The 144,179-nt window shown below is 39.2% G+C and overlaps 1 protein-coding gene across 2 annotated transcripts; it reads right to left on the bottom strand.

Moving 5' to 3' along the window:
* Positions 1 to 75,529: 75,529 nt before the first annotated feature.
* Positions 75,530 to 127,627, bottom strand: ajap1 (adherens junctions associated protein 1). 2 transcript variants are annotated; one of them, XM_086069152.1, is made up of 6 exons: positions 126,826 to 127,627; positions 99,805 to 100,565; positions 87,978 to 88,065; positions 87,598 to 87,837; positions 85,142 to 85,274; positions 75,530 to 83,534 (listed from the first exon to the last, which is right to left on the bottom strand). In XM_086069152.1, the coding sequence occupies exons 1-5, from the start codon at positions 126,852 to 126,854 to the stop codon at positions 85,202 to 85,204; spliced, it is 1,191 nt and encodes a 396-aa protein (XP_085925278.1). In that variant the 5' UTR covers positions 126,855 to 127,627; the 3' UTR covers positions 75,530 to 83,534; positions 85,142 to 85,201. The 2 variants fall into 2 exon arrangements, with proteins under 2 accessions (XP_085925278.1, XP_085925279.1); XM_086069153.1 differs by having other exon boundaries at positions 99,805 to 100,562.
* Positions 127,628 to 144,179: the final 16,552 nt, after the last annotated feature.

Here is a 144,179-nt window from a genome sequence, read left to right as displayed (position 1 = left end):
CAGAAGAGAAGAGGTGGCAGCTCCTCTGACCAGTCGAGCTCTGTCGCTGTAATTGGGGGCTGTGTCGGCAGTGAGGCTGTTGGGCTTTAATTGGACAGCAGCCAAGAACTCGTGTGGATGGTTGTGTAAGTCTTTTCCCCACCAATCACAATTACTCCCCTGGTGCAAAATACACTTGCCGTCAGAACTTACATACAACAGCCTCCATTTCTGACTCAAAGCTGTATGTGTTTGTATGTATGTTGGAAATTTGGAGCAGGCATTGTGTCTAACGAGATAATGTCAGCATTGGGTGCCAACATTTGTCCATATGTTGAACTACGTGAGACATGTTTGCCTTTGGTTGATCAAAGTGCATAGGCATCCGAGGAGAATTAGCTCAGATTTATATATTAAAAACTTTTTTTTTTGTCAGTCTACTTCAACAGAAGATGCACAGCGTGATTGATTAGTCACACAAGGACATGGAGGCAACTACGTAAATAAGCATATAGTATAAAGTAGGTGGATTCCTCCATTAGCACTGAAAATAAACACCCTAACGACCCTACCAATCTTTTGCATTAAAGAGAAGCTACTTTTAACGACAGTCAAAGGGAACATATCTCTGCACCCAAACCCAAAGTTGCATCATAACTGAGACAAATTAAACAATTAGGTTAAACTGTATACTAGTTCATTCAGAAATACATATAGGCTACTTATATTATAACACATTTGTATAATAGAAAATTTTAATTTTCATCATCATTTTTTTCCGTCTTATTCAAGGTGACTCAGTTGCGCCTCCAATGACCATGTCGTACAAATTATATTGACAATGGGAGTTGCTTCGTTTTGTTGTTTCCAAGTACAGTAGATTCATTATTAAACCCTAACCCCCCTTTGCAAATGTTTAGCACTAACTTGCTATGAACACCATGGACAGTTTTAGTTCTTTGGTAGAGGCTAACGTTAACAATGACAGATAAAAAGGACCTTTGCTTGAACTCATTTACAAAAGTTAACAGCCATTAAGCACTGCAAGTGCCACATTGCAAAGATTGCCAATGTCAGCTGGGATCAGCTCCAGCTCCCAACAACCCGAGGCGAGCTTGTGATTTGATTAGAACCTTTTTCTTTATTGAACACCAACAAGCCTTAATCCTCTTTTCATAAAACAGTGATTTCCACGTATAAACCCGCCCCCCCCCCCCCTTCTTTTACAACATTTTAAAATGTACCTTTTTTCTTTTTACTGCCTGACCATTGCTGTTTATTGTCTTAATTTGACTATTTTGCCAACATATAAGTTAATCATCAGTTACGGGATCTCTTTCTTTAATACGACTAGTTCTTCTTTTAGTTTAATGTATTCATGAACTGTGGTATTCGGGGAAACTAAAGCAAGTTATGTGGCAGAGAAATACAATCACAGGAGTTAAACATCACAGGGTAATCCATGTTCGAAGTAAATGTGCATGTTGGGACACAACGATTTTCATTGAATGGGACCTTCAAAGTTGTCTTTTGGTTGAGGCTGAATCATTATTGGATGATTTCATCTGTTGAGAGGTCCAACTTCAGCTTTTAATAGGGTTAAAATCTCATATGATGTTATTGCTATTGCCAGTCATTGGAATTTACTTTCCAGTGGTCTTTCAACAGTTCCTGAAAGTTTGGGGTCAAGTTTGAGGGTCTCGAGGGTTTTTGCCTGCAGTGTGTGAAGTAACATCTTTATCAAGGAATTGCTGTTGGCTAGAAACAGGGCTAACCGTTTCCCTGGGTGACATCATCACATTCCGCCTCCAATCTCCCTATCTATAAACAAACACATCCAGCCCTAAAACAGATGCACAGATTCCCATAATCCTTGACTATACCCATCTACAATATTCCTCATCAAATGGAATTTTCATTGACCAATAAAACCGTGACTGTCCTTGATTCGTATAGGCCGTGCTTTTCACACAATTAACTAACTAGATTACATACAGTGATTATATTTAGGAGCATCTAATGTAAACAACATCAACAAAACACTTCTTCAATATGATTATGATAGAGACATTTTTGTTTCTTCTGATAGTTCCACTGTTGCTTGGTGAAACTAATATGGCCCGTGCTCTCTTGTTTGATATTCATGCAAAGTCAATGGGGTTATGACAATTTTCAACGTCGCCAGGCCTCCTGCTATTGGCTCTCTTTCTAATTAAATATAAATTATGATCTTATGTGCCCGTGCCTTCCAATTGCAGCGGAACTCCATCCAGTCTCTCCTTACCTAATGTGGATGTTTGGAAATATGTGATTTTTTTCCTGGCTTTTGTACATTTGTCGCAAGAGCCAGAGATCTGTTCAAATTATTTGCTTTTTCTGCAAAACTCGAAGCACAGATTCTGAAACTTCATGATCTTTAGCAACAGTAACAAATTACCAATTGCACCATTTAACCATTATCCCCTCTCCCCAAAATGTTACCCTCACAGTTTTTTGTTGCATTTATAAAACATGACTGTTTTGTTTTGGCAAACTCAAAATGAGTTACTGGTTGTCTTTGAAGCAGAGATATCAATAACATTCAGCTTCATGGCGCTTTATACAATGTTTCAATCTATTTGTACATGTTAGGCTCATAGTAGGACTCGAAAGTATATTCGTATTCAAGTTAAGTTTGCAAAAAATAATTGGCTTAATTACAGGTTATCAACATCGGCACTTTCTAAATGACTGGTTTATCGGTATCGGTTGAAAATAGCATTATTGTGCATCCCTAGTCCACAGCACCTCCCATCACCACATTTCAGGTGATTAGAAGGGAAAAGTGTTTGCTTTGTTCACAACGCTGCTTAAGTCGCATACATTTTTCCTCACAGAATAAACTTTCACTTTTATACATAAAAACGTAACAATTTGAATAAAAGGATGTTTTAAAGTGTGCTTTGCAAGGAATGCTTTGGTTTGATTTGCAGACAACAAACTTTCTACATTGGTGAAGGTCTGTGCTCGACTTGTAATCAGAGTGTGGGGCTTTCTTAGTGTTGTCATTTGCTTCACCAAATGCTGAGTGACATTGAAAGACGGATGCTTGAATTATGCCATTATGCATGCATTGGTATTTGCCTCGTCTTTAGTCATTCAATTTACACTATATCTTTATTTATCACTTGTTTGACTAATGACCATGATGATGGATTGCAGTAATGGCTTCCATCACAAGGCCTTTAAGGCCTCTTACCATATTGTGGCAGCGACCCATCTCATCTATCTTTTGTTTTCCTTTCCTGCTAAGTGATTCAGTATGGTCTACTGTTGAAATTGCAGATTTGTTATCTGGTCTGCACGAAAATTAAATGGTTTCTTCATTGGCCCCTGCCTTTGCCCGCCAAGTCATTATGGCTTTATACTGCCCACAAACAAACAGATAAATAAACCTGGAATCGTAAACGCATGATCTCTTGCTAGTGCTTAGCGGCAGTAATAAACATCCCTTTATTTCCCCAAATATTGTTTTTTTTTATCTGTTTTTCAAAAATAAGGGGGGAAAATGCCCTGCAAATTGTGGTACAGCAAAGAGTTCTGAACAATCATACTAGAATGTAGGTTTCAATCTTGGCTAGTTTGGACTTTTCATTTTTTCTAGTGTTGTTTTTAGATACTCAAAAGATGGAGGGGGGGGGGGGGGGTTATTGTGCTGGAAGCAAACTGTAAATTTAAAATACAAATATTTCCACATGTTGTATGGGTCACAATGGTAGAAAAAGTTTTGAAATAATTTGTCATGGTCTCATTTTTTATTCAACACAAAAAAAACTGCATACGGATATGGGTGTGTAGACTTTTTATATCTACTGTAGGCAAAACTTGCTTTAATTGGCACATCAGGTGTGCCCCACTTTCCATGTCAATGGAATTATTCCTCCTCTGTAAGATGATGTAGAAACGTAAAAGTCCCAATAACAGCGGCATGACACTGTCCATGTAATGTGCCTTTCACAGTCACGTTGAACTTGCTCACTTTGAACTCAACGCAACTGCTCATGGAAGGTGACAGCTTGTGTTCTCCATGTTCTCCCAACCATCTGACAATTCACTTGCTCTTTTCATCATTGACAAGGTGACTATGCTATGCTGGGTGGCGTGATCAATCTGAAGACATCCCTCTCAGGCAAAATAGGAAACGCAAAACTCTGAGAAAGTATGTGAAGCAATCACATTCTCCTAATACTCACAGCGCCTTGGGCTTTACATCGTAACACCAAACTCAATTTGTGTGAGGTTTCTTGTATCCAAAAATGATGAAGGAGAAAGAAATGCATTGAGCAGTTCAGCTCCAGTTTGGTGGCTTCAACTTTCACAGAGGCCCACTCAAGCATCTCGTCCACCCACGCAAGGGTTTCAAAGTGTTAGTCGTAGGATTATGTTCCTCGAAATTAGGACTGCTTTCTTACTTAAATCCATCTGTGCCCTGTACCAAAATACATTTTAGAGTATGTCTTCATATTTCGCAACCTTCGGGGTAAAATGGAAACCTTGCCGTAAACTAAATTGGGGATTTCAAATCTCTGTAATTATTGCACATATAGACTCATTTTTGGTTGACCAAGTTTACCTTTCCCTGGGCATTACTTTTTTGGGGGTGTACCAAAGTGTATATTCTGTGACAACACTGGAAAAGTGTTGAACTCAAAATCGAGTTGACGCTAAACATATTGCAGTGGATCGCAATGTTGGTTGGAGGAGCTACAGTAGCTCCTCTATCACTTTTGAACTGTATAAGTAGTACCGAACTGTTGTATTTAACAACAGCGGTTGTTTTTCACATGGCATCCCTGTAGCTTGCAAGAAATAAGAAATTGGCAGTGGAAACGTTTATTTTAATATGCTGCCGTACGTATGGTCCATTGGTATACATCCTTACACACCATTGCAGAATGTGTTTCTGTTTAAGTCTCACATTCCTTCAATGGTGCAGTTATTGGCCAGCTTTCTCATCAGTGCTCATGTACTAATTTGTGCCAGCTGCATGTCAGTCACTATGAGCAACACTCTGATGCCACTCAGTGTGTTTGTTAAGTTGAGTTTAAATGCCATAGAGCTACCCATTTATTAAGATGGTTATTTCCTAGAATGAATTTTATTCGGTTGTGTTTAGTGAGTAGATTTTCCTAATACTAATGTGCCTGCTATTTTGCTGTGCAAATTTGGATATACTCAGATATTTGTGAAAAGTGTATTCAATTATCCAAGCCCTTAATTACTGGGTCTTACGATTACATGTCAATCTTAGGTTAGCTTAGCAATTATCATGGCTTTTCCTTCTTTCCTCGTCATCTATTTGTGAGAATGATACTTGTCAGAAACGTACTCGTAGCTTATTCGCCACCACAAAGACGATGACTGCTAAGTTAGGAACGGCTTTGTAATGTCGTAGCTTGTTGCTAGGATTAAGCTTGCCTTGAACTCCGATTACCCGCAGTTGTTAATGTGAATGACATATTTGGACGTCTCGACGGTTGATTTTCAGTTTTGCTAATCAATGCGTTTTGATGCAGTGCAAAATGCTAATTTTGCCTCGCAAACTGCCTAATTTAAAAAAAAAAAATTTAATAAAAAATCGGAATTATATTTAGCATAAAATTAAGATGTAATATTTTAGCTGCACAGTGGTGTATCTTTTCCTATTTGGTACATTAATGCATCTCACTGTAAATGGCGCTTACAACATGTGAGATGGTAGACCCTAATGTGCAATGTTTATGTAAAGCACTCAGATCAGGAATCAGCTTTGTACAATATTTGTGCTAACTCTTCCTTTTCCACCGTTCGCTGATCTATTTTTTATTTTTTTTAATGAATCATGCATTGGATTTGTACTCATTGGACTCCCACACAGGGATCTAGTCGGAGAGTTAAGCCGTAAGATGTTTGCAGGTTCAAGTCATAACCTTCCATCTCAAAGACGGGCAACGTCAGGGGCAAAGAGCAGGGAATGAGGGGGAGCCAATTGTCAACGAAATTTTTAAATGATAGTCCGCCTGCCTTGACAGCCTTGTCTTGTAGAAGGGGCATCCGCTTTTGACCGAGGGGGTATTAAGCTTAAAACTCTTCCGTCCAAGGGAAGATTTTATGTTTAGCTTGTCCGCCACCGCAATTATTGGATGTTTGTTAGGTACAAGTGGCATCTGCTTTTGAGAGGTGGCATTCATCTCTTAACCTTGCTCTGCAAGCTGAATTCTTGCAGTATTTGTGAGTTCACAAATTCCCTAGAATACATCTTGTACTGAGCCCGCTGATTTTCACCGATCCGAACCACTGGTGGCTTGGACCAATCACAAAGCTGTATTGTGTTTGGGGGCAGGATATGCAGCTGTGATGAAACCAGGAAGCACTGACCCCGGGGGAAAAACCAACTTAACATGGACAAATTACTGACTGTTTCCTTGTTCAATGTTGAACAGTGAAAGGCGCTTCGTGCATTTTTAGCTGGTCAAGATGTTCGTGCTTTTTTTTTTCTTTCCTAAAACGAGACAGAAGACGTTTCATCCGTTGCCTTGATTGGTCAAAACAAACGTGCATAAAGATGCCGCATCGTCCAATCAACTCAAAGTATTGTACAGAATGTCCTGCCTTTCCCGAGCAAATCACCGTGGAGCAGTCCCAGATTGATATTCTGAAGAACTCCCTTGAGTGAATCACAATTATCAACCTGGCTATCAAGGTTATCAATCTCCAGACAGTGCTGTGGATTTTAGCCACCATCACCAGGGCCCGCCGACATAAAAAACAGTCGCTCACCCAGGGCATCTCGACAGCTTCGCATGTCACAAGTAATGAGTCGTGTTGTGTTAGGGAATCTACACAGTGAAACATTCAGCCATAAGTGCTGCTGAAGTAGTATGAGTCGAACATTGTAGTAAAATTTAACTGGCATGCAAAAAGAGAGAAAAAGCTCGTGTGCTGAACGAAGCAGCTTCTCTTAAGGGATGGACCCTTAAGAGCAACTGAGACTTGTTTGAGTTTGGTTTTATTACAGCATATTTTGGAGTACTGAAAGCAGAGGAGCCCAATCAAATAATTTAATTATGAACGTGTAACAAAAGTTATATGTTCCATGCATTCTTTCAAGACCTCCATGCAGGCATCATGAACTCACTCTAAAAGCACACCCAACAGAGAAATGAGAAATTACTAACACTCTCTTCAAAGTGAAAGCCAAAAAGACGATGTGACGGGACATTTTAATCATATAAACATGACATGGATGACAGATATTTTAATGCATCGTAGGAGACTTGGCAATGTCTTTAGAATAACAGTATAGGGCACATAATGCCTTTTCAAAATCTTGGAATATTTTTAATCTGTGACCCTCACACATAAATGGGTACTCCAATACTCCTGGTAGGGGGGGCAGTGGGTTAGTAGTTGGTGTGGTGTGTTGAGGAATTAGCATTTTAACATGGCTAAAAGCTCCAAAAATGATTTTTTTCGCATGATATGGACCCACCAACCCTTTTTTTTAAACTGCCACAAGAACAAAATCAAATGAAATTTCAACAAACACACACAGCAATGCTTACGTTGTGATTACAAGTGACAGACATATACTCAAATTCAAGCTAGTCTGTGAAGTTTACGTACCCGTCTACCGCTTCTCTCAAAGAGGACCCAAATTCATTTATTAATTTGATCACAAAAAAGATACCCTATACTGGTTCTGTCCAACTAAGCTTTTGAGAACAGAACAGGAAGAAGCACCCTCCCAAAGTTTAACCACTAATGGCACTAAACTTCAATTAATAGAAAACAACAAACAAAAACACTAATGTGGCACTAACTGATCAAAAACACTTTGACATCGATGTAGTCTAGAATGTTAATCTGTTTACATCATGGTAACTTTCAATGCATATTGTTCTTCTTTTCATCTCATGTTCTTTGTCTGTCCTTCTCACCATTGTCCTTTCAGGGGATGAGAAATTTAGTTTGTGGCTGGCCACTAATGAAGGTCATTTGGCATCACCAAGGCAACAAAAGAGACCCTACATACAGTACCGTAAACTGGACTTCAAGGTTACATTGATATCTATTATGCTGGAATTTACTGAAAATATCTACCATATAATAATTGCATACAGTATGAAATCCTCAAGGCTCTCTTGGTATTAGTAAAGAGCTTTAAGAGGTTCCAATTGATTCAAAGGCATGTGTAAGATGAGAAAATCAGTATTATGCATCTCCCATTCGGAAATTCCTTGATATATTTGCCAAAGCTTAGAGGCTTTCTCTGTGCATTAAATCACCCTGAAGCTCCAGCTTAACTACGGAACATTTCCCCCAACAACTCCATATTGTTGCAACAGATCCTAAGACGTGAACAGATCAATATGAATATAAGCTCATATACATATACAATAAACCATAGCTGCATGCATACAGAATGAGGCAAAAATAATCGAAATGTTGTGGCTGAGGCCTTACTGATTGTTCCGAAGTAAAATTCCAAATCCAGTTTTTAAAAACTTTAAAGCAAGGCACCTAATTATTTAAGTAATTACAGCTTCTCATTTTGGCTTCATAGTTCAACAGTATATTGTGATGGGCTATCTATCCTTCCTGCTGCAAATCCCTGGTCTATTTCTATGACTGGACCTCAATGAGGGTTTCAACTGTGACCAGGCCGTGGCCGCTGATTTCACTCTTCTGTCAGGCCACATTAGAACATTTGAAATGACTGTCTTAGTAGAACCACACACTGCCTGTGTATACTCAAGGTGTCAACTGTGGAGGCTGTCACGCTTTATTCACTATATTTTAGGGATAAGGGAACAAATACTTTCCAATGCATTGCAATAACTAATATGTGCAGTAATTATGCACGTCATTACATTCAGTAAAAATGATTGTGCATACAATACATGATACGTGATTAAATCTTACCTTATCTTGACGATTAATGAAATATTAGGTATTTTGCTGGTTATTTTTCTAGCGCGGAAGTAAAACGCCCGGTTCAGTAAAACCCCGCCTCTCCCCGTGTGGTTGCCGTGCCCCCCGGCGAGCCGGCTGCTGGATCTGCATGCGTTTGGCCATGCAAGCCATGAATTCTTCAATAAACATTTGAAACAAAATGGCTTCTTGCCGCAAGAAATCGTGGAGGAGGAGGGGAGGAGAGGGAAGAAGAGAGAGGAAAGAAGATGGAGGGGAAAAAAAATTCCAAACCTGAGCGCGTTGCGAACCGGGTATCCATCGTTTACAGGGCCATCGCACTAACCACTACATTATTCGTTCAGGTAAGTTTTGATGCTCAACGGTTTTACTTGTAGTTTACGTTTAAGTGTCAGCTAGGACCGGGATTTTAAGACGGCCAATTGTCATTGCACTTTGGCGTTGCAAATGTCAAGGATAATTGATTGCTTAGAATTCATTTGGACAGAATGTTTACTAATAAAGGCTACTTTTGTCACTATCCTGCGAGCATGGAGGTCTCAGAGAAAGTGGGCGTGCGTTTAGTCCCGCAGAGGCGGTGCGGGGGTGGATCCGACTCCTAATGACATCAAACAGTGACAACAGCTCGTATTCTCAGTTTAGGAGGAGTTGGTGCTTGGAGAGCAGAATGACCTACAATTTCTCATAGAGGGGCGAATGGAGGAAAACACCACTCCGGTGATGTTTTTGGTGAGGAATTAGCATTTTAACATGGCTAAAAGCTCCAAAAAGTAGAATTTTCACATTGCTGTCCCTTTAAACATGTTCTTAAAGTTGGGGAAAATACCACCAAAAAGTCATACACACAGGCCTCGAGCTTGAGATGATTTAAAGGATGATAAGGAACCTTTATTCCAAAATCCAATTCTCAAAACATTCCCAGGCTCCTCATTCACATTTTGGAGCACAAGTTGCTGATTTAATCGTCCAGATTGAACAGCTGCCGACTGGCTCTTTGAGTGCCTCCTCTGTTCACTTTCAGCATTCTATTTTCCAACCTGCCTGCCTTTTGCCACAAGCTTGACAGAGGAGTGTAGACCCATCTAGTAAACATTGTTCAGCCCAGAGCGGATTTGCATTGAAAGGGCAGCACGCTGAGTCCGGAGGTGTTTAATCAATTGGATCTGACCTTAATTTATACAGAGTAAATAATGAAGTGATCATCTTTTATTAAACATTAACATTGAAATCATTCAGTAGAGTCAAGGCAGGAATGGATGGCTTTGACAAGGTTTGCACATGGTTTAAGAGAAGTGGCTCTCAGTATGCAGGAGAGGGCCCATTGGTTCCTGGTGGGGCTTTGAAAGGCCTTATAGGTTTTTAATGTTTGAGCTCCCCAGGGGAAGCTCAATAGCTATTGTGGTGAAGGTGACAGTGCTCTGACCTTTTAACAAATCATTTATAGTACAGTATTTCCCAAATTCTACCTAAGTAAACAGCAGATGGACAACACTTCCGTGGGAAGTTCAAAATAGTCTTTACCATGAGTCTATTGAGCTGTATGTGGTTTCTCATAATCAACTAGAGAAGAAAGTAAAGATAGTTAATACAATACATATTTTAATATAATTTAAAATAAATAAAACTTTTCTTATTTTTTTTTCTCAGTGGGAACTTCAAATAGACAAAAATATAAAATAGGAACGTACATATTTAGATATTGCCTAATAAAATGACTTAAAAAAACAATATTTTTTTCTTGACGCGTGGATACCTCCACAATACATATCCTCCATTTTCAGTTCCTCCTTGCAATCATTTTGCATGCAATTGCATCAGTGAACCTAAATAAACAGTGTGGTTCCTCAATTTGTGGGCAGCATGTTTACATGATTTTAAATATATATATATTTTTTATGTTCTCAGAGCACTATACTGATATTGGTTTATAATCTATTCTATATATTCACAAAAACAAAGAGACATGCAGTAGTAGGACTTTAGATTCCATGGCCTGGATACAATCTAGTGTACTGAATTGGTTGGTAGATTCCTTTGTTTATCATGTGCTGCTTCAATATATCTAGCCAGAAGTCATTAGAGATACATGAGGAAAAATGCATTTCCTACCAATACATTGCACATGATGCTCTTATTCATATATTGAACTATTTCTTTGCAATAACGACAATGCATTCCTTGGAGCAACGTTTCTATTTACCTGTTGGGGTTGAATTTAAAACTACATATACATTTCAATTGGTTTATTGTTTAAAATGGGATCCCCATTAGTTTTCACCATGGTAAAAACTATTCTTTCTGGGGTCCCTCACAGAAACTACAAATAAAATATTATTCTTTACAAAATCAGAGTCAACATAATTAACATAATTTACAAAATCAGAGTCAACATAATTAACATAATTTCCCTAAATATTCCAAAGTGCATACATAAAATAAAATAAACAGAAACATAAAGGAGCCTGCAGCTAACATTCTAGAGTCACATTACTACAAATTTTCACATTTCATCGCATAATGGTTTAAGATTACAAAAAGATTGGCCCACTACGACCTACTGTATTTGTGAAGGACACACTCCAGCACCATGAATTATCTCTGACTCTGGCAATTTCAATGTTGTATTGATGTTTTATTATTTTTGAAGAATAAGGAATTTCGAGCTGAACACACCTTTTTATTCCCACGTTTCACATGTTTCACTAGGCTTCTCGGTGCAGTCAGAAATATAATAAGCATCACATTAACCACTAGACCTAAAAATTCCAAATCTGAATAAAATGTGCTTTAATATATATTTTTTTGTAAAATTGTGGATTTTAAAGGAATCCCAACTGTAATGACAAGTGACAACAGTAAGTGTTAAATCCTCTGTAACACAAGTTTGCTCTATATTATTTTGGTATTTGGTTGTTACTTATGGAGGACCAAAACTGACAAAATTCAAAATAAATACATGACTAAATAAATAAATAAATAAATAACTTAAAGTAAAATGCATATAAAAAAATTATTCAAAAATTTAATAAAAAAATAAATATAAATGGAAATAAAAACAACTCTATATATATAAATATATATATAAATAAATACATGTGTATTTAATTTTTGAATTGTATTTTTTGTATCCGTTTTTATTTATTTATTTATTTAGTCATTTGTTTATATATTTAGTCATTTATTTATTTTTAATTTTGGCAAATTTTGTCCAAATAAAGTTTCTAAAAAATTTATTAAACTGGAAATTATTTTTGATGCAGTTTTTCCAATTCAGCGCACCAGTAAATGTGTGGGATGTAATCACTTGGCGTTAGGCGAATACTTTTTTTTTTCCCAGTTCAGTCGCTTTCAGCCACGTTACTCGGCTAACTCAACTTGCCTGTCAATAAAGAGGAACGGGGATGGGTTTTTCTCATTAATTGATGTCATATTTATGACCATGTAAAGGTAAAGAATCGATTGTTGGACATTTGGTACAAAATCACAAATTGAAGGGTGTAAAATTGAGTAACTTTTTCTTGGAACACGTGCCGTGCCGGTAAACAAAACACACTAAAGTGCATTTGGGCTATAGAAGGGGCCTTGACGTCTTCTGCTGGCACCATGCCACTGGCCAGCATTATGAAGAGCCAGCCGGATGGAAGTGGCCGATAAGCCCTCCGTTTGTATTCCCTGAGCCACAGCCTTGGCTGATGTTCTAAGCTTGAACTCAAATTTGAAATTGACTTGGACAGAGAGCCCGGCTGCATGAAGACATGTGTAATGTAAATGAAGCGGGCACACGCTCTACAGATCCTTGACGGTGTGCCAGACCAGCCCATCTCCTCTCGTTCTGTCTTCATCTCGAGTTGTCTCATAAGGGATGTGGCACCAGGATGTCTGAGTGATAAATAGTTCACCTTTACATGCCAGGAATGTCGCTTTGAAGTAGACCACATCACATTTGGAACTATAGTGAAATTGTGCTGCAGGCACTAGACACACTAGTTCGGTGAAATTGCAAGTTGCATGTCATGTACAGAATAGGGGCATACTAGCGAGTCTCAAAAGTAGGATTTTATTTTGTGTTGATGTTGGTCGCAACAACAATGTCGATCAAAACTACGATAATTTTTTTTGATGTTTCTGGGGTTGGTGAAAGACTCTGGTTGGTAACCCGGTGGGTAGTAGGTAATGTCTGGTCGGTGCTGGATTTCACTTTCCTTTCTTTTCTTTGATCCTTCCTCGGGTTTCCTGACAACCTCACGACTCTAGCTGGATTCTGAAGTATTCGGTTTAGGTGAACGGTATGGGATTTTTAATAGGTTTTAGGTGAACTAATGAGTACACACTCACACACATGCACACACACACACATACAAAATAAATAAATAAATAAAAATAAATAAAAAAGAGCAATGATGATGACATGTCAAATCTGTAAAATTACAGAATGAATAATACTGAGCTCTTCAAAAGAGAAAATAAAAAAAACTACGATAAAGAAAGCCTAAATGTCTAAAAGGGAAGTCAAGCATCAAAGTAAAAGTCTACTAAGACTACCGGTATTTGCATTGCCGTCAATGGTCAATATTATTTGGTAAAGTGTATTTTGAAGTTAGCCTTGGGCAGTATGTTACATTTCAGCTTCTTTCACATGTCTGAATGGTGTCCACTGTGAATGCGCACAGTTGCCCCTCCTCCACCAACCAATCAGCGGATCATGGGTGATCCGAACCGTGGGGCCTGATCCGAATCGACCACGGATCAATGATGATCCGTTGCTCCACTAGTTGTGGTTCATCATAATGGTTAGCCCATATGCCTCACAATTCTGTTTGGGATTTGAATTTCTGCTCTGGCTTATGTTGTTTCCTCCCAGTGAAAACTCTAAATTGGTCATAACCATATGCGTGAATTTGTCCAGTGTTAAAAGGTATGAACTGTTCAAGAAAAAGTCGAAGAGAGATGATGATAGAGGGTGGTATAAGCAGAGCAGACACTCAAACCACACCCCTCCCCCCTTTTGCCCCCACCAATACTAGACCCTCAAGGGCGCATAGAGCAGATGGAGATGGTCTGTCTCTGCCTAATACTGCCACAACCTAACACCACCCCACTCCCTTTCCATGTGCAGAGTGACAGCGACATTCAGCACTGGGGTTAACTCGGGTTAACCAGCAAGTATTGCCACTGTGGTTAACTTCATGCCCCGGAAAATTCCAAACATCTCTCAATAAAGGGTACCCATTTACAAGATGGCGTTTATTCTGAAGTGTCCGAAGTGTGTGTTATATGAATTCTGTATAGGGATTGGGGTTCCACTGGTAACATCTGTTCTTCGGGGATGGATCATGGCTCCCAACAAGGTAATGTTTGCGCATCCCATAATTGAAGTAGGGGTCACAGCAGTGAGAGTAGGTATGTGCGTCCTGTGTGTTCACGATAGCAAATGAATGCTACTTACTTGAATAATCTTGTTTGTTCCGAAATAAGTAACACCAATCGGGCCCTAAGTCAAGGTTTTAAATGAGGAAACTCTTGGTGTGTCAAATGAGTTCTTAAATTAGCAGCCCCCTTTTTAGCTTCCTGTCGTTTGGCATCATAAATTAAAGAGGAAAATGTATGTTTTAATCCAGCAATAAAATGCGAATTAAGTACCCCCCGTCCCTCCCTCCCTGCTTTAATTTTCTCTGAATTGCAATGCTGAACACCATGTGGTGCATTTGTAAGCGGATCCTGCTTTTTCTTGCTGTTCCCCCCCCCCCCCCCCCCCTCATAGTTGTCATCCAGTTCACTAATTACCTGTCACATATTCTTACTACCAGAAAATAACTCCATTCATTCTTCCCTATCAAGGATATTCCGGTCTTAAACAGCTTAAAGCAATTGCCATGCATCATTAAACAGTGTTTTAAATACAGGGATGGATGTGTGAGGTGAGCCAAGGAGGCTGTGAAATAACAATTGAGCTTATAGTGGGTTTTTTTCTAAGTATGTGTACTCAGCCAAGTCACACTTAACATCTTTTACATTTTGACGGCCCCTCTTCTTACCCTTAAACCATTAGACCGGAAAGCTGTGAGAAGTCCAAGCAACACATAAAGGGCCCCATTAAGTCCAAATGTCAGCTTCATGCTTCAAGTTTAAAAATTGGGCACCATCGGGAATATAAGGTCATAATTATGTCATGAGAATATAATTTTGTCCGAAATGTGCACTCTAATTGGGAGAAAAGTTATTTTTAGGATTTATATTTAAAGGTTCTGGGATTGAATCTCAACTCAGAATATCTTTTTTTGCAGATTGATGGTGATGTCGTTTGTTGACTTTACCAGCTAGTTTGAAGTGTGTGTGTGTGCGTGTGTGTGAAACCAGCTGGTGATTGAGAAATAGTGATGCTTCCTATGAAAAAGTAACAGAATGTCCTGGAAACGTTTTCGGCCTACGCCACAAAAGAAGAAGGTTTCCTTTGGAGGTAATGTCACTGTTGGCTTTTCCTGAGGATGTCCTCAGTGTTGGTGGATTATTGCAGAAGACTATCAAAGGTGCTGCTTGGGTATTTTATTTTCCTCAGCATGCTCTACTGACTCACTGTGAATTGTAGTCGTGACTGCAGTATCAAGCGCTCACTGCTAGTTGAAAAAGATTACCACAATCTCATTGGTTTTGCTGACTTTCAACTCCAGACATGAGTTGTCACAGCAGTCCACAAACTCCTGCATGGCTCATCATGGTAATGTGTAAAATCTTTGTTGACATACGCTCTCTGATGTTGTTAAAATACACTCCCTGTGACCTGCGAGTGAGGAAATTCAGGAACCACTGGATGAGCTATCCAGGTGGAAAGAGGAGAGTTTGTGGGCCAGGGTTGAGGTTGCAAACCACCTCTTTCGGCTTCCTTATTATGATAGGGATGCATGCTATGAGTAGGATAGTGAGATGTCAGCAAAACCCAAGGGGGCAGTGGGATAGATCTTTATACTTCTAGAACGAAACCATAGTATTTATCTTGTCTCTTACTGAGCCCTGTGGTACATATACATTAAACATACTGGTCCAAGCCTTCAAGAGCTTTGCCTAGGGAGCAATTATTGAAATCACATTGGTGAAATGAATAGGTTTAGTGTGGAGAGAATGTTTTCAGTGGCAGTGACAGCATAAAAAATGTCAAAAAGCTGTAGGGACTCTTTAAGTAAATAGAAGGGGTCAGAGTGAGGCAGCCAACAGCTCAATGTCCACATTGCCCCTTTCCTCTCTCACTTTCACAGTCGAGCACCATCGAGTTTTACATGAAGACAAACACCTCTGCAAAGTTATTTGGCGGTCAGCTCACTGTCCCGATCAAATCTGAAAGTGGTGCCAAAGCCGTCAATATGCAGCATGTTATCGCTTATTGTTCTTGCTTAACCTCGTTTTGGCAAAAGCCTTAGCCCAAAGGTGTCAAACTCCGGTGCTCGAGGGCCGAAGTCCTGCAGGTTTTGGAGGTTTCCCTCTTCCAACACAAGCTGATTCCAATCAGCAGGATCGTTATCAGGCTTATGCAGAGCTTGCTGATGAGCTGATCATATATCAGCTGTGTTGGAGAACGGAACCATCCAAAACCTGCAGGAGTGCGGCCCTCCAGGACCGGAGTTTGACACGTAGGCTTTAGCCAGTAGCTTGTCCAGTTCATTGTGGAGAGAGCCATATTGGTGAGAATTAGAGGTGTCAGTTGTTCAAATTTTTAATCGTAGTTAATTGCATGACTTCAATAATTAACTCATGATTAATCACAAATTAATCACACCTTTTATATCTCAATTTATATCTAAATGTATAATAAAGTGTACAATATTTTTTCTCTCTAATTTTTCATGTTCCTGTTAACATAAAAACGGGAAGAAATATTAACCTAATAGAAATATGGTTGCATTTTTTTATTTTTTAGTCATTGAATCATTAATTTCATAACAATTATTTCAAAAAATAAAAATAGGTACTAAAAAAACGAGCATGACATTGATTTGTGTTGGTCATTTTCTACTGGTCACTACATGGCATAATTGCGTTTGTAAGACAATGGTGACAGCTCATTGCATTTTTCATTTCATATAAAGAGATGACAAATTTTTAACATGAAGTAACTTGTGAAATCCTGCACATTTTATAAACTGTAAAATACAACTTGACCCGTCCCCACAAATATATGCATTGTTATTTCATTTATTACTGCTAAATTGTCTTATAGTGACTCCTTTGAATGGCGTTCAATGCTTTTATTTTGTTAAGTTCTCGGATGTGCATTCATTGTAAAGTGACAAGCTAGAGCCTATGCTGCGACTGAGAACGAATGAGCATGACTATGTGTTACACTTAAGAGCTATTTTCTGGAGTTGCTGAAAAAAATACGCCTCACATCTAAAGATCGGGTGGCTTGGGGTCACTCCAACTGACAAGACGGCGTCCATTCGGCACTTGGCTCTCACAGGGTTTGAGAGTGTCACAGACACCTCTTGCTGGAGCAACCTAGCTCGTTGCTAACGGCTAACCGAGTGCGTTCTTCCAAAGCAGAGAACTGGCGGTAGTGCTACACAGTCCAAATGGCTCCTCCACGCTAACATTCTGCCCCTTAAACATTGAGTGTTGTAGCTCCAGTGTAGTACGGTGCATTTGTATTGGGTAATTTTGACGTGGACGTTTCTGCTGCGTCATGACTGGAATTCCCTTCAGTAGAGGCTCTCCAAATAAGTGGCAGTCGTTAATCGAGCGTTAAAAAAATTAAGTTAACGAGATATTAACGCGATAAATTTGACATCCTTAGTGAGAATAAAAGAGGGAAGCAGTCTTTTTCCGTAGTCGGCTCTGATTCCACTTTTTTTCTTTTTTCACTGGTTACCTTGTGCTTATTAGTGGTGTCGTCATGATAGCCGGAGGTCCTGCGAAGAATCTCCTCAGGAAACAAGTGTGCAGTGGTGATATTGTATTTTGAGGATGTTCACTGTTCAGCAAGCTGTAACAGAGTGTCTCTGGAGTAGGTGTAGTATATTACAATAGGACCAATACTTTTGCACTATACAGTCAATCGACATTTGTTTGCCATTTTTGCTCCAAATTAATGCTCCAAAATTATGTACAGTGGCTCTTATAAGGGGATTAGTTTGTCATTGACATGATGACTGCAGCTTTACGCCCAATTCACACCGACTGCGGTACGGGTACGGAGCGGTGTCCAACGGACTGCAATTCACACTGAGTGCGGTGCGTGAGCTGTACGTGGCCGGAAACCTGCACCCAAGAGTCCACAAGATCACGGGTGTTCACACTAAAGAATTGAGTTCACGTGATAACAACCGTGTACAGTATATAGAGAGCTACTTCTAAACAGCCACACTTGCCTTTTGTTCACATTATGCGTTTTTGGACATTATTTCCAGAACGTTGGCTCTTCTACCATGGGTATGTACGATTTGTGTTTAAATAGTGTTATTTCGTTTTGTTTATTTCAAACAAATTTTTTGTTCGACTCATTTCAAGCTATGTAGTTTTATTTTGAAGTATACTGGATCTACCTTGCATGCTGATGCCTGACTTCCGGTCTGGCTTGTGTCATTTCTTAAGCTTCATGAATATCCGCATGCGGGATCCAGAGAAAATAGAAACCCTGAAGAAAACCTTCCGGAGGTCCGGTTCCGGATGCGCAGAGCACCGCAGGTGGTGTAAATTGACACACGGAATCAAATGCTTTCTTGTTCTTGCAGCGTCGTGCTTTCTTTTCCTTGCAGCGTCCGTTGATACTGACTGTTTTACAGTCCAGTGTCAAGTGGGCATTGCAGTGCCTTAAAAACAAAATCAACACTTCTGAACTAGAGAGTGCCTGTGAGTAAAATAAATAAAAATTAAAAAAAATAATATTGAAGCAGGCTTTTGTCCGTCGAATCGGATTGAATACAGACAGCTTCTCATTCCGTCTCTTTTTTTTTTCCCGAGGCTTCGCTTCATAAAGCATTTGCCAAAATGCAGAAGCACTCGGCCAAAGGTGGACAGCGTCATCGACGGGAATCGACAATTAAAACGGAAGTGCTCAGCTCTGCTGATAAATATGCAAATGTCAAAATCATTGGGGACAAATATCAACCTGTATTATACAGTACATAAAAATCTTTGGATAAAGCACACAGTATATAAAATTTCAAGCATGTGAATATCAGTTTTGGAATGATGTGACTTTCCAACAATGGTGTGGATGAGATGTGTCATTGATAGATGAAGTGGCTGTATCATATGTGGCGTATAAATGGAATGAACCCCGAAATAGAGAGAACTTTCATCTGTTCTGATAAGACAGTCCTGATTACATCTAAATGTAGTGCAACGTCTGGTAGACTATCAATCAAGAACATGAAAAAGGGGGATGTGGCTGGAGGGGAACTGCAGTAGTTGAATCCTTTTGATTTCCTATGACGGTATCCATTAGCTCTCATCACCACACTACCATTAGAGTTGCAAATCGTGGGGGCTACTGCTTCCACCAGCAGTGGGAGAGAGGGAGCTAATGTAGCGTTTTCATGCTGTTTTAGTCTCACATACCGCCCCCGTGATGCCGCCTTCAGCCTCTTTCTAAGTGTCTTTTAGACATTTTCCACTCTATCACATGGCATTCATTTTCTCTCCTCTGAGCCCCATCTGCCTCCCTCGGCCTTCGTACAAGGCTTTAAAAAGCTGTAGGTCTTTTTTTGCGTGTGTTCTCCCCCTGCTTAGTAGAGTAGCTGGAGTCAGTGAAGCGTCAAATGAAGTGAAGGAAGGGGTCTGGCATTAAGGTGCAATCGCTTTTGGATATCAAGGCTGGAACAGGTTTTCGTTGCAGGATTAGCCAATAGCTAATACATTCAATTTGGATCACCAGAGTTAAAAATTGAAAACAAGATATATTTGACAATTGTGTTCTTGACTAACAGCAGCATGTTGTTATTTGTAGGGGAAGTGGGGGGATTAGGGGTAGTGATCATCCAAGTTTTTAGTTCATGCTTGTACAATAAATACAAGTTTTATTTTGTAAAGCAACAAAAATTATGTGTGTACCGGACCATGGGCGGGCCATAGTAGACCCTGCCCACACACGTCACTTATGGCCCCGGTCTACATGGATCTCTAAACAGAAACAAGTAAAAAAAAATTATAAATAAATAAAATATCATAGGTTGGCACTTCCGTCTCTCCGTCGGCCCGTCGTTGACGGATGCCAATATTTTTGGCGAATGCCTACATTTTCAGCGAGTGTTTTATGACGCGAAGGCTCATAAAACACATGGACTAAAAAGGACTGCCTGTACTGACCCGGATAAACGGACGGAAACCTGCTTCAGTCGGAGCAAAGCAAAATAAGTAACTACCGTCTGTAGGGTAATAAATATTGGGCCCCTATGTGTCATGACCCCACCCCCCCCCCCTTTCCCCTCCCCGAAAACATGCAAGAAAATTGCACGCTTTCTTGAAATATGGGCTGTCAGTGTTGGGAGCATCAGATTACATACTTATCAATGTCAAGTCTGTTCTGAAAGTCAGCGCTGAAAAAACTACCGGGATAACTTATCACATCTGCTTCTGTATGACCTCTCCTCATTTACAAAATAATATTAACATTAATTAATTATATGTAAAGTATTAATTAAACCCAGTAGTGTCTTAACTGGCACCATTTTATTCTGTATATCTAAAGTAAGTGAAGCATGACTGCACTACACATAAAGAACAGATCAACAATATCTTTATCTAATGGAGACCTTGGCTGCCTTTCACATTTTCAAAGTCAATTTATTTCACGTGTGTCGAGATTTGACATTCCCTCCAGGGCTTCGGTGATCCATGCTGGCCGCAGTAGTGTACATCCTGAAGTAGTGATTTAAGCTGCCAACACTTTGTAATTAGGGCAAGAAAATAAAGGAAAATGGAAAATCAAAATCAATTAACTTTGTTTTTTGTTACACCACTATCTATCAGTGGTGTAACAAAAAAAAAAAAAGAAGATTGATTTTGATTTTAAAGATGTGCGTGCATCAAATTAAAATGAATCAATCTGCTTTAAAATGCATTGGAAAATGTATTGAATCGTCATTTATTGGAGAGATATATATTTGAAGAAAATGCCACATTTGCAGTAACCTACTGGCAAGTACATCTGTATTGTAAAATAACAAACTCACTGCATTATACTACCCTCTGGAACTGAGTCATACCATATTGAATGAAATCGTAATGACACGGAATCAAACTGAATCATTACACTTACAGTGCTGCTTCTGTTAGCCATGATTAACTCCAAGATAGCCATTTTTTTGGGGTAAATTGTTACTTTCTGTCTTTCATTTCTGTTGACTTGATAGGATTTTTTTTTGTAAAGACATGACTGATGTGAAGTTGTTGTGTGGCTGCTCTGGAGACCAGAAGATGCACTCAGTGAATAGGCCTATCTATACTGCGGCATTACTTTCTCACACTAGCCGTCAACTTGCTTGCTGCCATACGGTTTTCACTTGAGATCATAAGATCGGGATGTTATGTTTTAATATTGTATATAGCATTAGTGGTTGATTTCATTTGACAGTTAATGACAAATTAGCAGCTGTAATTAATATCATTTTGCTAATGCACTGCACAATTTATTAAGTTTAAAATATATTAATAATAAATTAAATTAAATGAAATGAAATCACCCACTAATTTAGTCTCAAAATACACACACAACACTACCCTTGTTAAGTTAAAAGCAGACAATGGCAACACCACAAAATCTATTTTACAATTTATTGTTGGTAAATTACGTTTTTGGTAACAAAACTGAAATACCCACCAAAATAAAATCAGTCAAACTAAGAGTCACTTACCTGAACCAACAATTCTGACATCCACCTAGTGACTCTCAATAATCTATTATGACACAGATGAAAAATTCACTAGTCCTTCCTGCTCAAAATGTGAGTCTGTTTCAGGGCTAGTGACTACCCCTAAATTGACATATTTTGCCATTTAAATATGAAGCAGTGCAAGTAAATTCATCATCCACTTGCTCAAGGGAAACCAGTAAATCTACTGATTTATTTACCGGTTTCTATTTAAATTAGATATGTTTTGTTCTTAACAAATTTTTGCTCCACACTATGGATCAAAATACTTTTGTCACTGAAAGAAACGTCTGCAGTAACAAGATATTGTCATGACGTAAAAAAAATGTGACTGCCGCATGCCGGGCTATCAGAGGGAAAGACTCCAACTCAAATGGGCATGTCTCATGTCGCTAGCTTCGGCTCGCCTGATTGTCGCTAAATTCAGACCAGCAGCAGTGGGAATAGATCAAGGGCAGCAATGCAAATTGTCACCAGATTATTATGTCCAATAATATTGAAATAAACTATTTGAATCAGAGAATGGGTTTTGTTTTAAAAGATGTGAGTGCACCAAATCTAACAGAATCGTTCCACTTTAAAATATTGCATCTAGGATAGTATATTTGAAGGAAATGCCACATTTAGTAGTAAACAAATTGAAATTCCACTGAACCAGACCAAATAAAATTGATCCACGATACAGTCCGACCGTCTTTGAATCATATCACACTCCATTTATTGACATCTGTATCGAACCGTTTTATTGGAGATATATAGACCCTTAATCCATACATTGTATATACATAGTATTCACATGACGTCACCAACCCTCACCTATTGACCCAGCACGCCTTTCGTGGGGCAAACGACCAGCAAGACAACGCAACCAAATGTTTGTGTGAATGTCGAACGGGAACAGCAAAGAAGTGTCCGGAATCACAAAGATACATCGAAAGGATTTCCAACCGACAAAATCTACCAAAGTGTGTTCTGACCATTTTGATTAAGGTAGGTATCATTGTAAGATGGTAAAAATGCTTTTACCATAATGCGATTGTGATATATGTGAGCCGCTAGCTGTGGCTAGCTCTGGCAAAAAAAAGATTTTGTGGTCAAGATGTTCGATTTTGAGATCTCTCCAAACACCCTCCCTAAGGTCACTTATTTTCCTTTCCTAGCAGCCCAAAAGTTGAAATTGTTGTTAAAGTGTACGAAAATAAGTGACGAATCAACAATATTGTTGTTGTTGTTTTCGTTGTAACATGCTAGCGCTAGTAGCTAGTGCGTTCGGGGAACCTAGCTACTTGGTTTAAAAATAACCCAAGATTCTTCACCTCGAATTCACAATTGATAAATGCACATAGCAACCAATAAAATCCGACAGTACAGGAGACGCAAGAATGTCCGTGTTTTAAGAGCCATCCTACCTTAGAGCATATGTTTTCAAGTCGTCCGGTGAGGGCAGTATCGGCAAATGTTTGTAATCCAATCGATTCCACTAAGCAAACGTTTCAACGTGTACCGATGCAAAGAGTGTTGAGCTAAATCTTCTGCATACGTCTTGCTTACACAAGTAACGTTAGAGGAAGCTGGGGGTGACATTCGTCAATAACAAAATAACATTCGGTGTAAACTCAATTGAAGCAAAGCTGACTTCACTGGAAAGTTGCCCGACTGACTCGCGATCCCGTGACGTTAGTGAATACTATGTACTATATTATGAGAATTGAAACGACAAGCCTGAAAGCTGAATATTTCCCATCTACTGTGCACACAGACGAATGAGACGGCAATTTCAAGGGCAAAAAAACTATATTTGCCTAGCATGTGGCCGAAAAGCAAAAATGCTTTGAAAATTATGTGTTTTGAAAAATATCGTCAGCCTTAATCAAGGACAGGCCACCGTCAAGACCAAACGAAAATTCCTCACAATCGTGTGTAGACATCACATTTTATTATATACAGAAAACAAATCTTGTTCAGTAATCATCTTGTGTTCCTTGGTTTTAAATTTATTTAGTTTATATTAAGCAAATAAATAATTTTAAGCAAGTCAAGAAATATGTTTGAACCCTTTTTTGTAAAGAATTATTGCACAAGCTAAACGTATTGGTCAGTGACCAAAATGACTGGTTTATTTAGCAGTCTACCACCAGGTTATTGCACAGAAAGCTGAATCTTACATTGTTTATCATGTGAAGAGGAAAAGATGTGATATGAGCCAACCAGTCTATGGTGGGTTTCATTTTATTGTATAAATTCAACAGTCAAATGCTCACACATTTAATGAAAACTGTTTTTCAAACGCCAGTGTGGTTGCAGAATATAAGGGGGGAAAAAGTCATCTTTGTAACAAATGCACTCATTAAAGTGGGTTTTTTACGTTCCTTATAGAAAACCAATCGCGCTGTGCATTGGCCAGTACACTAAGTGTAGAGTTCATAAAATCCTTACAGCTTTCAGTGATTTAGAGTTTTTATTAACCATTATTTACCGGGTAGCAAATCCTAGGCTGTGGTTGAGCACCTCACACCACAGGTTCCCCATTTTACTTAATAGGAGACAGCATGCTAAAATATAAAAAGTGCAACAAATTGTATTACATTTTTTTTTTTTTTTTTACAACACATTTCATAAAACTAATTACTGTAGCAGCCAGCCACATTCAAGGCCTTTAAAAGCTGTTATTAAACTAACCAAACGACAGAGTACTTTAACCATATACATATTTATAGGGCTTCCGTTTGAAAAACCATGACAAATTAATATACAGAGATAATTGACTGAATGCAGTATGTCACAAACAATAACTACACTCATTTGTGAAAATAAGCAAATTAAATGATCAGACAATAATTTATAACGGGATTGCGTTCATTTAATGTCCATAACACCAGGCCAAAGTTCTGACGTGTATTTTTTTTTATCCACATACATAATGCGCATTCATCATAGAAGGACAATAGTGTACTGATTGTCATTCCACTAAGAGATTTTAAGGCTTTGGGTGGTTTTCAGGGTTCCAGAAGCAACTCAAGTGACTTATTGATTCATCAGTGTATTAACCTGCGGGTTGGCTATCATTGACACCGGCACAGTCCAGAATCAACAAGCAGAGCTCACTTATTCTCTTGTGATCCACAGGTTTGTTGTGAAGATGGATGGGGTTATGTAAATGGAGGCTTCCACTTGTGAGGTAAGTCAAATGTTTTTATATTCTACTTCGACTCGGGGAAGGACCTCCTTTTACAACCGTATACAATCTGATGTGTGATCTCTGCACACAAAATGGAAGCTCTAAAATGCCTGCGCTGTATATAAAGTGGAAATTACCATGCACAAATACAACCTTTTGTACTAATATGGTCAAATTGCACTGACAATGGTTTAAAATGAAAGCAATTGTTTGCATAAGGGATTCCCACAATGTGGTTTGTGCATCGCTAGGGGTCAGGGAGATGAACTTGAATTTTCAAGTCACGCACCACCTTCAATATCCCAGCAGAGATGGCGCACCCCTTGTTACTCACACTGATCTGAAAATAAAAAAAATAGTCAAAACAAAGCCTGTATATAGCCTATAAAGGCCTCATGTTTAATCTTAATTTTATTCTCAGTTCAGCATGACATTTCTTTATATGAAAGTCTCACATTTAACTCTTTGACTGCCAAGCATTTCCAGAAAAGGGATGCTGTGGGTGCCAGCTGATTTAAGCATTTTGACTGATCTTTCAAGGTCCACAGAAAATTTTGTGTTTGGACTATGGAAACACAGATACTACCAAATGAAATATTGAACTCTCATCTTTCATCAGAAAAGTTTGTTTCTACCTTATTCTGTTTTTCAGTAATCAACAATAGAAAATAGGTTAGTTTCACCCAAATGCTATGTTTTGGACCAAAATACTGAGAAATCAGGCTTTTTGTGAAACAATATTATTTCATGCACTCTAGTGAATTTGACACCTTTTTTTTCCATGAATGATGCCACAAACACATAAACAGTGCTTTACTTCTGTAAAACACTACCACCAACAATGAAAAAGTGCCTCGAGTCACCATCATCATCATCGTCGTCATCAATGTGCTCTTTAGCATTGGTCGATGCTTTTCGTCTTTGAAAAAAATGCTCAAGCGTGAGCTGCTTGCAACCGGTCGCCATTTTCGCTCCCTCAGCCATTCTCCCCTCAACACTCTAGCTCCGCCTCACGTCTTCTACTGACTCCTACCCGATCTTGTCCAAAGAGAGTCATCGCTGCCATCTAGTGCCCAAAAATAGTCATTATACTAACTCGATCTGCTTGATACTTTCAGCACAGCTGGCCAAGGCTTTCCTCCACCAGTTTCCCCCCAAAAAAACAAAAAACATAGTGAACGTCTTTTAACGTCTTTGGCGGCACTCATTTGGATTTTACTAAACATTATTAAACGTTTTTGGCGGTCAAAGAGTTAACTCCCTGGAGGGCATATGTGCACTCACCTTTTGTTACGCTTGCTAAACTTAGTATTTTCCTACTTCATTTAGTACTTTGCTTAGCTACTTGGAGCTTTTCTTTGACTTCCTTGAAAATCCTCATCAGATTTGTAAACAAGACTAAAGAGTTGGAAAAGAGTAGGTCCCCCTGCAAACTCTACGCAGCAGGGCAGCAAGGATGCAAGCACTTACATTATGAATTAAACTGAAGTACTCACCATGAACTCAAAAAATCATGCTGGTAAATACACAAGAAGAAACTGAACAAGAAAGGCTTTTTGCAAAGACCACAAGAACTAAGAGAATGTCTAAATCATGGGTAGTTTAATAAAAAAATTATATATATATATATATATATAAATGCATTTGTTGGACTTTATGTCGACATGCAAACAATCATCAGTCATATAAGAAATCAATAATTTAACATTAAAAATCCAAACAGGGAAATGAAATGAAAAACTGTTGAATTTCCTCCAGTGAGCCAATTCCTTGTTTCAACAATACAGACAACTTGGGGAAAATCGTAGCAATGGTAAGATCATGGCAAATTACTTGGCGCATCAACTATATTGACATGCTCAGTTATTACCTTTATCCTAAGTGCATGATGTATTACGGCAATAAAAATTTGGTGTTACATGCTTGACATTTATTGTGTCATTTAACTTCATAGTCTTGGCGATTTATATTTTATTGGCATTCATACTACAAACTAACACCTTTATGGCTGCCATTTTAAATTCCTTATTGAGTGCTTCCCAAGCCATGCAATCTTCTGTTAATGGCCAGCTTGTGTGGGAAGTGCATTGTGGCAGCATATTGTGTGACCCCGAGCCTCCAGTTACATCTCGAGGTTATTGACTACACCCACGGACAACTTAGAATCAATACAAAGGAGTGCAAAAGTCATTGTGTTTCCATTGATCGTGCATTGAGTAACACAAAGATTTGAGGCATCGAGTCTAAGGCTATGGCGAGATTTCAGCAGGTGAGCCCTTTCGACGTAACGGGACAATGTCTGACAATGCTATTTGTGTTAGATGAGCCAAGATTTACAATGGCTTTTTTTCCCATCTACACTGCATGATTGAAGACTATTTTTAATATATTTGAAGTTCATTCTCTTAAGTGTACAGTGAAGATATCGCTTTAAGAAAAATAGGCTGTGCCCATATTTGGATTTTTTTAAAAGAGGACACATAGACTTCAGCCCCCCCATGACCATTTTGAGGACAAGGGGTTAAGAAAATGGATGGACACACACAGTAGGTAATCCTTGCAGCAGTGTGCAATAATTTACAGGTAAACTGTCCAATGAAGAATAAGTGACAAAGCTGACCAATCACTGGTTCAATGCTTGATGACTGACACGTGTATTGACCAGTAGTGAGTGATTTAACTTACCAATCACTGCCACTGCACGTAATGATCTATGTGGTAGATGCCACGGACTTTCGACTTCCGGGTTTTACACATCAGTGCCAACACTCGCACCCCACCCCCTGGGCCCCCCATCCGCGCTCATCGGCGGGAGGGCGTCTCGGTTATCTGAAATGCTTCGGACACTTAGACAGACACTACACACTCGCGGCCTCGCACCCGTCGACGGCAACACGCACCCGAGGGGCTCAAAGGCGGAAGCCCAAGTACTGGGACGCAGCCCACAACGTCGCAAACCGGAAACGTAAACAAAGTTGATGGGTGAAGACACAGAAGTCGGAAATCCCGCCTCCGCCATGGCATATATTCCATATGGAGAGGGCCAAAGACGAGTAAGCGGTGTAATTGACCATTCACTGGTGCAGAGTGTAATCATCGACATGTGCATTGACCAGTATTGAATGAATTATGTAATTGGCCAACTACGTTTAGTAAGGGTCATATAGAGAGGGCCATTGATGAGTGAGAGACCCAACTGACCAATCACTGGTGAAGTAGACTGAACAATGAAGTGTAAGTGACGTAACTAACCAATCACAATTGCGTGTAATGATCAACGTAAATTGTGTGAGTGAATGATATAAGTAATATGATGTCCTCTGCCCGATACACCCCTAGCGCACTTTTATGTGCAAGCATTCGAGTTTGTTGGGTATTCATGAGGCTGTTTGCTGAGATTGTTTCCCCCCCAATTTTTTTTTAAAGTAAGGCACATGATTTGCCTTTGCAGGCCTACTAAAATTATGTCGCTGGGATTGGGATCTGGCCCCTGAGCCTTGAGTTTGATAGCTGTGATTTAAAGAAGTGTGTTCCTCAAACGTATAATGATTATCTCGCCTGTCCAAGCAAGTGCTGGAAATCTGCCTGTGATGTGAACCTCAGTGCTTGTTCCTAGGCCTTAGGAACTGGCCCCACTCATCGAAAACAAAGAGGAGACAGCTGCTGCATTCAGGCAGTGCTCATGCCTTCCTCTTACCTCCTTGATGCATATTCACAACATGCAAATTTTAGAGAAGCTTTAATGTAGACTGGTGCATTAGCAGTGCAATAAAGAGACCTTGTACATACTGTTCTGTCAATGTATAAAAGCATTTTGTTGTACCTGAAAGTCAACATGTGCATTTATACCGTTTGCCTGGAAGGCTTATGCATTTTGGTGACCATCACTGCTGCCAGCATTTTGATGGCCACATCTAAGAATTATGAAGTCAAGAGCCAAAGTGCTTGTGGTGGGTGTGTTGCAGCTTGTTGCGTCGCTTCTAAGGCTTGTTTAGGTAATAAATAATCCACAGTAACAAGGCCTGAAGATGAATTACTGCAGCAGATGCTTTCATTTTTCTTGTGTGGCCAGGGTAAATAAAAAAGAGCCTTGTGGCTATATTTCAATGGCAGCATTCTTGTGACAAAGGATGCCATTGAGGAAATGAGGATCAGCGATGCTGTTGATGGGCGCATGCTCACTTTTTATCTCTGCCTACTGCGCGTACTCTTGTGTTGTCTAGTGAGCCTTTTGTAACCCAGGTATAAATTTAAGTTAAGAAGTAAAATCTACTTTTGGAGACTGAGAAAACAGAGTAATAAAGAAATAACATTTATTTAAAACCAACTGAAAAGAGGAAGATGCTTATTGTATGTTATTGTATTTGTATTGTAAAAACAAATTTTCACAAGTGCACCTGAAGGCCCCCCCATGCCCTTAGCCAATCAGAAGCAGCATAGGTCACATTCAGCCTATGAATGGAGAGGTTAGTTTAGGCACGCTTCCGCTCTAGTACTTCCTCTTTTACTTCGCGAGTGACGTGACGCAGTTACGAGGAGGTAAAGCAGCGACACAAGCAGAACGTTTAAAAAGCTATTTGAGTAGATTTGAGACACGCTTATTGCTACTTAGTGAGTACTTCTTTGAGCTGTAGCCAGTCCAAAGACAGTTTGGACCGGAGCTAATACTGCATAGTGAGAATTTTTTTTTTTTTCCTCCATTTTTCTTTTCTTGTACGTGGATAGAGCGTTCGACGGCGCCCAAACACATGGCTCCATAAGAATCTGGGTTCTCTTGATGCTAGGCCAAGTTTGTCAATTTTTTATTTAAAGATCTATTTCATTGTTATCTCACTTAATCTGATAGGTGGGTTACACTTTGCTTCCTGACTCTTTGCAACAGACTGCACCCCCCCCCCCCCCCCCACAGATAAAGTCAAATCCTTGTTCCCTGCCTCTATATGTTATTTTTGTTCTGTGGGGTCCTTATAGTAATACCAGACATTGAGTGGATAATAGGAGAGCTTACTTTTAAATGACAATAAGAAGCAACTGTGACGGCGTCTGGTTGGTTTTGTTTAACTTGTGGAACTTTGCGGCTATCCTTGACTCTTCATTCCGAGTATCTGATTTTTTCATGCAGTGTGAACGGTACAATTCCGATTTTTTTCACTCCCAACCTGGGCCTCTTTCGTATGTGGATGTAAATCGGATATGTATGTGATGCGTCTGCACTGTGAAAGCTCATCCGCAAGCATCCGATTCATATGTCATCAAAAGCCTGATATGCGCTCTGAAGAGAGTGCATGGAAGGGAGACTAGTGACTACTGACACGTCTGTGAATATACAAAGCTGTTTTGAGTAACATTGTTACATTTTTATTTGTCTTTAATTTAATCACACTTGAAACATGAAGTTGACATGTGTGATGATAGTAGAAATTCAGCCCTGCAGACGGTTCATCACGAACGGCGATGACGCGACGTCATCTTCGGTAGACTTCTCAATGAAATGAGGAGGTTAAGGAGTGGCCCCTCATTTCCCCGAAATTACCTCTTCCAACCTCGCTACTCTGGCGACATGAGATGAAAAAATAAGTCCAGCACATCCATAACCGTAGTGAGCATACGCGGTTACAAAAATAAATGGATGGATGTTTGACCGACTTGTTACATGTTGTACTATCATTTTGTGTATATTGGAAGTGATGCAAGTGTTCTGGTCAGGGACCCCACTGCTTAAAAAACTATTTTTGAATAGTTATTGGCCATTGCTTGCTCCAAAAAAGAACCCTTTACTTCAAGTAAGCAAAGTGCCTCCTGTGCAATACAACACAATATATTGCCAAAAAAGAGTATTTTGTAATGTAAGCATAAAATAACACAAATGACGACTTATACAAGTAAATCTGCAATTAATTGGACTGTTTAGGGAAAAAAACTAATTAAAATGGAGTGTCTTGGCCCATTGAGGACTCAGTTGTTAGAGGGCCAGTCTCATGTTCAGTAGGAGTACATGGACACTTCTCCCCAGCTGAGCCGTGCTAGAGACGATACCTCAGTGAGTAATTAATAAGGTATCTAATAATAACAACGGGAGCTGTAAAAGATCAATTTTCTTTGCTGCCCCTACTGCAGCTTTTGGCACAGCCCAGCGGCCCAATTCACTGCTGTTATTAAGGCAAAAGTTCGAAGAGACCTTCAGCCATCAAGCATCACATTACATTTCACTGACGGTGTACAAGGGTTGGTGGAGTTGTAATGCAAGGTCCTTTTAACTATCCAGTGATGCCAATCTTCACAAATGATCATTTTAGAGTACATTCCATGGATGAAACCTATCATGAATTACATGATTAGGTGTCATTGAGTTCTAGACTGGTTTGCGTGCTTAAATATAGACTGCTCAATGAACATACTATTTTACTGAGGCCTTTAATTTCACAGAGAAGCAGGCCATCTATGAAGTTTGCAGATGTTGCCAAGACAGCCCTTCTTTCTCCTTGTCCTGTTTTGTGGTTCTTATCCAAGTGGTTATTGGTCTGCTTGTGGGTTCCACGTCAGCACCTGCTTTGTGGTAGATTTCTTCCTCCTGAGTATGTGTGACCTATCTAGTTTAATTTCGCCAGATTAGAATTTCTTCTAGTGTCTGCTTTGGTGAGTTCCCGGTTCCACATGTTGGCGTTAGAAGGTGTTGGGCTATTATATGCCCAGGATGTGTCTGGGGCACCTGTTGATGAAGGTCTGCAGCTTACTGAGTTGGTTGTGGTGGTATTCCAGGTTTCTGGGTCATGCACAAGAGTGGTTAATGATTTGAAGTTTGGTCATGAGTGAAATTTTTTTTGTCTTCCAGATATTTTATTGAATATCCTAATGCTCCAATGGTCTATGAAGCGATTTACAACCTCAAATACGTTTGTTGTGTGGTGTGTTCTTGATGATGATATGCATTACTCTGGTTTTTGTTGAGATTATTTTGAGCCAGTTTATTTTGTGTGTGAGCCAGTAGTTCCAGGTCATCATCAAAATCAAAGATCTTTTAACTGCTCTATCAAGCTGAATGCCGGTTTGTCTGTTGCTGGATGTTTCTTTCATTAGACAATCTATGCAGAGGCAGATGAGAAAGGGTGCAAGCAGGCACCCTTGTTGCACATCAGGCAGGAGCTGAAAAGCTTCAAATGTACATTCTCCATGGAGAACTTGACATCTCATCCCTTGGTACATGCTTCTTATGATGTTGATGATCTATCCTAGGATTGTATAGTGGGCCATCAATTTCAACATCATTTCCCTATCCACACTCTCAAAGGCCTTTTCAAAATCTATGAAGTTCACGTCATAGACAGCAGAGTTCAGTTCAATAGACTGTTCGATAATAATGAATTAAATATGTACAGTATGTTTTTGAAACGTGGGAGGAAACCGGAGTAGCCGGAGAAAACACATGCAAGTGTGGGGTGAACAAGCATGCAAACGCCACACAGGAGGGTAATGAGTTAAGATTTGAACCTTGGACTTCTCAAGGCGTTAGTCAACGTGTGCTTCCCCATTCTGATTAGGGAACATTTTTGCACTTCCATTTTGCATTAAAATTGTGCATTACGATTATGCAGGCTAACAAATAGCATTTAATGACATTTTCATTGATTTCAATGAGAAAATATATTACCAGTGTTACAACAGTGGTTATCAAAACTATTTAAATTCAAGGTATTACGCACACACACACACACTTTTCAGTTCAAGAACGTTCAGGTTCAGGTGACTTGCTGCACTTGAAATCTGGTGATCCATCCAGTAGGCTTGAGGGGAGTGTGAATAATATGTTTTTTTCCTAGTGACCCAGGTACAAACTATGATTCATAGCCAATTGCCTGGAAGGAAAATAATGGTGACCAGAACACACAAACACACCAAAAAAACCTGCCAGTTGTAAAACTGATCATACAAAAAAAAATTAAATCAAGAAATTCAATTATACTAGTTAGGCTAATTGATAACAGGATCGTACTACAACAACCTAATATGTGTCCACAATTGATGCTGCTATCAATTTATATGAGTTAATTCTTAAATAAATAATGTTACTATCTATATAAGTCTCATCGAAGTTGTTAAGAAAACTTTATTTTTTATTTTTATTTTTTTATTGCTTGCTCTGATGCAGTCCTTTACTTAAAAAAAACGTCATCCTTTAATCTGCCATTCAAAAATGTAAAAGTATATAATGTCTCGCTGTCCATTTCTGTCAAGCAGGCTGACAAAAATAATAATTATGCAGCTATAGGCAGCATTCACTGTAAAATAATGTCTGCTTAATTCATACAGTGTTGGGGAGTCCAGGTAGAGAAAGTAAAAAACATGAAACTGTTTGGCTTTAACCACAGCACTTCTACTCAACAGGAGGAAATGAGCTCGTTTACCTGCCATTTGAGGGGAAGCACCTGTGACTTAAGTCAAACTGTGGCAGGGTTTTTATTTTCTGGACCTGGATTCTCCAACCCTGATTTCATAGTATAGGGCTGCAGCCGAACTAACATGCTTGATTGAAGAACAAGAAAAAATAAATAACACATGAACGACCTACTGGTTTTCATTTTTCGGATGATTGTTTTATCCACCTAAATTTAAACTGTGCATACCAGCACAATGTATTTTCTTCTCTAGGAACATTACTAAGTGAGATTCTGGGCTATGAGACGAAGTGACGTCAGAACCAGAGTAGCCGTTTTGCTGGATAAAACAGCACATTTGAGTAAGCCTGGTTTGTTAAAAATTGATCCGTAGGAACTGCAACTGTGTCAGGCTGTCAGCAACAAAGTGTGCACAGTTTAAGAAAGACATAAGAAGGCTCTTACCAACTTATATGGAGCAGTTGCTTAGCGGCTAGCTTTGTCTCCACTAGCTGCTAATGCTGGGAACAGGTGCCATATTCTAAAATGTCAATGTACTTAATTATTAATTAGTTTTTAAGAGTCATTAATTAACAACTGAACATGATTTCAGGGTGATGTTTTAATGTTGGTGGCAACAACCTAAAAACCTAAATTGTGCTCCATCTCCAGCATCCAGGAATATTAGCCACGCCACAAACAACTTCAAACTAAAAGTGTATCCAAGGAAATGATGCCCGTGGATTACTGTGTGTGGGATGATTTTATTTTGAAGTTGGCCTTCTCACCACATTGCATAGCACAAACAATTGTTGTTGCGGATGGCTTGACCAAATAAACAGGCACCCAAGGTAGAAAAAAAATCCGTACGTAGTACTCAAATTAATTGAGAACTCGTTCCACCCATAATATAGTAAATACAAATAATGACAGCATTTCTTAAAATATTATGGTATTACGTTGAGCCCATATCACTCACTCCTAGTGGTCTCATTTATTGCAAATCCTGGGGATAAAAATAATAGACAACACCTCCATTGTAAGGCATTATTTTATGGGAACACTTGCGGCTCAGCAGGGGTTTTCAGATTGATGAAACTGGCACGTTAAAGTGGTTTGAAGCATATTGCTGGATGCGTAAAAGAATGATCAGAACAGGAGATCAAAATGTATTAACGCAGTGCAGTCGTCATGCAGGATTTAATGAAGAGGTATTCTTTAAAAGACTATGAGTGAAGTTAGAGAGTGTTATTCACTAGACTCAAGATTTTTTTCTTTTCTTTTTTTTAATCTCTTTTGAAGAGCTCAGTATTGTTCATTCGGTAATGTTATCATCATTGCTCTCTTTTTTTAAATTATTGTATTTATTTATTTATTTTGTATGTGGGTGAGTATGTGTATGTGCGTGAGTGTATTCGTTAGTTCACCAAAAACCTATTAAAAAATATCATACCGACACAAATAAATGTTCGACTGAAGACGAGTGATCCGTTCAGGGTGTACCCTGCCTCCCACCAGCTGGGTTGGGTTTCAGGTTCTATGTAACACTGAGCAGTAGAGATATTTGACATTTGCTATGCAAGAATACTGTCTGACATTCCAGTCCGGATGAGACTCCATAGCATCCCTTAACTGGTTTGCTCTCTCTCGGACATCAGGGCACACATTCATCTTCTCTCTGTTTGCCGCAATGCAAGGACGACACTCACAGATACACACAAGTTGACCTACAGCTGTCCTAAAATTTAAAATATCTAGTGGAATAGAAAACCCCAGAGTAGAAAGATTAGTAAAAGTCAGTATTTATTTTGGTCTACGGCTTTATGATACAAAGCGATATCTTTGTTTCACCTTAAGGCATTGCTTGCAGGGTTGTTCACTCTGTGACTGATATGCTAATTTAGTGGTTTTATTTACATTTTGAACACAACTTCATAATTCACCAAGAGGCTATGGAATGTCAGATACATCAAATAATAATCCCATGTTGTTCTTTACTCGCCTATTAAAAACACATGTTCTGATAAAATGGTCACATATTTGCTTTGGGGACTTTGTTTATAAGCTTGCAGTTGCGCTTCACAGGTTGCAACATCTACCACCACAAAACAAAAAGCACTGATTGCTCGATTTTGTTTTACCTGGAACTTCATTAATTCATTCAAAATCTGGAATGACATTGCTCCCTGTGGTGGTTGGCAGTCATCCTTCTCAGTGTGCATGAGCTCCTCCTGGGTGCCTTTCCTCACAGGGTTTTTCTGTGCCCCGCCATGTTGTGGTGTGTGTGTGTCGTGTGTGTGGTCTTGTTTTTGTTTTCGGGATTTCACAGAATTGTGGGGCCCACCCGTCCATGTGGGGCTATTTTGCTGGGCCCCACAGGTTTAGACCTCTTTTTGAGGGTTAAGACTTGGTTTTAGAGTTTAAGTTTGAATTGGGTTATGGTCAGGGCTAGGCTGGCTTCTTTTGGGGCTGATGCAGTGCTTTTTAATTATTATTTTCCTACATTTTACCATGAGACACTGACCCACAATTTAGAAGGGTTTGGGTTAGTGTTGACAGTCTTCTGCCCAGATTTAATTATAACTGTTTGATTTTAGTTATAACTGTTTAGATTTAGTCATAACTGCTTTAATTTCCTCAGCAAAGCTTGATGAGTGTAATAATGTGACGGAATATTTGAAGATTCTTCCTTCCTTTTCACACGCAATTAGCCATCTGGTTGGGGGAACAAAATGTGTTAAAAATGATTCCTTTGTAAAGTTTTATTTGCTGCAAAGGTGCCATTTGGTCTGAGACCTACTATATTTCCACATCAATCGGCCATCTGTCAATGTGTATTGAGTACTGTCTGTTTTGGGAGAGGGGGTAGGGGTGGGGCTTAAGGGCAGCACTGGTGAGAAAGGGGAGAGGGGAGGGGTTTGGGGGGACCGCTATGCTGAAAGTATAAGACGACTGCAAGTGGGAGGGATCGACACACTGGCAAGGGGAACTGCAGCGTTTTGTCTGTAACTTGTCTGTGTCCAGAAATTTCTGTAAAATAAATCCTTCGAAGGACCTGTTCACCGATCTCCAGTCTGTATTCAGAAAATCAACATTCTCATTAGCCGGAATAGGATCAACACGCGGAATACTTAAGGATCGTTTTCTAACATTAGGTTATCTTTTTATTGTACTATGGATGTTTTAATTGTTCAGCACCTTGAGTTGCATTATAATGTATGAAAGGTGCTACATAAATAAAGTTTGATTGATTGATTGAAGTGATCAATTCAAACATCCATCCATCTCCTATAGCACTTGTTCTCATTTGGGTCAGGGGTGAGAGGCAGGATACACTCTAATCTGGTCGCCAGTCAATCACAACCCACATACTGTATTAGCAAACAACCTTTGACATTCACATTCACACTGTAACGAATATTGCCCGTCACCCTCAATTGTGTTTTTTTTTGTATGTGCTTTTTTAAACATTTCCCCCTGGGGAATGTGTGTGCGTGCCTTGATGAATTAATTCTGTGTTTCCCCAAACCAACCAGAGACAGTTCAAAAATGAAAAACTTTTAGAACTTCCCTCCAGCAAGGGACTGAATTTCATTTTTACAACCCACACGAAACACATACCTCAGCGCCTACCGAGATCTAAAACATGTTCAGCAAGCAGACTAGTGATAGGACTGCTTATCAGTCCCCAGACCACTTTTATGGTCTGGTCTATCTACACGAATCAGCTATGTGTTTTTTGGAAACAACGCCCCTCGGAAGTTATATGGTACCACAGTGCCCTCCAGCGGTCACTATCGGTATTATCCTCAAGAATCCTGCCGCTCGTAACTAATATAAAGTCTACATAATTCGGGACATAAACGGACTCTTGACTGACATCAAGTGACTTCTGTTGTTTATCTTTGTACACAACCTGTATGTCTATTTCATATTGATTGATTTGTGTAACCTCTGCAGCTATCTAAGTTTAGCTAATTAGGAAGCTTAGCGGATTTAATAACGTTATGATCGCGGTAGTGTTTGAAATGTGCTCAGAATAATAAAGGAAGCACATCTGGCTTATCAATTTTGCTATTCCAAAAAGCTTGGCCTCATTTGACCAAGTCTTCTTCTTGCGCACGGAAGATGCGGGACTGCTTGACCACCTGCCCCACAAGCTTAAAAGCCAGCGTACGAAGAACCTCTCTCTCTTGCCCCGCTCGCTCTGGCCCCTCGAACTTCTCCTAACCATCACAGAGACGTGGTCGCCGAACACGCAGAGAGCGACCACGTGGCTTCTTCCTTTGAGCCCCGGACTTGCAACCACACCGTGCGCGCGTCACGCAAGGACTGCCTGGTTCCTGCCGAGAGCCGATCCACCTACCGCCGACCCGGTTCCACAACGGCTGTTACACTCTGAGCCGCTGTGCGCCAGCGACACACGGACTTCTACTCCAGCCGTGCGCTAGCGACACCCCGCAGCACCCAAACCAACTGAATTGGGCTTCACCCGCCTCGGACTTTGCTGCGGCCTCTCAACCGTGCAAGCACTTCACCACCAACCGGGGACTTGTGCCATCCGAGGACCTGCCGCGGCCTGCACGCGACCATCAACATCAACTGGAGACCTGCCGCATCAATCCCAGCCATGGATGTGCCAACTGCCGTCGCATCCAACTGAGTTATCTTCAGCTTCTTCAACTAAGGACGCTCGCCAAGTCCCACTCTCTCCCGTGCACTTGAACCAGTCTGTAAATGCGCCTTCATTGCAATCTGACCATACCACTGGCGCAATGCTTTGATCCAAATAGAAAGGGATTGACAGGTCAAAACGCTTCCATTTCTTTTCCCCATCCACCTTTTACATTACCTTTTTTATCTTCGTCCGTTAGGTTGCTGAGGAAATTACAACTCCCCTCAGCAGTACCGTCAAAATTACTCGTTTGCCAGTACGGCAAACCAATCAATCGCTACAACACATACAGCCAATCTTCAGTTAACTTAATTGGAATGTGGGAGGAAGCACTCATAGTAAAACTCACATACTGTATGAAAGCACTATGATGTTCATTGACAGTAAACAAATCTAAAAACTTAGCTTTGAGAACTAGTAGCTGCAAAATAAAATTACCAAAACATTTCTCTTGAACGTTTACTCGAGCACCACACATTCATCTGGTGAACATTTGAAAAGAGCAATCCCTCTGGTAAATAACAAAAAATCATTATAGTTGTTTATTTAAATAAATATAAAATGTGAGTGGATCTGGAATTTAGAGAGCAGTTTTGTTATCGAAGCCAATCAAATCCTCGCAATATTTTTGGTGCACTCATTAGGGATGCCTGATGAAGTTCCTAATCACTATGCAGATTAGGAGCACATCAATTTGTTGACTATTCTGCCTTCATAGTTGTATTCCCCAACACGACAACACTGCTGTAAAGCACCTCTGCAACACACTGTGATGTTTTTTTTTTTTATGTTTTTTAGTTTGTTAATTTATGTTATTAAGGCTGTTTGTCGTTTGGGAGCGAATGTTTAAAGTATTTGAATGCATAAAATTACTGATAGGGAAAAAAACCTGTCACCATACATTTTGTATCAGTTTAGTCAAAATGTCTTCCCTGCTCTCAATGCTGGCTACTTCCAACACAGAAGGTTGCTTCAGCACTTGACAAAATGTTCAGAGAAAAAAAAAAGGATGTTTTTAGCTGCAACTAATGAAGATCATTATCAATACATTGGGTTTGTTGCTATAGACATTCTTGGAATCATCATTCTTGGTCCCAATGGAAAGAAAAAAAACATTTCAAAACTGAAACATTTAGAAATGTTGCCTCTTGTGGGCAGCATGTTTTGTTTGCTGTGCAGCACGTCAACCACACTTGTGGAATGCTTTGTAGCTGGACTGCTAAAGGATTTGTGGATGCACATTGGGCTGACAGTGCCCCAGTGACACTCAAGGTAATGGAAGACAGTCAATATCTTAACTTCATATAGTGCCAAGTCTTCTTGAGAGCTCATTGACCTGCTTCATAGCGAAGTAAAGCAGGGATATATTCAAAGATTTTTTTTTTTACAGCTTTATTTCTAGCCTCTGTACTTTTACTCCATGATTTCCATCATCTGTGGCACCCTAATTTCCGCTCCCTGCTCTCGAGGGCGTGATCCCTGTCAGGCAAGTTCAGTTCTATGTACTCGGTGTTGAGTTATTACGATAGATTTGCCAGCTCAGCAAACATGACCACAAAGTCAAATCAAGTCTTACTCACTCTTGGGAAGTCACATCATCCCTAAACCACTGGACTTTTCTTCTCGTCAACACCGTCTTGAGATCTCATCCAAAAGGACCTCACCCACCCTTTTTTTTCATCCAGTATGATGAATGAGCTGTATGTCTTAGAGAGTATACTCATAGTAGTTTGTATTGGATTGCACTGTACAATATTGGGTTAGTGGTAATAATGAAATGCGAGCAAAAACAATAGGACTATGATGTAAAAGCAGTGATACCATCAAAGATAAAAGTGACAGAGATATCATTAATAATAACAAAAAAGTGATAATATCAACAAAGAGGTCGAATAGAGGTCAGGCCATGCGTGACCGCCCTAAATTGCACTTGTCATAAACTCCAGGAAGCTGAACACCCACCACGCCTTTGAACCCCTTTGCTTCATCTCTAATGTGGAAAGGCTGTAGTCCAGACTTGACTTACAGCTGTCCCAGGAAATCTTGCTCACCCCTGGCCCTCAATATCGATGCACTTTAAATTGTGTCAATAAGCTGATCCAGTGGACCTAGTATACAGAGCTCTTGAAGCCAAGAGTCTTGGACCTGGTCGACCTAACTATAAAGCCAAGGCAGAGCCCCAGATATAGTAGCACATTTTGCACCTATAAAACCAACAAAACAAAACAAATTGCAACAATTACTACATTCTGAGCCCACACAGTGTGAATCCAGACCACAAATATTCCACTTCCTGCATGCAAATTTTGTTTTCGCCCCTTTCAGCAGCTTCATCCTCAGTTTGAAGCATAGCATCGTAAATATTGCCACTGGTGAATTGTAATTCTTTTAGTAAGCATAAAGTTTGCATAAAGGCTGAGTCACTTATAATGATATGTCGAGTGAAGGCGCAATATTTCATTAGCGAGGGCTAATTCACACTGGTGAAGCTTTTTCAGGGAGGTCAGTCACCTGAAAAACATAACTCACAAATGCAGTGAAAATTATGCCTGGAGGGGATAAAAAAACAACAATGAGGACCAAACATGTGTTCAAAGAATAATTTTCACCTTTATCAGATAACACAGGCAATGCTCACTATTAATTTTCAACCATTTGAAAATTCTTGGATCCTTTGACACTTGCCCTTTTCAAAGTAAACATCTAACATAACTTTTTCCTCACTCCTCCCCTGAGCAATCAACAAGAGAAGGTCACACTTTTCTCTTTTTTGGCCCCTTAGAAGATATTTTCATCACTTGGCCACAAAAATCATTAGCAATGACACCATGTCACCTCGCAAAGCTGTCAAAACCCCCTCTGGAGATGTAGGAACCTAAAATGTCAGACCGAGGTCAAGAACGAAAACCCAGATATGAAATAATCTTTTTGTAAGACCTCAAAACAGCATGATGGGACAGACGGTTATCTCTAAAGCCTGAATGGAGGTAATGACAAGGCTATTGGTGCAAGATATACTGTACTGTATGTTCACAATAGCGTTTTTAATTAAAATTATGAAATTGCATAAAATGTAAACATTTCTGAAATACATGTATATAACTTGACTGCTCGTTGTTGGGCTTTTTAACATGTTAGACATGTATTTCTATGTGGTAGTATGAACAGGACGGAGTCTGTCCCAGCTGAAACCGACAAAATCATTCACACTCACATTTGTTCGTGGGAACTCAACCTATGCTTCCTGCACAGACGGCAAGTCAACCATTGCAGCATCTTTAACGACCACAAAACACATTTTAAGATAATGCATAAACTTGTCAACCCCCCCAAAATTTCTTGACAATAACATGGATGCCGCCCCACTAGTCTAAACACGGTATTCTGGTTAATATTGGTTAGGTGAATATGAGTTAAGCAGCAAAATCCAGCAGTTTTTTTTTTTTTAATCAATATCTGAAGACTGTCATTTTGCCACTTGCTGTTGAGTGAAAATGACATCACATGTGCTAACAACCAATCACAGTTCAGCTTCAGAAAACAGGTGAGCTGTGATTGGTCGTTGCCTGAGCCCTGAGCAACTGTGATGGCATCTTCAGTCAACAGCAAGTGGCAAAATGGCCGCCCTCTGAGATGCATAAAAATGGCTGGATTTTCCACAAATGTAAATTTATCAAAATGTCATCTTTAGATTAGTGAGTTCACGTATAAATGTTTAAGGCTGAATTCCCCTTTAAAGTGTGTTTCAATCAAAACCCAAACTTAAGTCCCAAAATTAGCCCATGAGTGATCATGAGCAGCGTTGCCACAGTTACCTTGAAAAAGTAACTTAAGATTCCTTACTGATTACTCGTTTTAAAACTAATTTAGACAACATGTTACTTTAATGGTTATATTCAGCAAATGCTGACAACTTCACCTTTTAAAAAACTTTACTGCAATCTAAACAACAAACATGGCTTTGCATGTATCAAAACAACATGAAAAAGACGAACACAGGATAAGTGACAATGACTGGTGATTCAAGTACAACACCGCTTGTTGAACGTGGGAATAAAGAAGCTAAATATTTTCCTCAAAAACGACTCCGACACAGCTATCCACTATTGTTGTTGACAGACTGACGGTTTGCGCGCAGTCACGCGAGAATTGGCGCATACGTCTTCAATATGCGACAATGAGTCGTCATTGAGCTGCGACCATTACGTCATCACTGGAGGAGTATCTTGCATATGGTGTCCAGACGGACGCGTACGGGGCGCGTTTTGAAATATTTCCACTCTGGAGCCCGGTTTCAAAAGTGATCGGTTTCAAGCTCCGAAAGCGCGCCATCGTGTGGACTAACGGCTTGAACGGTAAGAAACTTGTGAGGATACATTAAAACTGGCTTTCGTGTGGACGGGGCTTTAATGAGGCCACAATTAGTCAGGGAGGCAGGGAATGAAGTCCAAGCGAGAGATGCAGGATCCAGGGAAAAGGAGAACAGGCAGGCTGTCAGACGAGAGTCCAGACACAACTGAAGCGAGTTGGGGATGATCTGGGCAAGAGTAGACAAACGGGTGAGCAACAGAGCACTTTCCAATACAAATAAGAGAGCCAAGGTGTGGTCCAGGGCTGGCTTAAGTAGGTTGGTGGTGATTGCCGACACCTGGCCTCTGCCTCAGCTGTGCCTCCTTCACTTAATGAGCAGCACACACACTCACACGAGAAAAAGGGGAAATGGAAGGGCAGGACTCATGGGGAGACTGCAGGAGCCCTAAAGAATAGTGTTTTTACACTATTCACTTTTCAGCTTTTTTTTTTTTACTTCACTTAACTTAAGTACTTGGGTTTTTTGGGGGATAATTTTTTAAAAATTAAATGAAAAATGTGTAACAACAGTATTGCTAGACTTCAAGCAGTATAAATATTTATTTGACATAAAAAATGACTCAAAATCTACAAAACCATGTTGTCTGGGAATTTTAAAGAGAAATGCATTCAAACTAATCGTGAAAAGCTTCATCTCGCAACAAAACAATGCCAAACAACAATTCAAAATCAGCAGAGAACTTTATCATGGGGAAAAAGTGGAAGTCATTCCATCCATCCATCCATCCATCCATTTTCTTAACCGCTTAGTCCTCACAAGGGTCGCAGGGGGCGCGGGAGCCTATCCCAGCTGGCTTCGGGCAGTAAGCGGGGTACACCCCGAACTGGTTGCCAGCCAATCCAGGGCACAGAGAGACAACCAACCATCCACACTCACAATCACACCGAGGGACAATTTGGAGTGTTCAATTAACCTGCCATGCATGTCTTTGGAATGTGGGAGGGGAAGGCCGAAGCCCGGAATCAATCTCACGTCCTCTGCACCGGGAGGCGGACGTGCTAACCAGTCAGCCACCGTGCCGCCCGAAGTCATTCCCATTATTAAAAAAAAAAAAGTGTCTTCTATTGTAAATGTAATACATCCATGAAGTGACACTCATGCACCCAAAACATGATGTCATGTGTTGCGGTGCTTACCAAAGTAAATATTGACTCACCTGATTCCTTTCTAGGTCCTCTGTTTGACTAACCAGGCAATAGCCAGATATATATTATGATTTACTCAAGGAGTTCTCCACAATAGCAATCTGGGACTGCTCCATTTATTTAATATAAATAACATGTAATAACTGATATCACCAGTGGTAGTTTTAGAGTCCAGACAAGCTAAAAAGAGGACACACAAATTGTCAAGGACATCTGTCCCTGGAACACTGATCAGAGTTTAGACTTTGAGACTGTATGGTCATTACCTAACTCATAACAGAAGTTCCTCTATGATTTATCTTAAAATAATATAAACTATTTATTTTTTTCCCTTTTTTTAGAGGTATCAACTATCTGAGACCATAGCACATACAATGGTATCCAAGGAAAGTTAGGAATTGTAATACCTCCATTGAATTTTAATTTTCCCAACAGACAGTAGCAGGTCAAATCCAACAAAAACATAACAAGGAAAATGCACACTGCTGCATCCTCTAATAAGTTAAGACTAAAAGAAGATTTGGCACGCTGATTCAACATTTTCTATGTGAGTGTCTCTCAACCACGACAGCTTGCAAGCATACTTTTAATTGAAGGGAGTCACTCTCAACACTATTAGAATGAATTGCCTATACGTCATCACTTGTTTCAAGGAGATTAAGTACTCAGCTGCAATGACAATCAGTGCAAAACTTGTATCATGCTAACCAAAGCAGGAGTCATTTATAAATTACAACAGGGTCACGTAACCCTGGTCCTAGGGAGCCACAGTCCTGCACAGGTGAGGATTGTTATCAGGTTTCTAACGAGCTTGCTGATGAGCTGATCATTTGAATCACCTGTGTTGGAGGAGGGAGACATCTAAGGCCCCGTCCACACGAAAGCCAGTTTCAATGTATCCTCACAAGTTTCATACCGTTTAGGCCGTTCGTCCAGACGATGGCGCAGTTTAGGAGCTTGAAACCGATCACGTTTGAAAGCGGGCTCCAGATTGGAAAGATTTCAAAAACCATACGCCAATTCTCGCGTGACTGCGCGCGAACCGTCAGTCTGTCAACAACAATGGCGGATAGCCGTGTCGTAGTCGTTGCACAGCCTCCTTAGCTTGCTTATGCTTTTGCAGCAAAATATTTTGCTTCTTTATTCCCATGGTCAACAAGCGGTGTCGTATTTCAATCACCCGCCATTGTCACTTCTCCTGTGTTTGACATTTTCATGTTGTTTTGATACATGCAAAGTCATGTTTGTTGTGTAGATTGCAATAAAGTTAGAAAAAAAGTGTTAGTCTTCTTCGCTGATTCTTCTTCTACGCTTTCCGTTAATTCACTCCAGACTTGGCATATACATTACAGCCGTTAAACGTCCTCAGCGTCTTCTTTTGGACACACGCAAGTCTTGAAATGCTTCTGTGTGTACGAGATTTGTTTGTTTGCTTCCGTCTGAACGGGACCTAAAACACACAGGATTGTGACTCTCTAGGACGAGGGTTGCCTCTACCACTATACTACACACTACCGTCCATTTAGTTTTGGAAATGTGCATGTGTGTTTTCTCCTTGTATCTTTCTTTGAGATCAGATTAAATTTCCAGTATTGAATGAGCTGCTATCTTATGTGAAATGACTGCATCTATCATCAGCTCTGACAACGTGATGGAGTGTGTTGCATTTCACTGATTGGCTATTTATATGCAATCCATAAGGCCACATGTGCCGTCCACCTTGCAACCCACTCAGGGAGTGCATGAATCATTATTCTTAGAGTAAACAATGACAAACACATTGCCATACATTTTGCCTTGCAGAGAAACATGGCACCTTAAAGATGACAGCATTGTCACCTTTTGCTGACATAAGTAAGATTATATGTATTTTTAAGTTTGCCCACCACTGCCATTACTTTATGGAGCCAATTAATTTTACAAATGAGCTTCTTATATGAAGTTTCAACGGTAAGCCTTTCAAACGGTATTGAAAAACAAACGGCAAAAGGTCAGTTACTCACTTTTCATCTTTGGGCTTTTGTCAATAGGCCCATAGTTGTAGCAACTTTAACCTCGATACAGCAAAGGTGGATTAATTATACCAAGAGCATAGAGTTCAAGCAATAATTGCAGCCTTGCTTCTATGCTCACCTCGCAGTGCTTCTGGCCAAATGGGGCAGTCGCACTATTGTGCACAATGGCATGTGTAACAAGGCAAACACACCAATTAAAAGCAACTTAGCATTTATTGCATTTCAGCTGCTTGGCAATTATTGTATTTTGCTCCGCTTGCACTTTATAAGCAGGAAGCCAAAAGCAGATCCTCTTTTTAAAAAACACAATCGTTTCTATGACTCTGGGATCAATTAAGTATCTTGACATGGCTAATGAGTCCCCTTGGTTGAATGTTTCTTGCTGTGTTTTCAGAATGCCAACAATTTGTTTGTTTTGTAATGAAGGGTTTAGAGGCAGAAGCAATTTTTTAATTGCATGTTCTTGAGGTCCTCTGTTTCACCATCACAAACCAATGGGGTTTATCAAATGGGAGTAATTTTCTTTATTTGTTTATCACGTTGCTTTGGAGGATCAACAGTATTAGTTTTAGGTGAAATTAGCCACACTGGACCTTTCAGTTACAACTTTCAGTTACATTTGCATTAACTAAGAAAATTGCATAATTTTACTACGCACCAAAAAAAGTAATTTACACCTAACTGCCAAGGTGGGGCGAGTCACGTGCCATGGAGTAAAATATGTAAAGCAGATCCAGGAGTCTTAAGCGTTAAGGCTTTTCTCCGGCAGTTAACGGAAGCAAACAAAAAAAAATAGAAATTATGCTCGTTAATGCATATTTGCACAACATTATGACAATACCGTGGAAACAGATTAATACCATCCATTGTATACATACCACTTAATCTGTTCGGGATCACTGGAGAGCCGGAGGCTGTATGACTCAAATGACTGAAAATGAGTGGCAAGAAGTAATAGGTCAATTACAATATCATAACTTGTTTTATTGTATTGTACGTTAAACTGAAACAAAACGGGTCATTTAATTGTGGTAGAAAGATGTTAAATAATGTTGTTCAGACACTTATTGTTAGAAGAGTAGGGTGAGCTTTTGCACCACTGAGAGTCTTATTCCTTTTGAATTACTGAGCTTTTATTTTTTGTGCGCGTGTTCGTGTGCGCGCGTGTGTGTGTTGCGGTTTAAATCTTGAAAATTTAAAACCGCCCTGCCGCCCCGATAATAATTTGAACATGAGACATTATTATTATGGTGCATGTCTCTGCTGCACAACATTCAAGTGAAAAATCAGTCTGTGTGCCAGGTGCCAGTGAAGGGTCACAACATCGCCACCAGCTCCGTCACTCACTCTGACGCTTCCCCAACGACAAAAGAGATGACCTTTGAGCAGCATCTCGCACACTATTTTAAAACGCTATCAACACAAGTGGTGTAATGAATTCTCTTGTCACGCCTCATTCTGCCACCCCCATCAAAAGGTGCACTCACTCTCTCGTGGCAGTGGCTGCAACCATGAGTGCACTTTAATAAAGCAATGAAGTCTTTGGCAGGATCAGTACATTTAGGAAATCCATCGAGGCAGCTGAGACCGAGTGCTGGTTTTAACGCTAACAGGAAACAAGAACGGATTGCTGATGGTAAGCCATGTGGTAGAGTTCAGCTCACAGTTTCCCATTGAGGTCAATTCGATTTGGAATAGTGTAGTTACTTCCTGAGTCTAAAACCTTTATGAACAGTACTCCTATATATATACAACATAAAAATTAACCGGTACTGTAACGTGAAGAGTTCTCTCACTACCTTTTGATCACAAGTGACAGCAATGTGGCAGCTAACCAGACAGCTGATGACTCATTAGAAGCTAATGTAGCAACCTACATCTTTTCTCAGTTCCCTTCTTGTCAAACAACGCAATTGAAAGAACTCAAATGATTAACATTCACAGAAGATTCAAATCAAATGATAAAAGTCACTCGATTAGCTGTCTGACAGTGCACTCAAGCCAACAGCTAAGGAACAAAAACAGGTTGTGCTAATGAACAGATTATTTCCATTTCAATTATTTCTTATGATGAAAAGATGAAAATAAGACACAAACCATTTCTGATTTTTTGTGTGCGTGTGTGTGTGTTTTATCTTCCTGCATTTACAGTACATCACACACACATATTCCAGGCTAACTGCACCAGATGACACCCTGTGAGTTAAACCCCCATCACGGAGTCTTAAGAGGACCAAGTGCATAAGCTTCCATGAGCTGAAAATTGTACTGTTGTATCGCAATGGGCGATGTTACGTAAAATGTTTGTTTGGATCTAAATGTTGCACTTTTTTTAAAGCTTTAACAGGCATCTGTGGCTTTACAGCAGCCCGACTGTTAGGCTTTCCTTGCAACAGTGACAGGCTGTGCTGACTCATCTTACCTCCCCTCTCAGTTCACCAGCTTAATTCTGTATTAAATCCACTGCAAGCTGGTGTGTCAGATTCAAGTGTCTGTCTTCTTTGCGACTGTTTTAAGGCTGCCATTTTTTTGTCTCTATGGTGAGTTTAGAGATGGGTAGTAGCTACTGCGGTTTCATGGGTGAATGGTACCTTAAAGGTTCCAACCCAATCTGCACTGACTGCAAATGTAGTATGGTGATGTCACTACCAATGACTTTTCCAAGTCCAAAGATGTTTATAATGGTCACCCAAATTTTGGTTGAAGTACAAAAGTACAACTTTTGGGCTGTTCAAACTTCACGGTTTCGAACTGTAAAATATTGCAATACCCCTTAAGGGTCTGTATGTCGCCTTTCTGGCAGGCATTCAGATCAAAACAGAGATGATTGTGGGTTTCCTATGACAGCACAGTGAGGAACACGGGGCACATTCAAATGCAGTCCATTAAAGCTTCATTGAGTCTCCTGGCAAAGACTCTCCATAGCCTCCCAAAAGTGCACCTGCCACAGCCGAGTGGACCAACGGAGAAGCAGAGAGGGAGCCATATAGGGGGAAGGTGAAGTAATCGCTGAATGGGGGAGTCATTGTGGATGATGAGGAGCCACATGTGTGACAGCCTTTGCTAGCTAATGGGCCTGTCGTATGACTTCCCAGGCAGCTATTAAAACCAGAGGACAGTCATTCAGACATGGTGCTACTGATTGAAGGACTACTAATACAGACACATGAGTAGAGAAACAATGCATATGGATATCACAAAATGATGTTAAGTGTAACAATGGTCTCCCTAGCAACAATCTTCAACTATGGCCACATGGATTATTTGGTACCCGGCCAGACGGACAAAACAGCACCCAACAGGGTGTATACCTCCAATTTAGCCAAAACAATAATGCCATAACAGCGGTAGATTATTGCCGACGGCGAATATTGTATCTAACACTCTTATGAGGGAGCAGACAAACAGCAGGAACTGCTGTTAATTAAGGTTTAAAAATACAGACTGAAAGTTTGAAAAGTTGGTAAATACCACTTGGTAATGTTCTCCTCCAGTTCTTAATCTCACACTACGATATTATATTTTCACAAGTCCCCTTTAAAACACAACTCATAAAACAATTGAGTACTACATTTTGGAAATGCTCATCAATATTACTGTCATAATTGTATTTAGAGGTGCTTTTAGTTGAAAGAAAAAAAACTGAATTTGGCACTGATGACTAATGTTCCCATCATATTTTCCCATAATGGCACCCTGGGGGATTATTAGACAGCTTCAGTCTATATTCAAAAGTAATAACCCTCCATTTTGTCTCTATGACAGAAACACTAGCTGCCAATCAGCCGCATATCTTTTTTGTTTCCAATTAGAGTGAAAATATAGATTGAGGACAGAGCTCCACTCAAGTGCTGATGTAAAAGCATCAAACATTGAGAAGTGTCATTGTTTGTCAGTAAACATGCATATCAACCTGCAGTGGCGTGAAAAAGGCTTTGTCTTCTTTTTAAATTCTTACTTTTTTGCAGTTTCCCCACTTAAATCTTTTTAAGATTGTCAAACAAATGTAAATGTCAGTGACCAGTACTGACCACGTCCAAGCCTGATTACCCTGAGACATGTTCGTTCAATCAATCAATCAATCAATCAAATATAATAAAACAGAAAATCACATTTACGCTACGTCAGACAAAATGAAGTCAGTCTAAAGATCTCAAAAGTCTGTCATTTCTTACGTTTCAAGAGCGAGAGCCATTACCCACAAATGGAGAAAACATGGTTAAGTGGTGGACAAAAATGATCCTAAGAGCGCAGCGGCATCTCATTCAGGAGGTCACAAAAGAACCCAGTACAACATCTAAAATACTGCAGGCCTCCCTTGCTTCCATTATCTGCAGCATTCTTCTTATCGAGTTCAAATTATGCTCTGTAGTGGCGGGTGGCGCTCAGTGCCCTCATATTTCCATGTTGTTCTAATCTAGCCAATTACAGGTCATGTCATAGCTTAACGTAGAGCCAATCACAAGCTGGGATGTAGGGGACCAGGTGTAACGCTTCATATAATTGGCGGAGCCAGGAAACATTGATGGCTGCTTTTTCTTCCAGGTCTATTATTGTAATTGTTTTCATGCATTTAAAACAAAAGTAACAACCTTGTTTTGAAAATGTATTGATGAAGAAGTACATATACTCATGTCATGTTAACATGTAACGGGAAAAAAAAAAAAATACTCAATGTAAAAAGTACTGAAAATAACTACTCAAGTACAGTAACGAAGTGTTTGTACTTCGCTACTTCCCATCTCTGTATGGTAGTGGTAGCATGATGGTCTGGGGCTGCTTTGCTATTCAGGACCTACCTTGATGACTTACTGTTATTGATGGAACCATGAATTTTGTTTTTCACCAGAAAATCTGGAGGGAGAATTTTTGTGATCTCGAGCTGAAGCATATTTGGGTTCTTCATCACGACTGAGAAAACACATCAGCAAGTCAATTTCTAAAATGCTTTGAAAAAAAAGAAGAAGAAGGTTTTGAAGTACCTTAATTAAGGTCTCAGCTTCTGGAATTATGAATTAGAGCAATTCTGCAAGAAAGAATGGGCAAAAATATCTTTACAGAGATGTGAAAGACTCATTGCCAGTTATAGACCACCTGTACACATGCAACGCACATACAGAGCAATTAACTGGACTCACAAAAACCTTGTAACCCAAAACCTTTTTTCTGCAAACCTTTCTGGGTGGCTTCTTTATTAACTAAAGTTTAATTGTTTACAAATAATTCATATTATTGTTGAGTTGTTGTTTTTTTGTATGTACAACATGTTTGCCTTCAAGTCAAATGTTGGATTTACATATAAACTTTGTCCTAATTATGTATTGGCCTTTAACTGTCTTAATAATGAAAAGTAAACATCACAAAAGCATTTAAAAAAATAAGAACATTTGTTTAGATTCAGCAATCAAACGATACATCTACTTTAAAACAACCTCAAAGCTATCATTATCAGCAATACTGGCCCTGTATTTACTTGGTATTGAACATGCAGAATCACACACCACAAACCAAAATTGGGAACAAGACCAGACAGAAACAGAAACAACAAATAATAAACCAACAAGGTCTTAAAGAAACCTGGGAACTCAAGACACGCAAACTGACGAGACAAACCGGGAGGAACATCTGGCCAAGACACGAGTGGTTGGAGGGCTATGAGTAGTTTACACAAGGGTTGGACACAAACCACAAGAAAACAAGTCATAACATGAAACAAAACACGGTGGCAAGATACCACTGTACTAGGTTGTGTAATTGACAGATTTGACATGTTGAACTAGTTCTTTCAAAGGCTATCATGCAGCCAATAATTATCTCACAATTTGCACCGTGGGTAAAAAAAACAAAAAAAAACGGTGTTTTATTAGATACTGTATGTTAATGCGAAGGTCGCCCTAAATAATCCCTTTCAAACAGACCAGATGATTAATAGGAGGACACACGGAAGTTCAGTCTAATCACACCACCCAGATGATTTCGTCTGGGCTCAAAGTCCCCCTGCTGTGGACGGATGAGTGCCCAGCTTGTGACCCAAGCACCCCTAACGCCACTCCCCTTCCTCACACACACACGCTGATACCTTCTCATCCGCCCCGCTTGCATTTCCTGGTGCTGGCTCCTAAAAGTATAGCGCTATTCTAGGACCAAGGTAACAATCAACATGGCCAACATCGTTAGCCTCACTTTTCCCCGCGGGTCAGACACAGAAAATAACTTTCCCTTTTCCCTGGCATCTGCAGATACCGGGCTAAATGAAGACATACAGCCCCCGGGTCCAGCGGCCTGCTCAAGGTAACCTCTGCTGTCAGCGCACATTTGCCAGCGCCGCCTGTCGAGGGGCGGGGGCACGGAAGAGCAGAAAATAATACGCCATTGAGATAATGTCCCATTGCTTGCTATATTAATTAATGATACTTCCTGCTTGATCCCAATTCACATACATGATTAAATTCACAAAAAGAGGGGCACCACCTTGGATTTCTACACAAAAGCGCCATGTTTGAGAAGACAGTGGCTTTGTTTCATCCTTGTTCTCCCAAACTTGATATCCTCAGCTAAAATGTGACCAGCTAAAAGGTGACCAGACGTCCACTTTTTTTTTTCACGTAAAAAAAATATTGCTGCCTCATTTTTTTTTACGTGAAAAATGTTGAATTATGGGAACACTGTCAATTTTTAGAATATAAACAAGTGGAAGCAACCATGGGATGGATTTCTGTAATATGTTGAAATTGGAATTATGTGAATCAGATGCATAATGTGGAAGGAGAAAAAGTGTGAGGAATGAAAAATAGGAATAACGTGTGACGGTCTTAAGCAGAAATAAATAGCAGTGCTGTGTCAATTATTGGAAGCTGATCTGCAGTGATATCCAATCCATACCTACCTCTTTTTTAACATACACACAAACATGCCTGAATTATCTTAAAATGAAACAGTGATCCTATAATATCACTAATTTACCTAATGATCATTATTAAACACAACAACAACAATTAAAGAATAGTGGAAAATATGTTGCAAACTTGCTTAATTTAGAAGAATTTGAATTAGTACCGGTATATACCTTTTATATACCCATTTGATTGTTTTTTCCAATGTTAACTGTACTCTGAAGTGGTCAGGCTTGTGGAATACTCAATATTCAGTCACTCAATAGCCTGATGTGTGAAACACTAATGTATTTATGTTGGCATAGTCAGGTAGTGTAGATGCTGACATTTTTCGAATCAATAAACATTCAGTATATTAGGAGAATTGACTGAGTGTGGTGTAATGAACACAAGTGCACAACTTCACTTCTTGTGGCCCCTGTGATGATGCAAGACTACAATTAGAATTGTGTAATTCTACAAAACCAGAAAACCTAAATTCATTAGCTCTTGGCATGTGGATAAAATAGCTATTTTGATTCCTTCAAATTCAGTGAACACATCCAGGCACTTACATGCATAGACTCCATTAGAGAGCAGTTTTTACGTTTTCCTTGTAACCACTAGGGATGTAACGATAACGGCAATATCGTGATATTGCGATATTAAAACTGCCACAATATCGTCGTCGTCATGTCACGATATGAAAAGCAGCACATCTGTTAAAAATGTCAGGTTGATTTCCATTTGTGCAGTTTTAGCACCCCCTGGTGGCTACTTTTTTAGTACTGTTTAATTTTCACAAGGCATGTTTTGGCCCTTCTATGTATAAAATCCACGCTAATGGTCAGATGAAGAGGAACGTAATATGCTTGTGAGCTGAGTCAATATGTGGAGGAACTCAATTTGTGCGTGCATTAGCAAGTAAGTGCCTCAATATTGAATGCTATTACAGATTGCAAGCTGTTGATATGCACAATATTGTGGGTTTTTCTATAGTATGAGCTTTTTTTTGTTTTTACAATATTGTGACCTTTTTTTATATCACCAACCTCCCCACGATACCTTGATAGTTATCGTATCGTGACCTTCATATTGTGATAATATCGTATCGTGATATTTGGATATCGTTACATCAATATTAACCACTCGACATGGACGATGACAGGAACACATGCACATATACTTTTGGTTCCCTTTTGGATTCCGGCAGGGCTCATCAAAAGCATGCAAAGGAAGCTATACTCGAATGTAATAAGCTAGGCAAGAGAAATATTTATCTTCGGACCAATAAATTAGAGTATTCACGATTAATTAGAACCCATTTTTCTTTTTCAGTGGGATGGCTGACATTTGCCTTTTTTTCTATGAACTAGTTCAACAATATTTATTTTTCTTTGCATCGTTCTTTTTCTCATTCAACTATCCGCAGTGAAATGGCAGTCTTTACATAAATACTATATCATATGAATAGCTGTGTACAGAGACTATTGATAGCAGTGTTTAAATTCCCAATGCAGTGCTCCATGTATAGTTTCAAGTGTCTTCTTTATCAGCCTCCTTTCAAATTACAGTGAGCTACATTCGTGACCTGGTTACTCTAGTAACCTGGATTTTGTTGAATACATCAAATAATAACTGGGTTACAATGAGGCTTGCTCTCTGATTGTGAGCAATATTGTTTCTCTGCTTTTAATTTTCCATTTTGGTGTCCCCATCACAAATCGTGATCACATTGAAACTGGGACGTTGTGTAAAATATAAATAAAAAGAGAATACAAAGATTTGCAAATTGTCAACGTATATTTATTTTCACATTATCAAGGCAAGATATTTCATGTTCAAACTTATATTTTTCTTTTGCAAACAGTCATGCATTTGCAATTTTAAGCCTTCAACAAGTTCCTGTAACACACCTAAAACGGGTTAACGAATAGTCTTTAATCATTTCCAATCATCATTTGTTCATGCTGTATTTTTCTTTTGAGTAATATATATTTTTATTTTGAAAACCGGAAGTTTATTTTGTAAAGAACCCGGAAGTAGTGCTCCAAAATGCTTACCCTAGCGTAACATCGCAAATACAACCGAACACTGGCTTTTGATTTCTTCCGTGTGGATGAAAACCGAGGGAAAACGACGTTTGAGAACTCACAAAGAGGCATTTTACTGCCCAAGCTTTTGGGGTGGAAAAACCCCTTCCTTGGTCAGGTTTTTTGGTGATGCAAGAAAGATTAGTGAAGCTCCAGTTTTCCTACGAGGTGGATCAGTGATCCGTTTGATGGCGAGCCACCCACGACGAACAAGAAGCGATTACCACATCTTTATGGTAGGATTGTACTAATCTTGTTGACCAACAACAAGATCACCTTTTTGGATACATTCTATGACTTTGACTATTTCCCCTTGACTTTTAACTTGGACTAAATTTGATCTTCACGAAACAATTTCTACAAGGAACATTTTGAAAAGGAGATTTTATTTTAATGTTATTACTTTAGTTATTGCGCACATGTTGTAAACTGTTGCATATGCTGTTCACGCTAAAAGTTACAATTGTGCTACATTAAACCTGTGTCACTCCGTTATTGCCTCAACTCACAGCTCCTACGAACCTAGCAGTGACGTGTACATACACTGAAGTGTGTTACATTACAAAAATAAATAAATAAATACATTTATTAGTTAAAAAATAAGCTGGGATAAGGGTGACAAAAACTGGGAAAGTGGATGCCCAGAAACAACAGTTTGGAGCATTCCACAGGTAAGTGTCATGATTATGTTTAAAAGCAGCATTGCTAAAAGGCTCAGTTGTTCATCAGCAATTATGGAGTGAGATTCACCCCTTTTGTGAACAAATGCATGAGAAAATAGTCCTACAGTTTAAAAACAACATTTCTCAACAAATACAGATGGTGTAACACCCTCTAACAATGCATGTTGGACAAAAAAATAGCAAATTGTGGCGCATACAATATAGAAGAAAGAAATAAAAAAAGAAGGTCAGTCAGAGTTTCTGCAATATAGGCTCCTGACTCCTAGCACTCGCAAATGACTTTCTTACCCACAATTCAGCCAGAAGTGAGTCTACCTTATCTACACTCAACAAAATGAAATATTGACTTGAGTTGTTTTTCTTTCTCTGCTGGGTCCACACAATTGGTCAACAATGTTGCATTTTTTAAACCTTTGGATGGCGGATTTAAAGATTACGTGTACGTTGAGTACTGCTTCATTTTGGAATACCTTGTGAAATGATCCACAGGCACCCTTTTTAAAGTAAACCTAAATAATGTTTGGGCTACATTTGTGGGTTATTATAGTCTAGCTTTAAATGCCTGTTTCTGGATTAGAAGCAGAAAAACCCAAGCTGAATTTGTCTTTCACTCAACCAGGCCACACGACGACGATCTTAAAAGCAGATTTAACTCGAGAGAATCATTGTAAATAAAGAACAATTCAATGTGCTTGCTTGGAGTAAATCTAATGTGAAAGGGCCCCGTTCAAAAGTAGATATTGTTAGAGTAGACAATATTAAGTATTGTACTCTTTGCGTGTTCAATTAACTGAATGGTGAGATTCTGGTGAAGAAGTCCCTTTGCAAAGGTAAATAATTATCAGAAGCTTCTGAGGACAAAAGGCTGATGACACTGAAGCCGTGTTCTATCAGGTTGTCTGTCTCGTCCAACGTGGGGCATCAATACTTATTCAAAAAAGTGGGAGACTAGAAGTCTCCTCCCATCAGCCCACAACACACCCATCCACAACTCAGCAAATACAAGAGAATCTGTTCCCATGGGTATAAATCAGATTAGAAAAAATACTATAATAATAAGCCTGACTCCCTTCCGACCAGTAGAGACCGGCCCTCCCATTTAGAGATAGCGAATGAATGTTTGAACTCGTTGCCCTTCCTTGGTAAGTAACACAGACAAGAATACAATTCATTGAGCCTACACTGAGTCAACTAAATCCAAAACGGCTAAAATATAAATTAAAACTAAAAAACAATGTTAATAACTCATCAATATGAACCTCCTGAAGAGCATCCTGCAGCCTTTCATCAATTCACTTGTGTCAAATGTACTACGACCAGCATTAGCCTAATTGATGGTATCATTGGTGACTTGCATCACACCACTGCCGGCTGAGAACTATGCCAAGGAACAATTACTCTGCATTTATGTTGTAAACCATTAGCTCGAGTGTTAGGCCAGGATGGTGGTGGCTTCATGCATTTAAAAAAAAAAAGCTTAGTTGGAGGAAGGCATGCTACCTGTTTTCCCGAGTTCAAGTGACAGTCAACATAGTGGAGCGAGCCTAAATGGAAGATTACCCGCCTAGACTCTGCTTTCTGACGATACTTCTTTTCCTCTCTTTCAGCTTTTCTATCTCTACCAACATTTTGTTTGTTTCCCCCCTGTAAATCCATTGCCTACATTATCTCGCCTACTTCCATCTCACTCCCTCTAAGCATCTTCTTTTCGTATGATAGCAGTATGTAGCTCCTTTGGGAGGTAATTAGGAGAAAACTCAAGAAACACGCACACACAGCTGTTGGAAACAAGGCATTCAATACTCTTGCTTGGTGTATTACAATCGTGACAATGCTAGCAGAGAGGAATTGGCAGAGGTGGCATACACAGAAAGTACCGGACCATCCTTAGGGAACGTTGGGTAGAAAATGCTGCTTTGGTAAGCCCAAGCAGTGCACAAAAGGTCCCAGGTGTTTAAAATCGTTTGCTTTTGTCATTCATAGGCAATTCGGCTTGTCTGCTCTCGTCTCGCAAATGGCACTCTCAGTACAAAAGTAGCCAGCAAAATAAAGACAACATCAAACTTAAGAATGAGGCTACTCAAAGGGGGGCATATTTCAGCAATCTAGGGAGAAGATGAAGTTGGTTCCCTTCCCTTAAGCACTTTATTCACTTGAAAGACCTGCATATATTTTTGGCTTTTTGCCTGTTGTTCTGCGGGCTAGTAAACAACACCATTTGAAAAATCCTCAATAATTGCACCTGCTGGATATTTTAGTTTAGAAGAACTCATCATGTTGCCCTCTAGGTTGATCTCATAGTGTTCTTAATCAAGCCGTCTGGTCGTTCTCTTCCCACTCTGCACTCTATGAGTGACCTTGTTGAAGTATTTTTTTAGACGTCTGCCGTCAGTGCCGTTGACCCTCAAACCAAAATGTAATCAAGCTAACACTGACTCGATTCACCACAGTTTGGGGCAATCAATTTTCCACTTCAAAACAGGAAACATAAAAAAAAACTACGGGCTACAGACTAAGGGCCATTGGCCCTTGGTCATGAAGGAGATAGAATGTAATACTGATCAACCGCGCCCAGTTGTGGTTTACCCTATAGAGCAGGGTTCACCAATTCCGGTCCTCTTGCAGGTTGTAGGTGTTCCTGCCCACTAGCACACCTGATTCATATAATCAGCTCAACAGCATGCCTGATAACAATCCTGATCTTTAGTATCAGGTGTGTTGGTAGGCGGAAAAAGTCTAAAACCTGCAAGACTACGGACCTCGAGGACCGGAATTGGTAAACCCTGCTTTAGAGTATAGACTTGTCACACCTGGATACCAAGCACATCTGCTTTTGCTAATAAAATAAATCTATAATGTCAAGTACAGCCATGGTGACGAGCATGCAGGGATATGGTATTGATCTAGGAAAGTTTGGTATAAAAAATACTATTATTTGTCTTTCAGATTAAATTTCAAAGGTAACCCAAAATGCAATCACCTTAACAAGTGAACTTAGTTTGATCTTCTTGGCAAAAAAAATTCCCAACAAGAGCTTGATCCATGGTTGCCTCTCTGTAACTCTATTGCAGTCTGCTGATGACACTCTGTGCCACTCCACGCTCAGTGATCAATTCCTTGGGAGAACATCTGGCTTGAAGCCTTGTAATGATGAGGTACTGTTGATCAATTGTTCAGTGAAGTCATGGTCGCATGATGCCAAAGTGTGAACAGAATGACCAAGCGCTCTGTTTCTACCAGAAAATGTATTAGTCAAATCATGGAACAACTGAACGCCTGTTGTGAATGGCTGTGCTGTGTTTGGCCAATGGTCATTCAGCTCATTGTTAGAGAACATAAGTTGTGTGCAAAAAGTGCTGAAACAGCTAGATATACACATTCAAAGGTTTCAAGAAAGTCGCTTTAAGTTAACCTTTAAAGGTTATAGTGCATTTTAGATTCCTGCTGAAGTTTAAGCCAAAAGTCAAATACCCAAAATAACCTTTGGTGAGTAGTGCATATTGAGAATGTTCAGACACACCAATAAGTTTAAGGTGCACTGATTCACCTTTTCGTCATTATTGTTTTTAAATCCAACCAGAAAGAAGGAAAATTATCCATACCACCGTCACACTAACTTTCCTAATGGCTCAAAAATGTACACTACTGTTGCTTGTGGAAGTTCATTTGATTAGCCAGTAGTTACCCGTAATTCTCTCATGCTTACTAAACTAAGGCCACTTGAGATAAACTGATGCCTTGTGTGATGTTCTGATAATGGTTGAGTTAAGGTCCTTTTCTTGTGTTAGGTGTGATTAGAAGACAATGTTTGTTTGACTACATTTCATGAAACTATGACTACATGTTCTCTTTGACATTATTTTCCTCATTAATGTCAGAAGAGGAAAATAACCCCAATAATAACAACGCTGATGAGAGATACCAACCTCCGCAGATCTTGTGTAACCTGCGATTGCTACAGTCAAGCATCTCCTATATAATGATCTGGATATGTAGTGAATTAATCGGCCCTTTGTTGCTGCACACATGCAAATTATGTTATTAGGGAGCAGAGGGTGAGATGACACAGCTGCAGCTGCAAGTTTACGTTTGTAAACCCAAAACATATAAAGTGTTGACAGCCCTGTGAAAATGAAAGCCAACTCTTGTTCTCAGTAGCCGACTTCCATCTAGCATCAGTGAACGTACCAGTGTCGTGATACTCAGAGATGAGCGTTATTAGTCATGTGACTTCTATTAAGTGAAGTTTAGCGCTATCCAGGGTGCATTGCTACTTCCTGTTTGGTTCTCAATACCATTGGCATTTTTTTGTGTACAAATGACGAGGAAGGACTCAGATCTTTAATGACTGGTGTCATGGATTTGCTTGCTGAAAGTTCACATTTTGGCTCACAACACAAAGCAATAAATTCCACCAAATGAGAGCTTGTAAGTTGGAATATAAGTGAAGGTGCGACAGTATTTAAAATGTTTATTATTACCTGAAGGACATACTCTATGCAAATATGAAGTTTCCAGGTAAGCTCTGTGAAATGTATCATGCCTTCTTCAGAAACGTCTGAAAGCATTGTCTTCCTTCTATTCCAAACCCAAGATGAATAGCCCAATGATGCTAATGTGTTGTTGAAAACCACTGAAGATGGATGGATGGTCACACTGAGGCATGGCGAGGAAAAATGTGATACCTCCTCTCGCAGTTCGGAGTGAAGGGACGGATGATCAAACTGTGCCAGAGGATCAAGGAGGCGGCTGAGGATAGATGACTCACATTTGTCTTTGTGGACTTAAGGAACAGAGAGGACAAACATATTTGGATGGCTTCCAAATGACGGCGACAAAGTTAAACCAAGCTTAGGAAACAGCACAGTTTATACTTTTATAAATCCCTCAAGGGGAAATTTACTCCAACTTTATACTGCTGGCTTTTAGTAGCAAATGCAATGTCCGAATCTAGAATACAAATACAAACACGATCCACACAGTAAAAGACAAGAGTGCTCAAATGGTGCCACGTGCCAAGTAGTTGTGAGTTTAATGCCTTGCTCAGGGGTACCGATGGTGCTCGACAGCTTGCTCCGTTGTTTGGTCTGCTGCACGTCTGAAAATTTGACCTCCTGACACGTGCCTTCAGACTTGGCTTCCCGAATGATATGGAGAAGATGCAGATTAGATTGTATTTCTTTATGTATGTATTTATTTATTTATTTGTTTGGGTGTTAGGGTGGAGCCTCCAAAGTAAAAAATAAAATAAATAAAAAGATCCATGGTTGACTTCAAATCGCATTTCAAATGACTAAATTGTATTTTTTCTCTGCGGAAAATAATGTAAAGTGAATTTATCAATTTATCAATTGTTTTTGTTTGTTTGTTTGTTTGGCTTTTACTTGCAAGCAATTGCTTGTATGGTTGAGGTAAACTCAACTCACTCCACAACACAATTCAAACTTCAAACACAATTTTAGCAGATAGTGAATTGTTCTTCAAAAAGAGGCTTCAGCGGTAAATTGTCCTTGACTTGAGATACAAGTGTTTGGAGTTATGAGAATGGTAATGGAATAAATTGCCAAAACGTTGTACCTCCTAAATAGTCACTTTTCAGGAGACCTAAAAACGGCATATAACTATAATTTGCAAAAGCTGACAACCTCATGTGTGGACTGACCAAAAGTGTGTGTGTGTGTATATATATATATATATATATATATATAGGCCAGCGACATTAAACTTGTATCTCAACCTCGCACCACTGCATCGCTGGCCGCATTATGGTTTAACTTTTGAAGCATATTTTCCAACTACTGTATTACTGCATGTTATATAATCCTCAGTGGGTCAAGTATCCTTGTTAAAAAGCACTACTCAACCCAATCAGTTGCTCTTGATGCTGCATCATCAATTTAACTAAGTAATTTTTATTTATAGTGTACTTTCACAGACAGTGGTCCCCAAGTGCCTTTACAGACTGGTGCGAAAATGCAGTGTGGTATGAGAAAGACAAAAAAATGCAAAGCATACAACTGTGTGCAGTACAAAATAATAATATACCCAACAGACTGCAATATAAAAATAAATTGAACCTTTATGAAAATACTTTGTGAAAAGTTTACTAAAGGCAAAATTGACAGAAACAGATATTGCTGATGAATGCTGTTGCATTGCTGTCGTCATTAAATCAATAATTTGCAAACAGTCCAATGAAGAGCGTGTGGTGCTTTGAGTACCCTATAGTTTGAAGACTGTCATCAAGTGGACAAAATACGATTCGATGGTGGCAATACTAAGAACTGGACATTTCTCCAGAATTGATGAAAAGATAAGAAAACTGGTCAGGGAGGCAAGAGGAAGACAACAATATTGTAGCTGAAGACACTTTTGGCAAGTGCTGGTTGTTTAGTACAATGACTCCTTACCAGTGTGCCCTTAGAACTCATCAGGTGTTCCGTGGGAAATACTCAAATTTTTATTATCAACTGTTTTTGATCATATAGGCCAATCACACATACTAACGGGCAAAACAATCAAATGAGCTTCCACTAAATGACAGAAGGTACATAAATAACCTTTATATCCACATTTTGTAAATTGTTTTGCTGAGTGGTGTGCCGTGAGATTTTTTTCTGATGTGAAATATGTGCCTTGCTTCAATAAAGGTTGGGAAACACTGCTAGAGATTCCAATTTAAATGTAAATCACACGCGAAAAACTGAATTACATTGAAAAATGGTCAGAATCAATGCCATTAATCATGATTTGTTGATTAATAGGTTAAAACAATTGAAAGGGGCCAGGATAGCTCTTGGATACATCTGCACGTTCTCAGTTCTGTTTCACTGCTGGCAAAGATCAAAGTGATGTTTTAATGATTTATGATAAGATGTCCATGAATTTACATTTTGAGAAAGACGGAAAGATGTGCGCAGGCAGATCTGATGGTCTCCTCCACAGCAGTGTGAGCTCTCCGGGTTCCAAGCTGATTAAGGAGGAAAAAAGATGAAAGCTGGTCGAGCTTCTGAGATGAAAGTTGACTTTGACCACTGGGTGGATTGTGTGGACACTTCTCTTGGGGCATCAACTTACTACAACAGTCTTCAGTTATCCACAACTTTTAGCTCACCTCTTAAACGGTTCAAATTTAAACTGCAACTGCGAGTTTCGCGTGAACTGCTGACACAGCAGGTTAAGTCTGGTCATCTCGTTGCCAATCATAAAGCTTCTGATATTCCTCGTCAAGTGTGTGACACGCCTGTCTGAGAGACTATGGGGCTGATTTAATTGAGTGTTGTTTTTAAAATGTTTTAAAGCCTGTTCAAGGGTAAATCTAAAGGATGACAATTTTCAATGCTGAGTTTATAAGCTTTGAGCTAATTTATAGTAGATGGTCTTTCGTGGGTGTAGTGAGACCGCAGGAAGGTAATTTGTGGACGGCAGCCTCCCTCCCAACTCAGCTTCAGTGGATCCAAACAATCTGGTGCTGAAAGTGCCAAATCATTATGTTATTTAATAGTTCATTGAGTCTCTTCAGTTGGGCGATAATTAAACAACAGTCGATCAATGTAAGACGGGAAAGGCAATGGATGGCATTAAGTATATGATTGGTAATTAACGTTCTCACCAACTGCTGCTGGAGGAGTGACTTTGCAGAAGAACTGAGGCGCAAACTCCTAATTGGTTCATTTTAATATGTATGTTAATGAAGACAGCCCACACCCGGAACACTTCATGAGGAAAACCGTGATAGAAATTTAAGTGACGTGGACAACATCGTTTAGGGTGTACCTCAGCTGGGTTTAGATCCAGCAACGCTTTATTGTTTAGGGGGTGGAGGTTAAGGCTGGGCAACAGAATTATAATGTTTTTAAACTGTGGAAATGATGATTGCACAGCCATCAGTTTTATTCACAGTCGATTAATTTCAGTTGCAATAGTAACTAGAGCTTACCCGACTGATTTCAACATCATATAGAACTGTGGACGCTTGATAGCTTTGTTCTGTAGCCATCATTAAAAGCTGAAAACAACAAAAGAGGTATCTGTTCTTCCACCTCGACGATTATGATGGGAGGCTATACTTTCAAAGTTGTTCTCTTTAAATATGGGTGAGACCAATCAATTTGTCATACAGAAGTGTTTGCTGCATGTGGTGTTCTTAAGACCGCATCAACTGAAACCAAAAGGTTGAGGAGTCGAGATCACAACAAGACCGAGACAGGGTGAGACCAAGACTTAGACCAAGAGGCCCAGGACTGGTTTTGAGAATACATACAAAGTCAGTCATTCAAAGTCTTCCAAGTGTTATAATATGAATTAATTCCAAGGAAGGACTGAAACCCAACAGGTAGTCTTAAGACCAGCCATGAGTATTACAAAATTTGCTGCAAGTATGCTTTTTACTGTAAAACCAAGATGACTTCAATTTATATTTAGGTTAAAGATTCTGACAGCCCCAGGCGGTCTTATATCTGTCAGATCTAATTACATGATGTTTTAATTTGTTGTGACATTTTGTATCCAAAATTAATTATGAATGAAAATCAACTTCTCTTAAAAGCCATTAAGGCCATAGCTAATCATTGGTGATGTAATTATAGGTTTACAGAGGAAAAACAAACACAAAAACATAATGATCTAACAATGTGCTCTTCTGACTTTTCAATCTCATATTAGGCATGGTCTCTTTTTGCTTTTTAACTTTTCAACTGACTATTACAGCTGTCTGAGCCTGCCAATAGTCACATATCACCAAACGTTAGTGCTGAAATGTAACGGTAACATGTCGCAAAGAAAATGGGGCCACATTCACTGCTTTTGCAGAACTCAAAGGGTGCTGAAGAAATCACAGATTTTGAGTGCAGGGCTCAATCCTCAGCAGGGCAGATGCTGTATTGATCACAAACACAGTAGTGCCATGAAAACAGCTGAAAGGTCAAGGCAGCGGGAAGACCGGCTGCAAAATATGACAATCTCAAACTTCTTTGATAATAATGACAGTGTGCCACTTTCTCTCTTGTCTGCTGGCAATAAGCTTCTGGAAGGGAATATGTCAAGACGGCTAAAATTTATTTCACAGTGGGACGTGTAGTCGTCTTAAAGGGAAGCTGGTGTAAGCATTATGCTCTATTCACAGCATGCAAGTTTCCTCCATAGATTTTTAAGTTTGATATACCGTAGGCTACTTTATAGATCGCCGGAGATAAATTATTTGTGTGTTTTTACATAAAGTACTTTGGCCAATAAAAATTCTGTAGATTGAGTGCTTTATTTGTTTACACTTTTGCTAACCCTAACCCTTGACTATTGCATTGGAAGTTCACAAGTTCAGTTCGTGTAGTTCTAGCATTCCCACCTGCTGCGTTTCTTGTCTGAAGCAAACACTTGAGCAGGATTAAATAAGAGTTTTAGGCTCAAAAGCACAAGTGCAATTTCTCTTCCCTGCTTTAGTCTCGTTCAACGTTCAAGTTGAAAGTGGGGTCATCAATGTTTGTGTTCCCATAGAGAAATACAAGAATTTTATTTTCAAACATTGGATTTTATGGAATATACCACATTAGGCAAACACTGACATAAAAATCAGTCTGTCCATCCTGTTAGATGTTTAACTGAGCATTTATTAAGTACTTTTTGCATCTCAAGTGCAGATAGTTTGTCATACATACTTGTCAAATTTAACACCATTATTTTCCTCAAACATTATCCTGTACTTAATGCTTGTACACAAAAGTGCAAAGTCAAATATATAACAACAACTTTCTCCCAGCTGATGGAAAGACATTACAATTGGAGCGAAAGTATAAAAGCCTGAGATGGCAGACTGAATCTCGCAGCAGCTCATCCTTTTTTAACTCAGTCCTTTTATCAGTGGACTTTTGATCCCCTCAACCGGCCATTCTAAGAGAAAGTAATCAAAGTTATGTGTGGACGAGAGAAGAGCATCATTGTGACGATGAGAGTAGACTAGGCCCCACAAGAGAGACGTGGGGAGGCAAATCTAGACTGTCATAAAGTCAATGTGTTCGCTTCAAAGCAAGACAAGAGCAGGTGGAGGGCAGGGGGGTTTTGGTGGGTGGAAGCTTCCTTTGTGAGAGCAGATGATAAAACCTTCGGGCGGCAGCTCGCTAAACATTTAACATTCACTGGGAGGAAATCAATAGCTATAGCAGATGAATTCTCTGTGTATCTTCTGTGTTGCTGCGATGTCAGATCAGGTAGCATTTTCGGCAGGGAATTTTCAAGCTGCCCCCCCTCCGCCCCCCCAAAAATACCTAATTCATCATCAAAAACGTGGTAAATTCACACCAAAATAATCTTAGGTTTTAACGTGATATGTAGAGACTACATTTAATATTGAACTCATGTTTTACAAGTCAAACAAGCATTTGAAACTCAAAAAATGCACCACACTGGAAAGCAGATTTTAATACAAATTCAAAGAGGAAGGCAAAAAGGAAAATGTGTGCTAGGTTACTAGCAGTGCATTGTGAACATTTTTGTAGCTTGGAAAATCTGCATCTGTTTATTATGTTGTTGGACTTTTGATCAAAACATCTTATTTTGCATATTGAAGCCTATACAATGAAATTCATGAAAGTGGTCTTTGCAGTCAGCGTAAATGGCTATGGTCACCAGATTTTCACAATTAAAATCCGGAACACTACAATTTTGCTGAAAATCTACAAGAAATTCTCACCAAGAACTATTTATAACAAATGTAATCGCTAGTCAATCTGGTGACTGGTAATTGTGTTAGTACTTTAGCAAATGCTAAATACTATCTTGGTTGACAGTTCACAAGCTATAAATAATTCAATGCACTCACCATTATCCAACCTATTTGCTTGGTCCCAACAGCTATTGGAAGATGGCTGTGCCGTTTATCTCGCGCAGGTCCTGCATTATAACATCGGATAAAATGCTGCCAGAAAAGCTAAGCCTGTGTTGAGTCTGACCTGGGACCACAGCATTAGGCTTGTAGGACTACATTTCCTGTGATTCTTAGATACGTAAGCATTAGGGTAAGTAGTTCTAGTTCCGGTGTGACGAAAACTCGCCTGTTATATCAATTACATTCCATTTCAATTGCTTTATGGTATGAATCTCTATGACAACTGTGTGATTGATCCAAACAATTGGCTTGCTAAAAAAAAATCAGGATGCTGGGACAGGACCTTCTTAAAAGTGACAGAAAACATTGCAACTGGCGAAATCTGCAGAGACTCGGGACACAAGCCTCAAAACTGGGACTGTCACGGTTAAACGGGACGTCTGGTCACTATACGTGTGACATTTTTGCTGTCCTCACCATTTGATTTTTTTGTTTTTGTTTGTAAACCCTTGCATTGGTGTAATTTTGTTAAAGACAATATTTGAAAACTATAGTTTAGAACTGTATAGGTCAGTACTGTAGTGCATGACCAAAGCATAGCTTTCATGAAGACAAGCTAGCTGGCACAACAACAATAAGATTTAGCCTACGCCCAAATCATTTGAGCATTTTGTTATTTCTAGTGTGTGTGTATGCAACTGGTAGCCCTTTGCGTTATCAATACCAAAGAAGTAGGTCTTTTTAGTTCCCAAAAATTTGGTGACTCTTGAGTTAAAGAAAACAATGTCACAACAAATGTTGCAAAACATAATAAAGGCCATCAATTAAAGTTGTTGTTTTTTAACGTTGCTACACTGCCTTAACCATTTTAATAATCATGTACAACGACTTTTTTCATGTTGTGCATTTGTATATCTGTTTGTATACAGTGCCACAGCATGATAGAAAACCCGAGCTCCACAGTGCAAGTAAGTGGTCTATGATAAAGCTATTCTATCAGCCAGTGAGTCGGCGGTTATTGCATCCGTTCCGCATCTGTGAACACGCTCCTTAAAAAGCCAGCAAAGCAGCTCTTGGGGAGGCCTGTTTGCAAGTGCTTGAATCACTTCATGGAACGCAGAGTGGCCTGGCCCCAAAAGGAAAGGAATATTTTGAAGTTTTGAACATTACTGTCTCGCTGTATCATGCACAGGTAATTTCACGGAGAACACAGCGAGAGACTGTGGAGATCATGAATGTTTTAGCAACGTTTTTGACCTGCAGTTAAAGCAAGCATCTATATTCCTTGAGTCAATATCCGTTGTGGATATGTGGAGGCTGATCTATGTTTAGCCATGCAAATGTGGGGATTAAAACTTCAGGCTATGCTGGAGAGCAGGATGGCGCGCGCTGCTAAATTAGTCATTCTCAGAGAAATGCGTTCACAGGCAAATGCGTGCACGCAGTCTCACATTAGTGAGACCCAGTTTTTTTTCTTTTCTTATTTTTGTTTGGTTGCGTGCGGTTTTCTGTCAAATTGTAATGTAAAACCGCTTTAGCAAAGTGTTTGATGTCAAGAATAAACTGTAAATCTACTGGCTTGCCATTTTTTGATGATACGCTACACAGCAGGGTGAGCGATGTCTTCCAAATGTGACAAACATCCGCTGTCCTGGGGACATCAGCAATCTTCTTTGGCATCAATCAGCCCGAGGCACAATACTTGTCCCCAAAGCCCATTCGGGTCCTCTCATTGATGTGCTTCCCCTCAAAAAGGTGAATCATTTGTTCCACCCCCAGACATTTTCTAATTGGATTGTAAATCTTCGGTGATGATTAATCATACGGCCTGCTTCAGAGGTGCTAATGAGGAACTATTTTAGCTGAATGACATCACCACCAATCACCTCTGGCCACTCCAGGCTATACGACTAAATGTATTTTCAAACGTGTCTGTCAAAGATGAGATGTATTTGATTTGAGCTCCTTTGGCTGTAAGCACTATCAAGTTCCTCTCCCAACTATCTTCTGCTATTTACAGACTTATTTCTACGTCACTGGACATAATTAAGATAAGTGTGTTTTTATAATATGGCCTTTATGTTGGACATCCTTGCCGAATTTTAGCACATTAGGACAAAATAAATTATGGTCTCATGGGATTAAAATCAAAGCAACTGTATGCACTGATTCTGTGTCAGGCATTGGCGATTTATTGTTCATGCTGAACGTTTCAATATTTAATGATAAAGGACTTTTTAATGCTTGTTCTATATTGTACATGTATGCAGTCTTAAAGATTAGTGGTCCTGCTCTGTGATGTGTGTGTATACTTGGTTTAATAAAACCCTACGTACACCTCAGAGTTTATACTCCCTGCGTACTCTCTGACATTAATTGCTACTGCCACCTACTGAAGTGGATTTGCAATTACACTTTATTCTAGTCTGGGAAAAAAAAGCATGTTCCCTGGGGTTACACCCCTGTAATTGCACCCCCACCCTGTCTTGGGGGTGTCTGCATCTACTTTTTTCTCCATTTGGCGTTGAAGATGGCTGTTGCTGCGCAGACATAGCGATGCTGGCGTCATTTAAAAATTCCTTCCTATCGGTTGGTTTGCTGAAAGCGATTATAGCAGTCAAATTTTGTGAAATCCAACCATTGGTTACAGTTTACCTTTGCTCCCTACTCACTGACAGATGCTCCGTTTTTTGTTTTTGTTGTTGTTTTTTTAAACTGCAATGGCTCATTCTTTCCACGATTGTGCATCTTCCATCTGAGACAGGCACAATCGTACAGTATACATATACACACAGCTAAATGTCACACACTGGTTTTATTCAAATATTAAAACTGAAATGTATCCTGTGTTCGGAAACCAGAAGATGACAAACCAGATCAAGTCACTCCCCAGAACCCGGCAATACCTCCTTCAGGTCTGAAAACAGTGAACTGCCGTGAAGTGCTACCAGTGATGCTATGGAAAATGGAATAAGGAAAGCAACATCAGACTACAAAAAGCCTATCTATGGCATGTGGCTGATGGTCCAGCAGACCAGCACCAACCTAATGGGACAGACAAACACACCTGGGAATCAAAGTATTCAGGAGCTGAACACTTTTTTTGCACACTCCAAGGTCTTCACTCAACCAGCCCTGCAGTCACACACCCTTCACCCCAACCAGCTCAAAGCCACCAACCACTTGCGGTGTACAGTAGAGTAGGTACAGGAGGTGAAACTGACACATGGCATGGTCAACCCCAGAAAATCACCCGGGCCGGATGGATTCCTGGAAGAGTGCTCAGGGCCTCTGCTGTCTAGGTATCTACCACAATTTTTAATCTGTCTCTGAGACAGTTCATCATCCCGACCTGCATGAAATCTGTCACCATTATCCCTGTGTGTAATTTAAAAAAACAAACAAACACATGGACTACCGCCCAATTACATTAGCCTCAATCAACTACAAATGCCTGGAGCAGCTGGTCTTACGTCACATCTAGGCCTGCCTTCTTTCATCCTTGACCCTACCTGTTTGCGAACGCAGCAAATACATTGGCTGAGGGTTCAATAGCCATGAAAGTCCACACCGTCCTGAGCCACTCCAAATACTCACTCGAGTGATAAAGTCAGGATGCTCTTCATTGACTACAGCTAAGTCTTCAACAAAAATCATCCCCAACATCCTGATCAAAAAGCTATATGACCTGGGAATTTCTCCTATTCACATGCTCTTGGATTAAGGACTTTCTTTTCAACAGACCCCCAACAGTCAAACTTAATCTCCTCCACTCAAACGCTAAGCACAAGCTCCCCACAAGGCTGTGTGTTGAGCCCAATACAGTACACACTCTATACCACCGATTGAAGGCCCGCCAATTCCAGTAACACGACAGAGAAATTTGGAGATGTCAATGGTGGTGGGGTCCTGTGACTGTCCGAACAACCTTGCTACTGAACAACAGAGGGCAAAAAGGAGATCAACCTGGATTTAAGATGACATAGCAGATTGGTAATCTCTTTTTACTGCCCATGGACATGAAACGACGTGAAGCAGCATTTGCACTTCCCAAGAGTAGCCAGAAAAAAAAAAATCATCATCCAGAAGCCGATAGTGACCTTCTACACTTGACCATCAAAAACATTCTGAAGTACTGCATCACAGTATGGTTCTTCCACGGAGCTGGCGCAGAATAGTAGAGACTCAAGAGAGTGTTCAAGAGAGCACTGAAGATTGTCTATCCCCTCCTCTCTCGGTAGGACATATTTAGAGCGGAGTCATCAAAGCTGACGACATCCAACCTGCCCACCACCTCTTTAAGATGCTGCCAACTGTTTGGCATTACTGGTCCATCAGAACCAAAACAAACGCACTGCACTGAACACACCAACAGTATGACACATACACACAGTAAAGTATGTAGAAGCAGTAAAGTATGTAGAAGTTTTTTTTTTGTTATTTTATTTTTTACATTTTGCAATTATTACACCGTGCAACAAACTGTGTGATGCTGAATGTCACTGTCACTTACGGTTTTCGATTGACAATCAACAATTTTGTCGCGGCTACACCATCCAATGAAAGGCTTTTGTTTGTATTCTATACTAGATTGCTCAGCAAAGTTGTCCACATTCTTTGACTGACATACACAGAAAAAAAAACAGTCTTGCCTGGCCCTTGTCTACTTGCCCATGCTGCCAGTTATAAGCGGCCTGGACCACATTTGAACTAGTCGACTTTACTGTCCAAGCTCTTTGGGGGGTGGGTGTCAGTGTCTTTGGCAGGCACAGGTTTGCAGGCAGGATTGATCACACCACACTAAAGTATCTCCCTGGCAGTTGTTGGCATGTGCTGTCCACCCCATTGATCTGGCCCGCCTGTGTAGGCAGGGCTGCATAATTCTACTTAATGTATGAAGAACAAGGGGGTGCTGTAGGCTTGTCAAAGTCAGTGTGGACGTATCCATCTGGCTTTATTCTAATGCAGCCAAGCAACTGCTCTACAAGGACAGACCCCAGCTTTAGGGAGTACTCATTCTGCCTGTGCAAATCCATCAAACAGGAGAGCACTATTTCCAAAAACACCTCCTCAGCATGAGTTGGGAAAAAGGGAATGAAGATATTGCAGATTAGTTACTTAGTTGTCAGCACTGCTCGTCTAAGTATGTTTTCTTTGATCTCAAGGAGGATGCTCGTGACAGACTACCTCCAGCAAAAGGAAATATATTTTAATCAGTTTGTGTGAAGGTTTACAGAAAGAAACAAATCTACAGTGCTGTAGATGTCAAAACAAGTAGTTAATAAAAAACTAAACATAAATAACATCACTATCTCATGACAAGTGAGTCAACATTATAACCTTGTTTGAGTTTTTAACATGCTCCTATATTTTCTCCTGCACGTACATTTAAATCTGGATTCTGAAAAGGGGCATATTCTCCCATGTGCTTAAGTCAGAAACGACAAGCAGCTGTAAACTTTTTTGGTGGCGGAGATCTTCCCGTTGGCTTAAGCATGTCATGGGGCTGGTATGACTGTGATAGAGTTGTGATCTCTCAACCCAGAGTTGTGAGGTTGACCCTTGTGACCATGTCGAAGTGTCCTTGAGCATGATACTGAACCCACAATTGCTCCTGCGGCTACGTCATTAGTACGTGAATGAGAAGTCAGTGTTGAAGCGCTTTGAGTGCCTTGTAGATGGAAAAGTCCATTTACCATTGACTTCATGGAATGTACGCATTCTGGGTGGAATGACCCAGAAATGAGGGTGTTCCTTGTTTATTCCTCACCTGGATTGCATTCTCCCAAATACATACACACCTTTTTTGTTTACTTAAAACCTACAACATTATACACAACGGACAGCAATGAAAGAAATTTGGTGGGGCAGATTGTGCCATTGATAACAGAAGTAAAAAAGATCATTTTAATCTTAAAAACAATAATGGTATATAACAGGAAGACAAATTCAATACGAAACTTTGATTTGCATGTTTCAGAGGCCTTTTCTTCTTTCATTCTTTTGCTTTTTCTGTTCAGCCTCTTTCTTTGCGAGCCTTCTCCAACTCCATCTTCTCAGGTGTGTCAATCACAATTCTTGTTTCCACTTTATTTTATTATTTTATTTTTTGTATTTATTTTTAAATTCTGTTCTTTCTTTCGGTGGATTTTGGCAAGGGAAAAATACATTCTGAAGACACATAATCCAAGTGATCAGAACAACCAGATGTGTCACTTGGTGAGTGCTTGGGAGGGAACGCCTGAGCCTATTTTTTTTCTTATCCCTGTATTTTTTATGGCTATCCTGCAGATTTTTTTTCCTTTCCACCCTGACGTATGGTCTTCCCCTCTTTCCAACTCCTCAAGAGGAGTTGAAACCTTTTCTTCCTTTTGTATCTGGTGACAGGATTAGTTTTGGTAGAAAATTAAGAATGGTACATACTTTTCATATGTAAGAATACAGTTTACGGCAACAATAAAATCCAATAAAGTAATATAGAGTAAATAATCAAAATTGGCACGACTTAACCCAGTACCCTAAGCTAGTGATGGGAAAATGAAGCTTCATGAAGCACTTGTGATATTTTTTGACTCCCCTAGATGGTGCTCTTGGTTTAAATATAAAGGCTAGTGCAAAGGAAATTGATTCCATTTCCACTGCATCTTTCAACCAAGAGTGCCATCTAGAGGAGTAAAAAAATATCACAAGTGCTTCATGAAGCTTAATTTTCCCATCACTACCCTAAGCCCACCATAAAAAAAATTCCCCAGCTATTTTGAGCCAACATCATGCTAACCATATAGACTCGTGATGTAGCTTACTAAAGCACCAAAACATGTGTGAACTGCTTTCAAAGTTGTTTGTAATTGTTCAAACACAGCCATTAAAAAACCTTAACCATAGAAATTATATTTTGGAGGGCAAAAAAACTGTTTTTTGAACTTATAGGCTATGTATGTGCTTACCTCTCAAGCCGTGTCTCCCTTTTTTTCCAATCAGATGAGCGAAATGGATGTCTCTTCAAGAATATGTGATCACATGGCCAACTTGTTCTATGGTTTTCTAAATAACAGGGGTGGAACTACTTGCCCCTTGGCACAAATTGCCCCTCTCTTCCCTACATACCAAATAATTATGACTGTAAAACAAAAACAAACAAAAAGCATGTGACGCACGTTAGAAATAAAAGTCAAGCAGTTTGGAAATGTAATCAAGAGTGCTGGTTACTTTGAATAATTTTAAACATGTCACACACGGTCTGCAGGACCATTGCCAAGTGAATACTAACCAAATAGTGTCTGCACTCACAAAGCTTTAATCAAAGCTATTATTAATGGCTGACTGCGCAAGATAAGAGGAAAAGCCAACAGAGGAGAGACATTTCACACCTTAATCAGGTAGAAAAATAGTGATTGCAGCATTTATGGTTCCCCATACACGTCACTGCTCGTTTATGACACTTTATCCTGACAAATTATTGTGCACTGCCAACCTAACATTTTTTTGTTGATACCATTACAACCATAATTATAATGGCAGTAACACCAGATTTATAGTATTGCTAGATGTAAAGCCCCCCCGCACACACACACTCACGCACACACACCCCGTGAATATCAGACGGTGAAGTGCCACTGACTCTTGAAGTAATAAATCCAGGCAGTAAGTAAAAAAAAAAGACTATTTGCACCATTTTCAATTAATGATATACAAAACTGGAGAATATTAGGTATACTTTGTCTCACTGTGCTACAGTATAAACTGTAATAACAAAAATGAACACCATGCAAAAACACAGAGCACCAAATGACGCTTCCGCAAGACGTGAACACAAACTGAAGAATTAAACAGACGCAGGTTAATCAGCCGTAGGAGACACAGCTGGTTGAGCACAAGGGCAGGCAAGGAGCTGATGAGATGAATTGGAGGGAAAGGTGCATAGCTAATGACAGCAGCTGAAACCAATGACTACAAGTAAACAGACACCAGGAAAGCGTCTTAAGAACTGAGGAGCAAAACAAACCCTAATGAAAACCAATGGCTTTCCGACAGAGAATTGGCATCGTTAGTTGAGACAGCTCAATCCTCGAAGTCCATTTGGTATTTTTGGTATTCGTTTTTGGTAATGGTGGCACTATCGGCTTTATACGTTAACCAAGTGACTGACGGGAAGTTGCACGTTTTCTGACTTTTTCCACAGAGCTTTATGCTAATGTACTGTTGTCAGATCATAAAAATAGTTTCAACAAAAGATGACTAAAAGTATTTTTCTTTTTTTTTAATAAAACATTCTAACGCCCCTTTAACAGCACGAATAGATGTAAATTCATTGCCCCTTTTTATATTCAAATGTTCCTTAGAGAAATATAAACTGCAATCTGATCAGTCTAATCCATGAAGCGATCTTGGCCCATACATTTTCAAACCAACACGTTGCAATAGACGTCAATTTTTCTACAGCACTACCATGGAGCACATAAGACCACACACTTCTTAACCAGACGTATGACAAAAAAATTATTTTTAGTGTGGACAAAATATGTGCATATGTATGTTTTTTTTAATTGAAACAATGTACATCAAATATTTTAATAAATATCATGTTCCAATGCACATATAAAAGATCTGCTATTCAACAACAGAGGGTTTGAAGCAATGACAAAATAAATATATTTTGTGATTTTTATTTTATTATTATTATTGTTATTTTACAAAAATCAACTCACTCAAAGATTTTTACATTATACTATGTTTGTCCTGCATGTCATTCATTATCCAAAAATGAATAGACGGACTCACTCATCTGTATGATACAGTGCAGTATTGGACAGTTCACTCTGTTCCCCTGTACGTGCGGCCACTCCAAAAGCCGTTACGCCAAGTCATCATAAACTATTTAAAACGGTTTAAAAAAAGCTGCATCCAAAATTTTTGTCATATCATTTATGGGTATTTATTTTTCCCTTAGTTCATTGAATGTGTATCTTCTTAACTGTTCATCACTCATAAATCAAAATGATAGAGAAAGCATAATAGTTTCACAATTGAATCCAAAAATTACTTCAGGAGTCACTCCGAGGGTGGGTGTGGGCTGCATGCGGTCAATGGGCCGCCAGTTGCCCATAAGTTAGTTAAGGTTAATATTAAACAGTTAAATGATGTCTGAACAAATAATAGTATTACCGAAATATTGACTTTTAAGATGACACTCAACTAGTCAGCACAGAACTATATAACATTGATCATCTTATTGTTAAAAAAATATATACAATGCCGTTTTTGTCCACGTCACTGCAAAAATGAAAACTAGTAAATGTTTTAATTTGTTGACAGCACAACTCTAACACGGTAGGCCTACATCATTTTGAGCAAGGCATGCTTTAATTAAAATTCTAATATAGCACAGCAGCTGTATAACAGGAAATACATAAAGAGTAAAGCTTCAATTCATCATTATTTTTATTTTGTGCAGTTTGTCCTGAACACTTCTCACTGGGATTCATCTCAACAAACGTATTATAGAACAGGCTCGTGTTGTTTTACATTTTATTAAGAGCAACATCAGAGTACTAAATGTACAGAGGACAAATCCAATGAGCATTTACAGTGCTTGCAAATACAGAGCTTAGTAGTACAAGAGTAACCAAAACAAAGTCACTTGGAAATTGTAATGTGTACCGATACCTACAAAAAGGAAGAGGTGTGTTTGTTAACGACAAAACAAATTAAAGTTTACAACATTTAGCCGTCACAGAGAGAGTTCTTTGTGAGTTGTGTTGTTTGTACGTGTTTGTAAATACAGGTCATAAAGTCATAGGTCTTGTACAAAAGTTGACAGAGGTACTCATGTATATATTAAACACAAATATAAAAACTTTTAGATACAAAGTACAAACCTTTCATTTTTATGGCGACAACACAACTTGAGTCAAGTTTCCTCGTGATAGCTATGAATTGTGATTGTACTTTAGAACAGTGTCCCCCATCCCTCTCAACCAAATAAAATAAGACAACTTCACTCTATTTTTCTAATATGATATCAGTATCTCTCTGTGGTTCATGTATTCCTGATTCTATCTTTGCATTTTGAAACATGTCGTATTTCCTCAGTGCTCGGGAGTATTCTTTTTCTTTTTTTTCCGCAACAGGCACTACGAACTGTTAATTTGATTGGTTGACAGAGAATTGCCTTTTATTATTGGTTCCTATTAATCATGTTGTGTAGTTTGAGGCAGAAGCCACCTGAAACAGCAGACCTGCCGTTGACTGGAGTTGCACTTCAACTCTTGACTTGCTGCAAGTCTGTCAGACAATGCTAACGTGTATTTTTTTTCTGATGCATACAGTTTTGAAATCATTTCTCCAGAAAACCAGCCCAAAGTCAGTTTGTCCAACGAACAGAGGCCTGTTTTTTTTTTAAGCAGCTCTCCAGTTTGGTGTGCTACTTTGGGATGCTACACAATGGAAAGAAAAATACAGCAGGTTGAGGTGTCACATTTTACATCTTTTGCCCTAAAATTTAATCCATTGGTGAGCTCTATCCAGCTGCCCCTCTTGTATACCTGTGGTGGAACCGTTAATTGAATCAGGGCGCGGCGTATGGCATTGCTTGCAATGGTGGCTATATTAAAAAGTGAGCACAGCTACTTGGCAGCGCCGCTTTTAATTATTTTTTTTTTTTTCGTAAGGACAAAACAAAGAGTTGTGTATTATTTCATGTGGAGGTATACACAGTATATCAGATGCATTCTCCTTCACTGCCTTCACAGCAAATTGGGCGCATTAGAGGCGTAACTTTCGAGCCCGCATTTATCCACCTGTAATTGTGGGACCACATTTGTCAAAGTGGGATGTCATGTTCACACAGCTGTTGTAACTTTGCACATTCACATCATTAGATGCATGAAGAAGAAAGCGTCTGTGACAGGACAATTGCTTCCAACACAAAGGGCCACCAAGCATGCTTGCAGTGAGAGATGCTGCATTTCACACTCTGATCGCATGGAAGCTGGCAATTTCATAGGTCAAATTCAACCCTTTGTCCTGCGTTGATAGCTTACACACAGGACAGAACAGGATAGGTTTGGATAGCCCCTATGAAAAGAGCTAAAGTGGACATAACATGCAGTTTTTACCCCCCCCCACACACAAAATTATACAACATATCCTGACTCATTTTAAATTGTCAAATTAACCATTTCTTCACCAAGTATTCCATCTCACTGCATGTTTCTTGGCAAGTGAGAACACAACTGTGATAATTAAAGAGTATTCATACACTGGATTTGCTCTTGTGAATGCATCATCTGCTTTGTACACAAAAGGCCTGTTTCTTTGTAATATTTTTCACAAATCCGTTAGTGATCACTTCTCCTTCGCCAAGATGATCAATCAACCTCGCAGGTATGACGAATCATGCTGCTGATTAGACAGCATGATTATTGCACATTTATGCCTTTGGCTGGCCTCAATAAAAAAAAGACCACTCTAAAAGTAGAAGCAGTTTTATCACAGCACAATGTCACAAATGTCTTAAGTTTTGAGGGAGCATACAATTGGCATGCTAACAGCAGGAATGTGCGCCAGAGATGTTGCCCATGAATTTAGTGTTTATTTCTCTATCGTAAGCCGTCTCAGAGAATTTGGCAGTACACTCCAAAAACAGTTGGGTCAAATGTAACCCAATTATGGATAAAAAATGGATCGGTCGACTTTATTGGTTGTTTTATACAAAATAATCCCACCTTTTGACCCAAGTAAAAGATCTGATCAATATTTATGAGTTGTTTTACACTAAAAGACCCATTTATTGACTCAAAGTTGGATCAAACAGACCCATGTACAGGATCTGTCTTTTCTTGACCCATAGTTGAATTATTTTTGACCCAACTGTTTTTAGAGTGTACATCCAGCTGCAGACCACGTGTAACCACACCAGCCCATGCAGGACCTTTACAACCAGCATCAAGCCAACCAAATTTTCAGAAACCGTCTGAGGAAAACTAACCTATCTGTCATCGTAACCCACTTGAGCCGGCAAATGCTCACATCGATGCCTTCTGGACATTTTATGAGATGTTCTCGTCACAGATGAATCTCCGTTTTCACGGTACAAGGCAGATGGCGAGTCATCAGCGGTTTGCTGATGCCACTGTTGTGGATTGTGTGGCCTACGGTGGCAGCGGGGTTATGGTATGTGCAGGTGTGGATGTTATGGTGAACAAACACAGATGCATTTTATTGACAGCCTTTTGAATTCACACGAGAGACCGTCACGTGATCTTGAGGCTCTTTTTTGAGTTATTCATCCACGACCTTAACCTCATGTTGCAGCATGATAATGCAGAGCCCCATGTCGGAAGGATCTAAACAATGTCATCCTAGTTCTTGCATGGCCAGCATACTCACCAGATATGTCAGCCACTGAGCATGTTTGGGATGTTATGGATCGGCGTATATAAAAATGAATATATCTACGTATCTTTATTGTCATTACACATGCAACGACATTGACTTAACTGGCACAACCTACCCAAGAAATATGAATAACAATGACTGAGAGAGGGAAACAGGACGGAAAGGCCTGTTGGTATTCGCTTTTCAGCATCCCAAGAAGTTAGGTGAGAAAGGAAGACACAAGGGAGGGCGAGGGAAACAAAAGTCAAGGCTCAAGCCATGCGCGCAAAAGGGAGCATAGTGTGAGCCCGGAAAAAAATAAAATCGCACATACAGACATTTTACAACAGATCTCAAGACTTGTACATGTAGGAGACGAGAAGGATGGATTGGGCGGGGGTGCGTTGCGATGGAACCAAGCTGAACTAGCAGCTCAGTCCAAGCGACAGTGTTGAAGTTCCTACCAAGAGCCAGAACAACATTCCACTGGTCACAATCAACAACCTAATCAACTCTATGCAAAGGAGATGCCTACCTAAGGCACACCTGTGCAATAACCATGATACAATCAGCATCCTGATGAGCTCTTATTTCGGCAAAGGAGAAGTGCTCATTGACAGATTTTGACAGATACAGTATGTGATTTAATTTTATTAATTTTTTAAAAAGAAAAATATGCCTATGTACATCGAAAGTTTTCAATCTTTAAGTTTGGCTCATAAAAAATGGGAGAAAAAAACAAAAGTGTTGTGTTTATATTTTCTTTTAGAGTGTACGTTTTTGCCAACTTCTAATTACCACAACTGGCATGTCAATGGATTACACTTTGCATTATTTGGCGCTGCAGCGTCTCCATCTTGATCAGATTTCTTGCTGATTGATTGTTTGTGCTGAGGGGAACTTTAATGGGGAGATAAGGAAACGTAAAAATAATATTTGTTGTCACAAAGGCATTGTCAAGTCTTTGGTGTGTTGTTAAGATTTTCAGCTACTTGCCTGTCTGCACTGTTTTTTTTTTGTGTTTTGTTTTGTGAACTTCATTACAATACAACAATCTAATAGGCAACACCTAGATACAAATGAAAAGCCAACAAAGCACGAGTCATTTCCTTACATATCAGAGGAATTGATGATTGTTGTTTTCCCCAGCTAAATGCAATTTTGGAATGCTTTATGAACACCACACCTCAGACTGAGTTACGGAAATTCTAGTTGGAATATAAATTCTTTCAAATAGATTTATTCAAGTTTCAAACTTCCTGGCATGATTATATTGATATAAAATGTTACAACTAAGTGTTGAGCAAAAATGATATTTTACAGATGCCTGATACAGTGAAAGTAACTCAGAAACAACCCAAATATGTTCACAGTCTTTCAGGGAGCCGAAACAGTCCCATTGGTCAATGTTTGTCTGTGTGGCTTTGATATGTTGGAGTACATTTTTCACTTTATGTGTGATTCGGGATTAGTGCAACTTGGGTCTTATGTTTGTGATTGATTATTTCTGAGCATAGCATCAACGCTAATCTTATTATAATTAGTCACCTCCCACCGCATGGAATTGTAAATAAGTCATTTGTGTCTCCACCAGGAACCTAATTAGCATCCCATTAGCTTTGTTTTCAGTGGCAGCAGGGCAATATCATTAGCTTGCAAGAGGCCATTACATATTCAGTTTAAGATTGTTATGTTGTATGGGAAAAGCAGACACCATGCTCCAAGTTTTACTTGCTCATTGAATGACAAGATGACCCCATGCAAGGCAGCAAAACAAATGAGGTACAAAGCACTGTCATGCAAAATGTAGTGGATAGCCCCTTTGAAATAACAAGTGTTGACATGCTCACCGAGGTGATAGACATGGTGATGATGTTTCACCGCATTAAGAGGGGAGGGAGACAAACAAATTCAGCAAATGTTAAAGCAATCCATGCAAGCATTGAGACATTCCTTTGACGAACCAAAAGCTCTTGGTGACACTGGGAAATTAATCAGGGGATCAAAAGTTGAGGGGCTGAGTTTTCATCAAAGGACTGTGACTGTCTCTGCAGAAGCTTTTTGACAGGCCATCCAATATTTAAATATTTCAGTTATTTTATTAATTATTTACCACGCAGTAGACCGACCACCATATCACTACGACTTGCAACTCAAGAGACACACACAGAGTTTAGGATAAGGCCCAAGTTGAAATAAACCAAGATTATCCTTTGATAAACTTTGATAAAAGTTTTCCATATCACATCAGGGACAGCTCAAATCTTGGCATGTGGAGTCGGCTCAGATTAATTTCGTATACACATCAATCCAATCATTTTTTTCCCTTTACATTCCTTTTCGTGATTATTAATTCAAAATCCGTAATTCCCTATTGACGTAATTTCAGCAAATATTGTGACAAATCATATCTGATTTGACAAAATATGAAACAACGGACAAGTGTGGTAAATGAAAGTAACACCATCTTGTTCAAATGCAATTGCTTGGCTTCTTGGCAGCTACTGTAAGATTTATACCATTTATTATTCATGTGATCAAACACCGTATGTCATAATTAACATGTAAATGACAATAAGTCATTGGTTTCCCAGCCGACCATGAAAACAGAAGAAACGAACATGTCTCATCATCGCTGCTTTTTCCCGGCATTCCCGCCGGAAATTACGCTCCAGTTTCTGATCTAATTGCAGCGTCTACAGAAGTATTATACTGGTTGTCTAAAGATATAATACATGTACTGCTTGAAAGTGCAGGTGAGAAGCTTGGCACAAGGTTAGTTTTGTGTTTTAAAAGAAATATTGTAATTACACATGTAAACAAAGACACTATCTCAGACCTAGCTTTTAACCTTGCCGAAAACGGGCGAGTTGTTAAAAAAAAAAAAAAGTTACACACCTGTACACAAATAGAAGCAAATATATAGAAAATACATTTACACGTGTATAATATACATTTTCTCATAACCCTCTGTCTATTAAGATAACACTCTTCATTCAAAAATATATACTGTATGTTATGTGAAAGAAGCAAGTCGGCAGCCTGACACACAAGTCAGGCTGAACCGGTCGATGTCATTCATAAGAGTGGTTTTCATGTTGGAAATGGGCAAACAGCAGTTTTGCACCACAGTGTTTTTGTCCCAGGCCGTCTGGGTACCTCCTAAATGGCTTGCTTACATTTATAATGATGATCTCATGGGGGCAAACCCGCTGTGATGTATTGTAAGGAAACGAGCATAAACCCATAATCACCTTGGTGACCAATGCAGTTAAGTCCGCATCTGTCAACTGCTATCTACAGCCAAACACATTTAGATTTGCAGAAATGTATTTGTGCTTTGTACAAACCGACAGCACATACAAAAGTAGACTCGTCAGTGGTTTCCTGAAAGCGCTATCATCATCCATCCTCTCGTGATTGGAGCTAGGAGGACCTCATGAGAGACTGCAGGGTGCTTTCACACTAACATCTTTTGGCCCATTTTGATCCATCTCGTGTTCATATTCCTTCTTGATGTGGTTTATTTAGTCAGGTAAGTACTTGGGTGCAGACTAAATCAACTGCTGGTTAATTAGTTTGCGACGTCCCCTTTAAGTGCACTCAGCCATGTTGTGGGGAATAAAACCTTATTCCTGTTTACATTCGTGTGCACATCATTTGACCAATTAGATAAATGATTTTGTTTTCTCTCTTTGATTTATATATATATATATATATATATATATATATATATATAAAATTACCATCATGTGAAAAGAAACCAAACCACGGGGGGAATAAAGCATGTTTACAAAGCCATCAAGTGTGTTGGACCAGAAAAATAAAGTATGAAAGCACACCCTCCTGTCTTTGCTGCCTTGGAACGTGGTTAAAAAATGGAAAACACTCTTAGCATCACACTCCCAGGTGAGTAATACTAACTCGTCAATGACTTGCCGGGTCTAAATTTTGGTTCTTTGCACATGACCTGGATCCTGAGATGCCACTTTCTTGAATTCATTTGTCTACACGTACAACTGATTAATTGATTTGTATTGCTAATATTTTGCTATGCAAATTTATTCAAAGCAAACTGGTCTTGTTTCTCCAGATCTTATGAACATTAACTAGCTTCATAGGTAATGAAACTACGGTCTCATAAATGGAATAAACTTGGGGAAGTGTCACTCAAGACGGTTTCATCTTGTAATTACTTTTCTTTTCACATGCACACAAACACTTTCTTTCTTGTGAGGCTCGTTGATCGATTGCTGAATTATGAAGAAATACAATATTGATCCCAAAACAGCTTTTGAGTATAATATAATAAATTGTTTAAGAGAGCTAGACAGACCTGAGGCAGTTAAATGTCCTGTCCAGCTGAAAGCATTTTGTTGAATGGTGGCTAATGGATCCATACATACATAGGCTGCTGTCAGATAAATTGCAGCAAGCAAACCTGCTTTTAAAAAAATCATACAAATCAGGAAAGAAAATCTCAGTTGGAAGTCTATGATGAGTGGCAAATTCAAGGGGCTTTTGGATCTTTGTTGTCAGGGGGTGTGGCAGGGTTTCCTATATAAAAAATAGCACTGTTCTGCTTTTAAAATGGGACTTTACATCATATTTTGCCTTCCATCTTCCCAGTCGAATGCAGTTTTAAATAAATAACTTCATAACCCTTTTCAAAATAGTTCTTAAAACTACATATCCAAATACATTTGTAGCATTTTCACATTTCTTTAAAAAACACACACACACAAAAACAATGTTGATACAAGGTTAATATAGCGCTCTTTGTTTTGTCCATCTGTTGTCATGACAACTTCCTTCTATCCAGGTTGTGGCACATAGTGGCATTATTGGCACATTGTTCAGAAATTGAGTTCATCTTCCACCCGCAGAAGGCCCTTTGGGTGCCTTTGTCAAATGTCAAATATCTATCAATGATTAGAGATATCAGTGATGCTCACAGTCTCGTCCACACGTCCTGTGAATGTACCAACACGGTATATAGTCCACATCTTAACGGTGAACTATGGAGTGGGTTTGGACTGTGACTGCGATGTTTGTCATCTCTAGAAAAATAAAGATCTTCACCAGTGTCCAAAGAGAGATCACACTACTTTACAAAAGAAGCCGCTGCGTCCATTTGGATCCTGTAGAGGTGCAGAAAACAAAATAATTACAACTGATTATGAGCACAGTAAAGTCACTGTAACACAGCCAACTTATTTATTTGATCAAATATATTAGTTGGAGTGCGTTTCCGTCCCTCCCACCAGCGCCCTAAAAACATACATTATCATTACCTTTCCATTACATTTAAGGTAAGGTCTCAGTCGTTGCAGAGATAATATGGAATTTAGCGCCTATGAAAAATGTAGCAACAGGAGCACTGCCGTGGAGACCTGAACTGACTGAGACAAATGTACGTCCAGGATCAAGAAGATGCTCTTTCATCACCTGCAGGAAATCTATTCATTTTCACATATGGGCCAATGGCAGACCTAATACCTTCCCCAGGGTCTCCTGCAAAACCGCAGGACAAGAGCATGTGTTTAACTTTCACAATTCGAATTTCGAATGCTGCCTATAATTATATTAGCATGGCGTATAAAAATGTCAAGTCAAGTGACATTTCCTCTTTGGCCTTAGAAATCTGGTATTTGATTAAATTTTTTGATTAATTATTGAGAAAAAAGTAACTATAAATAAAAATAACAATTTGAGTCATTCTACGTATTTTTTTTATAATATTTTTTTCATTTGATAAGAAACTCTCACTGAATGTTTTGTATTTCTGTTTTGGTACTAGTGCTGTTGTGCTGAATACAAATGACGTAGTTTGCATTAAGCCCTTTTCACATTGTACTCACGCAACACAAAATGACGGGTTCACAGCATGCCCATATCTGGAAGTGCCGACGCAGAAGCCTACCACAAAGTAAAAACCGTGATTTTGCTGCTGGTTAGACTGAACCTCGAAAAGATGTATATTTCATTGAATAGCCATGTTTATATGCAGACTTTTTTTGTCATTCCGATTGAAATCATTTCGATTGAAGATCTGTGGTCACCTGTTTACATGTGATGTGATCTATTCCAATCTTCCATTGACATGTTTCGCTCCGTTAATCTGATCAGCCCCGCTGCAGCCGTGAGACGGGCGGCCATCGATCACTTGATTCATTAAGATGGGTTAATTTGTCACTTAGCACAGTAGTTGTGATAGCTTTAACACATATTGAAGCAACATCTTGATAAAAAAAAAAAAAAAGTTCCAAGTACTTTAAACAATGTTTACCCTCGCAAACGAGCACTTGTCAAGACGCCGCCATTTTAATGGGCGGAAACGACAATGTTACGACACGGTTTGTTTACTGTCGAGTCTTTATTCATAAATATGTCGACACTTTTGTTGTTGTTTTCAGTTATTGCTTTTTTGTTGTGTTTTTGTGCTACTTTTGTTCAATATAGTTCTGTTTAATTTCTCTTACTTGCGTTGTCTGCTTTATTGTTGAAGATTCAGTATATTTGCAACAACAGTTGACGCCATGCACTTCTTTAGACAGCAAACAGCACCTCTGCTGAAGTTGTGCTCTCTATTTTGCCTCAAAAGCACCAAGACGTTTAATCAACAATCAAGTTTTCAACGATTGATTGTGCCATTCTCTGAATGTTAAGTAATCTTTTGACGAGAGAGAGGAAAAGTAAGGAATACACAATACAGCACATACTTTGACATTGCCAGTACAGTACCTACCAAAGCATGAATTCAGGATCACTCTTCCTCCAATGGGAAGTGAGCAAGGCCTTCAGCTTGTCAACAAGAGATCTCGAACCATTTCTCGGACACAAAGGCGACTGGAATAAGTTGCCTTTCGGAGGGCGAAGGCCTGTGAGTTCAATTTAAATATGTTAGAACCTCTACTTATGATATTCAAATATGATGCAGTTTAATTGGACAATCTGTATTGAACTATACTGTCCATAGGTGCATGTATTGATTCTTCACAAACATTGCTACACAGGTACATAGGGAATTTTAATTTAAAAAAAAACAACGGGTCACAAGCAGCAACAATACAATCCTGTGCACATTTTCACCATCAGTACACGTTGGAGGCAGTGTGCTTAATTATTGAAGACACTTTGGACTGTTTGTACCAGATGAATTACTCTTCCCTCAGTGCCAGCATAATAAATCTGTTGCAGGCTTTGGATACAATAAGTAAGTGTGACCATCTTTGCATGCCCAGCAGCTCAGATGACAGAAAGTGTTATCCTCTCTGACAGTGAATGCTGTTAAAATGAAGAAGCTTCTCGTCACACGACACATACAATGTTCAAGGTATTAAACTCCAAAAAGGCAAGGTTTTAATGTTACCCATGCCTGCCATCTTCATCCACAAAGTGAAATGACTTCTAAATTGAAGTGAAATACTGTACATCTGCACCAACACTTTTTTTTCCTGTATTGGGATCTCACTATGGTTAACAGGTAAACATGGATTTAAGCGTTAAGTTGCAGTGATGGCTACTTCATTAAACCGACTTTGACGTACAGCAGTTGTCAAATATTACATAGCGAGCCTTCAGGGAGGTGAAGTTGACTTTTTAAAATAATATAACCCTTCTCCAATTTCTATCAGGCAGAAAATATCCCTGCAGAGACTTCAGAACCCATTTCACCACATCTATGGGCCGACTCATGGAACACAACAACTGCAGTATCAACAGCCTCTGGTAGATTTCAATCATACAGAAGTGTGCTTACTGCTCATCCAGCAATCCCGGTTCCTGAATTTGTGGTTAGGCAAGGTTGCTTCAGGTTTGTATCGGGTCATTCTTGAGGTACTTGTCAACACAAGTCACCTTTGAGGTGCAAACTTAAAGTGCACCATATAAGCAGTCATGGGGCCTTGAAGTTAGAATTCCCCCAAATGTAAGACCAGAAATTGCAAATTTAGGCTTTTCTAATGTAATTGTAGTAGTAAGTTGATTGATCAGACAGCTAAATAATAATCAGTATAGGCAGAGGAACAATCATGTCAAACATAATTTGCGCTGGGTCACGGTTGGCCGATTTAAAAATTTTTTTAATTAATCTGTTCTTGGTTCTTATTCTTTGCATCATACAGTCTTGTTGTCTTCGATCTGTGTTTCAGGAAAACACTTTAAACACAAATACAATTAAGTTAACTAACGACAAATGATGACAGAATAATGGATGTCACAGACCTTAGCTCCCTTTCAAAAATCCAGTGCAATCATGCTATGCTATGCTTGGAACTTGAGATTTTGAGGCCAAAATGTTTGATCAAATTCCGACTTGTACGACTCAGAAATTCCACAGTAACATAAGTGATGTAGTGGTCCTTGGAGAAGTGGGTATACTCTAAAATCCCCCCACCCCCCTTTTTTTTAATAGTCCAGAAAACCGTCCTGTTTAAGATACAATATGTAAGCCAAATCTGTCATTTTTACTTGCTCACAATAATAAAATTATCACGACTTGATTGACTTCAGCAGTTTGCAGTTATTACTGGTAACACAAGCAGCCTGAATTAATGAGAAATGGGTTTGTCATGCGACAAATAAACAGTATGATGTTGTAAAACAATATTTAGTGAACAATGAACACAAATTGTGACAAGCAGTCACTATTAGATCTTAATATTATCTTAGGCCGAATCTTACATGTCTCCATTCTTGTGTTTTAACTTTCTTTAAAATCAGCCTAGCTACTAAAACGAAACGAGATCATGAAGCTAAATGTGTAACCGGCGGCGCCCGCTCCGGGGATTGGAACCACGCCGCAAATAATCTGAGTATGTATGAGCGCGATTCGCTCCGGTTGAGCTAAAACTCCGGAATGCCGTTGCCACTCAAGACACCATTTAAAGGATCATTCGCTCTGTTTATGATCCGCCCTATTCTGCCTACAATTGGCTCATCAGTCATCATCAAGTTAACCAATCTAATCAGCGAAGGTATCGCCAACCAGCCAATTAGAGGCAGGGGAGGGTGGGCCGTGGCTTCACCATCCTCACATGTTACTGAACATCAGGGGGTATTTAGAAATGGGTAGATGCAAAACTAACTGAAAATATAGACCAGGGTATACGCCGTATACCCTGGACTATACCACTGAGTAACAGTACACACTTTTTAAATGAGGCGTATAAAATGAACATGGTGGGTTCTCGTTTAGTGTACCTGTTTCCATTGTAAGACGTCTTGTAGACAGGCGTCTGCTGGATCATCTCATCAGTGTAGATGGGCACGGCAGTCCGAACACACTCATGAGAGCACTGCAGGCTGTCGTAGGCAGTGAAGATATCCACCTTGCTGGGAACCCTGGCTGGGGTGAAATCTGTCAGATTTTGGCAGCTTTCTTCCTGCTGGTGGATCTTGCGCTGATGGCTATTGTGGCGGCCATTTCCTGACTGTGCACAGCTACAAAAACACGCACCAAAGACAAGAAACCAAAATAAAATCATACCTTGTGCTTTCGAAATCTATCGGCATTTCTGAAGAAAACTCAAGTTTTCTGTATATTGTCTTGACTTGAGTCAAAAGAAAGGAGACTTTCCTACCAGTTTTTAAGGACGAGTGTTGTGATCAAGGCTGCGATAACCATTATGAGAGACACAGTGATAGTGATTATCTGGTGAACTGCCAAACCTAAAATACAGTCAAAAACAAGAACACAAAAAATATAATTAATAGCTGAGAAAACAGCCACCAAATAAAATCAAAACATAAATTTCTCATTGTATGGCTGGGCAATATTGCCAAAGAGGAAAATGTGTTGGGGGATTTCTCCTCGACTGTGTGTTTGTGTGGGTGTGAGTGGTCTTGTTTTTGTTACATAGTGGGGCCAACATTCTGGGATTTCACAGAGTTGTGGGGCCCACCCGTCAATGTGGGGCCATTTTGCTGGGCCCCACAAGTTTAGACCTCTTTTTGAGGGTCAAGACTTGGTTTTAGAGTTTAGGTTTGAATTGGGTTGTGGTTGAGGTTAGGGTAAGGAATAGGGGTAGGCAATCATTTTTGATGGTTGAGGCTAGGAGAAGGGGCTAGGAAATGCATTATGTCAATGAGATGGCCCCACGTGTGTGTGTGTGGGGGTGCGTGTGTGTGTATATATATATATATATATATATATATATATATATATATATATAAAACTTAAAGTGGAAGTCAACTCAAAAGTTTTCTTTGCAACAATACCCGCAAAAGTCAAAGCATGACATTCTGAGTAATGTTATGTGACTATGTTAACAGAAAAAGCCACCCGTTTTTATCCATCTCAGTGGACAGCCATTTTGTCCTGAACTGCCACTTTCTGTCCACTGAAAATGTCATCACAGTCCGAAGGGCTCAGGTAATGATCGTCGCAGCTCACCTGTTTTCTGGCTTTGGTTTTGTGCAATTAGGCACTGTGATGTCATTTTCAGTCGACATGTGTGTGTGTGTATATATATATATATATATATATATATATACATATAAAAGTGCTACCTTTAGGAGAAAACAATCATTTAATAAAATGTAACAAAAAATTATAAATATTTAATAGTAAAAGTTATATAGTTATAAATAAATATAGTAACGTTTTTATTTATTTTTTTAATATTCAAATAAGTCTCCTGACCCAAAAACCAAAAATCCTTTTTTATCAATTAATCTCACAGCTCTACTTATTGCTTTGCCAAATTTAATAGGGAAAACATTTCATTGGTGGTCTTATATTAGCGAACTTGACCTATAATAAACTTTATTTCAAAATGTGTGCTAAATACTTGCTAACTCTCTTTCCCTATGTAAATGATAACTCTAACCCACAACAAACAATGTGACGTGTCTGAGTTGAACATTTGTGCATTTGTGAGTTTTTTGTTTCACATTTTAGGATTAGTATGCTCTGAGTGGTTGGGTGGACACAATGACACATTGCAGCAGGTGACATGTTTCAAGAGGAAAAGAGGAGACAGAAAAGAGCCGTCATGATGAAAAGGCCTCGGTGGGCCTTATACATCTCACCTCTCCATCAACCAGCTGTCTAGCGGGACTGATCCAAGCCAATTTGTCTTTGGAAAGCTCAAAAGGAAGTGCAGCTCAGTCATTTTGGAAAAGCTGCCTGCTGCCAGGCTGGACAGCCTCCTCCCGGATTATAAACTTCTCTGGGCCAAGTCAACCTTGGATAAATGATATCTATACTTGGCAGGGGAAAGCCTTAACTTCCAGCTGCAATCAGGAGTCCATTGCCACAGAAAAGACAGATTAACTTCTGACAAGTCATTTGCATTTCCTTCATCCCCTCTCCGGCCGTGACTGACGTCAAGGCTGTGCCCATTTATAAAATAACATCTGTCCAACCTCAGCTATAATAGAGCAAGCCCCTGACCTTGATCAATTGCTGAGGTCCCCACAGACCAGAATAGTTCTATTTTATATGCACGGTCATGGCAGCAAGGGCTACTGGACTCTCAGGCACGACAGAGTAAATGAAAAACATGAAACCATCTTGTCAAACAATTCATTCCTGCAGATTGAGCCATACGTTGTATTTCCCAAGTGTTGAAAGCGCGTTTTTCTCTCGCCCAGCTTGTCTGTCAAACTGAAGTTTGTAAACCACTGTAACAATGAACAGATCCCTCTAGATGGCAAGGTTGCATCGCTTTGGATTTGAGCTCAGCGCAACTTTTGAGTTGAAGAGAAGGATTTAGTGGATGAATCGTGGCTTGCCAATTATGAGGGAGAGAAATGATAACATGGAAGTCAGAAAGGTTTAGGCACCTCATACTTTGTACTTCTGCAAATGTAAGGTAGGAAGTATGTGCAACTGTATCTAGTAGAAAGTGCGTGTCGCTATCGTGAGGAAAGGCGACATGGAGTAAATGGTGAATGGTGCATTTCTTCGTTGTATATCTGTAAATTAAGAATTCTGCCATCAAATTCCCATTCTAAGTCTTGTTTTTATTATTTTAATGATTCATGTTTCACAAAAGCCAGCAAAAAGTGTCAAAAGTCACAATTCTGCTTGACAAGTTTTTTCACAAACATTTTGTTCTGCATTTTCAACAGAAAACTATTTTTAGTGGGACCAAGCCATAGATATGAACTTTTTTTCTGGTAAAAAAGCAATCTACTATTTTGGTAGGTTCGGCGCTTACAGTATATTATCACAGAACGCATTATTCTCTTGGTCTTTGAAGATCAGTCAAAATGCTCGTAAATGAGGGGCAATATGGGGAAGACTGCTTTGAAGACAGCTGACAGTGAATGAGTTAATAAATTATGCTTCATTAAATAATAACAGTTACAATATACTGTAAGTGCATTAAGGAAAACTACATAAATAAAAAAATTGTTGGAGAGACACAAAGAAACAAAGGGAACAGGAGGACCATTTGCCCCGGGTATGTACAACTCATTCAGCTTGAAAAAACACTTCTGGCAGCCACCTTGCTTTCAAGATATTCAGTTTGGTGAAAATGTTGCCAAGTAAAAGAGGCAGAGAAGATGATAGAGTAGATAAAAGTGAAGGGTACAGAAAAGACCTCTGGGCAGCCAGCATTGCAGTCTACACTAAAGCCTTCATGATGCTTTGATGTACACGACAAAGGATAGTGGTGAAATGGATCGTGCCCCCTTGCTACTTCATTTAATAAAAGATCGGGAGCTTAATGTAAAAATTCAGAGCAGTGCTAATAAATGTGCATGTAAAGGTAATCTGACAATACATCAGTGCAGGTTGTACAGTCGTACAACCTGCACTGATGTATTGTCAGATCGTCAAGTCGTTAAAAGACATTATCTATTGAAATTTAATTCAATTTGGTTTGATTCAGATTAATCTCGATTCAATTCAATATGCTTTGGCTGTAGTGTTTTGTCTTGTATATTAATATAAAACAACATATTAACACTCTCTGCTACCCAAGTTAATACAATTCAGAGAAACAACAAATAATCAGCCATGTTGAATAGATTTATAGCGGATTTATACCTAGTGCGCATAAAAGAAGATTCCATACATATCGCGATACATGGGGTGCGATATCATACAACTGAAGGTCACAATGATTTTAAAGTGTAACAATATGATTTGGTTTGTCAAATAAAAACACATTTTTTAAAATTCCAATCTTTTTTGTTACACTCCTTTTAATCCTGATTTCTGTAAAGCCCTAAGATTCCGCCAACATTCCCTACTCCTTTTAAGGTTAGCAGCACAGTAGCTAGCATTAGCCACCGGTTATGGGCTTGATAGCAAACAGCAGCGTGATGCAAGACTTCATTTGAGATCCGTGTGGACCTGGCTCATGGCTGTTTATTTTTTATTTTTTATGCAACACAACGACATACTGTCTATAGCAGTGTCCATTTTTTGGAATCAGATCATCTGTAAACCATTTAAATTTAGGGCTAATGTTGTTAGATGAGTTTGAAATGATGGTGATCAGTGATCATAGTTTGGGGTTATATTTAGGTTTTAATTTTTTTATCTAGGAAATAATAAAGTTTTTTGTCTTGCCACATATCCTCAACAATGGCGTTGCGTCGACCAATGAGCAACCATGCAGCGGTTTATGTATGTGATCAGTTACTAGAAATAGTAACCTATATTTTAAGTCCATATTCATTTTCAGTAAATGGAGGGGAGATTGCCATCATTTCAAAAAAATATATATACAAAATACATTATTTCTTATTGAACACATTTTCAGACTTTTCCAAATGTTTTTGTTTTTGTCTTAAACAATAGACTTCATTTTAAATTTCTCCCAAGGTTATCAGTACGTCTTAAAAAGGTAAATTGAAAAACTAAATACTTAAATACCATAGCGCTCTACAATCTTCTACAGTCATTTTGGAGAAATCAAAAAAAAAAAAACTTTCACATTTGTTTGTTTTAATGTTTAAAGTGTCCCAGGGTTAGCAGCATCTCTTACAAAGTTAACTGGGAAAAAAATGGTTCCCTGAAATTAAAATGGTTTCAGCTGTAGGCTACTTTTTATTGGCTATCAGATAAAAAAAGAAAAAAAATGCAAATACCGATATTTGTCAAAATGCCCGATATCGGCGCTGCGGTCTATCCCTGATTTAAGCAAATAGTTACTTACTGTATGCTGTCTCGTTTTACAGCACAATTGCACCGCTAACTCTGATCACTTCCCTCACCTAGATATGGCACTCTCCCTGTTCTGTACTGACGGAAAAGAACATCACACCCACACCTAAAAATAGTGTTCGCTATGTAGAGATGTCACATGTATTTTAAATGCAGGATATGAGCATCATCCAAAGATAATAGGTACCATGCGTTTGTTCTGTATAAAAATCTGTGTTGAATGTGTGAGAAGACGATCCCAGACTGAACAAGCTGTGTAGAAGTAAAGGCTGTTTACTGTATCTGCTAAAAAGCATTAATGGGGACATATCTGGATACATGATAGGGAGTGAGTGTGAAATTGCTAAGCAAATAAGTTGTAAGTTCCAGCTTCCATTTTGTGCGTCTGCCTAGCTATCATATCAGCGTGTAATTGCAAGCATTTGTCGTAAGAGACATTTTGAGCTAATGGAGACAACACCCACGCAGCTTTTGCTCATAAAGCCTTTGAATAATGTGGGGAACGCCCCTTAGCTTTTAAATGTCGATGGAGCTTAAAGAAACAGTGAGCACCTCACTACCAGAGGAGTCATATTTAAAATACCGTAGCACTGTAACTCATCCAAGCTCACCTCTGCCACAACCAGAAACCTTTACAGGACAGGTGAGGGGAAGACTTCCGTCAAAGGCGGACGGCTGATAGTTAGGAATTGGCAATTAACGTTGGTGTCAAAGTGCCAATCTATACTGATTTCCACTGAGCCCCCAGGCAATCTAAAACACTTACTGAAGGACAGACGGAGTGCTGAGAGAGGCAGAGTGGAGAGTGGGGCAGAGAGATGAAGGGAAGGTTGAAGGAGCGATCAGAAACAATTGCTCGACAATGCATCGCTCTCATTGTCAAAGGCATCGCTGAATAATTTAGCCAGTCTGGATGGAAAATTCTAAAAAGGAAGCCAAAAAAGAGGAAGTTGGGTTGTATTGCTATGATGCAAGACGATAATGTGTCTGCATTTATTATACAGTTTGCATCCTGCAAATAAAAGGGGAAACGGGTGTTCTAAACTCCCTTTTTAATGTCAGTGTTGCATCAGGCAGAATGATACTGCCCCCCCCAAAAAATACTATACAGGACATAGATGTTGATATCATGTTGAGTGCACAATATAGAGTACGAGTTGTACCCAAGCATTGCACTCCATTTTGCCTCACCTGCTTCAAGTTAGGATTAATCCACAATCTATATCACACATACAGAATGTTTAACATTTAAAATCAGTTATGTTTCTGTCATAAGAAGATCATTGTATGATCTTAACTGGATAGCAAATGGACATTAGAAGGTTATTCATCTCAAATATTCCAAATGACAGTATTGCCTGTCTAATAGTGGTATCAAAAATAGCCAGCATCTGGACCTCTCTTGCTTTAGGCGGATTTGTTAAGCCATGAAGAAGTTGCTGAGCAAAGGACATACAGACAGTGAAAGAGCATCTGCACACTCTGATCTCTTCATGTCCTCTTGGCTTGGTGTAAATCGTCAAAAAGGGGGTGTGACTCGCCTCGCCTGTCAACAGACATCAGCATCTAAGTCTAGATTAAATACCCGGGAGAAGGAGATTCATTTTCATCCACTTTCAATCGCCAATACTGATCGCGGGCAAATTAATTGGACTGCCATGAGAAGCGAAAATGGTTTCTATACCTCCATGTCTTAATGTATTTTCTCTGTCTTCTGTTATTACAGGTCGAAGCACAGGTCGGAATGCTACATTTCAAAGATCAGTGAATGTGCTTCTTTAAACTTTTAACTCCTGAGAGACACTTCACATTCATTTTACATGTCCTCACATTGCTCTACTGTGAATACTAAATTCAGGTATTTACTCTTTTCATGTAAAGCGCTTACTCTCCCCTCCAGTTTTAGTTACCTCTACACTTCAGGGTTTCAGGAGAAATGTGTAAGATCACAATGTATTACAAATGGTCTTATTTGCAGCTGTACAAACTCGCAACACATTCCATAACTATATTTGAGCCCTTTGCATTTGGTAAGGGCCAAATAATCTGAAGTGCTTTTACTTTTACTGACTGTCTTTTTAAACAACACAGCCATCAAGAATAAGAATTTTTTTTCAAACACATGCTTTGGCATCTCTCCTGATGTCATCATGTATGAAAGACAGCTTTTTATGATTTAAAACTTTCATCTTTAGAGATTCCATTGTATTATTTTAATAAATATATTGTACGTTTGATGTTAATTCTTCTCTTTCATCTTTAATTTTTATTTTTTATTTTTATTAGTAGCAGATCTATAGACATGTTCTATCCAGCTGTTTCTGTAATTGTTTAGAAGATCCTTTGCATCTGTTTGGTCTATGTTCTTTTTACCCCAATTGTGTTTGTGTGTACGTATTGTTCATGTCTCTTACTGGCTGCTTACATACTCAGTTTTCTGGATGCCTTGAGTTGTTTCAGTACATTGGGTCTACCTGCCTTTAAGCAGCATTCCGTGACAGACATTGATTGGAACATATTTGCAAAAGATGAAGATGAATGGATTATTTGTTTAAGAAATGGGTTACTTTTCATGTTATGTTTGTCAAGCTCTAAACCCAGCAACCATAATGAATAGCTATGGGTGGCATTGGTCTGCACAATAGCAAAACGGGCTGGAGTGAACGTCATGTTGCAGCTATTTGACATACTGCTAGGCTCTCACTGTAAGTCAAGAAAGAGCTGTCGGGTCTGAATTGACCTATAGCAAACCACACCCACAAACGGTCAAGGTGCATCAAGCTTGTGTTCGGCCCATAGACTTCCACCGTAACAGTGATACAGAGCATTTTTGTCAGCTTCCATAAATTTGTACCAAAAAAGCTGTGGCCCTCCAACAAAATGGTGAAGCGATGTGCTCATGGATTATGTAAAACGGACACGAGTTTCTCAGGTGCAGTCCTATTCTTTCCATTCTCATAGACAAAAACACTGCTGGAGTGGTGTTTTCATTGGACTAAAGTGTGGAATGCCTCATTCCTAGCTAAATGTCTCCAAGATAAACAAGCATTCCTACATTTGCTTCAAGGTATAAAGTAGCTAGATGGGCTAGGCTAACGCCACAGCGACAACAAGCAACCTAACGACCTGTAGTCAAATGAACTTTAGCTCTAGAGGCAAGATCATCCAAAAAACAGGACATCAACGCCATATTTATGATTATTTAATATTGTATGTTATCAGAATATTATTGCCAGACCACCCCATGTGCGCATCACCAAAATCAGGGAGATCTTTTGCATTTTTTTAGCGAGTTCAGTGGACGTAAATCTTCTGTGCTCAGTCTATGTATTTTTATGAGGTTTTGCATCATAAAAACCTCACTAAGGTTAGCTTGATCATTATTATCAATGTTAGCTGGGTAACTTGAAGTCCTACGTAGCTTATTCTGGGTCTCATACTGAGAGCTTTGTGATGTTTCATCGATTTACACAACGTGAACATAGCATCATAACAGGCACTGTCAAATGATTACATTTTTAATCAGATTAATCATGATTGATCACTTAATTAAAAAGGCTTTTTATCAACATTTTTTTGCCCACCAAATTTGAAGAGCATCTGTTATGTGTTAATTATTTCTACATTTAATGTTATGAGGATGTCGTCCACTTTTTTTGATGCACTGCATGCTCTCGACCCCAATATTTTGACTGGAACAAATATTCTGAATGTCATATACGCAAACATTTATTAAATGCTTTACTTTAATGCATGCGCTACCTTTAACGTTACCATCCGCTGTCAAGCTAAGCAATCATCTGCGGGCAAAATTAATAGTGATGATTAATGCGATAATTTTTCTGTGATTAATGAGACGGCAATGACGCGACATAATCTTCGGTAGACTTCTCAATGAAATGAGGAGGTCGAGGAGTGTCCCCTCATTTTCCCCAAATATTTCTATTACCTCTTCCAACCTCGCTACTCTGGTGACATGAGATGAAAAAATAAGTCAGACGGATTTCTGTTGCTGTTCGTAAACAGCACATTGAAAACTGACGCACGAGGAAGCCGAGGACAGCAGCCAACCAGGAGCCAGCGTGAAAACAGTCCACCAACCAGGAGCGCGGGCATTCGCACAGCTGAATTTGCATAATGTCTGCAGACAAGACACATGAATCGAACTCCTAACACGTCCGCGAAACGAGTCCACCAGTCCACCACTCTGTAGCGTGCGTTAGCACAGCTAAATTTGCACAAATAAAATTTGCTTGCCTCAATGGCTTGGCTGGCGGCAAAATGTTGCAAGTCGGGACAATATTTACTTCCGTGAACACCGCAACGTTGTTGTTGTAGGAGTACGTCACTTGACATAAACAGATCGGATTTAACAATAAATCTGAATTGAGCATCACGCCTTTCAGTGTGAACGTAGCCTTAGTCTCAATAGTCCTGAAGTCCGATTTTTTGCATATTTTAATATTATAAATATATCCTTCCACGCAGGGCGGGGCTTTTGCAATTTTTTTTTTGTAATTTTTGTTATATGTACAGGAAAACTTCTACAGCAAATTCAATGATGACTTCCTGCTTAACCTAACAGTGTGTTTACTGAAGAGCAAGAACATCTGATGGAATGCACAGAGACATTTCATTTTGGGAGGCAAACAATCTTGCCATTGTTTTTAGCTTGCTCATAAGCTTGGGTTTCAAACTTCATTGTGATAATACTTGCTATGTGGAAATGTCAATTTAAGTCCGGGTAATGCAGCTGCTGCTAAGCAATGACTTTATTGTCAGAAGGGCATTTTTCAGAATGAATTTGGGAACTGTGCACTCAACACACGGCCACCAAATACATCCTAGACAACTACAAACACACATGAGATAATTATGCTCATATTACATCCATGCTTATTCACTGAGACAAAAACACATTAATTTGTGCTGACTGCTGACGTTATTCATGAGTCAGTTTGACTCATGCAGATTATTTAGTGCAAGGGTGAGTGCACATACTGTAATCTCACAGTTACTGAGAGCCTGACTAATTATGATAAGTACTTTTTTTCTAATCTGCAGTGACAGGAGCCTTCTGTAAAGTTATAAGAAGTATTCACACAAAAAAAAAAGAAGTTATTCAGTCCTCTGCAGTTTATTCAAATGTACTGTATTCAATAAATGTTTTAACATCAATAATCTTACATTCAACGGGGGTGTGGTTCATGCCAAATTAGTTTTAAAAAAGAAAAGAAAAACAGGGCAACTGAGTTGTTTTTTGTTGTTGTTGCAGATGCTGAAAAGATTCTGGCTTAGAAGCTTTGCATAGCTCACCAGAGAATGAAGCTGGTTTAGGTTAATACAATAGGCTGTGTTTTGCACCCCATATGAGAAAAAACACATGCTTGATGAAAAGGAATGTTTAGGCTTGCCTTCACTTAAATAGGACACATTAAACTGGAATGTATGGTGCATCTTTCATCAATCTCCTGAAATATTTAGCATGCTTCAGTAAGTCAGGGGGGAAGTCTAAAAGTCGACACGACAATGTACATGTATCCACACAGTCCTTATACTCCCACAACAGCTGTGTGTCAATTGCACATAAATGCCGTATGGAAGTATTACACAGTCTGCAATGCAAGACAGCAAACATACAGCAAAAACACAAAGTATTTTTTTATTTTATAAACATCGCAATTTGTGTTGTGCAAATACCGATAACAATATTGGGAGGGGCCCCGATACTGCATTAAAACGCTGGCATCTGTATCGGCGAGTACTAACGAATAACGGGCCGATGCCATTTACCTGATACTAGTATAGAAATTTGAAGGCAGTTTTTAAGCAGTGCCTGACCAAGCATTGGCCGATACGGCACAGCTGGGTATTGGAATCGGTATCGGAAGCCAAAAAGTGGTATCGGAACAACATTGCAATTTGCAATACTATACAGCACAGTTTTCAGAGTGCGGTCCTCGAGAGCCTGAGTCCTGCATGTTTTTGAGATTTCTCTACTCCAACACACCTGATTCAATGATCAGGATCATTATCAGGCTCCTGCAGAGCTTGCTGATGAGCTTAAATATGAATCAGCTGTGTTGCACGTGGGAAACCTCTAAAACATGCAGGACTCAGGCCCTCGAGGACCAGACTTTGACACCACTGCTATACAGTATTATGTGCAACCTTCACATCATTTATTTTATATATATAAGTGGTGTCAAAGTTAAATAATTAACTCATTGATTAATCCCCAAAATTATCGCAGTAATCATGTATTAATTAATTACACTATTAATTTTGACCGCAGATAATCATTTATCTTGACTGGTGGTTACGTTAAAGGTAGCACAGATTCCGTTTGATCAATATATAACTACATGCATAAAAGGAAAACATATTGATAAATGTTTGCGTATGACATTCAGAAACTTTGTTGATGTTGAAATATTGGGGTCATTTCTTTTTCATTTTAAATTATGCAAGTAATTAAGAAAAAGAGGAGGATGAGAGCGTGTGCTTTGGATCAAAAGTTGAAAGATGTCCTCATAACATTAAATGTAGAAAGAATGAACACATAACAGATGCTCTTTATTTATTTAGTGCGCAAAACATATTGATAAAAAGCATTTGTAAGCAATTAATCATGATTAATCAAAATTCTAAGATGTGATTAATCTGATTAAAAAATAATTGTTTGACTGCTCTAGTATTTATATATATAATCAAAAATATTTTATTAAATAAGGTTTGATTAATTATATATATAATATTATTGAGTAATTATATCTTCCCTCAGGGTCACTATGAGGCAGACATGCGCTAATGTGTTGTGAAGCCAAACAGTACAGTAAAGCATTCAAAGTGATTCTATTAATCTCTTCTGATGAGTCTGTCCATTGATGTACGCGCACCAAACTGGAAAAAAATTGACCTTTTTTTTCTCTCATTAGCTTTCAGTTAGCAGTTGTTGACTTTATTAATATCAAACCACACTTTTAAAACTCCTGCTAACCTTCCAATCATGCGAAAAATTGAGAGATCAAAACAATGCTGAGAAGACAATTGCCTTCTGGCGTGCAGCCGCAGCACACGTTCAAATGTTGTTCAACACAACGTGTATAATTAGTCCATGCTGATTCTTTTTTCGGATTTAAGGGAACTGTTGATCTAATATTCCTAGAGGAGAGTTTTTATTTTGTCAATTTCTACAATTTCAGCAAAACAGAAAATGTTTGTCCACACAATCAATCACTGTGGCGGACGGACTGACAACCAGACAGACGTGTATATCTTACCTGTTGTATCCCCATGTGGCTTTGGTGGCTTGACAGTATCCCCTAAGCCGTTTGTGGCCTTGGTGGTGCTTAACCTCTTGGTTTGTGGTGTAGTCACCATAATAAACGTCCTTTGGGAGAGCCTTGTAGTAGTGCTAGTGGTTGCGGCCACTCTGGTAGTTGAGGCCCGAGTGGGCAGGTTAGCTTTGGGCTCTGGTTTACCAACCTCATCTATACTATCTGTCCCTGTGGGTCCCCAGTCAATAAATCCGGCCACCGTGGTAGTCCGGCCGTCCTGAGACTTGTCGAAGCTTTCCCATTTGAGCTGCCTTCTGGCTCGTAGTAGCAACCTTGCTGTGTCTCCCCTCTTCCCTCTGGAAAAAGCTGCTGGAGATTCGGCTATCACCGAATCACCTGTCTCCATTTCAGAGTACATCAACCGGCATTCCTTACATGGTGTTTGTCGTTTGTGCAGGCGCTTCCGAGGCTTCTGCACGGCAACTTTTGCCCCTATCCCTAATTTGTTGTCTTGTGGTGGAGGGATAGGGCTCAAAAGCCTCCGCGCCAGAGGGCTGACTGTTCTCCAGTGGATTTTGTTTGGCGTATCCCAAACGGGCTGCAGGCGAGGTCTTGAGCGAGGCGCCGGCTTAGGCATGACTTTGAGCCCCAAATCTTCACTGAGGGGGCTGCAGACAGAGAAGTCCAAGGTCATGTGGGTCATTGCCAGAAGAATCCACACCCGGTGCCCCACACAGCTGCCTGGCCTCAAAGCAGATGGACTGCTGATAAAAGAAGACATTAAAAGAGAAAAGTCATTTTAGATTCAGGCTGTGCACTCCATATTCAAACCATACACATTTGATAAGTATGGGTCCATCATTAAGATGAACGTCTGCATTTACCCTGCATTTAAACTCTTGGCAAAGTTCTACTCCACAACTCCGACTCAATTAAGCTGCAATCATAATTAGTTTCACTGAAACCCACTTGAATTAAAGTGTAAAGGTCAGACAAAAAGAATGTACATGAAAGATTGTTTTTTTTCTACTTTTACGTTTAGCATTTAAAACTCCTTGAATTTATAGAGGCATATGAGCCCAGAGATAATTAAAGAAACACACAAGGTCACTTATTCTACCTAATCCTCATTTCATGCCTTTGTTACTGCAGACACAAAAGCATATGTTTCCCAGAGGCTAATTTTAATACTGTATACGTTGTGATGATCAGTAAGGTAGCACTCGATGCATGTAGCAGACAAAGAAATATTGACCTAAATGAACGTTTGCATGAATGCAGTGGCTCTTAACCTGGGTTCAATCGAACACCAGGGGTTCGGTGGTGGTCAAAACAAACACCCAACTAGAATATTTCGTGATGATATGCCTCGCTTGGCCATCATTGCTGCAGGGAATTTGGTGCACTCAGTAATCAACTTGTGACTGGTGTGATGGTACGCTATGTGATTCCTTTATTATTGTAATCCCTTCATACTAACCATGTCGAATGGATGAATATGTATTGTGTAGTATAAATTCACATGTAACAAAAAGTATAGTGTTCCACAGGGTTCAATTGTGAGGTCCCTGCTGTTTTCATTGTATCTGCTGCCCCTGGGTTCCATCTTGAGAAAATATTGGTGGTTGTTTTAAAGTTTTCTATAAATATTGAGTTGGGTTGATGGGAGTCAGTGTCCTAACTGCATGATTTGCAGTGCCCAGTTGAGCAATTCTAGTCCAGCACAACTAGCTGTCTAGCAAAATTAAAGGAACGCTTCCTTAACTCATTTGCTCGCCCCTCTTCCCCCCAAAAAGTATAAATATGTTCTATTTTACAAACCCAATTCCAAAAGAGTTGGGACACTATACAAATTGTGAATAAAAACTGAATGCAATTATGTGGAAGTGCCAAATTTCAATATTTGATTCAGAATAGAACATAGAGAACAGGTCAAAAGTTTAAACTGAGAAAATGTATCATTTTAAGGGAAAACTTATGTTGATTAAAATTCCATGGTGTCAACAAATTAAAAAAAATAAAGTTGGGACAAGGCCATTTTCACCACTGTGAGGCATCCCCTCTTTTTCTTACAACAGTCTGCAAATGTTTGAGGATCGAGGAGACAAGTTTCTCATTCTTGTCTAACACGCGTCTCTAACTGTTCAACTGTCTTGGACTTTCTTTGTTGCACCTTCCCCTTTATGATGCGCCAAATGTGCTCTATCTGTGAATGAATTGGACCGCAGGCTGGCTATTATAAAACCCGGATCCTTTTCCTACGCAGCCATGATGTTGTAATTGGTGCTGCATGTGGTCTGGCATTATCGTGTTGAGAAATGCAAGATCTTTTCTGAAAGTGATGGTGCCTGGATGGGAGCAGATGTTGTTCTCCAATCTGAATATAGCTTTCTGCATCGACGATGCCTTAAGATCATGGGCATCCAGTATGATTTTTCGGCCTTGATGATTGTTTTATATTCTCTGAATCTTTGGATGATGTTATGCACTGTAGATGATGATTACTTCAACCTTTTTGCCATTTTTCGCTGGTAAACACCTTTCTGATATTTCTCCACGATCTTTCTGCGCAACATTGGAGGAATTGGTGATTCTCTACCCATCTTAGCTTCTGAGAGACACTGCCACTCCGAGAAGCTCTTTTTGTACTCCAATCAAGTTGCCAATGGACCTCATTAGTGGTAACTGGTCTTCCAGCTGTTTTTATTTTTTATAAGTGCAATTGACTTTTCCAGCTTCTTATTCTTACCTGTCCCAACCTTTTTTTAGATTTGTTGGCACCATGAAATTTACAATCAACATATTTTTCCTTTAAAATGATAAATGTTCTCAGTTTAAACTTTTGACCTGTCAACTATGTTCTATTCTGAACGAAATATTGAAACTTGGCACTTCCACATAATTGCAAAAATAGCCAGCAGGTGGCAGCAGAGTATAAGAGATGTTGCAAAAAGCTCTTTCGCCCACTGTTTTAAACAGATTTGTGAATAATGATGAAACTTAGCTATATATTAATGCTAATTGCTGGAAAACTGAAAGTTACAAATATACTTTATCTGATGAAAGAAAAGACTTACATTTTTCTTTTGCTATGTTACATGTTTTTATAGCAATAGAAAACAATATTCTGTGGGTCTTGCAAAATCCAGTAAAACAGCCGGCAGCTAAGGGGGTTGCTTACTTGCTTCAGTGAAAATGGCTGGGAGTGAATGGGTTAAGATGCATAGAGATGCCAAATACAAGAGCACGCTTTCTGAATTCAAGGTGAAGAAAGCCAGATTTGATGAAAAGGATTCTCTTCCTGTTCATTTTGTTCACCAGTAAACACTATAACTATGTCATGAATTAGGAACAAAATAATAATCATATTTTATTTTTCAATAATGCGTATAGGAAATTGGTGTGGTTCACTTAAAACCACTGCACTGCCCTTTTTATGTTTATGCCTTGACTCGCCCCTGTGACAATTCTACATTTCTTCCTTGATTCATTCATTCAAGTCAATCTTGCTAGAACAATTTCAGCTTAAGCAGGACGAGGATTTAATTTGGAATCATGACATTAATTCTAATTACCAAGCCTTAACAGTGCAAAACTATGAGTTAAACAATACTTGGATTTTATCAGACACTTTAAAGGAGTTAAAGACATTTCTCCACTTGTTTTAGGTGCATGCCTCCGCAAGACTCACTGACTTTGAGAGATCATGAAACTTGCTTCCAAATATAAAGGGTGGAGAGGAAAGCACAAATATGTTGGCTGATAAATAATTTAGGTTGGCATTTTAATTGAGCCATAAAAGGTAATTGATGTGGTCATGACACAGCAGTGACAAGGTTGACGTATTATTGACAATTATAATTAGTATTTCAAGAACGTCAGCCCTGACCTCTACTGAGATCCTGGTAATCATCACACTGGAGGCGACTCCAGGCCAGATTATTGCAATGCCTGGACTTGTTTTCATGGCTACGTTTGTTAAGCACCTTTCTTGCCTTTACTCTGCGGCTCCTGACTGTCTTCCAACAAAGAGGCGTAAAAAAAGGATATACTAAATTCAAATCCAATGGCATCTCTAATCTTGGGGGAAAAAAAGTCTGTTGCAATGTTTCTATAAGAGAGGTTCATTGTGAAGCATGCAGTTGACCACACACCAGGAAATGCGACTGGTTGAACATTATTACAAAACATATTGTTTCAAGGACTGCAACAATCAATGCTACATACACTGAATTAGGTTTGAAACTAACAATTATTTTAATAATTGATTAATTGGTGTGTGTTTTTTTGGGGGATTAAACGATGAATGGGATTTAAAAAAACTATTTAAATTCCCATTCCTTTATTAAAAAACAACACATTCGTTCAATTTGAAATCTTGGCATTGCACAAACATGTTGTTGCACAAAAATCCCAGAGCTCCTAACTAAACTAATTAAATATGAATAATTGAAAATAAATCAATAAAATAAAACACTGATTAGCTGACTGATTGGTATGCAGGATGTTCCACTAACCACACTGGGCAACATCAACACCCTATTTTTGAACACCCCCAAGTAACACACCCACTGAGTCATATATAGAGGGACTGGAAATCGAAAACTGAAGAAGCTTTTTGGATTAAAGATGAAAGGTCATCAACAAACAAGAACAGTCCGGCTACCTTGATTCAACCTTTTCAAATGACCATTGACACTCCAGTTGAAGTTGACGATAAAATGTTAAAACAACATCGCTAGCTATGCTAACTGACTCAATGCAAAAACCTGTTGACAGGCTAACAGAAGTATACATGTACATGGATGGCTCCGAATAAATATTCACACACACAAACCACTGCAAGCAGCATACACAGACATGAATGTAGCACTACTGTTTGACAGGCATATATTCTTCCAACACTATGAAAAGTCATATTTAATGCAGTTCAATTTTGACTTTCTTCTGATGATGATGTGGTATTTGCATGTGTGCACCACACTGCGGTACTCTAAGAGGCCAAGGCACACTCATTAGTAACAGCACACTCCCTTCAAAACAAGGTACACAACAGGAACAGCGCAGGGTGACTGACGTACTAATTGCACGATAAGTTGATCATTAATTGATTACACTTTTAATTAGCGATTTGTTGTTGCACCCTACACTGAATGCCCCCCCCCCTTTTTTTTTTTTTAACCGAGATCTGCCCATAGCTTTGGAATTTGCCCACTCCTCTCCTCCTTCTCCTCAAAAAAAAAATCAACAGGATAAATGGCCTCATAATTTAAAAACAGGTCTAATATTTTGACACCCTACATGGTGAAAAATTTGCATGTATACAGCACAGATGGTAGATAAAGGCCAGCATTAGCAATGTGAGCACTCCAGATTGCATTCCGATAGAAATGGCTGCCTCGTGTCCTATTTTAGGAGCACACGCTCCATCATACTATCATTACCAACTTAAGTACAAAGTTAAGCCTAAACAATACGTTTGGAAATCCCCTTAATGCATATTGTGATGTTCCCTGATTCGGAGCCCAGGGTCACAAAGCATTGTGGCAGTCTATGGGCTCGCTCTCTGCAGAGAAGACAGATGGGTTTTCAGTTGAAAGCCACAAAGTGGAAGCTTTGGCGTACTACGGACAATTCCTATTCGTGTTTATAGCAAGAAAGGGAAGGTTTAAGGTAACCAAAGGCTACTTTAATGTATAATATAAGCACTGTTTAGTGACCCAACTAGCTAATAACCTGAACAAGAATCTCAGTATGATGAATTATTTCCCAAAAACAACAACAGAATAGAACAGAACAGATTTTGCAGCTATAAAGTAAAATATGAAGTAGCTGTTGGTGGTGAGGGGTGTTCGACCACGTTCAACTTTAATCTTTATTTTCAGTATCTAAGATGGGGTCGATTTCACAAAGCAGGTTTAGTGAGAACCAAGAGTCAAGAAATCCTGAAATGTGGGAAACTGGAACCAGAGAAAAAGAAGTAACTCTAGCCTGTTTCATAAAAAGAGGTCATTAAAGCTCTCGGTCAGTTACCGTAGTAACACATTACATTAACCAAACCTGGTCGGTTGCAGGTTTTTCACAAAGAACCTCGAGGTTTTCTCTGTGCCCGCCTCCTTTCAGCCACACACGACATTTCCTCATTCATAAAGTCCGCTGCGACGAGTTCTTGCGTAAATACACCTATAGTCTATAGCGTAAAGTCATATCCTTTTGACAATGACCCTAATGATGAAGCTGCCGCATTATTGCGCCGGAAATTAAATATTCGTCGTGAGATTGTTATCAGACCGCGCATAGATATGCAAGCATTTCCGGACAGTTATCTTTTTGAGTGGTACCGTTTCACATCAGTCATCTACATACACAACTTAATCCATCCTTACATTTGCATCATTGTGTATGTCAACTCGCTGTTCAGGGTAAGTCTCGGTGTTTGTTGAACATGCTTTGTGAAATGGACCCCTGCTTTGATGTACCAAAATACATTTGTTATTTAAACAGTGACTTGGTAGCAAACATTTTCAGCACTGACCAAAATTTTATTAAAATAAGAAATCACATTTTGTACTTGGAATAAAAATGTAATTTGCAGACACACAACACACAAAAAGTGAGCACTGACTAATTAACTGAATGACTCAAGTGCTTCACATGAAGCATCAAATGACCCACATAATGCCACTAAAATGAATCAAGAATAAGTCGTTATAGTTTGCAACGAAATGCAGAACAAAATGAAGAGCAAAAGGATTTGTTACTCGTTGATTACTTGGATTTTACGATAAAGATCGTCTTGCATGAGAGGATATTACCCTAGTAACCTTCTTTATGTTGTATGAGTATTAATCTGTTGACTTCATGTTTGAAAAGAGCCAGATTGGAAGCTGAGAGCTTTGGAAATACAGGGGCCGACAAACTTGAGACAAAATGATTATACAGCTATATATATATATATATATTTTTTCCCCCAAAAAAGATAGGAGAGAGAATTGTGGCCTGGATCTGTCACAACACTGCAACTCAGACTAATTGCACAACCACCTGTTGTCACTGTGATCCAGCTTTTACCCGTCCTGGTCTAAGCACCTTTCGTCACTGCTCTTCCATCAACCCTGCACACGTAAATCCACAATCCCATCCATCCATTCCCTAACATTTATAATGTGGGTTGCTGTAAATTGGACACTATCCCAGCTGACTTTGAGACAAAAGGCGGGGGTTCACCATCAATCACACCTCAATGATAGAAATGATCACTCACTAATTCTGCTCATTAATTTACAAATCTAACATCGCTGTCTCAGTCAGTTAACAGGAATCAGAGGACTTTCCTACCAGCGCAGGCTGCCCCAAGTAGAGTCGACAACTCGGGACACAGCACCATCAATGGTACCAGTCAAATGTTCATTGTTTTACACCAGAGTAGCTACAGCTACAGCATCAGCATCATTTTAATTTTTTATATTTGGAGGAGGTGGGTAGGGAAGCCCACACTCACAGAAATATTTAAACCTAACTTTTAAGATTAATATTTATATATTTTTTACATAACATTTTTACAATTTTTTTAAGATAATTTTAACACAAACCTGACAAATAAACTTTACATTATACATATTCATTAGTCTAATAAAGCCTATTCATTTGGAATGCATTATATTAATATTTATGTATTTAAAAAAGTATAATTACTTTTTTTTTTTTTTACGTTTTTGAGATGTCTGCATTCAATTTCATCCCAAAAACATAAAAATGTAAAAAAAAAATAATAATAATAATTAAAACGGGAGGGACATAAGTGTTTTACACATAGCAGAAAAGTTCTTAAGGCCACAAGAGAAGGCACACTGCATGTAAGTGCCAGATTTGATATGAAATGCCCCCATTTTTGAGTGTTTCTCCACCTCGAGACAGACACTGTCATGAGGATACGCACAGGAAAAGACCGATTTGATTGGACGAGAGAACGCGTGCAAATTTGACCCTAAATCATCAGTCATTACGTTCTTTCAGACTCACTCTTTGTGTCACATAAGATCCCGTAAACAATTACCTCTGCAGCTAATTAGATATGGCACCTAATTATTGTCTATTGTAGTGTACCTTGGCCCACTTCTCGTGTCGGTATCACACTGTGATCACTTGTGTGAAGTCATGTAGGTCTTAATTAGAACTTCTCTTGAGTTTGCAGAAGTGCTGCTGCAATAGGTGGTCTTCCCACCTGGGGGAGGTGAAAAAGGCACGTCTTCTTTAATCGCATTGCCTTGCGTCCCAGGGCTGTCGGCGATAGAACGGTTATCAGCGTGGTCTTGACAGCCTCACCACTGAGTACACATCATTTTCTAACCCACACAGCCATTGAAAGGTCCCTTGGTGAAGGTGACTCCAATCCTGTAAAAGGCAAGTGTGGCAGCAGACTCTTTTTGCCAGAAAGGCTTGAGGCTGAATCAATGTTTCAGTGGTTGCCTTGTTTTATCTCACATTGGGATGTTTCCGTGTCGGGTTTAGGGTATGTTGTAGGGGTGTTAGAAAAAATCGATTCGGCAATATATCGCGATATTACAGCGCGCAATTCTCGATTTGATTCGATATGCAGCCGAATCGATTTTTAAACATAATTTTTTTATGGGAATATTCAACGAAACGTCTTACTTAGGGTTAAGATTCACACATGGAAGAATGTTATATTAATGAAACATTAAGCCTTAATATTTTTATTTTTAGTGCTGTTCAGACATGAAACAGACTGCAACCTGAATTTTCAGATAAATACATTTTGATACAAATCTTACAGTGTACAGGCACAAGTTTACTGATTAGTATATTCTAAATTTGAGGTTTAAAAAAATCGCAATAATCCATTTATAGATTCGTATTGGGATTAATCGGTATCGAATCGGATTGTGACCTATGAATCGTGATATGAATCGAATCGCCAGGTACTAGGCAATTCACACCCCTAGTATGTTGTATTCAGGCCCTTCCTAAAATTTCAGGGTACCAAAAATAACTAGTTGTGTTTGTTATTCATGGTAGCACAAGTAATCAATAGCTAAACTATGTTTCCCCAGTCTCTCAAACACACGTCTATAAATGTCCATCCATCCATTTTAACGCTGGAGCCTATCCCAGCTGGCGTCAGACAGTAGGCGGGATACACCCTGAACTGGTTGCCAGCCAATCGCAGGGTACACAGAGACGAACAACCATCCACACTCACAGTCACGCCTATGGACAATTTGGATTGTTCAATTAACCTGCCATGCATGTCTTTGGAATGTGGGAGGAAACCGGAGTACCCAGAGTAAACCCACGCAAGCACGACTCGATCCCACGTCCTCTGCACTGGGAGGCGGACGTGCTAACCAGTCAACCACCGTGCTGCCCTCTATAAATGTCACTTTGAGGAAAAAAAGACATTGGGAAAGAGTTACAGCTTCATTTGAAGAAGTTTCAAACTACAGTGGGTGGTTTTCCCTGGTGGATAAAAACTGAGACAGCAGAAGGTGTAAGGAGAACTTTCTAAACTTGAAACAGGAATAGTAGATATAGCTTGTTTTCACAAATAGTTTTGTTTGTTGCGCATTTGTTGGACAGCAATTTGGCCACAGTTTTTTTTATTGTATGTGTATTTTTAAAATGCTCTGACTAAGATCATGTGCTCACAATTTTTGTTTACCAAATGATTCCAAAAATGTGTCTCGAAGTTGCACAAAACCCAAAGTTCAAACTGCCATACTTTATAAAGTTACACAACGCCACATTCACTCAGATGATTTTATTATTTTTTTATTATTAATTATCAATATTATTGTTTACCAAAATAATCATTCATATTCGGACGCCGTTTTGCCAATTCCCAACATATTCATACTGTCTCATGAGGCAATGATTATTTATTTTGTTTGTGTTGAAATCACTCAGAATGATGTGCCTGCATCATTTGTCCACTCTCTGACTCAATTCGATCCATAGGGAGACAATGACGTGTTGTCCCACTTATTGCGTGGCTGTGCGTGACAACGGCCATTATTTACAATAACAATGGCGGATTACCGGGTTACATTAGTGCTGCTGAATCTCCTGAGCATGATATTGCTTTTACAGCAAAATCTTCTGCTTCTCACCGTCAGCAAGAAGCGCCGTTGGAGAACAGTAACACATGCTCTTAAATGCACAGCAAAAAACATACAACAGACATTTTTGGGAACATTTCCATGTTTGTCTTTCAGTTCACCCACAATTCTTGACAGGAAACTTTGTTTTGGAAACTTAAAAAAAATATTGTCTCCCATTTCAGTTCCCATCATATATTTAAAATGTGAGTCTGTCAAAGATGACCTGTTTTGACGCATGTGAAATATGTCTGGTTTTTATGTTGAAGTCATCATTTCATGGCAAAGAAAATAATGGCGTAGAAGAAATGTCATTCAACATTAACGGGCATTGTGAATAAAAAAAATTGTTGCCAGTAATTTGTACATTTATCAGTTAATGTCATTTTTTGAATATATGTTTTATACTTGAAAATTCCCATTATGTTGTAACGTTAAATACTAAACGGCATAGTATTGCTTTTATGTTTCGGTTTTGTAGGGGTTGGATTTTGTTTATTTTGGGTATGTTTGTTGTTTTTGTCTGTGGTTGGTGTTTGTCATGTATTCCTGATTTCTCCCTTTGTCTCGTTATGTCTGATCGCGTCCACCTGTGTTTCTTCCCTTCCCAGTGTGTCTGACCAATCGGTGCCCTCAGCCTATTGTGTTCCCCAAGTGTGTCTCATTAGTGTTGGTGTATTTAGTAGTGATGGGAAAATGAGGCTTCATGAAGCAGTTGTGATATTTTTTGACTCCTCTAGATGGCACTCTTGGTTGAAAGATGCAGTGGAAATGTAATCAATTTCCTTTGCACTAGCCTTTATATTTAAACCAAGAGCACCATCTAGGGGAGTCAAAAAATATCACAAGTGCTTCATGAAGCTTCATTTTCCCATCACTAGTATTTAGTCTGTTGTGTTTGTCCAGTCTGGGTCGGTCCATTGTCGTGTCCAAGTCTTGTCGTTTCTCCCATGTCTTGCTAGTTCCTCGTTTGCTTTGATTTAGGACTTTGTTGTTTTTTGTGGGCATGTTGTGCACCACCTTGTTTTTGCCCCCCCCCCCCCCCTAAAAACAACAACATATAGGCCAGGCGTTTTTGTATCATTAGATAGAAAATAAAAGTAAATGGAACGAATGTATACCATAATGACTGGATTACAGTCATTACCATTTAGGTTCCTTTTAAACAATATTATGGCTCAATTACTACACAGTAAAGGAGGATCTATAAGAAAGTTAAAATCAAACTTTTTCTTTGGTGTGTCAGCTGTTTCATTTTATTTATAGCCAAAATGACTGAAGATTTTTTTTTCTCCCCTGCAAAACCTTGACACTATCACGGTTGCCTTTAAATGCCTCAGGGGAATGAGCACGTGGATTATGACTCCTTTTTAAGTTTTACACTACGAGACATATTCCTACGTATCTCTCCGATAGTTGTGTTGCTTGATTGAGCAAATTCAAAAGGTTCATAAAGAAAGCGAGAGAGCGGAACAATAACGTGATGCTGGTGAGAGCTCATACATTGTGGTTCCATCCATTCCACTTCCCCTAATTCTGCCAGCCTCGAGGACAACCAGTTCACACTGGGGAGAAGACTTAAAATAGAGGGATGGGGAGTCCATGCATTTATATTACCCAAAGAGAGCAACAGAGATTGAAAAAGAAAAGAGAGACCAAGGAAGGAGCTCGGCAGCAATCTTTCCCCTCTGGGGGGTGAAAATTCTCTGATAACATCCAGGCCAGAGAACAAGGGCACTTCCCCTTTCACAGCTCACTGTGAGGGCAGATAGGACCCTACCGGCAATGAAAGCTGCATTTGACTGCTTCATCAAATTATAACAATGGCCCTACCAGTGAGAATACGGGAACTATAGGGGCAGAAACATGCAGTATAGCCGGTAGGGATTGCTGTTTGACCGACCGAATTGCCTTCAATAAATGACTGTGATGAATGCTTGCAACTTTTAAAATATCGCAATGACCTGCATTTAAATTAAATACAAATGTACTCTCGTTCTCTTTTTTTAAACCAAATGAAATCTGGGGAAATTTGAAGGCAACAAACGGCAATAAAATGTTTCTCAGCATCATAAAAAGTCAACAATATTTTTTTCAGTTTTGTTTTCAGCTTTTTGGCAAAAAAAAACATAACAGCGCTTACAATGAAACTTCAAGCAATAAGTGTCTTGCTCTGCAATGTTACAAGAGCCCAGCAGACACTGCACTTCACTTTTTGATCATTCCACTTTCTGCATTACATTGTTACTATTACAATATATTCATCAATTGAGAATCACATACACCCGTGATGCAACTAAAAATCAATAAGTGTGAGAGCTGCACTTATTTGACCCTAATTGCGTGAAGAAGTGACTCCTCAACAAACAATTACATTTAATATAACCCTTAATGATTGATTCATTATTATGCCCATCCCCAACAGTCGCTAAAATCGTAAAAAAAATTGATTTCAGCTCAAATAATCAATTTGCGTTATTTGCATGCCTGTGCGGCTGTTACAATGGCCTTCCTTTCTGACACAAAAATGACAGCTCAATTCCCGCAAACACTACATGGGTCTGATAGTGGTATTTATTGTTTGGTCCATCAGCAGTGCAGACATGCTGACAACCTGACATTTACTGTTGAGCCTTAAAAAGAAATAAACATTTTGTGAATGAAGTAAGCGCATATCTGGTCTTGGGACTGTCCAGGAGGAAATATATGCATCTTCTACTCCACAGATCACTGCCAGATCAGTTGAAACAATTAATTTACAGTGAACAAATGACATAGTCGGACTATTGGATCCATCATGTTCATGCCATAATAGCAAACTGGTCAACTTACAAGCACATAGGTGTTAAAACGCTACCTAATCTTCCAAAAATGACCTATAAAAAAAAAACATAAACCACAAACAATGGCCAAAATTTTAATTATTAATAAATGTATTCTGTCATGTTTTGGGTTTTATTTGTTATCATGTTAACTTTGGTTTTGTCGGGTTGGGTTTTTGTTTAATTTAGAGTTTTCTTCTTGTCCTTTGTTTGTGTGATCTGTGTTTTGTTATGTTGTCCCTGTGTCCTTCCCTTGTCTCGTCAAGCTTTATGTGGTCCACCTGTGTTTGCCTGCCTCGCGCACTTGGATCCTCAACCACGCCCGACATAACGTATTCTTTTTAAATCACTCTTTATTGCAGTTTTATTAAAAAACTGAATGGTCCTGTTTTGTACAGATTAGAAAACATACATTTGATATCAAGTGGAAATTACTCTGACCTTTAGAAAAGCGCCGTGGGAATTTGTTTTCACGCTCATAGCCAGTCTGTTAACAAAATGAGGGCAAATCAGTGCCTCGCTGCCCTTCCCAATGCTTTTAATTTGGGAAAGCAGCTTGAAGGGAACGTGACCCAGAATAATCACCTTTTTCAAGAGTTGTACCCTGGCTTCCTCAGGCTTGATTAATGCTCTCTTTATAACAGAATTTAGAGAAATAATCAAGTCTTAGATGCAATCAGGGGCATAGCTGCAAAATGTGGGCCCCTATTCATAATCCTTATGAAGCCCCCCCCACCATACTTTTTCCAATGGAGGTGGAGAGAGGTGAGGCAGCCAGCCAATTATTTGTAATAGCCACAATTTAACCCCCACCATTGGCATTTTGAAGTGCTGAGAAAAATTGTTGACAAATGTTACATTCATACAGCTCTTCCTTTTAATGACACATTTATTTCTGTTATCACGTTTATTATGGTAAAGTTGAGTCATAAAAAAGTAGTAAGTAGTCATATATTGTTGCAAGGGGGAAAAAACATCCATTCAGATCCATCCATCAAGAAGCAATGATAGTCAGGAATGGAATTGTGAGGTGGTGAGCGAAATCCCACCCCAAATCTCAATAATTAACAGAACAGGGCTCGGGGCGGCGACCAACGCACGTTGTTTGAAGGCATGCCAGGTTCCTGTGAACATTGCAAAGGGAGCTAGCTGAGCTGGGAACCTGCGGGCATTATTAATATGTTGTGTTGTACTTAAAATCTCGAGGGGAGGGCGTGTGTGGCCATCAATTAAACGTGTTCCAGAAACACAATTACTCAATCAGTTTCTGACATTAGTATTCCGTCCAATAAATTGAATCTCTCGTGTGTTCTACATTTTACATTTGGGATCATCAAAGAATAAAACCTTGCAGTGAATTACAATAGCATTGTAATTTTCAAGCAATGTTGTTTTGTTTTCGTAAGCATTATTTAGCACTCACGATAATAGAACTTTTTATAGCTACCTGTTTTTCATTTTTAACCTACATCTGATTTTTGTAGATTCTGCAACATAGCTGTAAGAATGTGTCTTAGGCATTGCAATAAAGTTTGAAGTTGCTTCATCTGCAACTACTCCACAAGGCAGAAGGGTCTGTTGGTTAGACAAGTACAGTACAGTAGTGAGCAAAGGCATGTATTTTACATTTTGTTGTCCATTTTTTATTATTATTATTATTTTTGTTTACATTTTTGGGATATCTGCATTCATCCCATAAACGTAAAAATGAAATAATAATAAGAAAAAATAAATAAAAGACAAAAATGGACATAAGTGTTTTTCACAACACAGCAACAATTTAAATTTTTTTGAACAAACAGCACACCACCAAACAAAATATCATAAAAATATATCAAATTGAGAAAATTGTCTTCTAAATGCACTCCAAAATGTAGTTACTCTGTGAAAGCTGGGATTGTTCTGCTGAACTTATATGAATGGCAACAGGTTGTTACGGTATGCCATCCAGTGGAAAACTATATAATTGCCCCAATTCTAATATGTTCAGCAGGAACAGATAAAGGGGATATAAAACGTCAACAGAACCCTGTTTATATGCCTTTATTGTGTGTGAGCGTGACCTATAACCTCTACAGTTCATAAAAGATAGGGGGAAATAAAAACTAAGCAAATGAGAAAATGTGGTTGCAGAAGTATGATGAAGCCCCAAATACATTTCAGATGTTCCACTTGACTTTTTGTTGTTGTTGTTGTTGTTGTTGTTTTTGCTTTCCAACAGAAGCCTAAATGTTTTTTTGCCAACACTGACTGTTATGAAACTGGGCAAAATTCTCTCCGCCTTGACTGAGGCCTCAACTAATCGAATCTTAATCGTGATCACCGTTTTGGCTGCCATGATTAAATGTAACTGATCATCAGCGATATTTACATCTAATACGCACCCTGTGCTTCACATCTAATCAAGCACACCCTGCAGCAGAAGCCTAAAGTCATTCCTGGATTGGGGACAGTAAATCATGTCAAGAGAAGAAAGCACAGTAAAAATTGGAGATGAAGAGCATCATGCATTTTATATGGTATGGGACTCGCTTGCTGAATATTCTGAATTGAACCGGTTTTGATGCAAATGTTGCATTGATTAGAAGAACTCTGTCTAGTCTCGTCAGAGGTCTGAATGGATGTTGCTAAACTTTGTCATCCTTTTGTTCTTCTTTAGCACCTGTGCTCGTTTTAGATAAGTCGTACTTTTCATTTTGCCTGGGTTGCTTACAAGACGAGGATGAACGAGGAATCAATTCTGCACCAATGCCCACTGCAAAATAATTTGTATGAATGCCAAGGTGAACACATTTCCCTGGCACGTCAGAAAGAAATATTTCAGTTTAGAGTGGAAAGTTAAATAGAAATTCACTGAGATGTTAATTTTGACATAAATCATTTTGTTAAAAATTGCCATTTGAATTCTAAAATCGTATATCAGTAGCACAATTCTGTCTTTCAAATTAATGGAAATTATATTTTGACATTGAAAGGCATTTGAGGAGAGGCTACTTTTTGTTGTTGTCATTGCTATCAATTAATTGTGCAGTTATGTTGGCATCCATAATCATTGCCTGATTGACGGCTAAAGTCACTCCCAATATACTATCTTGTAGTCTTTGCAGGGAACAGAATCCCATTATGCAATTATAAATGTTGGCCTGTCATCATCTCACTTGATTACACTGACACAGTAGCATTTTACAGTGTTTGCTGACTGGAGGAATTGCTATGTCTTGCTTTTAAATGTATAAGGAGAAAAAATAGGGGAGTGAAGTTGACGCCTAAATGTTTATGTAAAGGTAACAACTACAGTATATCACCATAAAAATTGCATATTTTGCTTGCAAAATGTTTATGCCGCAAAAAAGAAGAAGATAATTAACACTACATATTAAAACTGCATATTTCCCAGTAGAACACAAAAATAGGCCATGAATAGTAATAAGCACTTTTTTTTTACGAATTTTTATTTTTTTTAACAAAACAAAACAATGCTCTATGAAAAGTGCATGCTACATGCACACTAGTTTGTCTTGAAAAATACATGTTTCTCCACAAAGAATATGATTTGCCACAACATATTTTGATAGAAAAACACTAGATGAGAACATTTTGTCACCAACTCAATATCTTGTGATTAGAAATTACATGTTGCGAAATTACAAAATGTTGCCATGAAAACTACCTTTCACCATACAGTTACACAAGCAGGCCATGAGGATATTTTGTCACACAAACATTAGATTTTCTCATGAAAAATACATTAGCCGTTAAAACACAATTTTTCCATACACTGGATAATGAGTGATTTTGCAATTAATACAAAATGTATAATCTAAGGCAGGGGTCTGCAACCTGCAGCTCTGGTACCACATGTGGCTCTTAAGTCTTTCTCCTTTGGTAAAATGGAAATGGACTGCTTTTTATATAGCGCTTTAACTACACCATATGGTGCCCAAAGCGTTTTACAATTAAAGCCTCACATTCACACATTCACACACACACACTCATAGATCAGTGGTCGGCTGCTGCCACGCAAGGAGCTGCCAGGTCCACTGGGAGCAAATCGGGGTTCAGTGTCTTGCTCAAGGATACTTCAACAGGGTCACCAGGGGTGAGGAATGAACCCCAACCTCACGGATTTGAGCCGACAACTCAACCACTGAGCCATTGCTCCCTGTGGATCTCTTTTAAAAAAAAAAGTAGAAACTAATATTGTTTTTACATATTTTTTTATTTTAAGATAAAATGTTATTTAAATGAATTAATTACTAAATTAAAAAGTGACAAATTAAATATTCAAAAAAATGTCATAGTCCACATTTTTAAGTTGGTCTAAAAATATCATAGAAGTTCTGGAAAAGTGGGCACGGACAGTATGTGATCAGATGCAGTTGCCTAAATGCAAATGCTCAAAATGAATGTCTATCAAACCCACAAAGAAGTGCAATCATGTATTCAGTTCAAAAGAATCATTCAAGTATCATTTCAAAAACTTCCTCCAAGTTTACTTTTTTAAAATATGTCAGCATAGCCTTTCCATTATAATCAACTCAATAAATTGTTAAAGAAGAAGCAAAGGTTCTAGTCCCCGAAGTACTTTATTCCCATTTGACTTTATTTACTTTATCACTGTACTTTGTGGTTAGCTATTGCATGTTTTTCCCATGTCTGCTCAGTTGAGGATTTTTGGTGGCCTGCCAATCAATTGCTACCAGACTACACGTTTTACTTTATTCTCCTGTTATTTTTGTCTCAGCTTGCTTTAAAAATAAGGGAGTTGTGCAACATTTGACGTTGAATCATTCCAAAGTAACCACTTGGTTGTGTTTCCACAAGCACGCTGATAAATCCATATTTCTCAATATACATAATTAGATTTGAGATGTTTCCTTTTGTGTTCTTTTCTTTCTTATTCTTTTTGTTTAGTTTTTAGCAGATGCCCAATTTATTGAAGCTTCTTTTAAACTTCATATCTCACAAATAAGTATTAAAAATAATCTGTCTAACTAAGGACGGCCCTCAGAGTGCCGGTTGGTAGACTCTGCAGTTTTGAAATTGGATTTAACACCACGTGCTTCCTATTTTAAGTACTGATAGCGCTCAAGTTCTTCCTGTCTACCTCCATGCAAAATGACTGCATCCTTCACAAGATCATTCGTCGTGACATACTGAAAATACATGAGTTGGCTCATTAAAGCAAATTCATCCACGTGAATACTTTTGAGATCAATGTTTACTGATAATCTAATGCATAGCTTTGAATGTTAGCTCACTAGACTCTACTCGTGTTTTGGTCAAAACTACAAGACTACAAGTACAGAATCATTGACGTATTATTAACATTTTTAAGACCAGCACACATGACCATGCAGCAACAACATTCTCTTGTTTTGTTTTTTTCTCTGCTCTCAGTCTGCACTGCAATTCATCCCAAATGTGTTCTACTGAGTTAAAGTCAGGACTCCATGCAGGCCAGTGAAGCTCATCAACACCAGACTCTGTCATCCATGTCTTTATGGACCTTGCTTTGCGCACTGGTGCACAGTCAAGTTGGAAGAGGAAGGAGCCAGCTCTGTTCCCACAAAATTGGGAGCATGAAATTGTCCAAAATATTTTGGTATTTTGAACATGCTTGAAGCTTTGCACAAGATGCAGGCACAATGTTGCCATTCAGCCCTTTACCCTCCGTCGAGTGGGCGTGTGTATAGCAAACATAAAGAGGACAGGTACTTGAATAATGAGTGAGGAATCTACATCGCAATGACCCCAATTTCAAATCCTCTCATTTCTGTGTAGTCTTTGCTTTTCAAAGGCAAACGACATGCATGCAAATGACCGACCACATAGACGCTAAACTTAAACCATGTCACAGACGCATTTTGATTATGCGTAACATTTTTTTTCTTGCAGTACACTACAAAATGTTTTTTTCTGACAAATAAAATAAAGAAATAATTATGAGAGAGATAAAAATAAAAATAAAGTTGTCATTGTGTACAAAACACATATCACATATACCGAACTATGGCCCACACCGAGATACAGACTACTGGGGGTTAACTGTACCGTCCATCCAAATTAGGTTTCCACACTCATAGCACTTAGCATTGTGGTATTTGCAACTAATTTAGCTAAGCTAAATGTCAATCCACTAAAGCAGTCATTCCCAACCAGTGTGCTGGGGCAAATTAAAATGATTTAATTTCACTTCATTGTTCTAACAAGAATTTATTTTAAGAAGACGGGGCTAGTTGTGTCACTTTTTATACTTTTGTCTAGTTCTTGGAATCAATACATTATATATAAACAAAATGTATACCAGATAAAGGACCAAAGTCTTAGGTATTTTTTTGTATTCATGTCATTTTCCTACTTCCATCAATTAGAGGGAGTGAACAAGTGAAATGCTGCCCCTCCAATGGGTAAGTTGTCACACTATATGGGGTAAAATGTCACATTGGATTTGGCAACTAATAGAATAAAACAAGGACAAAATTATCCCTTTTCTCCTGTTTATTTATTTTTACAGCTAGAGAAATTGTTTGTTATTGATCTTGAAAATGTACTATAGTCATTGAGCAAACTTTAACATAAAATATTCTGAAATAGATTAAAGTCCTTATGAACTGCTGGCATGTACAGCTCTCTAACTCAAATGCCAGTTTTGCTTTCCTTAAACCGGAAATTTGAGATTCAATTGTTATTCACCACAAATAATTTCAAAATAATTATAATAATTTAACAAAATAAAGCATTTTGGTTAATTGATTAATGGATGGTTCATCATGACACTTAAACCAGTCCTGACATGTGGGCATACTGCAGTTCCACCAACAACTGGAAAATCGATTTTTAAACAGTGAAACAAAACCTTTTTTATTTTATTTTATTTATTTATTTTTATTTTTTATTTATTTTCTTAAGGAAAAAAAAAATGTGAAACAAAACCTAGCAAACTAATCACCTCACTCTTCAGACTCATCATCTGAAGGGTAATTCTGGCATATGTAAACCGAGTTGCCAGATGTGCATTTTTCATTGGCACCTTATTTGCATATGTGACAATAAACCCCAAAATGACTGAGGCAAGTTGCCCCAAACTACCATGTTGGCTAATACTTGCTCTAGTTTAAAGTTGGCTTAAAACAGATCGATATATGACACCTGTTTCAAAATTAATGAAGTTGAAAATGTTTACTTTGGGTTGTGCAAAACAGATAACTGGCCCTCATCTAAGCTCACAATGTGCTATTCTCTTCTCCGACAGTACACAACCCTTGACCATTTAGACGAAGAAAACTAGTATTCCACTTTTTCGTTGCGCCCTCTGGTGGACAAGAAAATTGCAATGTGACAACTTACCCTTGATACAACTAGCCCCGGTATCCCCTACTCATACTACATATTATATACAGTACTATCTTCACCTATATATGCCAGTGACAGTGACAGAACAAATGGAAGCTTTTCCACTAGATCAGGGATGAGCAACTTAAATAACGGAGGGGGACACAAATATGTTTCTCAATGAATGTATAAAAATCCAGCATTCAACAACAAAGAGTTTATATAACTACATACTGTGACTTGTTTATGCAAGTACAGTGTTCTCATGCATAAAAATTACCATTCAAGAACCGACTGAACAACAGTTGCTGAAACTGCTGAACAGCAAGTGCAAGAATTAAATTTGTGCATGTTTTCACAAAACTCAACTCACTCAGATTTTAATAGTATTTAGGTATTGTGTTTGTCCTGCATGTCATTCCAAATCAGTATACGACCTGGTGCAAGCGCAATTATGGCATGTCTGCCATCTAGTGGTGAATTGTGATACTACAACATAAAACTATACAGTGGAACCTCGGTATATGCGGGGATAGGGATAAAGCTGGGGCGGGGGAAAGCTGCATAAAACTGGTTGAAAAACATTAAGAGTTTTTTGTTTGTTTGTTTGTAAAACAAACAAACAAAATATTTTTTTTAAATGCTAATAAACTTTTCAAGAAAAAAAAACAGTGTTTGGTCCCCCACCCCCCAAAAATATAAAAATAAATAAATGTTGATTTTCAAAAAATAAATAAGTAAATTAAAAAAATGTTAAAAATAAATAAGTAAATTAAAAAAATGTTAAAAATAAATAAATATTGATTTTCAAAAAATAAATAAGTAAATAAAAAAATTATTAAAAATAAATAAATAAATCCACAAATAAGAGAATCCGTGGATGCAGAGCTACAAGTATGAGGAGGTCCCCTGCAACAGAGGAATGAAACATGTTCAGATCAGAATCCCCCCCCACCCAACACACACTCGCAATAAGAATGCGGTCGCGGGCCACTTGGATACATGTCCATTGGTTTGACTATGCCTAATGCCTACTGAAACAGAATATATCATTCCGTGCAATAGGGAAACCCAGTATGGATAAATGCACACACGCATACAAATGTCTTTGCAGTTGTGAGCTTGAATGACAAGTCGCAAATGAACACAGCCATGGTGTCATTAGTCACTCCCCATTTTACATTTATTGTCCACTTGCTGGCGCAGTAGAGCAAATGAAGCATCATGACATTTCCGCCTATGAATCAACCAAGTGGCTATCAATGCCTAACCATTCCACTAAATGTGGAACTGTGATACACGTCCATTCGTAGCCTGTTGATTATGCGGAATGTCTGTTCCTGGAACTGAAGAGTGCTGCGAGCTCAATCTCTTTGCCGGGGCAACCCGGGAAAACAGAACCAGTGTATATCATACCAGCACACATTGTGAGCTTTAATGTCCAAGTTACTAATTCAGCCAAATAAGGAGGTTAAGTTAACCTGTATTTTAGCCTTGCATAACTTCCATGAAACATTTTAGACAATTCTCCCTCAATCACTTTGCTGCCACCTACAGGACAGGGGCAACATCTGTTTGAAATACTATCCAGACATCTATGGATTAATGTATTTTTCCCAAGATTATTTGATCTTTGTTCCTCCTTTTAACAGTGGGTTTGTTGCTTTGAAAAACAGGATCTGTGGTGTCAAGTTAAGCCCTCCACAGTAGATATCCTGCATTTAGGATATAAATATTACTGTTGGCTCTGCAAAGAGTTGCAGAGATCTGTGGAGTGTGTCTGTGTAGAAGGTCTCCGGGGAGCAAATGTTGAATGCAATACGAATAAATAAATACAATAAATAAATAGAAACCGGTTAGGCTGAGCAGCTGGTCTAGCTGTGCAACAGGAGACTTGCTACACTTGTGAAGTTGCACAATGTTTTGAAATGGGAAAAATATCAATCCAAATGGATCCAATGTGCAATGTGTGTTGTGCTATTATAAAGAATTTTAGGTTTGATAGCTCAAGATTTTGCATTAATTACTTTATCTGCATACGGTTGTGGCTACAGTGACCTTCATGCTCGAAAAGATAAGCAAGGCTAAAAGAGCATGGGAACAGGGTAAAAAAAACAAAAAAAAAACATAGAATGCTCCAATAACCTCCGACCATCACAATCAAATCTGTTTTCTCTGCAGTCCAAGCCTCAATCCACATCAATTACCACTGTTGTGGGCCAGAAATGCGCTTTTTCATTTACAAAATATTTCAGTGAACAGTAGCCCAGTGAGAAATGCCAGAGAAGCCCAGTTAGTGGCAAGCACGACAAATAAATCTGATCTGTCGGAGAGGCACTATTGATCCAGAAAAAGCTCCTTACATGAATCAGGGCGGGACTCTGTGTTGTTAAGTCTCTGTGGCATGGTCGTGTTTCAGCGGGAGAGACGCACGACCAAACTGAAACAATGCTCATTAAGTCACCCGGGCCGACTGCTGCTTGCAACATGGTGGCAACCTGGACATTAAGATCTGAAAGTGGGGGTATGTGCAGGAACATGAATGCCAGGTTGTCACAGCCCCGCGCCTGAGGCTCTGCATATGTGCTTGCTGAGTAGAAATTATCCCTCTCTGATGTCCTGCTCACTTGCATCACCCCACAGTACACGCCATTGCTCTTTAATGGACGTGCTGTAGGTTGCAGTTGCAAGGCTCATCTGACGGCAGAGCGCGCAATTCACAGAGAGAGGTATTATTTTGAGAATTAAATTGTGGTTTAATTAGGTCATCTTAAATAAATGTTAAGTCATTGGAAAGGTTGTCAATGATGGTGTAGCGTTACATTGGCCTGGCTTTGGCACAGGCAGCATGGGTTCACTTCAGTTCAGGAGAGTTCTTCACCAAAACGAGAAACTCAAAATTAACAAAAGCATTCAAAGAAATGTCTTACACTGCCATTGAACACATTCAGACTAATCCATTGAAATATTTGATCAGGATACCATTTTTGCAGGTCTGTGGGAATTACATTTCCCCCTCATAATTATCTTATTACAATGAGTGTATATTAGGTTAAGTGTCGTTTTGCAAAATGTACACGCTGGAGGAACAGCGTTAGTAGGTCTATGATTTATTATAGATTTTTAGTACCTATTTACATTTTTATGAAGGCATCACTACCAACAAGCAGTGATGGGAAAATAAAGCTTCATGACGCACTTGTGATGTTATTTTACTCTTGTAGATGGTGCTCTTGGTTAAAATATCAAGGCTAGTGCAATGGAAATTGATTACGTTTCCACTGCATCTTTAAACCATGATTGCCATCTGGAGGAGTCAAAAGATATCACAAGTAGTGATGGGAAAATGAAGCTTCATGAAGCACTTGTGATATTTTTTGACTCCTCTACATGGCACTCTTGGTTGAAAGATGCAGTGGAAATGTAATCAAGTTCCTTTGCACTAGCCTTTATATTTAAACCAAGACCACCATCTAGGGGAGTCAAAAAATATCACAAGTGCTTCATGAAGCTTAATTTTCCCATCACTAATCACAAGTGCTTCATGAAGCTACATTTGTCCATACCACCAAGCTTTATTAACTTCCTGTGATGGCAATGCATCACGTTATAAACTCCCACTTTCTTTTTTTGTTATTATTGTGAACACGTTCCTGGTTGCTAACCATGCTATTTTGCCTGTGGAAATCAACTATTAGTTATAGTTTCCTTTTCCTTTTTCCAATGAAAAAAAAAAGGACACATTTGAAGTTTATCAGCGCTGCGCAACAGATTTCACTCATCTTTTGATCGAGGGTTCCATTTGAATGTTTGTATCAATTTACAAAAATACTTTACATTGGTTAACTACTGGATGGGACGGAGGCTTTGAAATCAACCTGCAAATATTGTGCTTCTGACCTTGTGTCATAGGTAGGTAACAGGTTATTGGTGCCAGGATCAACTTTAGCACCGCAAAGTTGTTGGCATTGATGTCAAATGGCAAATTAATTATCTTCACGTGCGAAGCTGCAACAGCTCCATAAACGGCGAGCACGACAAGCATGACAACATCCTGCTTTGGTGAGTTCTGTCTGAAAGGCACAAATGAATAAATACTGGTTTGCTTCTTATGCACTGATTCTTATATCTTAGAACCTATAATGCTACTTCGAGACGCTGTAATTTATTCATCAGGTTGTTGAAAATGCATTTATGTATAAAACAAAATGATCCGACACCCATGAGTGGCTTTGTCATTTTTGTACAAGTAAACACGTTGTTTTTGCTCCACTTTTCCTGCAGCAGCAACCAGCATACGGTTCTTTTGGCATACACTTTTTTCACAGGGACAACCAGTTCTGGTCCTTCTGGATTTAACAGACTGCTGTGCACTGGGTATTTATGACGTTGGAGCTTACAGACGCACAGACATCTCCAGAGGATGGAATCTCAGAGAAGCAACACAGCCTATTTCCCTGCAAATTAGGTTAATCACGCTCCAGAGAGGCCTTGCTAATAACTCTCATAGAAGCTATTAGGGTGGCACCTAAATTACATGAATACAGGAATATCAGTGATGCCACCTTTCCGCTTCGACATCTGCGAAGACTTTAACCGGCCGTATCAAAAGCATTCATCCCTGACCACAGAAACCGCCTCGATGAGAAATTATATATTTTGATTCGAGTCAGCCTATGAGATCAATTTTAATTGTTTTGTAAGGGGCTTCAAAGCGCATTGAACACATCCACAAGGAAACAATTGGACCGGTTATATAATAGAAGTTATCCATCAACTATTTTATATGACTCATAAGTGGATCCCGGCTGACTTGGTTGAGAGGCAGACTGCATCCTGGACAGATCACCCGTCAATCACAAGACTGGCACATGGAGAAAGACGGCCATTCGCATTCACACATATGGGCAGTTTCAAGTCGAACCAAACATGTTTTTGGATGGCTGGAAGGAAGTCACGACCAACTTGCTTTGTGTGTCAAAAATGTTGACCAGTCCTCGTAATTTTGCTTGGAAATCCATCTTTGTTCAACCTGAGCATCTATTCAAAGTAGCCTCCAAATTATTCATCTCACTTGTTTATTTATTTTGTTCTTATCTGCAACTAAACTGTTTCCTATATTTAACTATTTTCTTTTGATGTGAAGAGCTCCCACAGTGCCCACTGAAACTGGTGTCTCTGCCAGTGATATTTTTGCAGTTACATTGCGCTGTGTATTCTTTCCAGTGGCTTGGTGGGAGGAGAGTTTGGTGTGGGAAACCTTAACCATGGAATAAGCATGGAATGTGTCCAAGAATGCTAATAATAATGATTCATGAAAAATTAATCCTTGCTGGTAAAAATCGACATTACAGGGTCCCACAATCACTTCTACAGATGATATGTTGAGGGTTTTCTTTGTCTAACTCATTTTGTTTTGGATGATTTCAATAAAGAGAATGACTTTTTGATATGTTAAAAAAAAAGACCATAATCTGATGTTTTTTTCTCCTCTCTCTCGCTATCAGTACATAGAGTGATTCCTGAATGACTCCCTTCCTACCTCACGGAATACTTTTAAAATATCTAATAATTATGTATTGAATACAAATATGCAATTGCTTTTTCCCCCTGAAGAATGACTTCATTATTGAGCAGCTTACAACTACTTCACATTTGTGAAGTCCCGGCGTTTATCTGAATAACACTTTGGTAGGAGGTGATGATGCACGTAATACTTCATCGACAGTTCTGCAGGTGTTATCTATTCATTTTGACATTTCAACACGCTCATCACCATGTTTGCTAATGACAGTGCTGCTGTAATGCCCACAACATTTGTTGTCTTTCTGAACAAGGAGCTAGTAGTTTGTTTGCTTCACTGAATATGTTCCCTGCCAGATACAATGTTATTGACAGCTGTCTGAGTAATAAAGAAATGGTTGGAGACTGATATTGACAAAGGATTAGTATGACTGGCTTTCAGTCTGACATGAATATGTCCTATTAAGTCAACAAATAATGGAAACGTTTTCCTTAACTGAACACTGGCAGATGCACACCTCTGGCCAGTTTACTCAAAACTATGTTGCTTGCATGTTACCTTTTATATAAGCATTGTGTGTTTCCCTGCGAGGTCAGCCATGAAAATTACAGACTGTTTGATTTGAGAGCATGTATCTAACTTGCTGGCAGCTCGCATATACTGTATCTCATGAAAACCTTTGTTACTCAAAAACAATATTACACTTCATTAAATTGAACTATGTGGTCCGGTCTTCATTTGCCTCCTTTCTTTCTCTGCTCTTCTAGACAACAAATAAGGCATCCATTAATGGTGTTGTTGTTTTCACCCGATAATTAGCCAGATAATTGCGCGTGCGTGGGAGTGCGCGTTCTCTCACAGGTGGGGAGTAGATCTAAACGCTGCTTGTGCTGTCACTTTGGCGCCCCTCAGCGGTCATGTTATGAATTGTTCGCTCAAACGTGACTCCCTAAAATTGAATATGATAATAATAATAATAATAATAATAATAATAATAATAATAAAAGCCACACTTGATTTTAAAATAGTTAAGGAATATTTGATCAAAAGGCTGTTGTTGACTTAATAAATAGAGTCCAGTCATAAATCAGTTTCTTCAAAGTTGGTGTGACGTAGATTTAAAGACAAGCAGAAGAGTGAAACACGACGCACATTTTTTTAATCTACCAAAACATTAGGTAAAGAGCTACTTCATTGATTTATTTATGATCATAAGTCGTCTTACCTGCGGGCGACACTCCGTTTTATCCACATGTTCTCCTTCTCAAATGCCGAATCAGTCCACCGGGTATCCTCCCATTTAGATTAGCGTTCAACCGAAGTCGACTGTGGTCAATGGCACTCAAGTGACGGACTTTTCTCCAGCTAACAGGGACGCCAACATCATTTAAGCCATATCCACTGTGGTGGCGCACATATAATTCCTCCAGCGATGGAAAAAAGAAGAAGAAGAAAATAGAAGTACGCTTTAACTTATTCTACTTGGCAATAATCTTCAGAGTAGACGGGTTGAAAAAAAAATGTGGGGGTTAATGGGCGCTTGTAGGTGGACAGGTGAACCGGAAGCCAAAAAACGAATCCTCAAACTTTGCCTTCAAATTTTCACCACCTCTCAAGGCGAAGAAGACTAAGAAAGAACCCCCAAAAAACAAAGAAAGAAAGAAAAATCAAGCGATGTCTGCATCTTCGTCTGCTCTCTCTTCTACATCGTTGTTAGGCAGACGAACGTCCAGAAATGTTGACATACAGCTGGAGAGAAGTCGTCGCGAGTTAGTGGGTCCAGCATCTCTAAAGAGGAGGCAACATCTGTGGTTGGGGTAACATCTGTGGTGGAGGGGTGGAGAAAAAAAGATATATATTCAAAATAAAATAAAAAAGAATAAGGAGGGGTGACGAAGGAGGCGGTTGCGGTTGTTTCGGCGTAGTTGAGGATTGGAGCGTGTCAGTGGAGAAATGGAGCGAAAGAGGAGAGAGGGGAGAGAGTGAGAGAGAAAGAAAGGCAGCTCCGTCTCCTCCCGCCGCTCGTCTTCGTCTCTGCCACTGACAAACGAGCTGCCTGCTGAGGCTCGCGCCTTCGTGACGTCACTTTAAAGCCGAATATGTCATGCGCCTCAGCCTGTCAAGTCAAACGAGAGCGGCACACTAGGGGGCACATGAGGGGCGTTTCCTAAAACCCTGGGGCCCCATGGAAGAACAACCATGGACCCCCCCTCCCCACCGCCCACTTTCATTGCTTTAATAAAACGCTTGCTTCAGGTCCGTGGGATTATTTGCTAATACAAATTTGAAAGTTAAAAATAAAGACAAAAAGTTACAAATTAAAAACGCAAACCAAGTCATTGATTAGCAAAACTGCTTTAAAAAAAAAATTATTTCGAGGCTTGCATACTGACAATTGAAATTTATACTGTCTGACTTTTCCAGTGGAAATAATGTGTTGCCATGCATAAGGTCCATTGCTCTGTCTTTGCTCACGGGTGTCACTTTGAATGAGACGAGTGTGTGAAGTAATGTAGTAGTATGATTAGCCATTATTTCAGAAGAGAGGGGGGGGGGGGGATTGTTTAGAGGTAATAAACCGCCTTTTGTTTTTTCAATTTCATTTTGGACATTTGTGATACTCATTGTAATCCCTGGAGGGGAAGTTCAACTCACACTCTGCTGGATATCTGCATTGCACACCAAACTAAACATGTACAGGCATGCAAGGAGAGATGTGAGAGCAAAAGGGGCATGCAAATTGTGCTGCGCCGCTTGAGCTTGGGTGAGAGGTCATTGCCTTGCTCAAGGGCACCCCGACAGTAGTCAGGAAGCAGACTAGCATCTCTCCAACAACTACTTGCCACTTTACATTTTATCCGCAGCGGGATGCAAACAATGACCCTTCAGTTCCATAGCCCAAGTCCTGATAGATGAGCTACTGCCTTTATTTATTTATTTTATTTATTTACTCCTCTCTGCACTAGCCAGAGGACTAAAACCAAACTGTCAAATTCTGGTTGAGTTAAAACACAATGACAGGCAAGCATAAGTAGCCAGATAATTGAATGCCCAATGGCAACGCTGGACACAAAAATTCAGTAAAACGTCATCTTGCCAGCAAGGTTATTGCACACAAAATGCACAGGAAATGAAAATGTTTTGAATCGTTTTTATTATTATGTTTAAAAGTCAAAATCCTCCAATTTCATCCGCAAACAAACAATCTTTGTTTGGAAAAAAAATACTTTATGATTTTTCTTGTGAACGATATGCGCTTCGGCTCAAAGGTTGGAAAGCACTGCGCCAAAGTATGACATTTACCTTTTTTCACAATTACATTTGTGTGGAGTGCCACAATATCCATGCGCTTCAAAATATTGGACCATGGTTTTTAACAGTTCAATTTGTAATAAATGACTGTCTGGAGGGCAGCATGGCGGACGAGTGGTTTGCACGTTTGCCTCAAATTCAAGAAGTCATAGATTATATTGCTGTTTGATAGCCCCGGTCCTCGAGTCCCCCTATCGAGCCCGTTTTCCATGTCTCCCCAGCCAACACAGCTGAGGATCGTTATCAGGCTTCATGCAGAGCTTGCTGATTAGCTGATCGTTTGAAACACCTGTGTTGCTTGTGGGAGACATGGAAAACAGGCTGGATAGGGGGACTCGAGGACCGCGGTTGAGAACCACTGGGTTATATTATACCCGATCCACGCAGCACATCTCACTGAAGCTCAGTCAAAGGATCAATGCTACATGTCTTGATTTTACTCTACATTACTTTATTGTACTTAATCGTATTAGATATTAGTGTACTTATTGTGTACAGTATTTTGGGTCAACAAAAAATATCGCAGCAGATCAGTATGTAAGATCTCACTTCCTGAACGGGTTAGATGAAAATAGATATACAGTCGGATGACAGACCTCATATCAAACACAGATGGACTCTTTTGGGCTTTTGATGGTTAAAATAAATAATATAAAACATAATGAGTATTATGTAACGTAATATTCACAGTTTGTTTGCTGGCTGTTTGCTCACAATAAACCTGAGTCAGCGAGAGAAGGCGGCAGCCGTTAATGTCAGTGTGGGACTCAAAAGTGCAAGAAATAATTTGTACGCAGGTTGGAGCCTCTACTGCTTCAAAGGTCACCACTTTGTGCAGGTTTTGGTGGCTCCATAGCTAAAAATAAAGGCCTGCCAAGAACAGTGAACATAAAATGCATCAAGAAAAAGGGTAACATGGACTGTACCCGGGATATGTAGTGATGTCAGACTTCAGGAACACTTAGACATCAGGATCAATCACATCACGCTGAGCATCACAATGTCTGAGCTGAGTTCGAAGCTGTTTCCCTCTCATAATCTGAACCAACGGAGTACTGAAGTGAAGAGGAATTAAGTTGGGAGAGTTACTTATTCTACTATGTTTCCCGCGTGACATGAATGCAGCATTAAACTGTCACCCCGGAGGCTTTTTTACATATCTGTTCTACAAGATGTCAGCAGTAGGCAAAATCCATTACCTTACACACACGCACACAAAAATCACCTATGACAAGATCAGCTCTTGCGTGAGAACAAGAGAGAATGTGGCGGCCTTTCTTGTGAACCTCCAGGTCAAAGTGTCAAACCAGCGAACGCATCACACCTGCTTTACCGTTGCGACTGCTCTAGCCTTTACTCCAGCAAATGTATTGCATTTTTAAACCGAAGTACTTTTATGCTTGAGTTTGTGCTTGTTTTTGCACAAAACCTTATCAATTATAGAGTGGACTTGTCTTGAGAATTTCAAGGTGGTATGTTGAACCTTTAACACCCTGGTAATGGTTCAATTTGGAGTCTATCCAAAATAGTGGTTAAAAAAATAAATCCTGTTTGGACCACATAACCATATCATAGGAAAACTATACATTCCTCCGTTTCTATACCGCTTATTGTCACTATGGCCAAGGCACAGGACACACTGGACTCAGTGTTGTCAACTCCCCAGTAAGTACCTTTTGAATGTCCTAAAAGCAGCTAGAAGTTGCTAAATGACGTCAGTGCCTAATTTGCACAATTGCCAATTTGCATGCAATAGTAATGGATAGTGATGGGAAAATGAAGCTTCATGAAGCACTTGTGATATTTTTTGACTCCCCTAGATGGTGCTCTTGGTTTAAATATAAAGGCTAGTGCAAAGGAAATTGATTACATTTCCACTGCATCTTTCAACCAAGAGTGCCATCTAGAGGAGTCAAAAAATATCACAAGTGCTTCATGAAGCTTCATTTTCCCATCACTAGTAATGGATGCTGTAGGCGAGGGGAATAACGTCATGGAAGAGGCAAAAAGTGAGTAAAAAAAAAAACACGAACACTAAAAAAAAGTTGCTGGATTTGTTACTAGTTACTTTGTTACTAGTCGCTTTTGACTGCAAAGAGGCCTTGGAAAGCCACCAGATTTGATGAGATGGTCGGCAAGTTGGCAACACTGCCTGGACAGCCAATGGCATGGCAAATATAAACAAGCATTCAAGCTCATGTTCAAACCTACTTTATTGATAGGGGTAGGCAAGTTCGGTCCTAGAGAAGTTGTTGTTTTTGATGTCTCCCTCCTCGAACACAGCTGAGAGGCTCCTGCAGAATGTAATTATGAGCTGATGATTTGAAACACCTGAGTTTGGAGGCAGGAGACACCGAAAACATGCAGGACTGCGGCTTTCTAGGACCGAACTTGCCTATCCTTGGTTTAGAGACTTACATCAACCTAAAAAGACATGACTTCACATTGAAGCCGGAGCTCAGATTCAATCCTAAAACTTTACAACTGTGAGGGAGACGTACTGATCACTCGTAAATTACACTGCCCTCATCGGAAAGCTATAAGAATTACTGCACTAATGAAGCCATAAAACGTTACAACTGAAATCAAATTTTAGCTGCCAGCCAGACACGGCAATGAAGATCAGCAGAATTGTTCTTATTTCTATTTCTTGGTCACATATTTCTCACTGCGACATTTTGCTAGCAGACTTAACAGGGCTCAGTATATCTGGCCCGTTGGCCAACATATAAGCCACGGCACTGGGCCAAGACAGAGGGCCGACATACACACTAATGAAAAACAGCACTGCTCTTTACTGAAAATGAAAGACAGAAGAAAAAAACCCAGCAGTATCTGTTGAATTTAGTGGTACAATTCTTGGCATTGGAGGAAGTCAGAGAAGAAGCGTTACGGGCCTTTTTGTGGTGATAGTATGTGCTCCCCGTGCATGTGTGTGGTTTCTTCTGGTAATCCGGCTTCCAGCATGCATGTTGGGTTAATTGAAGACAAAATGTCAACTGGAACTAGTCCAACTCTCCTGTGAACCTGAACAGGATAAGCGGTAAATAATGGATGGATATGCATTGAAGGAGTCCGCTTGAATTTCATCATTTAAACCTCCGTTCGAATGTGAAGTGATGACATTTTTATTTATTTATTGAATTTGCTGTGATCATCAAAGTCATGGTGATTAAAGAGATTTTTTCCCATTTCGTCAGATAAAGTTCTGCTTTTCTAAAACTGATTTGATTAAACAACTCTTTTTTTTGTGGGGGGGGGGGCAGACGATCAGATTACCGTAAATATTACTTGTATGTGCTGACGTGTGAGTATGCATGGGCTCTTACATCAAATGCCCCTAAAGTTGTGCAATTTTTAATTTGACCAAAATGTCAAAACATTAAAACTTCAGAGATGTAGGTGTTTCAGTTTTAAGGCTTTTTGTAATTAAAATTAGTCTACAGTTGTTAAGAGGGGTAAAGAACGGGAAGAATAAATATAGGAAATGACATAATGCCAATGCAAATGAGCTCCAGGGTTGGGGAATATACTGTAGGTCCAGACAATAAAAACCCCGAAACAGCTTGGCTTTAGCCACAAGTCCTTCTACTCTACAGGCCAGTTGGATAGTTGTGGCTAAAGACAATATGTGACAGGGTTTAACTTCTACTTTTTGGACCTGGATTCCCCAACCCCGATGAGATCTTATTCTTAGCAATCCAACATCATCAAAAGTGTCATTATCAAAATAAAGTTAGTCATTGTTTGGACATTTTAACCATCAGTGATTGAATAATTCTTAGACTAAAAAAATATCTGCACTATAAACCCTGCTGGTGTTTTGTAGTTCTCTTCACTGGTGACTTTCACTTTATTATTTTGTTTTGGTCTTTTTTCTTTCTTTCTTTTTAATGGGGAACTTTCTTTTTGAAATTCCCAACATTCTGAGGTTGCCTTGGAGATTCTGCTCGATTCATTTCTGTGTGGGTATCTGCGAAGAAATCGTCTCCAGCTCCACAGGAGATGAAGGCTGTCATTCTCTTTCCTCCATCTTTTCTTTCCTTTCCTTCATATTCACACGCTCTCCTCCTCACTAATGTTTCGCGTGAGATACCTCAGTGTATTGCATGACTGGGAAAAAAAAACCGGGCTTATTTTAGCCTCAGAGATACCGTCACAGGTTGTCATGCATGTCTACGTGTGTGATGGCAACTCACCTAAACACAGCACGCGGTAGCAAACATATGTTGTGTAAGTCATTAGCACCCCACCATGGCAGTGCGAATTAAAAGGATGAGGATGGCTGTGTATAAGCTAAACTACAGTGAGTCACTCTCTGCCGCATTTTGGGTTTAGTTTGTAGCGTTAGCTGGAATCTAGCATTAAAGGGACTCGGGGAGAATCTCTTCTTTGCATATCTAGAAACACTCTATAATAAAAAGAAAGAAAGATGTACAATAATGATGATAATAATATTGTCTTCAATGCATTGTTTCGGCAATAATTCAGCTGATTTGATGCACAGTTGTCATATTTATGAATGAAATACAATGAAACTCACCACACATTTGTGGAGTTCAGAATCTGTCTGCCTGGACCTCAGCTGAATTCACCAAAATTGCGTTAGACTACCTGCGCCATTGCTTAGACCTGGTTCCAGCAAGTGTAAAGCGTAGTCTGTTCTCAGCCACCAAATTAGCAGGTGTGCCTGGCACATGTCAAAGGAAGCGCCCTCAGTGTGCCGGAATGCCCAGCATGGCAAAGAGGGATGAACCAAATTCCCAAACAAGGGCTTGTTGCATTGACATTTTTATTTTTAAAATATAAAGGAAAAAAACCTTAAAATGTAATCTTTTTAATTTTGTGAGGGAAAAAGTCATTGTTAGACTAATAAAAATTAAAACAAGGCCAATTCATCTTTTCCATTTGGGATTCCCTGCTCTAACAGAAGCTACTGTATCCGTTATCTCTGAACTCTCAATCAGAAATCTGTTGCACGATGCCAAGGCAATTAAAATGATTATTTTTGTATCATAGTGTTTACAGACAATTTTAAATCCCAGCTTAATTTTAATCATGATGCTGCTGAAACGAACCCATCGAGAATAAAACAGAGCAGTCTTGTTGAGGGTGTTTTTTAAGCGACTCTAAGAGATTGTTTGTTATTTGGTAGGTGGTGTCACTGAATGATGGGTACTTATTAATCTTGCATTGGCGCATACAGGCTGGCTTTAAGACACAGTATACAGGACGTTATTACACGAAACACACACAATTATTTTACATCTGAAAAGATTGTAGACTACAACTCTACATTAGTCAGATTCAATCGCAACAAGCTTACTGTACATCATTAGGTTTGACACTAGTCAGTCCATAAAAAGAGGATGTGTTGCCATAGCAACAGCATCATTTTTGGATGACTATTACACAGGCAGCTGGGCTGAATATTCTACTGTAACTTTGAGGATCTTTTATTTTTTTTTACTTCCAACAAAAGGCATAGAAGAAACACTAAAGATGAATTTTTCATGCGCTCATCATCCACAACTTTCCTTATTTCAGAGCATTAATGTGCCAAGGAGGTCATGTTTCACCGGTGTTAGCTAGTAGAACTAGATAGACAGCAAGTTCTGTTTCATCCATTAAAAACAGGTCAATTTGTGTTATTTTTCTGTTTGTAGCACTTCAATTGTGTTTATTTTTGACAGTTTAATTCTAGCTCAAGAAAAAAATACAAAGGGGTTGACACAGCAAACGACATGACCAATATGTTAAATACTAAAAGGTAATGTTAATTCCCAGATTGTGACTAAAGCGTTCTAAGTAAACAGTGTGCTCAATGTCTGGTCTTGTTTTTATCCAGTGGGCTGCGTGTCTGCGCCCTCAAGCAACATTTCTTTTAAAAAGGGATATTTTCCATTTGAACTGGTTTAACATGACAGAGGAGCTCCTTCCTTCTAGATTTATATTGGAGCAGTCGGAATTACCTGCATCATCTACTGCCCACTCACTCGGCTTTCAGAGACCCAGTTGTGTGGATTCCAGTGACAGTTGGATGCTGTAGACTCCTTCACAACAAAGAGTTCTTTTTTTTATTTTTATATATTCCCTCTAGGCTTCCTCTCTTGCCTTCAAAGCCATAATGCTTATTTTTCTACTCATAATGTATACCATTAGAGAAACAGCTCTCTCCTGGTATATGAAACCAAATAAATACAAATAAAATTACAGATCCTGTCTTCTCTTTACGAAATCCATTAGTGTTAGTCCTTGTCATCTTCTCTCATTTACATTGCCAACATTTAAAAGTTATAGTGAGCTTTGGAATTGTTCAAATCTGACCTTCATGTAAAAGCTCCCACAGCTATTTTGAATTGTCAAAATAGGAACTATAAATAATATTCGATAGGATTATCGATTCTAAAAAGATTTTTAGTTTGTGACACACACACACACACGCGCACACACATATGCCATTCAAATAGTTGCCAGGGGCTTTTGCTCAGCTGTTGCATTGCTGCATGAGTAGCAGGTGTCTTGCCTCCAGCGGCACAGTAAGGAACCTTGGCGTTACCTTTGATCAGGATGTATCCTTCAACTCAAACCTACAACAAAATGCAAAGGACAGTGGTCTGTTTTCTCACTTCTGTAAAGTTCATAAAAATGGCATCGTCATCTCTTGCTAGTGCTTTAAATCTTACTCCACTTTTTGCTTTTTAGCTTTTGTGACCTTAAGGCTGGACGATTGTAACTCTTCATTAACTGGCTGCTCGGGCAAGTCTCCAAAGACGCTCCAGACGGTACAAAATGCTGCTGCCGAAGTACTGACTAGAATGAGGAGGGGGGGGGGGGGGGGATATGTTCAACTGTCAGCCAACAACAACACCATTATGCTTGTTTTTAATAGTAGAAATACCATTAACAGCATTGTTAACTTTAATTGGTATAAGTAGCATTGTACACATTTTGGAAAACATGAAATGGACACCAGAAAGTAAAAAAAAAAAGTCAATGTGAGGAGTGAGCATGCGGACACGGGGTGAAGATGAAGCCATCGCCCTGAAAAGTTATGATGACGGGTGAGAAGCCTTAAACAATATTGTACAGTATAACGCATCTCCAGTGGCTCTGAAAAACATTTGCAAAGTGTGAACATTTTTTACATTTTTCACATGCCGCCAGTGTTAGGGTGTGAGATTTTACTGCTTAGCTTTTATTCTGAGGACGACTTTTATTTTGATTCATTCTTTTATATATTCTTTCCAAACCAGTTGATACGCTACCGTTTCCCCGGGCACATGAATTATTACCTCTGCCAAGCAGGTTTTCTTTGCCCTGGGTTTGTTTTGTTTGTAATATTTTTGATAAAGAAACCTTTTATTTTTAATGGTGTGTTAGTTTTCTTCCAAGGAAGTTGCTATTACATTTGAGCAAGAATACCACACATTGACAAGGCAAAACAAAAACAAAAAATCATTACAATCACCATGGGTAAAATGACAAAATCAAGTTTCACTCAATTACAACCAAATCAGCAGTGTCAAAATCTGCATTGTCAAATGAAGCTTCATCCCAATTTGATCCAGAATGTCAACATTTGTACCGGTTTGTTACTATTGTTCTGCTTTGACAAAGGTCTGCCCTCTAACGATAATTCTTAAAGAATTGATGTATGTCTGTTGACAGCCCGTTCTCTCAATGGATAAACACGGAGAAAATGTATTAAATATGAATGTATTTTCAATGTATAGTTTGTGATCATGCTGCAGTCTTTTAATTGTAGGCTTTTGTACGGTGAAGACGATAGAAAAGGCTTGAATGCACACATTATCCAAGTTCAGGCATGAAAATGCTTGAAGCTCTCTTGATTGAACAATACTGGAATGCAGAGTTTTGGGAAATAATTTTTTGTTGAGTTCTCGCATACATCCGTTGAGAGAATTCTCAATCCCCAAATTAGTCGTCCATATTCCATTTATCACATGCAACATTTAGAAAGCTATTTAGAGCAAGTCATTTGACATTGTTTGTGCGACATGATTTATCTGTCAGCAAATGAATTGTGAGTAAGTGCGAGGAAGGCGGCTGTTAGAGGCCGAGCCTGGACCCACGACACTGATTAACTGTCATTCGGCTCTTTTAAACACGGAATTCATCTGTAAGAGCAGGATATATAATGCATGACTATGTACGTACCCACTGCTTGATTGTATTCAATACTGACCCTCACACAAAGGCACTATGTCTGTATTGTTGGGTGAGTGCCAAGGCCCGCTCAGGGAAACCTTTTCAGTTCGTAAACAAAGCTAATTGTTTTAATAAATCTTCACCATGTGGTTACATTCATATATACTTTTGGATGGAGAACCAAACAAATGTTTTTTTTATTCTGCTGCTGCATGCTACTTTATTCAGAACGCCTGACACAGAGCAAAGCAACAGTATTGATTCATTGATTTATGTATTTATTTTTTGGCTTCTGGGCTCCCCTTACGCTAATAAAACTCACAGCATTGTAACATTCAGTATTTGTAAACATACTATATCTCGAGGGTAACAATCTTTTTTTTTTGTGTGCAACAAAGTTTGTACAAGCACTGCTTGTGAATGGACACATTACTATGCAGCTTGAATGAATGATGTGAGGCGCAATATAAATGCACCGGCTCATTGAGGTTGTGCCATTTGGAGTTGCTCCAAACGTCAAAAAACTTTGTCAAAACACATCAGGCGTCTTATTAGACAAATAAGCTGTTTGTGTGTGCGGCGATGCGTTTATTCTTTGGCCTTTTGCAACACCGTCTACGTTTACATGCAGTCAATCTTGGGATTAAGGTTAGAATCCCAGTTTCTCAATGAATCGAGGTAACACAAAGAGTTACCCCGGGATTACACCGCATGACTGTGCGCTGCGTCTCCGCTCCGCTGCGTCTTACAGGTAGTGATGGGAAAATGAAGCTTCATGAAGCACTTGTGATATTTGGTGACTCCCCTAGATGGTGCTCTTGGTTTAAATATAAAGGCTAGTGCAAAGGAAATTGATTACATTTCCACTGCATCTTTCAACCAAGAGTGCCATCTAGAGGAGTCAAAAAATATCACAAGTGCTTCATGAAGCTTCATTTTCCCATCACTACTTACAGGCGTGTTGGAGCCTATTCCAGCTGGGTTAGGGTACACTCTTGACTGGTCTCCAGTCAATCGCAGGTCACATATAGACAAACAACCATTTATACCTAATTAACCATTTTGAATCTTCACTGTAGCTGGTATGCATGAGTTTGGAATGTGGGAGGAAGATAAAGTAGGCTACCCAAAGAAAAGCCACACTTCATACCACGAGTTCCTAGATAAAACGAATGTATTATTATCATTATTCTCATAAATGTTAGGTACATCCCGTGCTCTCATTTGAATGGGTAGTACCACGACAAAAAGCGGCCAATAAATATGGAGATTTTCTAAAATGGACACATTTAACTTTTAAGCACAAAAAAAGCAATCCAATCAAATCAACCACGCTACTTCAGGTACAACTAGAAGAGAGTGGCCACCCCGTACATGATTTGGTATTAGGAACATTAGATTTGCCTAGTTTCTTACACACTTGATATGAGTCTATTATCCCAGTTGATTTTTTTTCACTTGAATTATATTTCCCCTCCCAAAACCAAAATTAAGGAACCCACATCAGGAACTTAGCACTAATGCACGGCTTCAAATGATGTTAGTGGTTGCAGTACTTCACTCCAGATCTGTGCTGCTGCCGCTCGTGTTTTGCCATTTGCTTGAATCATACGAAGACAGCCGGATGAATCAGTCAGAATTTCAGCTGTGTCAGCTCAGTCGTGCCCGTGGAAGGAGGAGAGTGGTGATGTGGGGGGGCTGTCCTTGAAGGAATGTTCCATTTGTGTTACTGATGGTGCTGGGCTGGACTCTAACAAAATAGTTCAGTATCCAAACGTGCAGATTGGAGAGAATAACACCAAATATTGAAACGTACTGAAGGGAAATTGTTCGATATGACACAATGACAAAACAAGAACATTATATGTATTTTATACTGTAGAAACTGATGCTTAATCAACCCTTGTCATTTCCCCCAAGCTGTATTGCAAGGCAAGAATAACCAATTCTGATTTCCTCAATAAAAGAGTCACAAAGCCATTATTTTATGCTTATTGTTGACACGGATGGTTTCAGTGAGATAATGACCATTTATCAGAGCATGCTTAAGGACGCTTGACTTAACTTGGCACAGTTAAATGTCAGTCTTGCAGAGGAGCTGTAAAGACAAGAAATTCTTCAAATAAAGTGTTGTCATTCAGGCAGGCCTACCTGGAAGTATAGCGTGTGGGAGCACAAGAGTCATCGCTATGGAAACAGGCATAACACTGACAGACCGAGGCAACCATAACTTAAAGCTGCAGCTGTGTTGCTGAAGGAACAATGGATGATGGGAGGAACTTGTAGGAGTTCTACCATTTTCTTGTGTGTGATTGTCACCATGTCTTAATTATTATTATTTTTTTATCAATACCTAGACACAATTGACTGAAACATGCATCGAGAAGTAGAGTAACAATTCAATCTTAAATGACCCTTTTTGAGAGTCACAATTATGCAATCACTTGTTGCTAGGCAGAATGTGCGGCGCATACAAATTATTCAGCCATTCCTGCCTTCAAGAGGGGTAACACACAGCAGAGAAAAACATAAACATGTGGCGGGAACACAGTAAGGGTGTTGCTAAAAAAACAAAAACACTGTTATAATAGGACTATATGACAAGCACGTAACAGTATAATCCAATTAGACCAAAAACACATGCATTTTACACCATAGCTCCATCTGCTGGAATAGGAGGGACACCGGCCCACTCGCCACTCAGTGCAATCGGAGTTGGTACTTCCATCAGCAGTTATACAAGGAGGTCTTTTTCACCCCCCCCCCCCCCCCCCCCCCGACCCTACACACACACTTGTCCCGTTTTTGAAGCCATTTCAACAAGATTAACCACAGTTTCCTTACAGTTGACGACGCCACGCACAACTGCAATGCAGTGGTTGAATCGTGACTATTGGAAACCCAGCAAAGCCAATATCACACATGGTTGGCTTTGACATTAACAAGAGCGAGGTATCCATGAAGAGAGAGGGAGGAAGCAAAGGCGGCAGATAAATGGATTAAATGTACAGAACATGGCACAGGCTTTTCCTGAATGCAACCCACATGGACAAGATGTACTGTACACGTGTTGTTCTCGTATATGAAAGTACCATCAGTTATTTATCACGCATTATTATGCAGCAACCAGTAGTGCCGCCATTGATTCTGTTATGTCTCGTTTTCAGGCGAAAGAACATCAACATAACATCAACTCTGGGAAGTTGAGTTAAATATACAATAGCCCTGTTATTGCATATCTCTTCTTGTGGAAACCGGAATTTGAAATATACACTTGCTTGACGTTTGGCCATCGTACCTGTTTGTCTCCTTTGAAATCAATAATTGCTTTGACATGGAGTAATGAAAACAACATGAAGTTTGAAGAGGAGTATATGAATATTGACAAGGAAGGTGGCCTGGTTCGAGAATGATGTAAGAGAAAGGGATAGATGTTGACGACTTTGTGACCGAGGAACTAAATTAGTGTTACCACAGATTTATCCAGATCTTCATTGGGGTTTGTGGGTTCTTTCTCCTTCGGCCCATGCGCAACCTCCCATTTCATGAAGTCATGGACTGTATATGAAGTTTTCTGGGACTGAGAAGGCAGTAAAACCAGGGACAGCGCTACACCAGGGCTACTAGAAACTGTGTAGCCCTTCCAGCATTTCCAGCATGTTATTTGATATTCTAAAATATATATTTTTTTACTTTTTTTAAAAAGTGTTTTATTTATTTTTAAAGATGAGTTCCGCTGGGTACTAGTTATCCCAAGGACAACATGATCAGATCTGTTTTAAAAATAACCTTAACCCCTTCAAAACCATTGTACACACTGTGTGTGAACACACTGTAAGAGCTACAAAACAAATGAACAAAAATTGCCCTTAATAACTCATACTTTACCATATTTAAGCCATATACCAGTCGCAGTAACACAGTGTTGTTCACCTCCTATTAGTCACACAATGCCAACCGGACATTTTCATGAATTAATTAAAAACCCGGACGCCCCAACAGGATTTAAGAAAATGTTATTTCCTCATAAAAGAGGACACATTTGGTCACCATACCATATACTATAAATGAATTGCCTTAAATGATTACCTTTTATAGCCTTGGCAATCTTTTCAGTACAATTTATATTGTAAATAAACATTTTAACCTTGCCTGGTGCCTTTATAAATACCTTATAACAAAAATAAACCATACAGAAATACAGATTCTTAGTCAATAAAACAGAATCTTGAGCAATAGCATTGCTAAATGTTTACTAATAAATATTATATATAAATAATAAATATTTATTGTTAGCACACTCCAGTGGATGAAAACGGTAACGTTTTACTATGCAGTAAATTACACAATGAACATGAAATATAGCAACAAAAGTTAAGCGATGAAACATTGCTCCAATACGAACCTTGTTCCCTTCTCAGCCAGGTGCTAAAGAATCGTTCCCTGAATTAGTTGTAAACTTCAGTTTTCTCTGATTTCCTGTGGCGCGCACACATCCTCTCTGCACTTGGAAAACAGCACTACAAATTATTATTATTATTTCTTTTTTTCACTCAGTCACACAAACACGCACACATACAAACATGGTCTCCCAGGCGGGGAAGCGAACCCACACCAACCTGCATCGTAGGCAAGTGACGGTACCACCTGGAGCCCAGACGGCGCTACTAATGGCAGTACATCGGTTACTTACGTCAGTTCCTACCAGTTTATGAGACCTGTTCCTGTATCCTTCAAAATAAAAGTATTAACTATATTATAATAGCACAATAAAACAACGCAATTCTGCAATACGAAAATGCAAAAACAAAAATAATAGCAAGGCCATTTACACATTTTGTTTTAGAAAACCTGAGGGGGAAAAATATTTTTTATCTTTTTTTTTTGCCCTGCAATTTGGCGCCCCCTCCACGAGATGGCGCCCTAGGCGCTTATGCCCTGGGCCAGTCCTCATGGTTACAGTGGACATGACATATTTGCGTGTCTAAACCAATAAAACACATAATTTGGAAGATGTCAACACTTCTGGTTCATGATTGGATCTTAACTAACCAATCACAATCACAAGTTGATTTGCAAGATGTTCATGTAAAAAATGTTGCATATAAGCTTGGTAAGTTTTCAACACGTTACAGCCATTTTATCCTGGTGTCCACTATAACAACTAAAAACATTTACCCAAAAATTTCAAAAATGCTCGTATTATTTAAAAAATGTGTAACTGTGATACTGTTATATTTTTTCTCACTGTTATCATACTACCAGAAGCTAATATCGGCCCATTTATACCCCCATGTATTGGTCAAGCCCTCCTTTAGCTCCGGGAGAATAAAAGTCCTGCAGCTGTGTCTGCAGTAAACTTCCGTAAGTGCAAACAGCGAAATGCGAAAACACATCAAATTGAGTCTAGATCATTGCAAAAAAAAAAATAAAAAATAAAATAAATGTTTGTCTTGCCTTAAATTTAGTGCATGTTTGAACAAGGTAATGGATGCTGTTGTTGTGTCATCATCTGCAGTCAATGGGGCTACCATAACTTTCGTAATAAACTGAAGTTGCCAGATTACAAAACTATTCTAAGATGCATCATAATATCATACTATTCTCTAATTGGATTTGACCACATTTTGACAGTGATCTGATTTCAAATATGGCAAATGTTCACTCTAATTTTCACTACAAACACACTCACAAAGGTTGCACACTTTAAATTGAGGAATTGCTCCTATCCTCAAGGATGTAAATATTTATTTACGTTTGTTTATTTATTTTCCTTATCAAATCTTTATTTATCCAGGTTCGACAATTGAGAACAGTTCCTCATTTTCAGTGTTCACCTGGCAGCAGACTTAAGAGTGAGAAATGATGCAATAAACACACAATATGACATTTGGAATTAGCGAGGCCCTTAAAGCAAATGCAGCTCAAATGCTATCACGCATGTAAGTTATCCAGCAATACCACAACACAGCTATTGTCTGCCAGAGGCTGAACAATAGCGCGTTTTGATAAACACTCGTATCCCACCAGCGTGTTATGAGGACCTTAATAGGTTTCGCTCGCTTTCATCTGCAATTGAAAGGATTTTCCTCAACATAATCGTTTGCCTTTTCTGTCTTCCACCCTGTTCGTCCTTGTGGGTGATTCAGTTCACATTCAGCAGTCTGGATTTTGAGGGTGGACTTGAGGTTGTGTTATTTATCTGAGCTTGTCTTGCCACTCATCTCTACACCTATTTTCCTCTTTAGTACTCCCCTGCGTCTGTGGGCTGTGGCACTGCCAGTGACATGAGGGTCGCAAATCCAATAAATTTCATCACAGGCTTAAATCAGATTAGTTTAATCCAGTCTTGGGCAGGAGCTAGACACACTTCCTTGGGAAAATAAAAGCCCTAACCTCCACCAATTCAATAATATGGATCAAAGCAATCCTTTTTTATGTTGTTTCTGGACATTTTTAATAGCTATTAGGAGAAGTCTTAAAGATATGACACATACTCATCAAAATGTACTAATGTTATTATCTATAGCTTCTACATTAAACAGAGAATCATTTGATACTTTACTCATTGAATCGGAATTTTGATGGCACTTTTTTTTTATTAGGCAAATCCCGATATATATTCTAATATGACTCCCTGTTAAATTCTTGTGAAATCACGTAATCATGCAACATATTCTGCTTTTAGGAATTGGTTAGACATTTCTTGTCTCCGTCCTTTTGAATATTCATGCATTTCACATCTAATTACTGCGTTGATTTTTACACTTCAGCCCCGGAATTAATTTAGCTTGGCAGCTATACGGTACCATCAAGCACAATTTAGGATACAATTGTGTGCGAATGATATCTTCAATTCTTTGACAAGCACCAATGCCGCTTATGCGTCACCCTTTAACACAGACACGATTTTACTATCTGCTTTTTATATATAGTTGCAACCCTGTTTATTGCTCACTCCTAGCCCCCACTATGACATCTAATTAATCCTGAATGTATTGATTTAAGATCAGATGGCTTTTTATGACTCCAATTTATTAAGAAGCTTGAGAGGCTTATAGAGCTTAACCGGAACCTTTGCCATCTTGCCACCAC

This window comes from Leptonotus elevatus, chromosome 2 (assembly GCF_054856555.1).
Source record: "Leptonotus elevatus isolate MCC_2025b chromosome 2, RoL_Lele_1.0, whole genome shotgun sequence".
In the NCBI taxonomy this organism is placed as follows: domain Eukaryota; kingdom Metazoa; phylum Chordata; class Actinopteri; order Syngnathiformes; family Syngnathidae; genus Leptonotus; species Leptonotus elevatus.
This window is presented reverse-complemented; position numbering and strand designations above follow the sequence as displayed.

Coding starts and splice junctions, on each gene's coding strand:
- ajap1 (XM_086069152.1), bottom strand. CDS start 126,854: ATGTGGATAAAACGGAGTGTCGCCCGCAG. Junction 100,566..126,825: donor AAACGGAGTGTCGCCCGCAG/GTAAGACGACTT, acceptor TTCTTTTATCAG/CAGTCCATCTGCTTTGAGGC. Junction 88,066..99,804: donor GCCACATGGGGATACAACAG/GTAAGATATACA, acceptor ACTGTATTTTAG/GTTTGGCAGTTCACCAGATA.